Raw genomic sequence first — 123,957 nt, 5'->3', positions numbered from 1 at the left:
ATTTATATTGAAATTTCAATTTCAAAACTTTTTGTTGTTTACCGACTACTGATATTTTGATAGGAAAATTGTAATTAATATCAGGGACCCAAATTTTGCTCAAAATTTCTTCTATCAATTTATTTGTATAATGTGCAATGTCAAAAATATTATAACTGGAAGATGTACGATTAATATCTGTAGTTGAAGGTGTAAACTGAGTGATAGGTGTATCAGATGCAGATACAATTGATGGTAATGAGGAACTAGAGGAACTTATAACTGTTTGAGTTGCATTCAATGAATTTGACAATGAATTCATTATTGAAGGTGGTTTTGAAAAAAAAATTGCATTTTCCATTGTTTTTTTCAGCCATGATTACTATTTATTTTAAGTATATATTTATATAAATATATATTAAGTGGCGTATATAGGCGGCGGGCCTATATAATATCTGTTTGAAAGATAACTAAAATATATAATACTTATTTATTATTTTTAGGTATTTATTATTATTTATTACTTATTACTTATTAGATAGGTAACTTCTGTACTTAAAAATACAATATATATTATATACAATATGCATATTAACTTAACTGAGTTAAAAAAAAAAAAAAAAAATCATTAACTCGATCAGTCTTGTGTATTTATAATTCAATTTAATATTTTAAACGTTTAATGTTTTGCTAATAAACAAATTTTATGTTATAAATTCAAATTAATCTTAACTACCTATGGTTTATGGAGTTCAATGAATAGTTGTTGACATAAACTTCTCCAACGACAGAATAGAACAAAATGAACGAACATTTCATAATTAAATATTTTAACATGGTCATTTATGATAGTGCTGAAAATTTTTATAATAAAAATAGAATTCATTTCACCGTATTATTGTTGCTCACGAGAAATTCAACGATTATAACGTAATCGGTTTTTCCTCCGTTGTCTGATCGAGTCGGTCGAGATAATGAAATGTATAAATACTAGCTGAATTACCCGTCGTTGCCGGGTTTAAGTATATAAATGTATGTAACCTGCCAAGATTAAATTTTGTTAAATCTATTGAAATTTAAATTAATTAAGATTTTTGAAATAATATTTTATACATATTAATTTAGTTATTATCATAACCTATTCGATAAGTTATAGCTTACAACTACCTGTACTTCTCTACAATTTGGTATTCTGTTGAATACATATAGCATCTCACTTCTCCGAAATTTTACCTTTTGTCAATAAGTTCATTGTCTTTTTGACTTTTAACCGAAACACTTTTGCAATTATATCATGTAGATCATATGATCTTTGACCGGGAAGTAAGAGCTCTTTTATCTCGTCCCAGCGAGGATTACATGTAAAAGTAATAAAAAGGTCAGGACGACCGTAATGTCTAACGTAGGTCAAAGCATCTTGTGTTCTTTCGTGCATGTACCTTGGCCCACCAGTAAAAGTTGACGGGAGTATAACCATTTGGCCTAACTGATTAGCTTCTATGTCTCGTCGTCCAATCGTATCTTTTAAATGAATATAACTATCTGCACGCAATTTGGCTTGGTTGATTTTGATGTAATTTAGTCTTTCAGTTTCAATTTTGGCGTATTCATCTACCAAATATTGACTGAAAAGAGAACGATAATTAACTAAATAGTTGTCTTCCCCTTCTCTGACCATTATTCTATATGAGTAAAAACTTGATGCAGAGACAGTTTTTTTAAGCGGTAACTTGGTTTTTGGATCGCGTTGTGGTATATTGATTGCATACCTATCATCCCCCCAACAAAACATTAAAGGATACTGCAGTGCGTCGTATGCTCGATGTATCTCATTGATACGGTGAAGTGAGTTACTTCGGTTTTCGAGGATGATGTCTCTTCGATCAAACTGCTGATCTACTAACACTAAAGCAACTTCATTTGCCGATGGTGCATTATACCTGCCTCTATGTTCTTCTGGTGGTTTTTTATCTGCATGTATTACAACTTTAAATGACTCTGAAGGAGGTATTTTATCGATGGTAAATTGTAATGATCAATTGTAAATTATGCGGTGGCATGCCTAGTAAATCCAATGAGTTTAAAAACTCTGTTGGATAATTTACAACTTCAGTAGCATCGCAAACTGTATCTAGATTTATATGACACCAAGTTTTCTGGTAACAAATTTTGTATCTTGAGATTCAATTCGTTGACCTCCACATTTTTTGCTACTAAAATTGCTCTTTCTGCCAGCCACTCCAGATTTGTGTATTGTCTGTGTACACTGGGACATATCTGGTCAATGAGAGCTTCTTGCGAATAAATGATTGTGCAGAAATCGTTCGGTAATTTTATACATCCCGTTTCATCTGTAGTAACTTTCCCATCTCCAATATCTAATAATTATTTTGAGAATATTTTGTACGCAGCTTTTTTTGATTGAATTAAAATCGAAGTATCGAAATCGTTCGCTATCTATCTTTATATATATTTCGACCATAAATTGTTGACAAAGCTTATGCATCGTAAAATAACTTAGTCCTGATCGCGTCTAATCATCAACCGATATGCATAATAATTTTTTGAACATTCTTATTTGTTTTGGCACCTGTTGCGGGATCTTTTTGTTTAATATTTATGCAATACCCGTCATTTACTACATTAACTAAAAATAGTTTTTAATAGTCTTTTAATAATTTTTTAATAGTTTTATTTAATATAATTCATTTTCAATAGCGCAGTTATCGACCTGGTCAAAAAATATTAAGCCGATTTCAATCCTTTAAATTCAAAATTTCGAAAAATCCTCTCTTAGCGCACGTCTACATCATAATAGCTATCTGTATGCCAAATTTCAGTCAGATCCGTCCAATGGTTTGAGCTGTGCGTTGATAGCAGTCAATCAAGCTACTGTTTTATATATACAGATGGTATATAAATAATAATATAACATAGATGATTGTTGTTCACTATATATTTTTAATTTTCATATTATCCAATGATCTATTCTAATATTATCTGGGCCGAAAAACATAGTTCATAATACAATTTTACAAAAACTCGAGATTTTGTGATTTTTATTTTATCATGAGATTCAACGGTAACTTTTATTATCAATATTATAAGCTAATTGTATATTATTATTTTTATACTGTGCATATCTATATGTATTTATTGCATTTAACCAGTGCCATATCAAGGGCAGGGCAAACGGGGCACTTGCCCAGGGCCTCGCGCCTCCAAGGGCCTCGCGTTTATACAATAATATATATATATATATATATACACAACATACAACATACCATGTATAAATAGATTATAGATATATGGATCGAGGACCCCTGGTCCTGGTACACCTATTCTGGTGTACCTATGGATTTCGATATAATATTGTAGGGCCTCGAATTCTAATGATGCCCAAGGCCTCGCAGAACCTAGAAACGGCACTGCATTTAACACCAAATATAGGTACGTTATGTACATGCAATTTTGTACATAGATAACCAAAAAATTATCTAGATAAGATAATAAATAACTATTTAAATATTTTTCTAAATAAAAAACAGATTATTTTAAAGAATGTCATAATTTCAAAGGTATATTTGTAAAATCGTTATTTTTCTATACAGTGTGTAATCGGTTGTTGGAAACACTCTATAACTTAACAAATATTAAAGATATTTGAATTCTGTTTGTTTGTGGTGCTTAACAAAGTTTGTTATAACTATTTAAGTAATTAAACAATTTTTATGCCATTTCATTTCGCGCATGCGCATAACAACTTTTTTTTTTTTAAAAGGCAACCCCACTATTTTTTGGTTAGTTATTTTTACTCTTATTTTTTCATGAATTTTAGTGGTAAAACCAATTTCCTATGTTAAAAAATAGCTGAGTTATGGATATTTCAGTGATTGATATTATTTTTTGACATTTTTGAATTATTCATCAATTTTATGGCTTAAATAATTATTCCTTTTAGCACCGCATGATATCTTCTAGTGATATTTTTAGTACCTACTTTTGGAAAGCATCCTCTTTCCCTAAAGCAACTATTTTTTTTAAATTTATCTCAGGCGATTAAAAAAAAAAAAAACAATGTTAATTAATTTTATTTTTATTATTGCAAAATTACATTTATTCGTCATCTTATGAATTGTTCAAACTTCTCTCCATTACAATTTAAACATGTCAATTTTATTTCTATTATTGGATATTTTAAATGACCATTAAGTGATAGGTACGGGTTTTCTAAATCATTTTACATCTGTTCTTATCTGAATATTAGGTAATTTAAAAACGATCGAATGACTGTTTTCATTTCAAATAGGCCAGTGCAACTACTATTGTTTCGTATTTGCTTAACAGTCATATTTTACGAATTTATGCGTGTTTATTAAACAATAGTTAAATTACAATAAATAATTTCATAATTGAAATAGCTTGTTACTTAAACAAAATATGAATAATTCAGAAAAAGTTGATATACTTTTTGTTTACTGGGAATGTGAAAAAAAATTCACGTCTGGCTGCACGTGCTTATGCTGAACGTTACCCAAGTATGTATTTATTATTTATTAGTACTTTTAATAATTTTTCGTGTTGGTGAAAATAATAAAACAATTTTTCGTTTTTCTAAATTCAGATAGGCAACACCCGTCACACAGTTATTTCCATAAGTTATAAAGGAATTTAAGAAATACTGATTCTTTTTCTAACACTAGAGTTATAGCCAACCAACAACCTATACAAGTTAATGCATTGGGGAAAGATATTGAGCTTCGAGTGCTGGCGTACGTAAGAGCAAATCCCAGAGTTAGTACGCGTCATGTCGGCTTTGAAATAGGCATTTCTCATAATGCCGTTCATAAAATTTTAAAAAAACATAAATTTCATCCATACAGGCCTAATTTAGTTCAACATTTACGCCAAGGTGATGCTGAGCGTAGAATTATGTTTATTTCTTGGTTGGTAACTCAATTAGAAGGCAATCCTTTTATTTTAAATTACATATTATGGACAGATGAATCCAAATTTACCAACAACGGAGTAATAAATAAACAAAATAATCGATATTGGGACACTCAAAATCCCCATTGGGTTTTCGAAACAAATTATCTATGTATCTGGGGAACAAATGTTTGGTGTGGTTTGATTGGAGGTAAATTGTTGGGACCTTATTTCTACGACGGTACATTAAATGGAAGACGGTATTTAGAATTTATAATGAATGAGCTACCGATCATGCTAGACGACATTCCTCTTGCAACAAGAAACAATTTGATTTTGCAACAAGATGGAGCCCCGGTACACAATGCAAATGTCGTGAAGAATTATTTAAATGAACCTTTTGAAAATGGTTGGATAGGAACTAATGGTATAATAAAGTGGCCACCTCGATCCCCAGATCTTACACCACTTGATTACTTTTTTGTGGGGACATCTAAAAACTGTCGTCTATGCAAACCCACCTACTAATCTCATTGATTTGAAACAAAAAATAATTGCGGCGTGTAATAGTAACTTACTGAAGGGCAAATTTCATCTGCAACAAATAAATAATTTCTACGGAGGACAGAAGCGTGTTTAAATTGTAATGGAGAGAAGTTTGAACAATTCATAAGATGACGAATAAATGTAATTTTGCAATAATAAAAATAAAATTAATTAACATTGTTTTTTTTTTTTTTAATCGCCTGAGATAAATTTAAAAAAAATAGTTGCTTTAGGGAAAGAGGATGCTTTCCAAAAGTAGGTACTAAAAATATCACTAGAAGATATCATGTGGTGCTAAAAGGAATAATTATTTAAGCCATAAAATTGATGAATAATTCAAAAATGTCAAAAAATATTATCAATCACTGAAATATCCATAACTCAGCTATTTTTTAACATAGGAAGTTGGTTTTACCACTAAAATTCATGAAAAAATAAGAGTAAAAATAACTAACCAAAAAATAGTGGGGTTGACAATTAAAAAAAAAAGTTGTTATGCGCATGCGCGAAATGAAATGGCATAAAAATTGTTTAATTACTTAAATAAGTTATAACAAACTTTGTTAAGCACCACAAACAAACAGAATTCAAATATCTTTAATATTTGTTAAGTTATAGAGTGTTTCCAACAACCGATTACACACTGTATATATATACATCTAATATTTTTAATTGTCGTTATTTTCTTAGTCCCAAACCCATCAATGTCTAATTCTCCTACTAAAGAAGACAGCGCTATATTTCTCTTGTATCGGCTTTTTTAATTTAAGTTGCTTGTATCCCTTAGGCATTCATGATTGCAATACATTTCTATAAACTTAATCACTTCAGTCGACCAAACTTGATTAAATTTGCCATAGTTTTTATTTTATTGGTTAAAAACTCAATTTAAAAAGTTATAATAAAATAACAATACAAATTGAAATTGAAGTGTACATTTAAAAAACCACAAAACAAGAATATGTAGGAACGCTATTCGAAATGCAATAAATGGTTTAAACGGATTCGTACGAGTCTCAAATGTTCGATAAAAAAAAAAAAACGTCCGAGAAATTTGAAAAACCGTTTACACTTGTCGATATTTTTTGAAGCATATATCGTACCAAATAATCTCTAAATGTGTGAACAAAAATAGGCCAAGCTTATCGCTTTACAAAATCGCCTTGCATTCTCCAAAAAAAAAATGTTGGTCATGGTGCAAATAATCATGATATGATTCTTGAACAGAAAATCTTGTATTCGACAATTGCATGCATGTTGTTCGAATGCTAGGTAAAAGAAACTTTTCCGGTATAAATCCATATTACGCATTGGGTAAGCAGGTATCTTCTAGTCGTTGATTAAACAGAAAAAAAAGTTATATCATTATAAAATTGAATAATAAAAGTTATTTGTATTTATGTTTTCTGTAAAATTATTTACTATAAAGATGTATGTTATATAATTTTGATTTATCTATAAAATATGTCTATTTAAAATTTAAAACGTACATAAGGTATTACCAAGTATTTTTATTCCTAGTTTCACTTGTCACAAAAAAATATTATACTATTCAAAATTATTTAAATAATTAATGTCAGATAACCGTTTTATTTGAAAAAATGGATAAAAAGATTCTTGAAATTATTTTTTATCTAGATAATGTACAGCACTATGTATATGAGTATTTTCCAAGTTGTTACTAAAATGTAATACCTAAACAATCCAAAACAAATACACATGTGCGTCTAATAATATAATCGTTTAAAAAGTCAATTTAGGGAAAAACTTTTATATGTGAAAAGTTTAAACGTTTGGTCATTTTCTTGGTAATCGAACTGCACGAAACCAATGGCCATTTTAGTCAAGATTGACTTTGTAAAGTCGAATACTGGAAATAATGGCGAAAATTGTGTAATGCAAGGGTATAATAATAACAATGTATTTCTTTCTCATGTTATTCGGATTACCTATGCTTTACTACACATTTATTACCTATATAGTAACATGACACTGTACTAATATTATATTAAACGGGTCTATATACTTATTTATACAGCCATGGGTTTTTAAACTAATTTACAAGTAAAACAAAAGTATGTAGTAGTATGTATATTTTTTTTTCAATTTAACCAAATATTACATTTTCCAGTAAAACGAGTTTAATACTATTTATTGTGGGATTTAATAATTCCATTGATGCCGGGAAAATTAATAAAGAACAAATTATTTTAAATCATATAGTTTTTTACTATAATTTAAAATAATATTAAATTGATTGGAATAAAATAACGTTAAAACGTTCAATTACAATTAATAAAAATGTACATGACATTAATATGTAATTTAAAAAATCATAATAATAAAAATAGTTTTAAATAAATAGTTTATGTTAATTTAATTTTTATAATAAATTTACTGCTGCTTGTTGTGTGAAAAATAGTTCGTTAAAAAAATGCTTTTGTGCTTTTGGTGTTAAACACATTTAGGCAGTTGGTATTTTTTCAATATTAAGAACAACTATTAATTTCGACTTTATGGAAATATATTGAACCAATTTTATAGAAAAATTTATAGGTTATACCTACAAATGTGTTTCATAGGGCGAAATATTGCAAATCGTTTTATTGATCTATAGAGCGTAGATAATGTAAAATTAATTTTATTGCTTTCGTGATTGCACATGGATGTATAGAATTAACTACCGAATAGTTCTCCGTTTGCAGTGCACAATAAGCACATTAAATAAGAAGTGTAAACAAAATCTAATTTATCAATCAATATATTATAAGAATAACGTTTGTGATATTAAAAAAAAAAAAAAAAACTCATCGTTTTGGAAGCACGAGGGACTAAATTGTTGTATTGATAATAATGATTTTTGTGGTGTTCGTTTTCAGATTCCACAACGGTAAAAAGCTCAGCGAACACATGAGAGAATCCATGGCCGACGACCCGTTGTCGCCCATACTATGGGAACCACATTTGGTGGCGCTCGACCGACGAGTGGGCTTCGTGCTGCAAAAAATCCGTGAGTGCATGTTAGTGAACGCGGAGAGCAACGAAGAGACGGAAAATGAGTACATTCCCAGGAAAAAACAACCTATGAACATATCGTCGACCGAGTTAAATGATTTGCAGTTGGAGGGCAAGACCACGGGTTCGAAACGTCTTAAAATTGAATGATTCCTCAGACATTTCCTAGGAAAAAAACGAAAAAGAAATATCGCCACTCGGCCGATTATAATTTACGTTTCTTTTTCGCTCGAATATTTTTGAATTATTCTTGTGTTCGGTGTACATACCTATATAGTAGACAGATGAAATTACATTTTATGGTATAAACGCTTCTACTTTATATCACAATCATCTGTTGTCCATAAACTTTTAATTTCGTCAAAAATATCGTAAATGAGACTGGATGATGAAGTCACGTGCTTTATCGCGGATGGTACCCGATTTCCTCTTTCGAAATACATACATAATATATGGTGATATTTTTTACGTTCGACTACAACGGTTCTAGTATAAGTTTTCAAAAATATTTAAAATAAATTAATCAGATTCGGTATCACAATAATTTTTTAGGTGTTTTTGAGTCACAAAACGATATAATTATATACACAAGCAGCTGGATGTTTGTATTAATGCCGGTTAAGGAGGATTGTGAATAAGACACATGCGATCTAAAAAAAAATAAAATAATATTATTAAGTATATCAATATACTTTAAGGACCCAATGAATAATTACTTCAATAAAAATATGTACATATAACTTTTGTATATTAATCTTCTCTACGTCTGTCTTATATATATATATATATATTATTATTATAACGCCTATTGTCTTTGAATCAAATGTGATATTTGTTAAATATTCTATAAATAAATTAATAGTAATTATATTTTTTTCAGAAAATCTTAAAAATTTACTATTATAAAATTGTTTTAATTTAAATGTAACATTTAATTCGTACAATTTGATATTTATTTTTGTGTTTCTTCACCTTAATATGTTACACATTTATTTTGTTTCATATTTTTCTAAGTAATTTATTTTTAAATTTAAAATACATTAATACTTAATTTTTTATTGTTTCCAAACAGTTATGTACATTATTGAAAAGTGTGAAATTTAAGTTCATAATTAAATCAATGCAAACAGAAATATAACTTTGAAGAGAGTACGCATTTAAATTTAATATGTTTCAAATATAGAACATTGAAGTATAGTTTTTTCTTTATTTTATTATTTTGATGGGAAATATATTTCAAATTTTTTTTTAATTTGAACCATAGTTTTTAAATTTATCATTATTTTTATTTAAATATTAATATTAAAAACCATATGATATAAGAACATTTTAATAAATTTTATCAAACCAAACATTATTTATTGACTGCAATTAAGAAATTGTATTTAACTTACTGATAACCAAATAAATTATAACATTATTAAAAGATGTACAAAATTAAAAATATTTATATTTTATCATATTATTTAAGTATAGAATGTCGAAAGCTTTATCCATTTTTTTTTTAAAAAAATACATATGTTTTAATTTTTTAAAGGGTTTACCCAATGTATAATATATACGGCGTATATATATATATATATATATATTATTTGTTTTTATTGTTACATATATGAATTATTTGTTTTGAAATGATATGTTCCGATCGAGAAATCGAGTATTTAATAATTTTATATTATTTAATGAGTAATTGTTATATATTACTAATGTTTTGAATATAATTATTTGTATATTTATTTAAAATAAAATTATCTAACGATATAATTAAATGTAAATTGATATTTATACATCAACCAAATAAGTGTCGAAAGCTAGTAGTCGTTTTCATATGACATTCATATTTATACGTAACCAAACAAAAACCATTATAACTTATTTTCTCCGATTATTTCCCAATTACCTTCGACCCTCATTTATATGAAGAAGTACAATTTGAGAAACGTTTTAGGCGTAAATATTACAAGTACTTATTACAAGTATGATCATTGCAATGATCGATTACAAGTAAGATTAAGGAGGTGTATAGTGCAGTGATCACACAGTTACAGCGTGAGCAGTCATCAGTTCGAACCTGACTTAGTGCAAAAAACATTCTGTAGAATTAATACTTTATTCTGTTTCCCCTGCCATCGTTCTGGTTACTCTACGCTGCTTCTCATCGGACAAACTCCACTGGAAGTGAAGTCCAGGCATGTAATAACTTTCACTTAGAGAAAGGATACAAGGGATACTCCAATTTACCACCCTCCCAAGTAAAAAATATATGGACAATGACCTTCGATGAGAAATTTGAAAATAAAGTAGCGGCGTCCAGGTTCATTACATAATTTTTTTTTTTTGTAAGTAATGATAAATAAAAATAGATACATATATTATAAAATATTTTTCTTACATATTTGACCATTTATTTGTTATGAAATATAACACGTGCGTTTTATACTTTAATCACTCCTGATCTATAACAAGACATCTGAAACATTTTGAATTATATGAATTTACATTCATATAGTTTTTAAAAAATTGTAAGTAGCTGATTTTACGTGGAAGTTTATTAAAGAATAAGTTAAATTTGAACTCTTTAAGTTCATAAGCAGTTGACAATCGTTGAACTCAAAAATTGATTAAGCTGAATTCCGAGAAACGATTTAGTTATTGGCTAAAACTAAAACTAAATCTAACCTAACAAATATCTTTAATAACAAAATAATTTTTATGCTATAAAATTTATATAATTTTTTTTTTTTTATACAAAAATATAAGATGAGTGGCTCATTACTGATTTTTTTAAAATGTTGAGTAATGTCTTACGGTTAGGCATTTATACAAATATATAGTTAATATGGTGTCTACAAGTCAATTATACTGAATAATTTTAAAAAATAAAAAAATAAAATAAAATGTACGTACAAATTATAAAAATCAAGCCTTGAAAATTGGTCTCTATTTGTTTTCAATTTACAAACCTTAAGTATAAGAATAGTTGTTTTTTAAAATATATTCAATTGTCTAATGAATAAAATGTCATATTGTTTCCAAGTTTTTTTTTTTTTTTGGTCTCACGTCTTATGTTTATAACATTATCAGTAAAATCGCTAAAAAAGTTGACAAATTACTTGCATAGAATATTAAAATAAATGCAATTCCAATTTTCAACAAAGGTATATATTATATATACATGTATGAACAAAAACAATGTATATTCCAAGTATCATGTAAAATGCAAATAAACAATCCTCTTAAATTAGAGGAATAAGGAAATTAAAAAAAAAGTTGTTCTGACTGTTAATTAAATAATATAATAGTACAGTCATGAACATAATAAAATGTGTTTTTTTTTTTTTTATTTTTTTTTTTATTTAACAAAATTGAATTATTCATTAGTATATGTATAATGCATACAGCTGGCACATTTTGTACCACGTATGTAAATTATTATAACGTTTATATTTTCAATTATTTGTTCTCGTTGTTTCTCTGTGATAATATAAAAATAAGACCGATATAATTATTTTTTTACATTTTAATTTTTACTTCAAATGATAGAACTATGGAAACGATGAAATTTACACAACATCAAATCGAATTTTCTACGATGAGCTTTTATATTGATTTATTCCTTGGAAAATGATAAACAATAGTTACATAGTATTTGGACTGTGACGAATGTTTACAAATATAATTTTAGCACTCTTATTCTATAAATGTATGTACTTGTATAATAGTTAACTGTAAATTATCAAATTTTAAATAAAGTTATTTTTTATTATTTATATATTATTTAATTATAAAGGATAAATGTTTGTTGTAAATCCATTGTAAGAATATTTATAGTTGTTTGAATCTTATACGACATAATAAATGTAATATTATAACTAAACCACGGATTATATGTATTCGCGTATCTGCAAATGCAAATACCTATAGTTAAATATTTCTACAACGTTGAATATTTCATTGGTTAGTGTTGTAAATGTATAATCGTATTTTGATATACGTTATCACAGTAATAATTTTTTAAAAACACATCTGTTTAGAAGGAATTTTCTACTACACAATTCATTACAAATAATGATGGAATCATTGACAACTGTATTTGAATTGCCTGATCTATTTACAAAAAAAAAAAATCATAACCAAGACACCTGTTTACTGAACAAAATTCCTGGCTATGGTCCCATAAGTATAACTGACGTTTACATTAATGGTAAAAGTACTGCACTGCTCAATTCAATATCGAGTAGCATGACTTCTAAGTTATAATACTATCATATGATTTTGAACGATCGTTTACTACATTTATAATTATTTTGGATGACAAGCGCAGTAGATTTACAATGTGATACTTAGAATAACATCTAGTAGTATAATGCTACGAGAATAATCGTTCTAAATAAATATTTGAAATATAATATACATAATAACAATTTTTCTAAATTAATATTCTAAGTATAATTATAAGTTTTATTTCATTTTTAGAGCACATGGTAACATAATCTATGCATGTTTCAGTCTTTATTGTTGCATATTTGCGTACTTAAAATATAGTTTTTTTCACTGCATATTATTCGCTAATATAAGAAAGGAATTTTATTAATTTTAATAGTTTTAATAACATTATTAATTGAAAATATCACGTGCTTACGTAAATCAACCAAATACGTTTTATTTTTTTTATTTTAAAATGTATATTCATAAAAATATGAACCTTGATTAAATACTCGAACTACTAAAAAAATCGATTTGAAATTTTATATCATATAAAACGTATCCTAAGTATGATTTATGTAAATCAGTAATTCCTATACATTTAAAAGTCATAGGAAATAGTTTGTTTCGAAAAACTCTAATGCTTCTAACTTTTACTAATTCCAATTTTCAATTATTTAATTTTATTTATTATTATTTAAATTATTTAAATTTTAAATTTCTTTATTATTTTTTAAATTTAAATACAAATACAATTGTTTAATGTTTATTATCTTAAGATAATAACAAAATATAATTTTTATTTATTTTAACAGACATTATTAGATGATTTAATAACAATTAATACATTTTTTTAAATGTTTAATTCCATGTTTTATAATGTTTTAATAATGGAAATATAACACAAATATTTTAGATTTTAAATATATTTTCCTGATATTAAAAAGTTCGAAGACTGGGGTCAGCTATATATTTTTATAGACGTCTTAAGACTAGTAAAACATTATCATGACCAATTGTTTTCTTGAATAGTGATAGTTGTTTTTTTTTTAATTATTCAAGGGTAATATTTTCTGAGTACCTGATTTTAAGTGAAATAAGTATCTTTTCATACTAGTGTATAGATAGTTTGGTTTTTATGTAAAGTATTATTTTAAATTATAGTTATTTCATATTATTCAATAAATATATATATAGATATTCAATAAATTAAAATTTCTGAAACTTTATAATAGTTGTTTTTTGAATAATAACATTTATCTTAAGAGAAAGCTACATCCGCATGTATTGCCTTTGTTTGACAAACGTACAAATTTACGTTTTGTAGCTAAAATGTAGTGATGTTATCTTTACTATTAGAGTAAACTAACTTTTAATCAAACTTTAAGGGATGAACGTTATCTGTTGTTGGTCGGTTTTTTCTGATATTTTAATTTTTAGACAATTTATGAATATGTAAAACATTAATATTAAAAAAAACTCATAATTCGCCTAAAAATTTAAATATTGTGTGTTTGTCAAACAGAGACAATACGTGCGGGTGTGGTGTCCCATTAAAATTCATTTTTATGCAATTGAATTAATTTTATGTAAAATTGATTTTCTCAAACAACTTTTCATACAAAATTATATAAATATTAAGTCAATAAAATGTTTACTTTTATGTCAAAATTTCAAATAATATTTATTCTAATAAAAAAGTTTACGAAAAAAAAAAAAAAGATTAAATATATACATAAAATCGATCAAATAATAAAAACAATTAGTTGGATCGTTTGATTTATATAAAACTAGAATATTAAAAAATTTAAATTTTTTGGTAAGTTTTCATTTGCTTTATGTTTTAATTTATTGAATATTATTGAATTTAGTTTTTTGTGTTATGTTAGAATATTTTCATATAGAGCTGTGTAAATGTTGCGTAAACCCTCTTTTGAATGGAGAACACCTAGTGCCATCTACTGGAAAAAAATTATACATAATAAACCATCGTAAGGAAACTATAAGTATACTAGTGTTATGGATAAAATGTACAATATAAATATACAAAAAATAAATATATAAAAATATATAAATATGTAAATATATTGTACATATACATTGTATATATATAAATATATTTAAGCAATACTAGTGCGTTGAAAAAAAAGTTAATAAAACTTTTAAGTTATACCGAGCGTTTACCGAAGAATAATTTTCAATGTATTCATTATTATTTTATCTCTTATGTAAAAATTTAATCAAAAAATTTGATGAAAATATCATGTTTTATAATTATTATATTGTCCAATATAATGTGGTGGTTAACAGAAATATATAAAAAATTTAAGATGATAACCATTCAACTTTAGAACATTGTCATAGTTTCTAACCAAATATATTAGTTGAAAAAAAAGATAAATGAATAAATCGATTCACATGAGTATAACTCAAATCAAGAAAAGACGTCTAAAATTAACCAAATTACAAGTTCTGGTTATTGGAAAAAAATAACTAATTCAGTGCATAAAGAGATAATTGAAAAAACTGTTCAACAGTGGTGATAACTGATTGTAGAAAATGAAAAACTTCAAATGATCGAAGATATTATTCTACCATAATGTAGGAAAATATATTACGTTGATTGTTGATAGCTCGAAGAATATTTTGTTATAATAATTCAATACAAACACATTTTCAGATTCCCAGTTTGAATTGATTATTTTATTCTACAATATGTGTAAACAGTTACAAAGAATTATAAACGTTATTATAAAGTATCTAAATTCATAGCCAAATAAAAGTAACACATGGCATTATGTTAAGATTGAAATCAACTTACAAACGCATTTTTACGAAAATAAAAATTTTGATGAATGTTTTGTGAGAACGTAAGACTGGCTTATTCTTTATGAAATGTTATATTAATTATATTTTATAATATGAACAAGTAGTATTTTTTCTATACAGGTGCAGAAATGTTTTCTAAACAGCGCTGTGCATAGGCAACCAAACGACGAAACTGTTGAACAATCATTCCAACAGATAGAGCTCTTTGTTCCAAATTAAAAAGTAGTCATTTTTTTTAATATTAAGTTTATAAAAAAATACATAATACTAATAAAACCATCACATACATTTTGAAGGTTCTTTGAATTCAAAATAAATCACTTTTAATATCGAAAAACTAATTAAAAAAAGTAAATGCTGAGGATTGACACATTTTTTAGACATAAGATTTATTAATATTGAATTTAAAACAACCTGGAGGGAGAATTATCTAGAAAATAAAAATACAATTAAAATTCTGGTAAATATTTTTGAGTTGATCATAGTTGATTATTTCTATTATTTTCAACCCAGAGATAATGTAATTGGGCATAGAGCATTTATTCGATTAATTTATGTGTTTGAATGAATAGATTATATTATGATATTTGATATAGTTTATAGTTTTTCCAACATAATATTTATTTAATTTAACCATTCATAAACTTGTTATAGATTTAGATTTTTTAAGTATTTTTAATTTTTTTTTTTAATTGAAAAACAATTTTTGAAATTCAATATTCTAAAGCGCACTATATATTGCGTATAATGTGAAATGTTGATTTATACAAGTTTAATATCACGCCAATAGTCTATTATTTATAACTATTTAAAGTTTTGATGAACAGATTAATGCCGTCCTCGTTTTGTGCGTTATCCTCTGTCAGTCCACTCAGTTCATCTCCGAACTTAATATACATTTAAATAATTAACTACGTTTTCAGTACTCGATTATTATACATCAAAATTTTACAAAATAAAATTATTTTGACCAGGTTATGAAATATGCAAAATATATATCGCAATTTAAACATTTTTAAAATTATATTGCGACGATAAATAATTAAAATATAAATTGATTTTAAAAAATATCGACTTAAATTTATAATAGTACAATTTTTTACTCGCCAATAAACAAATACAGAGCATGAGTATTATATTTTGAATATAATAGTGCATAATTACTTTTATAATAGTCTATGTTTGGTACACTTTTAACACTAAAAGTGTTATTTTTTCTGTTTATTTTCCAGACTTGGGTAAAATGCTTTTTAAAAGTATTTAGAATAAATACTCGAATTATTACAAAAAATAGTATTCCGAATATGTATTCAAATACATTATACAAATTATATTCCAAATATATTATTTAGAATACTTCAAAAGTATTCCGAATACTTTTAAAATACTTCTAGTTTTCATACTATAAAAATAATAGATGTCCACTCAACAGAAATATTTGAAATTGTTGACTAAATATATGTTATTTTATTGTATTTTTATATTACATAACTGTTAATGTTTATGGTTTACAAAAATAATAAATACCTGACATTAGCTTATACAAGATACGACAAAGAAGTAATAAAATCATTTAAAAAAGAGATGATTTAACGGTATTCGAAATACAGTATTCAGAATACTCGTTATAAATATTCAAAATAATTTTTTGAATACTTTCAAAAAAAGTATTTAAAAAGTATTCGAAATACTTAAAATGTATTCTTCATACAGTATTCCAAATATTGTATTCGGAATACTACTCAAGTCTGTTATTTTCTATATACTCGGTGCTTCATTGTTCTCTAACCGTTAGTATTATTCGCTGAGAAATAACATAAAAAAATTAAATATATAAAAATAGTGTAATCATTTTATTTAATTGTCCAATATTTCTTGTCAATGATGTTCGTGTTCCGCTTTATGAGCATTTGACATTGAAATAAATTCTTCATCAATTGAAAACTTTTGTTGCTCACTTGTCATTACATTTTATTCACTGATTTTACATTAATTTTAGTTGCTATGAACAATAATTTTTGAACTATTATATTTTTATAAAATAAAGCTGTATCAATAATACAAGAAGTATTATTAAAATCAATATGAAATAAACACCACCTGCAGCTTGAAATATCTTATTTTTATTTCATATTATTATTTTTGAAACTAAAGTGAGTTTATCTATAATATATATATTAGGTATATGACCTACAACTTGCCATCCAAGTTGACCAACCAAAATTATATGTTCAGTGTATTGAAAACGAAATATTAAGATGGAAATGACAACAAAAGTCACATTATTCTAGACGAGTTTTCTCCAGAAACTTAAAGAGACATATCACATATTCGTCAGACGTTTGACTTATATTATACTGTAATAATATGAAATATGATGAAAAAATCGATTTTTAAACTAATTAAAATATATAAATATTTAATATTCATATTACAGGATATTCATTTATTTGGAAACCGACTGAAATAGCATTATCGTGGTGTATAATAATACTATAAGAATTCAATTAATGTCAATGATGACTGTCAAATTTACTATTTTAGAAACCACCATCAGTTTGGCGAATTAATTTTGATTTTCTTTTGCTATAATTCCATAATTATGTATTATATCAATGCTCAATGCTCTGTATTTAGCACATTATAGGCGTAATTAGAAAAATTTGAGGGGGTCTTTAATAGCCCTGAATTCAAAATTACCATCCCTGTTTTTTTTATATCAATCTGTAATAATTACTGTGAAATATCATGAATTTTATTTTCATTAATTTAGCAAGCCTTTTATTTGGAAATTAGTTGTACCATGAGTATATATATATTCACATACATACAAGGCCGTAACTGGGGGGGTCCAGGGCCCGAACCCCACTCGTAATTTTTAAAAGTTGAAACATTTTAGCGGTGAATATAGTTTATTATCTTTAAAATGTATTAAAAAATAATTGTATATTTTCGTTAAAGCAGTAGTTTAAAATAAGATAAAATTTATCGTTTTATTTTATTTCAACTTTGTAATTAATATTAGAATTAATAGATAAAGTTAGCTGGTTAGGTACTAGTTACAATGGGAGGTGATTGTCACAGATAATATAAACTTATATATAAAAGCCGGTCGCAGAAAATCCAAATTATTTAAGACTAAAAAATAAGAATAGAACAATATTGTGTGTATTGTAAAATATTAATTTTACTGCCATCCAAAATTGCTCTTTAAAAATATAGCTATTTTACTAATATAAAATAATAAACATATTGCATGCTTATGGACTATAAATTAATAATTATTTTGTAAATTTAATATTGAAAAAATTGTATTTTTATTTTATTTTTATTTTTATATTATTTGTGATTTTAAATAATGTAAATAATTCTATAATATGTATAATATAAATAATCAACTATTATATAAATTGAATATTATTATGATGACATATGTTTATAATAATGATAATAATACTTATATTTTTAACGTAAAAAATGAAAAGTGTTTAGTATCTAAATTTAAAAAAATATTAGACCCCCTGAAATTTTTTTCCATTTACGGCCTTGTATATATTTATATATATAATGTTATATGGAATTTATATTCGATTTAAATTTATTAAGTTTGTTAATAACTGATATTATCATAATAAAATATCCATTGATAAATATAGCAACTAAGGTATATAGGAAACTAGGAATGTCTTATTGTATATTAAAAATAAAAGTTATACTTATAACTTAATTTAATAATGTCATTTAAGAAAATACATTATATGATATGTATGAAACAGAATATATTACTAAGAGCGAAAAATGATAAGCTCGATAATGACAAATTACAATACATGGAATATTAGTATGAAGATTATGAAATGATAATTTATTGTATATACTTTAACACTTAAATTAATTTATCCTACTTTTTTAGATATTTACATAAAAAAAAACAAAAAAGAAAAGAGAAAAATTAAAATATATATATATATATTTTAATAATTACTATGTTTTAAAATTGTGCAGTTTTGTGAAAAATAAAGACTCAATTAAGGATTTCAGTTTCAATTATTTTTTTTATTTTTTGAGTCATGAATAATGAATAATTATATATGAATATTAAATATTAGAATATACGGTTTAACTTTAACTACTAGTATAAAAAACAAATATTGAATTTAATTAAATACATATATTAGTTTACTGTAGTTGACTGTTGTAGTCACACTTAGGGACGGACTAGGACCTATTTGGCCCACTGTTCTGTAAAAAAGAGATTCGTAGCGTAAATCATAAGCACCCCTAGTATACAAAAACATTTTATACTTCTTCTTTATTTTATAAGTTTTCGAATCGTCAATTAAATTAAATTAAATATATTTATATTTTTGGATATACTGTGATATTTATAATCAATGGTAATACGCAAAAAATCAAACGTTTATAAAATTGGATCTAATATATTATTACTTAGATATAAGAGTACTGTATATGATAATATTTTTAATATAGTTGATATACGTTGGGTTATTTTGTACCAGCCCGGAGGATATAAATTATATATGACACCGATACATTGTGCAAATGCCCAGTAGCACAATGGCCCAGTCCATCCCTGGTATATGACTAATTTTATTATTTACATAAAATAAGTTTCAGAATTTTTGATTAGAATTAAAACTTATAATATGTAACTTCCCTCTCCTCACCTTCCCAAAGTTTCTTTCACCTCCGTTGTCGATTCCAATAATATCCCATTACCTAATAGCCACACTAATGATATGTTGTTGGCTAAATTTATTTCTGTACTTTCCTCATTAATTAATCCTCTAATTACGCTCCTTACAGCTGTTTTAAAAACAAACAACTTATTCCATAATCGATTCTCTATTACCTCATTAACAATATTATAATAAGTTTAATTTTTGTATACGCAATCTATATCTGTTCATTCTAATTGTTTTCGATCCATTATATATTATTGTACTATGTTTACCTAACCTATTAATATTGTATCTGTTCGGTATTATTTGTTATTTTAATTTTTAATTGGAATGTGTTTATTATAACTACATTCTATTATCTGTATTAACCATATTGTGTTTATATACGAATATTCTCACTTAAATTATATTTAAATTGTATATTGTAATTGTTGAACTGTAATAGTAATATACTGAAAGTTCTAAAAAAAAAAAAATTATGTAACTTATTTTTATCTCTAGAGTTAAATATTAAAAATTATAATTTTTTGCGGTACTGGATAAAAATTCTTAGTAGAGTAAATTATTATAGTATTAAGAATACAATAAAAAACCAATGTTCACATTAAAATGTTATCCAAATAATTTGAACTAAACATTAAGTTCATGGTTTCACATTATGTAATCTCTGTTTGATTTAAAATGTATTTTTAGTATCTCAATTGGTAATGTAAACAAACCAAAACACAAGACATCGGTTACTCAAGTCTTAAAAAATAAAAATTTCTTTGACTAAGTTAGGAGTAAGATATATTTTCCTGCATATAACTGTTCAATAAAGTTGAATCACTTTCAATCCTTACTATTATGAATAAAGTTATTGTTTTCGTGATTGAAATTGGTTATTATTATTATTTTATTAAAATTATGAATATAATTTTTAAATTTTAAAAAATGTATAATTAATAAAAATAAAACTGTTAACTTTGTTAATTTCGAAATTTTTATTTTATTTCTAGAAAAAAATCGTCACGAGTTTTTAAATTTTAGATATATTTCTGCTTCAGTAAACTATCATAATGTGATGAAGAAAAATTAGATAATGCTTGAATTACATATGTCATATGATTTTCACAGCTGTACCATAAAATATAACTCTGACAAGAAAGAATAAATAGTTTTCCCAGTGATGAACTTGATAATGAATTTTCACTACCGTAGTCCACCAGGAAAAAGTGAGACAATATAAGACTATTAATTTTCATAATTTATATTAATGGCTTGGTTTAATTTAATTTAAGAATAACTATGATTATGTTGTAATATATGACATTTTACGGGGAGATGGCTTGAAATTATAATCTCACTAAATTGTAAATCAATTTCTCTAATGTTACATATTTATATATTTTTAAATTTATTTAAGAATCCCAAAGTATACAATCACTTAGAGTTTTAATCTATAATGTGTCAATGATAGTATTATCTAACTACCATTAGTATACAGTGTAGACTCTTCACGGAACGTTATTCTTTATTTTAAAACGTATACGGAAACTCTTATTTAACCAAATCAATTCACTTGTATATACTCTTGCTGCCTTTTTATTTTTGGGGCTTTATTTTACACTAAAGGATGATATTTTCCAATATAAATGGAGATCTAATTTATTAGAATATTTTAAAATATATAAATTAATCTGACTAAATATACATTTTCTATATATATATATATATATATATATATATATATATATGCAGTTAATTGATCGTAATTAACTTGTACGAGTTATGTATCTGTAGGTAATTAAGATTAATCTTAATAAGAATACTCTAATAGTATTATGTAATTAAATACGTAATCAGTCGAATGTATGAATTTATATAGTATAATAAATTAATATATTATCATTTACATTTACATTTTTGACATGATGATTCAATTTTTATACTTCAATAACTACAATAAACTTATATTTATGTTGATTTATTATTGAACTTACTAAAACGATAAAATACGTTTTAGTTTTTTTTTAGAAAAATAACTTATTAATAAGCAGTGCTCGAATCGGGAAAAATTAAGTAGAGGAGCTCAGTTCAACGATTTGAAAACTGTGTTCTACGTGCGCAATTATTTGACACAGACCCGTGGGGGGATTTGTCCCTCTCCCCCCTCCACCAAACCTTAAATATATTTTGAATACCACTTTTCAGCTAAATAAATATTTAAATTCCAAATATAATATATTTTGATAGCAATACCAACATCCTATATGTTACAACAGAAAATAAAAATAATAATATAAAATAATAATTGACATAAGTAATTGTAGGCGATCATGCAGTCTCATGAATCGAATGATATAATCATATATTTGGTTTTTGTTTTTATCTATTTTTACTCTTTATTGCGAGCCACGGCCTTAGAAGATTAGTCTAAGGTCGTGGTGAGGCATTTATTTTTTTCCGAAATGACGATATCGTCGATCGCTGATATTAATAACAAACCGTACAATGTATAAAGTATAATACACCAAATTCACAGACATTACTGTTTATATTTTTCCAGAAATGACGACGTTGTCCCTTATTTAAACCACTACATAATCTTTAATTATAAAAATACTTTTTATATTATAAATCTTAAAATTCATTTTCCAATTGACGTAAATTATAATTCACATAAAAATTATTTTGGACATCAATTAGGATGAACGTGGCGTCCCTCCGTTCCGGTGAAAAAATATAGTTATGGTAGACAAAAAAAAAAAAATATAAAATAGAGGAGCTCCGTCCCCCTGCATATCACCCCAATTTGAGCACTGTTAATAAGTTTTTTGACGTAAAATTCCTCAATAAAATAATTTATTATTGATTATACAAAGAAATAAATAAATAAAAAGAAAAAAAATAATAGCGTTTTTGAAAAACAAACATAAGAAAACCGTCTTGTTGTCATGAACAGTAATCAAAAAGATTGTGCAATATGCATATGTAAAAATTTTACAATAAAATAATATTTTATATATATTATATAAGAGGGTAAATTTATATTCTTAATTTCTGTATCCTGACACTTATATTCTTTGTAGTTCTGCCCAAAATCGATTAAATACGATGATAAAATTAATCAATAAATCATATTATACAATGTCGTTTTTGAGTTATACTCGTGGTTGGTATTAATAATGATGAAACACAATATGAATAAAACAAAATGGTAATTCAACTATAACTGTTATGATAATGTAGAATGCAGTGTCTATAATGGTTGAGTTATACTACACTGTGTTGAGCCGTCGAAAGTAATTTCATTATTTTAAATTTATTAGGTTTATTATTATTGTAGCATAATTATGCCACTGTAGGTATATTATATACTATTAAAACAATTGGGCTTGAATTATCATTATATTAATATTCATATTGTAATTTATTACTACCAATACAATTTATATCACATAAACAGCACTAGGTATATTAATTAATTATCACCATTGTATTAAAATGTCGATAAAATTATAAATATTTGCCTATTTTCCTTTTGTAGAGGCTACCAATATTTATTAATGACAGGATGGTGATAATCATTATAATTAATAAAAAATACATTATTTATAACTTGAAATATTTCATAATTATTCTATTTTTTACTAGAAATGAATATTTATTTTTAATGACAAATGAACATAAGAATTAACATTTGTATTTGAAATGGAACATATTCTTTATTAATTAAAAATAGGATGCTCTCATAAAAGTACAAAATAAATATTGGCATTCATATAATTTTTAACAACACCAGTTGACCCTGTCCACTTAAGTAAAATAATAATCAATTAACCAATTATTATTTATACCTATCCAACTGTCTATTTTAACACTAACAGTAATATATTATATTTCTAAAAAAAAAAAAAAAAAATAGCAACTTAAATCGATTGCGAAAATTAAAATAAATGTTTAATTAAAAGTCGTCCAAACAATACAATCAAATGAACTATTTGTTGACGTTGTGCTTCAAAAATAAATTATACGGATCAGAAGTTCAAAGGGATAAACCATCTAAGAATTAATTGAATATATATTATAGTTATGAATGTTAAGTAGGTAGGTAGTTATTATAAAATCTCCTGCTGATTTCTATTCATTAAGTTGATTACTAAAGATAATGATAAAATACGAGTATTTACTGTAAATAGATTAAAGTGACTAAAGTATGTATATATTCTAGTCTTAATTTTTTTCAAACGTGAACATTGAACATTTGGTAGAAGGTCAAATAAATGTTAAATATAAAAAATTATTAAATAATATCAATTTTTACAACTAATGAAAAGTTTTATCTGCAATTTTTATTATAGTATGACAGTTTAATAAAATGTAATGCTTTAAAAAACATAAGTATTATACATTTGTTTTTATTTTTCTTGGGTATCCTCTTAATTCCCTACTAAAAATGTCGATCATTACTATTCATATTTAAGTTATTGAGCGTTTGTAATTAATATTATGTAAATGCAACCAAATAGTTTTTATTTATCTATTTTTATTTCAAATAATTTAAATATGCACTTTTGTATACCTAATTTCAGTATGAAATCGCATAAAATAGTAATTTTGGCTGAAAAATAGATATTATACATTTAAATATATATATATATATATATGAATCAAAAATTAATTAACTAATTAATTGAAAAGCCTTTTTTTTTTTTTTTTGTTTGTTTTAGAGAAGCAGAAATAAGAGGAATACAACTTTATGTTTTCTACATAATTTAGATTCTAAAATTGAGCAAAATAGATCAAAATTAATCATATACATTTTAATTGAAGATGCACGCCATGGAAGTAAAATAATACCAACTTTTAATTTTTAAAATGTGTACCTTATTCTCTTTGACATCTAATTTTATTGGACATTTATTATAAACTCATCGTAAAGTTCAGATTTTCATTAATTATATTGGTCCTATCCCGAGAAGGGTTACCAAAGGCCTGAATAACATAATTGTGATGTTTTGTACACTCATCGATTTTAGTTATAAGTTATAAATAAATAGAACTTTATACATTAAAATCTATTGTATTTTCATTATAAATTCTGACAACTGGTATACCAAGAAAGCTATTGATTATACATTTTCAGTAACCTTTTCATCCAAACACTGATTTTACCATAATTGTATTTTATATTTTACAATATTTATAATAATTTTTTTTACCATTATTGTTTTTAATTTATAATAAGTTTATACTTAATAATACTACTACATCAAATTTTATTTATATCTGAATATCGTCTCCATGAAGAAAACGACTTTTATTAGTTATCCATCTAAATATACATATAGACATATCTATCATACAAGAAGTAAGTCTAAATAAACTATCGTTTTTTTTTATCTCGTGTAGATACTTTATGAATTGCGTTTTGTGGATTCAGTTAAAAAATGTTATAAATAATTATTGAGTGAATATGTGAGTTTAAAATTCGGATTTTAATTATTTTAAAATATGAAAGAGGTAATTTTTCTGAAAACAATAACTATAGATATCTTTCATAAATTGGTTAAAATTTTAAAACATATCCCCTAACGTTGTGCGATTAAAAAATGTATTATAAACCATCGGGATCATTGTGAAATAATTGCTTGATCATTATATGCCAATTTGTTGAAGCTGGCCAAAGAAGTAAAATATTGATGTAGGTAGTCGCATACTCGTTTAATTAAACAAATAGCTCTCATACACTCTTTTTTCTTAATTCCATGAGCAATATTGAGCACTTCAAAAACCGTATCATAATACAGTAAACAAAAATATGTATTTATATTCTAATGGAATTTTAATAAATAATATTCTTAAAATTTTCAATTGTTCGCAATAATTGGTTATTTGAATTGAAAAACATGGAATATATATAAATAAAAATGCGTGATAAGTGTGCTAAGGATTTGACTTTCCTATCTTGAGTTAAATGACAATAATATAAGTATATTTCACATAAAGGCAACGAGGTTAATGGCATGGAATGTTTCAATATGGTCATCCAGAAATGTGGCCAATGCAATAAACTATTTGGCAGAAGTTATCCTCGATATACTTTTCTAGTTGGCAATCAGCACAAGAGTCGTGTACCTACACACATTTTCAACGATTTTTTCACAAAAAAAAACATTTTGTCGAAATTTGTAACTTTTGCAGATTAATATGTTCAATGTTGAAAGTTGTACACGCATCACATATATTTCGAATATTGGTAAACTATTATCGTCAAATTGGTTTGAATTTAATTTTCTTTGGGATAATTGTGTATCGATAACATGTTTAATTTAAAACGGTTCGATAAATGTAATAATAATAAAAAAAACTTCTCGGTGGACGGTTGAAAACCGATTTAAATATTCAGTACACACTCAATTTGTATCGAAATCATATTTAAAAAAAGTTTAATACCATCATCTATAATTGGTATTGGTTTTATTTAAATAAACAATCATTATCCGTCAACATTTTGTTACTTATACACAGTCACGGTTTTTTAAATTTTTTTTTTTTTGGGAGGGTCCTTTTAAATTATCTTATAATGTATGAACACAATAAATGTTTAACTCATTAATAATTTATTATTTTAAGTCTTAAAATGCAATTCTTACACTAACAAAATATATAAAATATATCACAACCTAAACTCGTTACCATGGGGGGTCCAGATCCTCCCCCCTGTAAAACCGCTATTACTTATACACCATGAGCTCAAATTCTATACTGGATGTGTTATGTGAACATAATATCAACTACCTAAGTGTAAAATAAATCAGAATAATTCATGATTTCACGTCTCATTGCTGTATGCGATTTATATCATACTTTACATGGTTAGCATATGGAATATACAACAATTTTCAACAGACTGTAGTCGCAAAACAGAATAATTAATGCAAGAATATATTTGAATAACTTACTACATCAGACAGAGCGTAGGATATAAAATGTAGTGTAAGAGTGCATGCGTCAACGAAAGAAAAATCAATTTTACTTGTCACTATATTCAAAACGACTACAAATAAATAGCCCGTTGTATAATATTTCTGACAAATGCGATTTGTTCGGATCAACAACATGGGATTGGTTCGTTTCCGCGGAAATAATCAAGTTTCTTTTTCACCGACGGTCTCATCCTATCAAAAAGTTAACAAAGTCGATTATTCGAACTAATTGGGGTAGCACCTAGTTCAGGTAAGCAAAAGTTTGTATATTGGAAATTGTTTTAATAAATATGTACATATAAAAAAAAAAAAAAAGAGATAGCTATAAGGAACTAAAGGAATTAAGTTACAATAGGGAAGCATGGAGAACTGCAGCAAACCAGTCAATCAACTGAATATACAAAGACATGAATATAATGTAAACGTTACATTTTGAATCAATATCTATTATTAATATATACATAAATCTTCATCGGGCCATTCTAATGAGTACACATACACAAGTAAACTCATGAAATCCAGAAACAGTCCGTATATTAATGTTTATTGTTATTTAGTTATTTAACAACTTGGCAGTAACCACTTTTTTTTTATTGTATTTAATGAAATTTAAAATATTAATATAAAAAAGTCATAGTTTAATGAATAATCTTGTTATTTTGTTTAATAAGTTAACTAATAAATTAAGGTAATGATGAAATCGGTAGACCGGTCGATAATTTTGACGTTCGGATATGTCAATTGCAGTTCGGATAATAGAGGGTTTGTACAACGGAGGTTAAGATAATTGGGGTTCTACTGCATGGATACATAAAGAAGAAAAGCAGAGGAAAATAGAAAAATGGATAAATTTATTAAAGAAATGGAACAAAAATAGGAACATTAAAGAACATATGGCAAAATACAATACACAGAAAATTGAAACTCTATTGACAAGTCTTGAAAAAATAGATAACGAAGTCCTTGACATTTCTTGAAATACTAGACCGAGAGTCAAAAATAAAAAGAATGTTACAACAAAATAAAGAGCAATTACTTTATTTAGAGAATGAAATAAAACATAATATTGAAACATTTAGAGACATAAAGATGTCATGAAAAATTGATCAAAAAAAAGTATTAATCATCTAAATAGTGTTATTAAAACCGCTTCAAACGAAGTCATAAAAAAAAGAAATAAAACCGATCAAACTACACAAACTAGACCTATTTATAGAAAATCCAAATCTTCTTCTCCTACTGAAAAAGGAGAAGAAAACAAGATCAATAAACAAATAGAAAAACCTAAAGATAGAAAAGTAAAAAAATAAATGTACGAAAATTAGTACGGGAAAAAATATAGAGGAACAAAAGAATAAAGAACTATTAGACAAAGCTAAATATGAAAAAAGAAATAATACAGGTTTCATAGTCAAAAACGAAAATAGTAGACCAGAAGTTGATTATAACGAGTCTTCTATGAATGATTATTAATATTACTTCAGAAGATTTGTTTTGACCACATAGTCACTGTCAGTGGCGTTTTCTGACTTTCGGCGTTAACTAATAGGAAATAAATTCGTATCAACTATCAACATATTATTAAAATTTCTTATTTTACATAATTTATAAACTTTTAAAAATATATAAAATTAAATATAATTTAAAACTGAAAATATACAAATCAATATAATCTATTATAGACTGATTTTTATTTGAATTCAAATTCTATTCTTCTTTCTTTCTTAATATATTTGTTTATAACATCTTCATAAAATTTGTTTCCGTTTGCTTTCTGTTTAAAAATCAATTCTTTATCGATCGATATTATACTTAAGTTATTCATCTTTTCTTGTGTTTGAATTAAACGACAGTATGTATGGATTCTTTTTAAAGATGAAAATGATCTCTCCATTGAAGCGGTGGTTGTTGGTATAGTAGATTAATAAGATTACAAGAGATATAATTGTGTCAACTCATACACCTTGGAAAATCCACTAATTAAGCTCATGTCAGAAACATAATTCATAATTTCAATAGGTCTTTTATCGGATGATTCGTTTAATGTGTACCATATATGAAGTTTATTTTGTAGTTTACCATAGTTGAAGAAATTACCATAAATGTCTAATACATTTTTAAGTAAATTAGATAAAAAATCATATTTTTTCTCAAAACAATTAATAATTGTAGGATTAAGTAAATTAAAATATTGCAATTTTTCAAACGGATATTAATACACTTATCAGCGGTAAAATCCCGTAGAGATACTTGGTTTAAAATTATTTTTTCGTCGATATTAAATGATTTTGAACATTTTAATGAAATTTAGTTTCATAATTTTTTTTGCTAGTGTTTCATTATTCTAACGACCTTATTTTGGCTAAGTATTTCAATTTTACCATGCATAGTTTATTGGATTTCGGACTGTTTTTTTAAATTCACGTCGAAGATGCGGCAATATGATATTTTTCCCGCGAAAACGTATCAATTTTTACGGTACTATAATAAAGTATTTTGACTACTATACCAAACTATATTGTTATATGTACTTGACCTTAAAAGCGCATCTTTCGTACATATACTCTTTGGTGTGTTGTAACTTTATACACTGGTCAAGTTAGAGAAAATCGATGTTGGTCCTATAGGTAGATACACTAAATTTGGACTGAATGAGGTTGGGGTGAGCGTAAGAATCGAATGAAAAAGGTACACTTGTTTTCAGTCCAAAACTTTTATGCAGAGAGTGAAGTATTATAATAAATCACTTTAATAGCCTAAAATCTTGAGTCGAGGTACCGCAATAAGGGTATGTTTGCGTGTGTGGAAAATTAATCTACAAGCTGTTACTATGTACGTACATATATACATATGAAATATCATACATAATATAATATAGGTAAAAACGTAAAAACAAGAGATTACTCTCCAACCATGTTTTGTGATTTAGAAAAAGTATTATAAGTATAACAGGATTAAAAAATCATTTATTTTAATTAAATTGTTTAATAAAACCGAATTGAGTCGGGATTCGAATATCATCGAACCGTCTAGATGTATTATTTACAGTTTACAGAGTGCTATAATGTCACATTTAGGTATAAAATTATAAAACAAATTTGTTACTGTTATAATACTAATGTATCATCATATTATTACTAATCCTATTTTCATCAATGTATGTCACATAATTTAGTTTCTTTTCTGGCATAAAACCAACGTATTAATCTGTATGTACTAAGTACTTAATGTATACTTATGTTTAGTAATGTTTAATAATAATTGTAAAATGTTGTTCTTCAATTTGATATGTTCATTGTTGTAATAGAAAAGACTCCATGGACCCACCCGAGTTTCTCTGAAGCCATTATATTTTAACAGATATAAGGTACAATATAATATTACATATAATATAACAATAATGTAGTGCGCGGTATATATGTAGAAGCTCATCTGATGTGATTCCAACTATGACACGATCGATTAACCCATTTCTTTCACTGACTATGCTCAGTTGTTAAAATACATTAATTTATAAAACCTATAAGATACTCATATGATTGTAACGTGGCCTCTGTAAAAATGTTGTTTCGCTCAATACAAACAAATATATAATTATTATACCGATCAAATTATAACCATGACTAATTCGGTCACACAACTGTGATTAATTATATTCACCGGTCAATTGTACAGTACTTAATACGTGTCTAATACATGGAAATTAATCGTGTACCCGATTATTTCTATTCAATGAAAACGGACATACGCCGTATAATTTTACAGACGCTTTTAACGGACGTTTTTCAAACGGTTGTACATATTGATCGAATGCATTGTAATCGAATAGGTGAGGCACGCTTACAGCGTAGTCATGTGTGATTTAACGTACAAAATTTGGCCTATTCAAAACTAATATTGAAACAAAATAAAATATGAAAATCGAACAGTTATCAATCAGTTCGGTTACGAGGCTATTCACGGGACAGAACAATAAATGTAACTGCACATTTGTACGGTTGATTGTTTAATGCGGCGTGAATTTTTGAAAAGAAAAAAAACAAAACCAAATACTAGTAGACAGATCGTTAACGACCATTTGGAAACAATAATAAGCCGCGTGATTGTTTCCGTTAAACGTTGCTGTTGAATATTATTATTCGATAACCTATCTCCTGGACAGCTTCAACTTTTGATTGATAGGATATGTAAACCAGAACGGATCGTTTATATGTTTACGGAAATCGGCGATTGTTCTCGCGTGTTTCCGATTTTCAGAAATGTTCCGCAGGCCCATGTCTAGCGGCGTGTTTGGGATAATTTTTCAGGGTGGGACGAAATACAAAAATCTCTTACTGTTGCGATATAAGGAAATTTGAGCGCAATAGTTTATTAATTTTATTTATTCGGTTAGGGTTTTAGAGACAATGGTTCGAACTTGTTCGGTTATAATCTAACAAATATTGTCATAAAATAAGTATAATACAAGGTCTACATTCATTTTTTTTCGCGGCAGCAAACTTATCAATCACCTCATCTATTTGAATATTTCTGTGTCTATGAATATTTAGCAAAGCCAATCCAATTAATAACTACAGCGAAAGAGTAAAAAAAGAAGTCTCGGGAGAGGAGGTAAACGCCCTTATTGCCCCTCTCTTAAATACGTCACTGCCCGTGTCCCACGTGAAAAAATAATTCGCACGCGCGCACTTTTATGTAATATTATGATATATAACCACGGCCGATCGGCGGATTTAAGTTTCGGGACGATAAACGGTTCTCATGAAATATTCTCGTTCGGTGGAACCGTTGGCACGACTGACCCGCAACTTTAAGCGTCGGAGACCACAACAGGTAGTCTGCCGCCGCCGCTGTAACAATAACGTATCGGCCGCCGCACCGTGCGCACGTGACGTTGCCTCGGTGGAAAGTTTTCCGGGCAAGTGCGCGACGGGTTTTCAGTCGTAGTGCGCGAGCGTGCAACTTCACACCTGCCGATTCGCCGCTCAAGTGTCGCCGCCGTCCGTCTTCGATCGGCTCCGGTTCGGTACGGGGATCAAGCTAAAAGGAATAGAATAAAAATAAATAATAACAAAAAAAAAAAAAAAACACTAACATCGAATCGTAACAAGAAACGAAAAAAAAAACAGTAAGTGCAATAATAACCAGTGTTAGATGGTGAAGAGTAGTTCAGCGAAGTGCGCACGTGATTATTGTTACGAGACACCGAACGAACGGAAAATTAAAAATAAAAGTTCACGTCGGAGTTCACGAATTGTCTTATATTTACGATCGGCTTCGCGTTCCGGACGTGCGAAATTTCCAGCGATCAAATATTACCTAACGGTTTTCACGAAGGGCTGGTAAAAAAACAACGATAAAACGAGAAATTAATGGTAATTATTTAGTATTACGAATAGAATAACCGTTTAATTGATGACCGAATTTTATTTGTTACGTGTATGCGAATTGATCATCGAAAACTTTTCGTTTTTAGAACAGACTGTTGATCAAAGTGTACACGCTTACTTGCACGTTTGTATAATGTTTGATAAAACATCGTTTTACCTTGTTTGTTAAATATTATGATAATGGTTAACAACTCTGTGATCATGTGAATTAAATTAATTTTAATCGCAACATACTGAAAAAAATTATTTAATTTATCTGAAATAATATTCTGACTTTTGAAGACAAAATAGGGTGGTTTTCAAATAATACATATGTTGTATGTCTACAAATTATCTTATAAACATAACCAGACTGATTTGGTTAATAGCCTATTAAGATTATATATGCCAAGTATCCAATTTAAAAAAAAAAAAAAATTACCAAACTAAATAGTTAGTATTTGGCAAAAAAATTAAACCGGTTATTTTTTATAGAAACTGTGATTTAAGTATTTGTTTCAATATCGTGTTAATACTTTCTAAACAAAAATTACATTAATAATACATGATTTTAACAATTGCATGCAAATGTCTACATTACATGTATTATTTTTAAATTAATTAATTGAAAAATGACTTCGTCAAATGTAGAGCATAAAAACGTTTAATAATAAATTAGGGTTTGAAAAACCGATTAAAAAAAGTAAATGTAATATGTAATCATCACAAAAATATTAAAGAAAAAATAAGTGTACCAAAACCAAATAATCTTAATCTATTAATAAGTAAATAAAACAAAATTATTAATTCTGAAATGTCATTAGAATAAAAACCACAGTTCTTTATTTTTAGGTAACATTTTAAAAGTTTACATCAAATTCGGATGGTTCTAAAATTTTTCCAAAACTAATTTTTTGTAAAACTCCAAACATAAACAGAATACATTTTTTTTAAACATAATTATATAAAATTTAAATATCAAATTACGTTTGAACATTTCATATAGCATTAAACGAAATTTATTTATAGTATATGCCTAATTTAAATTAAATTATCGATAAAATCTAATACAACTCAATTTGAATGGAAAAAACAAACTTTCAAATGTATATTATATAAATTAAGTTTGAAAATTAATTGGTTAATGAGCTTAATTTATAATTTTTAGTTTCTCGTTGTATTGTTCAAATTTAAGAAATAAACTAGGTATAAAAATGTTTTATTTCAATTGTTTATTTTAAATTGCATTAGTTATACAAGTTCTTACAATTGTTAATATAACTTTATAAATGTATGAAAACTAAAGAGGTTTAACTATGAATATCATAAGATTTATGTATTCAACTTATCAAATAATATTATTAATCTAGATATTTTACATTTCTGTAACGAAACTCATCATTCATTCAAATTCAACACAAATATTTTCTACATCCGAATGATATCCATTATGTTAAACACAACGCGTTTATAACTTCCATGCATATATGCAAAACGTTTAGGTGTTAGGTATAAGAATACAAACTCTAATATGTAAAATAAATATGGTTATATACCGTGTATTTGTTATGATAACAAAGGCTAGGAGTTGTCCCATGTTTGCTTTGAGCGGTTTATGTGTCTTGCCAGTTATTTTTAGTTTCACCATGGAAAATATACTATTAAAAATGTGTTCCATTATATAATCTGCTCACCCTAACAGAAATATGAAAACATTTGGTTTTAATATTATACGTGTTTACGTGTAGAAGCATGTTTATTTGAAAATTACAAATTACAGATTCATCGGCATACATTTTTATTCGTTATGTACCTACACATTTTTATTTATTTTTATTTTTTAATCGATAATTGATAATTTAACTCAATACTAAGACTTTTGCACACTGTTATTTTTTATATCGAATAATTATTTTAATATGAAAATAAAAATAACAAATAAAAAGAATTTTATAACCTGTATGATTTTTACAGAGGTATGATCAATAGTAAAATCTGATATATTGTAAAAATGGCATTTATAAAAAAAAGTAAAACGTAAATTAAGATAGTTAAAATATAATTCAAAATTCTATTGCAATTATAACAATAGTGTTCTGTATGGTTCTTATTCCTGTAAGGTTTGATGGAGATCAAGAGAAAAATATGGGTATTATGTTACGGGAACACCGTAATTTGAGATGAAATGAAACGTTGGTTGAATGTCCTGCTAGATTTCACATTTTCGTTTTTATACCAATCGATTACTCGCAATGAATGTGTTTACGAAAATAATTTTTATTTATGACCTGACGCAATTAGCAAAATGTCGAATAGTTGGTCGGTCCAGTGATTGGGGTAAGGAATTCAAAATCGGGTTCTCATCACAATTAATTTCTATAATGAACCACGCTCTACGATGAAAAGTGACTAATAGTGTCCACACGGTGAACTGGCATTTGTCAGTAACTGTAGCAGACATAGCTGTATACGAAACGATGTGATAGTAATTTTATTCAACTACATTTTAAGTGTGAAGCAAAATCGTCAATCGTCAGATGTTCATAATTTTCTGAAAGTATCAATATTTTATTATTTTTTCGTCTACAATGAAAATGTACGACCTAATTAGATTTTTTAAGACTAGCGTGACATTATTGGATACGTGAAACATAGTTCGATTCAAAAGAAGCCAACCAACAATTACCCGTGTCACATGACCGTGTTTGGTTTTCGGATTATTACACATATAGTATATTCGCATGACTACGCCCCCATTTAAAATCGGCTAGTATAATGCGCACGAATAGAGTACATCGGCATAAATCGCAAATATTTTATCGTATTGTTCCGCGAAAATTCGTGCAAGGGTGCATAAAATTTGCGAGTGAAAATTTGTGGTTTTCGCCAGTATCGAATTCAAGGTGTCGCCGTCACGAACGAAATAGAATCAAAATTGATTTTGCCGAAACTGTGTTATCTGCGGTATGTCCTATCCATTATCATAATATTTATAGTTTAATATGATTGTGAACGAGGATAATTGTTATTGATTTAGATACAGTGCAGGGTTGTAATTTTTTTCACGTTCACTTTGTATCGTGATTAACGAAAAATAGTGACTCCTTGTTCATGAGTTATAGTTTTATCTTTATTGCAGTTGTTCATTGTCCTATGACTTTTTTGACTTTTTTTTTTTTGTTAATAGTAAAATGATTTATCGTTGAAGTAAATTTTATAATGTATCAATAACACTAATGACGCTAGTTCTGGTATTTCAAATGTCTACAAGGTGAAGTAATTTAACGTGTTCGTTAAGAAACATAAGACGTGTGATAACTTTTGTACATGACATTGCGTATAACTTGATCGAAACATAGAGATCGATTACACACGGTTTAGATACATTATTTGAATTTAATTTTACTTAACCTCCATTTTATATATTTGAACTGTCAATTGATTGGTAAACAGTATTTATATGTAATGAAATTATATCGTAAATTATTTTCTGAAAAATGTTTAAAAAAAAGAATCATTTGAATAAAACAACATATTTATAACATGATAAAAAAATCTCTATAAGTATTTTTATTATAATATCAATGGCACATTCTTTAAATATTATACTTGAAATGATTATTTTTTTGTATAAAAAACAGTACCTACTGGTTAATAATTTTTAAACTTTAACAGCTTTAGGAAATAGTTTAAAATAGTTCGTTTTATTTACTAATAAAATTTCAAATAACTTTCAATTTAATTTGCATAATTATCCACTGTACATTTTTTCATACTTTATTACTCAACAATTTTACGTTGGCGATTTACGCAGAATCGAATTTATATATTTTATAAACGATAATTTCATTATCTGGAAAAAATATGTAATTAAACTATAGTGACTATGGTGAAATGTTTAAGGTTTTTAAATTTTTTTGGACTAATTAATGGTTGTTCGATAGACAATTATAATACAAGGACAAAAATTAATTAAAAAAAATATGAAAATAAAACAGAACTTTTCAATATAACTTGCATTTATGAGTGTTAAATTGTAATAGTATAAATAATTGAATTGTTGTTTACAGAAATGTCAAGAGTCACATGTTTTATGAAATTTAGATATTGGTAAAAATGTATACTAATAAAGTGTTTATATACATTTAGTTTAAAACACCGGTTATTATTATTTATTTATCTGATAAAAAAGTATAGCTAAAGACGTTTTTACACTTAACACAGAAATATATGACTAGTATACGTTTTTTCTAATATCTCAATTTCATAAAATATGTGACTCGTGTTCTTTCTGGAATCATCAATTAAATTATAATAAAAAAATGTAAAAAAAAATTCCTTGACTTAAAAATTTTTTCAGAAATAATACTTGTATTATAAATAATAACGGGTGAAGCCTACCCGGCTTGTAACCATATTTTAAACATATTAATTATATTTTTAAAATATTTTATTATATTTTTTACTATGGAAACATTATAACAATTGATGGAAAAATACTACAGCATAATATTCTGCACATTTGTTTTAGTTTTTTAAAACTAAAACATAATAATATGTTAAATTTAGTTATCGAATTCGCCAAATTTAGTTTCGATCATATAAAAAACGGTTTGAACAAAAAAAACCTATCGGACATATCTTTTACTATTATAATCACTATAAAGTTCAAGCATTATTGAAATGAGCTTTAATTCGTTGTAATTTTTAATTATTCTATGCACATTTTTTATAGACAATTTTACATAATATACAATTTTATAGAAGTATATAATGTGTTATTCAATACACATATAGAAAATGTATTTAGTATTTTTTTTTTATTAATATTAAGGCATCAACATGGTTATCAACCGGTGGTCACACAATAAACATAATATTCTTTTTTCTAATATACATATAGATAAATGTTATCGTTTTCTTATGTTATATGTATTTAAATTTTGTTTTTTAATTCTGTTTCCTTGAGGAAATTGATTAGTTTTCGGATAGCTTCTGTGATGAGTGCGAGAATTTCTTATACATCATCTGGAAGTTGAATTTTTTGTCGTACATCAGCATGCTGTCGGCATTGGATCAAGGTGTGTTTTACCGTGCTAAAAATCCGCAAGATGTACATCTTGTTGATCTTGGTTAAACCATAAGGTGATAGTGCGTGATATATGTGTGGCCATACGTTAGCGATTTATTATCACTTCCTCTTTTCTATATTTAGTAATATAAGTACAAATTACAACTAATAGTTATATTCTTAATTCAAAAATAATAGATTCTTAGTATTTAATTAATTATAAAGTATTTCAAAAAAGAAATATATAATGGTTTTAGTTTTAGAATAAATAGACGTATTAATTGAAAATCAATTTTCCTAAAAAATGTTTACCATTTTGTAATAATTAGATACTTATTAGATATAAATTATTCAACTTTAACTAATTTATTGACTTTTTTGTTAAAATTTGAAACAAAAAAAATTACAAATGTATTATACGAGTGTTAAATAGTAAAATAATACAAAAAAAATTCGACAACAAAAAAACATATGTAAATTTTATACGTAAATATACCCGAATTAATTAAAACCTAAAAATCTATCTAATATAAATAATAAACCACTATTCTTTATTAAGGTATAAAATATACATATTTAATTGTTTAAAATATACACAGTTGATTAAATACTAACAAATTTTAAGACAGTAAATCAATATATATATATATATATAATAACAGGTTTTTTTATGTTTTAATTTTGTGACGACTCTATTTAACATATTTCCAATTTTTTTTCACAGAGTTGTCCCAAATACCTTTCTGAGTGTCACTACCGATTTTCATTTTTTTTCTTTTTTGGAGGGAAGGGAGAAGAAATGAGATTGGAAAAATGTTAAATAATATCGTCACAAAATTGGAACATACAAATTATGGATTATATAAGCATTTTTAATAATAAAATATGTGTATAAAATCATTAGAACCATTTGTAAATTCATTATGTATAATTCAGCTAATACTACTAATTTTTTTCTTCTTCAAACACAACAATGTGTGTTGATTTAATTTAGAGAGAGCAAAAACTACATACGGGCGAAGCTGGGTAGTTCAGCTGGTAAACAATAAATTTAAAGTAAAAACGTTTTATAAAATAAATTAAGAAATAGTAAAATGTATGTTACTTCGTACCGGTTCGGGATTCCTATCCAATTTCGGTGTATTTACTTGACGTGTATAACGAACGTGGTCCATAATTTATCAGTTCTTTGTTTTTGGAACATCTTGCGGATCTCAGAACACGTATAATTGATAGCACGTGCAGTGAAATAGGAATAATAGCGTTAATAGAACCGTGCCATAGAAACGAAGGTGCTCGGGGATCGTTTGTATTTATGGCAATTGAAATATTTACAATTCTCATTTTAACGCGTGAAATAATATGAATCTCGTACGTTGTTCTATTCAACGGTACATACCATACGTACACACACACATATATATATATATATAGTTATTTTTAATTGAGAGAACAAAGCGAAATAAAAAAAATGTTCACACTCGCATGTTTTAAGTAGTTATGGTAATCGACTAATGGCTCATCCGTCGTCAACCGGTAAAAAAGTATGAATGTAAAACAAAAACCGTAAACATTTAAGTGGATTCTGCAGCAACAATGAAAACGGCGTGTGTACATTTTGTATGGTCCAGGCAACCGTATTATTTTATTATCGTATTTTCCGATCGAAACCGCAAATAGTAACGTAAAAGAAGAAAAAAATCGCTTTAATAATGAAAATAAATATTAAGACAGCACGTGGAAAAACGGTCAACGAATAGCGTGTCACGCGCGCGACGAGAATTTACGTAGATAAAATCTAGAGGCCTTAATACTTAATACACGTGTCACGTGAAATACGTGTTTATCCAAAATATGTATCCGTTTTTAAAATGGTAAAATTATTAATTTCGTTATTAAAAATGAATTACTATTTTATAGGTTATTCTTGTTTTTACGTGATTGAGATTAAGCTAATTTGGATTTGATACGAGTGACACGTGTACCCCGTGAATTCACGAGTATTAAGAGCTCTAAAACCGTACGAGAAGGGTTGACGTATGTAGAACGTGCAAAAAAACCCGGATTGGGATTGTAACCAATATCGTAATGATAATAATTATTATTATTAAGATTTACAAGAACGATTCGTGAAACGTTAATGACTGCGCGTGCACGTTTATCGTTATTTTTTCGTTTGTGAAATCTGCGCGCCAAGCAAACGACACGATTCCCTCCGAAGATTGGCGCTAATGTCAAACGTAATTTTTCCGTCGCTATCTACGAATGTAACGGAAGACGGCGACGCACCCAGCTGTTCCGTCGTCGAATTTATCTGCGACAACTAATGACGTTGGCTTTCACGCGCACTCCGGTGATGGCAATATTATTACGTTTCGCGGTATGCCCGAACCAGTGGCGAACGCAGGGGGGATTGACCCCACCAGAAATATCAAGAGCAAAAAATAAATTATCTGACCTACAAATGTATTACTAATAAATAAATTAAAAAATGATTAGTTACTTAAAAGTTTCCCGTAGTTTGTAAATTGATGTCTTCAATACATTTATATAATATTTATGAATATTTTAATTTTTTTCAAAAACCCTCTACGAAATTTTTTTTCTGCGTTCGTCCCTGGCCCAAATCTAACCTTTATGTAGTACCGTCGCCAGTCGAGAATCGCTCATTGTCGTCGACGTATTTTGGGCACAATCACAATGTTAAATACACCTCTTACCGTTGGACCGAACGATCAGCTGATTTCCCGGATTCACGTAAGCTAATGACCACGAAACATAGCGCAAGATCATTTTATCGGATTTCAGCGGGTTACCGGTTAACTCGAGATCGCTGTGTAATAAAAATAATACTATTTTTTATTGCGAAAATAATATTCCAATAATTATTTCTAATGTTGTAGTTTTTTTAGTTTTTTTATAATGATCTGGTTTGAATATACAAGTTTTAACAGTTTAAGGATTTAATTTAAACTAAAACAATAGCAGATTAAATATTAATACAAGAATTTTAAATAAAAATAAATGTTACAAATTAAAGTGAAAATTCTTAATTTACAATATATATATATATAAATAATGATATGATTATATTATATTTAATAATTAGTGTATGAAATAAATTAGTTTTAGTCATAAAATTATCAACCGACATGGGTTTACTAGCAAATGAGTACTTTAATATTGTATGTTTTAGAAGCAGTTAAAGTATAGAAGATGGATTTCTTTATATATAAAAAGGAATGATTTTAAAATTTTAATGTTAAATGAATTCAGGATAATTAATGTGATAGTAAAGTAATTTAAATAACAAATTAAATTCTAGTAAACGTATTTAATTGTATTATTTTAAAATAACAGCTAATATGGTGGGCGGGACACTTTTCGGTCACAATGAATCTTTTCCTTTTCGGTTACGCAGGAATGTTTGTTTTCGGCCAGTACACTCTTTTGGTTACCAATTTCAAACATTTTTCACATTTTATTTCTCCTGTTTAACAAAATATTTACATAATAATCATATAAATTTATTCGTTTACAATTTTTAATTTATTTTAAAACCCCATAGTAAAAAGTACTAACTAGGTGTAGAGAATATCTTTAATTAATAACACTATATGATTATTAAATAAATTGGTGATTTCACAGAAAAAAAACGTGAAAAATATTTTAAATTGGTGAACTAAATATTGTACTGACTGAAAACAGATATTTCAGAATGACCAAAATGTGAACTGGCCATTAAGGGAAAGGTTACCGAAAACGGTTCCCCTCAATATTACCATATCCTGAGTAAGAAATTATTTGAAAACCACATTTATAGCACAATTATCTTAAAAAATTATTTTGAATAGATGTTAAATATTGATTTTGTGAAATGATTTAAAAGCGTTACAAAATTAAAATATTGACAAAATTGGATAGTATCACAAATTTCCATTAAACGATATTAGTTATTTAGTAGTTATCCAATAAATATTAACTAAAGCAATTCAAAATATTTAACATTCAGTACTTTTACTATCGTTTTAAAGACATTTGGTAGTTTTAAAATATTTTAAAGAAATGTTTTCTGTTTATAGGCACTTGAAATATTCAATTTTCTTTTATTTTAAATGCTTTTTTTTTATTTCAGTGAGAACATTAAAATTTCATCTTACCTTACTATGAAATTTAGTACTACTTTTATATAAACAAACTTTAAAAATATAAACTAAGCCGACATCTTTCACTCAAAATTGTTTTTCGAGAGTAATAGTACATTGGTTTTAAGTTTAAAAGACCAATACAGTAATATACTCGTAATTCACCTATCTTTGAATTCATTGGAACTAGGCGTTTCACACTTTTCTTCATTTTGAATTAATACTATTATTTTAGGTAATTTAATTGTATTTATTCAAGATCTACCTTTGCTATGTTTTATGTATTATATAAAACTTTTATTGAGAACAATATTTAAAACAATAAGTAACAAATAAAAATTATAACTTTATTTAATTTACACAAAATTAGTGAAAAACAAAATGTCTAATTTACATTTTTGAAACAAATCATTAATTTAAATATTTTCTTCACAAATTAAAAATTGCTCTTCAGTTGCATTAATTGCATCGGATGAAGTTTAATTGATTTTAAATGTTTGCAAATCAAATGAATTAGGTATAGTTTAAATATAAAAAACAACAATTTATAATAAATCAAAACTTAAATAATATAGATTACAACTATTTCACACTTAATAATAAATAAAATTGATATAATTAATATTAATTATTTTATGCAATGAGTTTATCAAATAAATAAAATAAATAAACCAAATCATAATCGTGAGTATAAACTATCGTTGTTAAAGGATAATCAACATTGAATCTATGTGTCATCCTATATAAATCATATAAATATGCAATAAAATTCTTGTATCCGTGAGGTAATCTATAAATGGACAGCATCATAATTAGTTAACAAATAGAATTATTATAATATATCGGCCACTATAATGCTATAAAGCTAAGACAACCAACTTTTAAAGATTTTTTGATCGACTTCTGAGTTTTTGTAGGTTGTCACGGTTGTCAAAAAAAAAAGTTGTTCCTGAACAAATCTATATTTTATATAAATGCATGTTGAATGCTACATCTAACCTAGGAAGTTAAATCAACCAGGATGGAAAGTTCAATAAATAAATAAGTGCAACTAAGTGCAAGCGAAAACTGCATTTATTAACCGCAAGAAATTACTGTTTCAAAAATATGATTACCTATATAAGAAAACAATTAATTTAAGTGCTTGGGTGGATTGTGGCTCTATACGGGTCAGAGTCCTGCTTGATAAACAAAGAAGAAGAAAGATATTTAGAAAGCTTCGAAGTACGAGTATAGTGCTGTTGGATGATGTTAAGAGTTTGCTGGACCGAGTTCCGTACCAATAACAGTGTACTTAATAAAATAGTAGAACCTAAAGGATTATTAAGATCAATCAAAGGAAGAAGATAGAGTCGAATTGGATATACATTAAGACACGAGGAGGAACTACACCATTGGATATTGGAAGGAAAAATAGAAGACAAGAGAAGCAAATTACATCCTAGAACAATGCAAATCAAAAAAGTTATTTGAGATGCCGGACGGAAAAGTGGAGAGAGCATGAAAGAATGTTGTAAAACCAACCTTAGGATTGACTACTGAAGAAGAAGAAGAAATGACATATTAACCAAATGTAAACATTACCCGTGGCTTATACACCACACGGCTTTAAAGCTAATGAAAATTGAACGCGTACGCGACAGTTTACGGCCATACGACGGTAACTCTATCGGAGTATTGCTCGTTTTTTTTTTCACTCATCTCTCTCTATCTATTTTTTGTTTGCGGTGAGCGGGATTGAAAAATAACCGTCGTACAATGTACATGCCCGGAGTCCGGAACCCACTAATCAAACGTCCGACCGAACGCGCGCGCGTTACGAGAGGCGACGTGAAACAAAACGGATTGCGCTATTTCTCCGAGCACCGTTTGATGTATGAATGGAAACGATTTTTTTTTTTTATTTTTCCCTACTATCCCGTGTACGCTGGTGTTCTGTTATTTGAAGCCTTATGCGCGTCTGACGGAGCACTCAAAAAATTGAACGGCATCGTGTAACGACCGATTCCGAATACTCGCGTTGGTTTTCGGACGCGACGCCGTCGCATTCGTCGTGATAAATATGTCATTATAACATATGTTACATAATAATATTGCTATATATTATTTAGTATCTGGGGCCAGTCCGACGTGAGGGATCTATCGACGAATTCAGTCTTTTTATGTGTGATCAATATGTTCATAGAGAATATGATCCACTTACAACCTTACGTGTTGATTAATTGTGTTTATTAAAATGTTTTACATTATATTTAAACTACAACAATTTACTTGAAATGTTTATTAAATGTTATGAATTATTTTAGTTTTCATTGGCAGACACAATTGCCACCCATGTTCTTTTATTTGACGACCAAATGGTGAAGAGGCGTCGTCATATTGTATCTAACCGTATTCCGCAAATCTATTATTTGGGTATGAGTTTCAGTATATGAATCTACGATATTTTCTCTATCTATGTATGTATCTAATATATAATCTCTCAAAAAATTATAATATTATATGCTTACCACTGGTCGGCTATGAATTGTCATACAGATTTATCCTTCACTAATTGATAAGAATATTTGTCGATCTTTCTTCTTCGCAATGAAAAAGTTCACGATTTTAAGACTTACCAGTTACTAATAGGTCCTATTATTGATTTTCAAGATTCCATCCGTTATTTTATGTCGGAACTTCATTTTCAACATTTGAAATATCACCATTTGGTTGTGGGTCGTAATCATCATGTACAACACAATTTTCACAATCGTAATACTTTCATTTCCCTTGGAAGAGGAACTCGTTTATCTCTTAGATGTATCCGGGACCTCCTGCGTAGATCATACGTTCTATTTAAAAAATGTTATCATGGATAACGGTTTGTTTATAGATCAAAAATTGGTCCCAAAATATTTTCAAAGCGATAAGACATATATGTGAATTATTTTGTTGTACCACGGACTAAAACATTTTTAGCGTAAAACATATCAAAATAGAATTTCACCCATAAATAGTTGCACCGCCTACAGCGAAAATGTTATAAATGTGGATTTTTTTTTTTCATTGAAGTGTATGATACAAACGTCGTCGCTAAGTATAACGTTTGAAACATTTTTGTCAAATACGCGTGTATACAAGTTTTTGATATAAGTACACGACAAGTGCAGGCATTTCTCTTGACGAAGCTTAAGTTCGTTAGATTTCGGAAATCATAACGAGGTTTTCGAGGTTTTGACAAAGTGAGGTTGCCGGGATGGTCATTTTTTAAAACGCTTCAGTGGCACAGTGTACGGAAACGGTATAACAGTGATGTTTAAACGTGTTGAGAAGGTGAAAAATTGTGCAGCAGCAGCCCATTCGCAATAAATAATCTCAAAAGCTTAGCAGGAATTCAAAGGAAAAACGTATTTTCCGAAAAAAAGAAAAAAAAACACATTACGATCCGACTTGGAGCCATTTAAATAATTAGTAGTACCGCCACCGCGGTGACGACAAGAAGAACTATATCCGATGAATGGCTCGACGACACGGGATAGTGAGTGTTTCTAATTATATATATATTATAATCCACGCTATTTGGTTGTTTTGATTATTCGTCCGTATACCGTTCGTAGTTGTCAGAGTTAGTGGAGCACGAAACAACACCATGCAGGTTTGATATCAGCTATACGCGTATTGTTTTCCACCATGTAGGTGACATAGCCTACATCGCAACGACTGTATGATATGCTTTTAAAACCTGTCAAAAGCAGGTCCTTTTTCAATCCTGTTTGTTATAGTTGAAATCCACGTGGGTGGATTATGCGGGATCACAATCATAACTATAACCATCCTATGCGATGCCGTCAAAACGGTGACTTACGTACAACGATAAAAACAAAAGAAGCAATGCATTTTTTGGAAAAAACAAATGACCGAGCTATGAATTATATTATCGTTTATACTGTACTTATCCGTATAATAGTTTTGATTAAAGAAGTATACATATAAATTATAAGCTGGTAAGCAAATATTTCATTCTCGGATATACAACGATTTGAGGAATAATTAATAAGATATTCGAGTTTCAAGTCTTAATTATATGGATTCGTAGTTATTTTAACACACGATGTTAAAAAATAGTATAATATCCCGACTTAATTCCTAAAATACTTAACCTTAGGTCATGAAAAATGTAATTATTAATTATTTTTTTACTGCTTATTGCAATCAGTAAAAGAAAACATTAATTATTTTCTTTTTTTTTTTTTAATTTTATTTTACCATAACTAATGACGTTCACATCAAAAATATTAAAAACAAACCTGCAGAAAATCAAACAATAAACATTTCTGAGGTTTGTAAAATTGAATTGTACTTTGTTCGTTATTATTGAAACAAGACGATTAATTCGACTCAAGACGACATACCTCTTATAAAGTAAATCATTCATTTGAATCAATCTACGCGTAACTTATAAACCGATGACTATACTGTTCGTATTAAAAATCATTGGTTATGAAAGATTTATAAAATATTAAACGTTTAAAATTATGGATTATGTTAATTTTTTATCGTGTATGGGTCATTTATCAATATCTAGTTACTTATAAGTGTTCTTATAATTGATAAAATTAGAGTAGAAATTATTAATGGATAACATCAATAAAAATATATGTTTACATAAAAAATAATTCGTAGGTATTAAATAAATAAAAATGTTTACTAAAACATTAAGTAAAGAATTAATAATTAAATATAATATAAATATTGACACAAAAATTCATAAAATGTTTATTTGAAGATGATATAATAATTATACTTTCAATGTTGAGTTTTTTTTTTTTAGATAAATACATTATAAATATAGTACTACTATATCTTGTCGCAAATATTTAAAAAATTATTTTTTATCAAACAGTTATACAAAATATGTTATAGATAGTGTGACATTTTTAAATGGTTTAAGATCCCTAACATAGTGTTATTATGTTAAGATGTTGATGACTTTTGCATATTTTTTTCTTTGATCCTATATAATGCTATATTAACTAAATATTTGCTTCATGCTTCCTTAATTCAGAATATACTAATTTTATTTTGCACTTTTTTGCATTTTTAAGCATTTTTTACTAAAAATGTACTTTCGATACAATTTTTATATTTTTATATTACTTTTTCATATTTAAATCATTTTTTGTAATTTTTGTACAATGCAGGTGATTTTTTTTCAAATTTTAGATTTAAAAGAAAATGTCTATAATATTCTAAAATAGTAATTGTATCATTATAACTGTGGAGTTTTTATTGTCATTAAATTTATCGCGTACCGATAAGATTTACCCTGAGCCATCGTAAGCTTTTGTGAGGCGCTAGGAAAAAAAAAATACAATATGTTTGCTCCTAAATATATCTAGGTATTCTAACTTGATAAGTTGTAGATCGCCGAATTTATTTTAAGCATCAGGCCATTAGAAATTGCCTAAGTTGCCTATTCGCTATCGACGGCACTAGGTTTATAGTATACGTGTTATACAATTATAAAATAAATACTTTTTTACACATACGCTGATCATAACGCTCAAGAAGAAGATGATTCATAAGATCTAACTACTGATAACATTATCTACTTAAAGCAGTGGTTCTCAACCTTTTTCTGTTCACTGCACACTATTATACATCACAAGTTTTCCAATTTTTTTATTTAAATTTAATTTAAAAAAATTTTTAATTCAATTTTTTAATTTATTAAAGTAGATTACTTTTGGCAATTTTTAAATTCATTTTTTGTAGTTCTTAGGGAATTTTAAAATTATTGTGTATTTTTAGGACATCAACATCATAACTCAAATTATTATTATTTATGTAATAACTGTAATTATTTGGGTGTGAGTACTATAGATATGATCACCAATATTAGATTTGTAATTTAAAACACGGAATTTATGTATTCATTTCAGTTAATAAACGCGTCAAATTCTTAACTATTAATTTTTAATAAAAGTATATACTATTTAATGCAATTATATGAAGATAAGTTGATTATGCAGTTATGTCAACGAGAATTAATAATAATGAATATTATCTTCCTAATACATTTGTATTAAAATACAATAAAATTTATAAGTTCTGTGAAATATATTTTATATGACGAAGAAATAATTATTAAGATAGTTTAATAAAAACTATAAACTATTAAATATTAATATTTATATTATTTGGCTTATAATGATTAATAGCTGTAATGTTACCTATTTATACATTACTCAATGATAATGATAAAAAATAATGATTTACATTAAGTACCAAAATATTCACAGAGATAAACCATTAATGTATGATTATGAACCATTATTAGGACTGACCTCCATAAATTTATTAAATATTTATGTTAATTCGAGAAGGAAACTCCACTGCCAATATTAATGGATTTAATTATAAATATTGAATTTACGTAGCTCAATTTTTTCCCCTTGAAAAATACTATTTTCCATCAATACTAAAATCTTAAATAATTTCTCTACATTTTAAGATAATACAAATTAAATAGATTTTAACAATATACTAAATAATTTTAGTGTACTGCAATAAATAGCTATAATACAAAGACAAATAAAAAATTATTTTTTAACACGAAAAAAATATGATACAAATATAATTTTCTTTACTTCTCACTAATTTTAAAAGAACAATAATTAACAACTTTTAATATTTATCAACTCTTAATCTGCCACGTATTACATATATGTAACAAAAATAACTATATCAAACGAAATGAAAGTAGAAATTAAATTAATCTATGAAAGTAGATTAATAACTCTCGTTTACCTTTGTCAACAGTAAAATTTGATTTAACGTGTACGTTTCTATTTTATAGCACTATTTTAAAATTAAGAAATATTATGCTAATATTATTCCGGACGTAAAAGTTTTTTTTGGCGTAATATACATTTTTCTAAAATTTTGAAGAGCTTTAAAAATAAAAGTAACTAATAATGCAGATAGAACTTGTATGACGGTAATTTACCAGCATTTTTACTGATCCTTCGAAGTTTTATAGCCTCTATATGCATTATAATATTTTAACCGTTGTCAGTTGGTATGGGTATAAATCATAAAAGCTAAATGTGTTTCTCTTATTTTACGTGATATGTTACATATTTTTTATAGATGTATTGAAAAACTAAATTGTACGACTTCGACAAACAAATATGAATGTGTACTATGTGAGGAAACTGCGTGGAGATGATTTATCACAAACAATTATTTAAATGTATTCATCATTTAGGTTGACAGCGATTATCAAAATACCTTAAGTGGTTTGTAGAATATATTGGTTTTTCAGTGATATGATTTATTAGTTTAGACGCCTCACGATGAGTAAATAATGTTATATTTGCTATTATAATAAAGATTAAAACGAATTAATTTTTATCAAACATTTTTCTACATCAATGAATCGAGTACTGGATAAAATCGTTATAGAAATTATGCAAATAAAACCAACATGTAATATTAGCGTAAACTTGTTTTTAACACTAAACTATATCATTGGAATAGAATGGTGCACACATAATTAAATTTCTTAATTAATATTCACCTTAAATTGACGTGATAGTGATTACAAGCAAACATGGTTGTATAAATGAGGTTTGGTAAAGAACCAAATTATTTGAACAACTTCGATACCAAAATTAATAGGAGTGAATATAAATAATACTGTTCGTGAAATAAATATAAGTACGTTACTATATAATATATAAATTTTTCACAGAAATCCCATATATACTTCAATATTATTTTTGACTACCGTAACATTTATTATATTTTAGATTTATAAAAGTTACTGAAGCGTAGTTATAGCAACCTTTTTCCATTTCAACTTCCTTATTTAGTTCCATTAATAACCACTTTAAAACGACTTTTTCATTTTTAATAAAAACTATTAATAAGGGGATATGAAAGTGGCGTTTGTTTGACAGACAAGTTCAGTGTATTATTATTTATTTGGTTTTACTTACTCTTAAAATGTATTTATATGTATTACCATGAAATATTGAAAAATATATAATCGTAGTTTTACAAAGAATACACGAGTGTATCAAAATTATCTATACAACGCGCCGTTCATTGATATTATTATATTTATTATTTCTAACTTAATATTTTTAATATTATATTAAATATATTATAAATAATGTTAAAAACTATATGGCATACATTGAAATAAAATAAAATAAATTAATAAAGAAACATGTTTATACAAATATGTATTAATAAATCTATAGTTCAAGTCTATGAAATTTAATGAAATTGGTTGTTCATAATTCAATGTAAGAATGCTCAGTTTATTTAATAATTTGTTATTTTGTATGTATGTTTGAATCAGGCGACTTATGAAAGTATTAAATAGTAAAAACTTTCATATATAGTATTTCAAATATAATATTCATACAGCGATTATTTAAATATTTTAAATATAACGTTTTACTTTAACCAATTTTAAAAATATTCAATTGTATGACGAGTATCTTCGTTAACTGTAGTTTAAAATTTAATCAAATAGTATCGAATAAAATATATTAACGACCAAAAAAATAGGTATTATTTGTTTGAAAAATATATCAACTTAATTTTCACTTTTTAATTTTAAATATCATTTTTGGAATTTTAATAATCTAATAAACACTTTTTTGCAAGTAATTTATAAAACTAGTATTCACAAATGGCATTAAAAATAGTATATTAACATAATTAAAGCAAATATGTGTTTTTATAACTAATTTTTTTAATAAATTAAATTTTGTTTTCAAATAAAAATAAAATATTTTAATAAAAATGACTAACTGCATTTCATTAACTCGGCATATTAACTATAAACCTCCATAAATATATGAATAACAACAATACTATTTTATTAATTTTGTAATTAAAAAGTGACCTTTTAGATTGCAATAAATTCTGTATTTATAATAATAAAATAGTATACGATTTTTATAGATTTAGAAAATATTAGAAACATTGTATACCACGAAATAACTAAACACAGAATTTCATTAAAAAACGAACACTAATCATGTAAGTAATTTATTAAAATATATAAGAATTAATATTAAAACATTTACAATGCTTTATTCTTCACGATCGCTGTAAATAAGATACTATATTTATATTAATTTATTGTTTATACTTTAGTAAACTTTCCAACTTGATTAAGCGTAATCAAAAATGTATAATTTGAGCTACTTATTCATTTTTATGATAAGAAATAAATAATTTTATTAAGGTTGAAAGTTAAAAGTGTGAAACTAATGTAGCATAATAAACGAACATTATGTCTGAAGAAATATTTCCTTTAAAATGTATAAAATAATATTTATATAAAACAAAAAAAAAAAAAAAATAGTTACATGTTTATAATTTTAAATTCTTTAAATATTAAATAAAAAAATTATATTTTTCAATAAACGGTGCGAATCAGATTATTATAGCTGGTTTTGACAGTGACAGAATTTAACATAAATTGTTCTAACACATAAATATTAATAAAGAACCTACTCGAAAATGTTAAATTAATACAAATTTTCGTTGAAAAATGAATATAAATGAATATATGTATTGAATATCAAGACTGAAAAAAAAAATAATAAAAATACCATCGGTAAAAATATAGTGTTTACTAGATACTAATATTTGTTACTTCTATGTATTAATAATAGAGTCCAATAAATATATGAACTTAATATATGAATTGCATTTTGCATTTCATGTTTTTTATTGTGTCTATGGATTTTTATTTCATATAAAATATTTTTATGAATATGCCTGTACCATAAAAAATATTTTTCATTTCAAACATAAATCGTCAAGGCTTTTATGAATGTGCTTACTCGTGTTGCATAAACCTCAGCTTCAGGAATTATATTGATTATCAACTATTGTTATCAAATATCTTAATTTATTTTCTGTTGAAATTATTAATATTTTTTTCTACATTTTTCGAATATTTTATTATACAAATAAGTACGCGAAAAAAACTTCTATTCCCTTAATTTCTTAAACTATCAATTACTACTGACTAATTATATATTATTTTTTATTTTATTTTTATTACATATACATTTTTTTTTCGCTTTTTCACGTTTTCCACGAAATCTTCGAAGTTTTAGAAAACATCAAGAACGCTAAAAGTAAACTTAAGGTGTATAGTATACATGAATGAATGATTTAATACGCATTGCACTGCTAAATAATATCACCCAGCTGTGACTCATCTTTATGGCTCAGATAAATAAATTACTAAAAATAATAATAATAAACGCGATTACTTCCGGTCAAACAATACACGGGAGCTTACTATTATGAGGCACAGTTCCAATAAACTATAAAATATACTTCTGTATAATAATCATTCAATTGTTCTTAGAATTTAGAAGTTTTTGAAATTCAATATAGTATTATTTAAAGATAATGTTGGTAGATGATTTATTGAAAGCGTGAACAAAAATTGCTTTTACTGGGCCTTTGATATACATTATTGTTCAGTCATTATTGGCACATTATACATTATAAAGAGATAGTTGACGCATTCTGCATTGAATTCGGCCAGTAGTGGTCAGTAGTTTTATCCTATAGCGTGTCAATTGAGCACAAAATTGTACAGCGAATTTTACTTCTAAGTTTAGACGTACCAAACCACCAGGTGACCTTAGGTATCGTCTGAAAAGGAATGGTTGTCGTGACTTGTAACAAAACTAAGGAAAAAAAAACTACTTAGATAACTTTATTACATCCCCAAGTCAAGGTACAAATATTTCAATCATTTAGATTATATATAGCTTTGTTATGGTTTTTAATCGATGATAAAATTACTACTGGCGTTAGATTAATGTCATTTTTCATATTGTAATCTTTTATTATTAATTCTTAGCTATTATAATACAAAACTTGATAGTAAATACAATTTCAATACAGATGGTTTTTGTTTTCAAGACAATTTGTTAGGTACATTGATTACTATATTTTTTCGAATATTCCAAAAAAATGTAATCTAAAACTTTTATAAATATATTAGTTTTAAGTTAAAAACTTTTACCCTTATACCACTAATTTTGTAACACTAAGAAAAATGCTTAATACCATTTTATTTGCAGTAATTTTCATCATAGTATCTTATCATATAAGAACATAATAAATAATTTCAATATTTAGTAAACTTTATTATAATATTGTGATAAAATAAATACTATCTATGTGAGTGGAATACGTTTGATATTTCAGATAAATATGTATCATAAAATAATGGTGTACATTTTTTTTATTTCCTGAACATAAAAATCAAACATGTTTTTCAAATGGTTTTAGATTTGAGTGAGTTTTTTTTTAATTTATTTTAATAAATAAACTTCCACACTATACGTATACATACTATACTATACGTAAAATAAAGAAGAGTAGCTGTAATAAAAAATAATGATTGTAAATAATGTTTAGATAATTTTAAAGAGCATTGATATTTTATTATTAACAGTATTACAATATATTTAAGCTGCTAACTAATCAAATTTAAGTAAAAATGTATTATAGAAATATTAAAAGTCATAAGAATTATTAAATATTATCAGCTTAATAATTTATATTTTACTAAATCTTAGAGACTCGATTTGAAAATTTCGCTTTTGCTTAATAGTTAATTTCATAACGCAATATAAAATTATTTTATGAAAATTAATCTAAGTTGAGTAGGAAATGGATGTTGTGTGATTCAATTTCTCATAAGATTTTTTAACATAACTTTTATTTTCAATCTTCATGTTTATTTTATTTTTTTTATTGTTTCATTATTGAGCTAAATGTTAATTACAGAGTTAAGTAGGAACGTAAAATACTTAATTAACTTCTACGATCCGACCATTATACTTCCATTACCGTTGAATATGATTTGAGTTTTGGTCTGTGACTAAAATCTACTGACTTAGTTTACTAACAAGTTAATAATTGACATTAAAATAGTTTCCATGATTCATTACTTATTTTTTAATCATGAGTTATTTTTAATATTTCTCTACGATTTAGCAAACCAATAAAATGTATATCAAAGGCCCAGTAAAAGCAATTTTTGTTCACGCTTTCAATAAATCATCTACCAACATTATCTTTAAATAATACTTTATTTAATTTCAAAAACTTCTAAATTCTAAGAACAATTGAATGAAAAAAAAAAAATGCTGCTTTTTAAAGAAACATTCCAATACTTATAAAAATAAATATTGTAGTTTGATTACGTAACGTCTATCATTAATAATTTTGACACAAACCATTAGTAACCAATCAAACTCGATGTTATTATTAAAACAGTACACCGAGGTTATCACAATTTATAATTTTATCGATCAAAATAAATAACTTCACACCATACAACGGTTATACAATATAATTTCATCGTCCTTTTCAAAGAGAATACAATCTAGCGCTTTTTCAAGTCTTCTGAAAACTTATCCATAAGTGCACCTTAAACATTCAATTAATCTCTTTACCACCGTTTGATAAAATTATTTTACATAATTGTACTAATACATCAAACTGTAATTGCTATAAAATAAGTATAGTCAAAATGATTAAATATTTGGGACTTTTACTTGATTGTAACTTTAAATGGATTATTCATAAATCTGATAGTTAAATTACGAGCTAAAATGTTTAAACTCAATATATTAAAATATATAATTTAACCTCATATTTTAAGGATAGTATTTCTTTCTTTATACAAATTTATATTACAATATGGTATGATAATTTAGTGCGGTGCATCCAAAAACATTTTTAATCCTTTAAAGGTACAATAAAATAATATAATTCACTTATATTTAAAAAAGACAATCTCATACGGTCCACATATTCAAAATATAAGGAATTTGATGTGCTTCCGCTTGAAATTCTATTTAAAAAAATAGTCATACTTTTTACAAAATATAGAAACTCTAATTTATTCTTTACTAAAAAAAATTATAAGTTCATCAGTGAAGATTGATTACATAATATTAAATTGATTTACAATAACTAAAGTTTGGGTCAAAATAGTATAAATTATCTTAGTTCTGGTAATTTCAACTTTTTATCAATTGATGCAAAAAAAAAAATATTTTCAACGATAATATGAACATAAAAAAAATGTATAAATAATATTTTATTATATGGATTAAGTCAATGTATAAAAATTTTATAATTTGTTAGAAATACTCTATATAATATTATCTAATTTATATATATGTTACGGGTAATGTTAACATTATGATAAATACAATATTAGCCATATGTAATCATGAATATTATTAAATGTTGGCTAATTTTAACATTAACTGGGTAATTTGAATAATAAATTTTTTATATATCGTATAGTAGTTTGATCTTATGTGCGCTTTACCTTCCTATATCACCAAAAGCTTAGCTTAGAAGTGTAGACAATTTTTGTTATTTTACTTAATACTTGTTATATTTTGTTAATTTAATAATAATAAAATTATACCAGATTAAAAAAAAATAATAACTTATTTTGAAACATATTTAGTGTGATATTTAAAACATGACAATCATACTATTATTTTTCCATGAAAAAACGACTTACATCAGCATTCAGTTGATTGAAAAGCTATTAATTTGTTGTTGAAAAAAATTCTGTTTAAAGTCTCTATGTTTATTAGTCATTTTAAGCGTTATAAACGTACTTGCAAAATTAAATACTTTATGTTTAATTTATTTTGATTAGCTATATGTTAACCTACTGTCAGGGTTTTAATTAAATTTTATTTCAGATTCGGAAACCATATATTACCATATACATCTTCGATGTGGTTAACATATGACTACAAAATTCGTTTAATAATGCTGATGGATTTTGACTAGATTTCATTTTTAATGCATCCGAAACCAAATGTTAACCAACAATTAAAATGTCAAGAAACTCTTTCAATAGTAACAAATAATGGGATTCATAAATACTGCATAATTTAAAAAAAAAATTATCTGTTCAATAGACAATTGAGTGGAAAAAATTATTATTTTTTTATAACAACACTAATTTCTACCCAACGGGTTTTCTCAATACGAATAATAGAAATGAAAACGAATTGATAAACAATAAAAAAATAATTTTTCCAAACTTTTGATTAATAATTTTCATTAAAAAAAAAAAAAAAGAAAAAAAGCGTTTAATAAATTATTTGATATCATATAATATTTTTTGACTTGTGAATATGAAAGTTAAAAAATTAACAAAAAACATACTTACATATATGTAATACATAAAGGAATTTTCAAAACTAATTTATTGGTATTTATGTAATGTATTTATTGATTGCAGCATTATAAAATTTATTTATGGATTAATATTTTATGCATATTTATCTAGTTCTATTTGTATATGATATTTAATTTTTATAGTGTTTAGGCTTCTATAAATTAATACAAATCAAAATATAATTACAATAGAAAAGAGTAAATCATTTTTAAAAGCTTATAAATGTCACTCGTGGTTTGCTTCAATTATATTATGCTAATCAAAAATGTATTCTACGTATTCATATAATTTAAACTTTGTGTTGTTATTGTTTTGTTTTATATTGTCCGATTTGGCAATATAACCAAATCACTATACTAAGAGGTGTAATAACTCAACTCGTAAAATAATTGAAATATAGGTTTTTAATATTCATGTTACTTTTAGAACGTAGTAATCAATCGAGACTCTTGGATATACGAGTACGGATAAATATAAAATACTTAATAAATATCTAATTATGTGCAAATAAATTTAGATATATTTATGTTTTTCCATTAAAAATTGTCAAAATATCAAAATATAACAATTGTCAAATTGTCTTCACTCATAAAAAATAAATAAATAAATAAAATGAAAACATTCTGGGTTTTCACGAGGACCGAATTCATGTCAGTTATACGAAAAGAATATTTAACATAAAAACATTTTATGGAACTAAAATGAAATTGAATTCGATCGAATTGTAAAAACCGGCATCTTGTTCGATTCACCGTAACCGGTACACGGTTTTTTCTCGGACGATTAAATTTTTTTGCGCCCGCCCGTAAGACCGTTGACGGTGTGTTACATGCGATGAGTTTGCGCGAGTCGAGCGGAGCAGCGGTTGATTAAATAAAACGGAGGAAATGAATTGCACGGTGGAAATTCAATTCGGAGGATTCCGCCGCCTCCGGTGACCTTTGTAAAATCGAGTGCGGGGCTTTGCTCTGCCAACTGTTTTTCACTTAAGAACAATAGGCCGTGTCGTCTGTCCGCGGGTCCTAAGCGCTTTGTTGCCCGGCCAACCCGGGTTGGAGACCGTCCAAAGTGTGCGTTTTTCCTAAAACAATCCGATCGCGTTCGCTGACGTCTCGGTTGAATAGCAGACAAAACCAGCGCACCGTAAGCACTCGGCGATTAGAAACGCAACGTGTGAACCGTTCTGAAAAACGTCCCAGCATCGAACCGGTAACCGCGGTGTCAGCACGGCCGTCAATCGATTCATGTTTTTTTTTTTTTGTTAAACGCATATGGTTATTTTTTAGCGGATTCGGGGACAAAATCCGTGGCCATTGTTGCCGTCCAAATATGGCGGTAGTAAACATCGACCTAGAACCATTGAAGAACTAACACAGGCTATCCGTCAAGAAATCGTCGCGATTTCACTCCATACACTAAATAGAGTGACGGACAGTTTTCGAGGACGACTTCAATACATGTGTCGCTCTTCTAGGCCATTATTTAGAGGATATAGTTTAAAAAAAATAACAAAAAAAAAACTTTATGTTATATATTTTCTGTTAATATAATTTCATATCATGTACCATTTTTTTTTTTTTTTTTTTTTTTTTTTTAATTTGCCTAGAAAATATGGGAGTCCATTATTCCGTAGCCTGTAATCACATACAAAGTGTATTGCACTGCGAGTATGCATAATATTATATTTTGATACGAGTAAACAACATAATTAAGTCTTCAAAGAGACGGGTATTCATGTGAGTTGAGAGAATTAATATTTTTTATAATGTAAGCTTTCTCGTTGACATTCAGAGTCAAAATTATAGTGTCTAGACCAGAGGTGCGCTACCTAGGGGTCGTCAATAATTGAATACCAAATGCAAAAGTTATTTATATTATTTCATATATTTTTAATAATTATAATTTAATATTAAATGATTGCAGTCATACAGAATGAAAGTGCAATAAAGTGCAACCAAATGCAAATTAAAATTTGAAATCCACAATCCCACTCTTGGTAGGTGTGTGCGTATATTTATTTTTTGTAAAACTGGAGTTGACTGTTATGTTTAGTTCTATTTGAAATTATTATAAATAAAACGGATTTAATAATAAACCTACAATTTATGTTTTCTATACGATGTTTGAAAATAAGGGTCCATTGGTGTCTGAACAAAATGTGAAAATTATAAATTGTATTTTTATATTTAACAAAACTACGATAAAGTCAAAACACGAAGAACATTTGAAATTATGATTTGTTTTTTATGCTTTGTTATTTATTTCTTTATTGAATTTTTTTCTATCTTTAGTTACACCGCTGATACAAAGAAATAATTTAAAAAATACAAGTTATGTGATGTAGTGTTAATTACATATTTGGACCTGAAAACAAATTAGTATTTGTTTAACCCATCAGCTTTTATTACTATCATCATCAATGGTGGATCTAGTATTTTTTTCATAGGTGTGCTATTTCGCTAATAATGTCCCTTATGAATTTGAGACAAAAACTAACTAATAATTTAAGGGCTTTAATTTTTAGGAAAATCAGTTGTATTATGTGCAAGTATTTTATTTACTCTCTAAAAATATATGAGCTCTCTTAACCCTTGGTCCCCTTCATGAATATCCATGATGATATTAAGCAAAAAAATGAATGCTACTCTTTCAACATATTTGTTATATATTATCATATAGACGTGTATCATTAAAAAAAAAAAAAAATTAACAATACAAATATACATATTGCTTACATACATAATTGTATCTAAAAATGATAGATAATTTTATTTTATTTCTTAGTACGTCATTGCAATGCAATTTACATAATTATAATTTAGATTGAACAGTCTTCTAATTGCATTCTTCTTTTTTTTTAGCTAACTCATTAACAATAACTTTAATATCTGCAAGTATATCTTAATGAACATTTACTTATGCTAAACCGTTTAGTCTAAACTTAGTTCACTGTAAAGTGTATGGAATTTTTTAACCTTCTTAGGGTCGAGAATGACCTTTCAGTGATTGCAGTAGAAACTGAAAGACCAGCAAATATTTGTAAGAGGATTTTTATATTTCGGTAAAATCGTTTATTTAATATTTAATTCATTATTCACATTGTTTACACTATTCGTTATATATTAAACGTGGTGTCATCTGATATCAAAGCAATTTATAACACTGTAAAAAAAGTTGAATACGCAGAACGGTGAGTGTCTCAGCCTCCTAGCATCCCCTAAATCTGTAACTGGTCATTATGGTTCATTAAATTTAACATTTTTATGTAACACATGCATAAAAATGTCAATGTATTGAAGAAGTTAACATAATCACATAATATGAATATCTCAGTGTTATTTCAGCTTACGATCCCGTTTGTGTGTCTAAAAGTTAACTTATTACTGTCTTTTATATCCTACGGGAATTCATACAGGTGAAAATGTATTCACTAGAAATGGATTTGAATGTTTTTGATTAAAATTTAAAAATATACCTTTAAGAATATATATTCAAGAGAAAATTTAAATTAGTTCTTGGGAGCGTTTAAATTGTTGAAGCCATTAGAACACGCGTATAAATACACACGCGCGTACTGGTTGACACTCGTAGGGCGAGTGTGTCGTATTTGATATATATTTTAATGCAAATTACTATGTATTTTATGGTTCATATTATGTTTAATAAATATTATACCTATAAATGCACAAAATAGTGTATCTAAGATGTAACTAATTGGGTTTTAGCGTGTTATTATTAAACAAACATAACAATGAATATACTACACTACTTGATTTTATACTTTTATTTGATTATAGCGATGACGTAAGGTACAAATCTACTTACCTAATTATCATAATTTTTGTTACTTTTGTAATTATTTTGATTTCTGAACATATCTTTGATCGAGTTAAAACAAAATAAAGTGAATCACCATTAAAGTAAAAATAGCGGATTCTAATTAACGATTCACTCGTCGATACATTATAAATATTTAATCATCAATATTGATTTATTATAGTTGAAGCGATATTTTTGTACATTGTTCAAAATTGAAAAATAATGATTAAGTTTATGTTAACTTATAGACACAAAATATATATCATCGATATTTATCAAATGTATTACATGTATTAATTACTCAGTTTTAATTTATATACTATTAGAGAAAAGTTAAAATAATTTATTTTGACACATCGTATAAGTTAATAAGTATTTTATAGCTTGTATGTATAATATCTATAAATTGATTTTTTCATTACAATGCTAATCATGTACCTACTTTTATAAGATACAAAAATATATAATACAAGTTTTTTAAGAACAATTTCATAATTTATTTCATTTTCTATAATTAAAACACTTTTTAATCATCTATTGCATTCGTAAAACTTGTAGTTACAATATTGACTAAAATAGTTATTTATAAAGTTTTATTTTAAATATATTTTAACACCTTAATCAATTAAGTTCCATCTAATATAATAAATAACTAATTTAACAAAAATAAATAATTTTGACTTCCAAATTTAGAAATAAAACTCTATAATACATCTAGATGAAGAATACACCTAATCTTAAATATTCTTATCCAACCTATTTTTTCTTCTTCTTATAATCATACGATATGTATAATTGAATCGTAAGATTTAATTAAATGAGCGTTTTCAAAGTTTCTTGAGAGTATATAATATGAATCTTAAGACACGCATTTAAATTTCCGTAATGTAAAGGGTAAAATTAACACAAAACTTTCGAACGAGATTCGAAACTAAACAACAGACTTAGGATTAACTATAAAATGAACTTTCAATGTCACTATAAAATAAACCGATATTATTATTTAAGTGCATTAACTGCGATCATTTCTAAGATTTTGAGGCGGAAATAAATAGATCAATTAAAAACATATTGAATTATTTTGCAATTTTTCCATATTTGTATGCTTTTATCACATTTAGTATTTATTTCTCAAATTCTTATATTTGTATCTTACTTATTATAATCACTGTCTTTATTTTCGTGTAGACTTTCGACCGTTCAAACACCACAAATATTTCACGATATAATTATTAGTTTTTGAAACTTTTATCACTAAGTATCAATTGTCCAAGCCGCAGAAGTTATTTAGCGTATATGTCACTAAATTACATAAAATAAAAAAATAAAAAAATTGATTTATATACAATTTTAATCGATAACTGTATTAATTGAAAACAATTATTTGTGATAAATAATAATCACCACTTATTATTAGTTACTTAATAATGATGGACTGGGTATGGTCACCGATCATCAAGCAGTGTTGACAAAAGTTTACCAATTCAAGATTTATTCACGTGTTATTATGAGTTATGCATTTGTAAATAATGTAACAAAAAATAAAAAATAAAAAAACAATAATAATAATAGTGATAATAAAAATAAGAATATATTTATTTATACATTTAACGTACAACGAGATAACGATAACGGCCGCAGAATTCGCAACCTATAGCCTGCAGCACTTTCATACGGAGAGAAAAACTATTTATTATGTTCCATTTAAGTATATTACAATATTGTTAAAAGCTGTTTAAAAAATAATATATTTTACTATTGAACACAAATATGATGGGTTGATATTATTTTAATATAATTAATAATAGAAATGTAATCTATTAATATTTTTATATATTTAATAATTAATAATTATCATTAATGTCATTCGTCATAAAAAATACACCAAAGGGGGGCCTTAGAACAATATATTTGTTGAACATTTATATCAGTGAACATAATGCAATATGACGCCTGACATTTTTTTACTTGATTATTGACTTTTAGAAATACTGTTTATCTATGAAATTTAAATTTAGTTATATATGTCTCTTAGGAAGTTTTTTGAACAGTTAGTCTAAAAGAAGTTTATAAACGTACCATATAATACCAACATCATAATCGAATGGTTGCATTCAATACATGGTGTACTGTCTAGTTTATACTCTTTATATATAGCTTGCTATTAGTTACTCATTTATAAAGTAATTAAAATATAGATAAAAAGTGTTAATATTTTATTATAAGTAATTATGATTTTTATTCTTATCGCTTTAAACTTGAATAATAACTTCAATCGCAATTCAAAATAGCTCTTAATATTAGTAAAAGTTTAAACTATGCATGTACTCAAGTAAATTATAGAAATTCGAATGTTATTACAAACTTTAAAATAATACATATTGGAATAAAGATAATAAGATAAAGAAATAATATAAGTTGTTGATAATGCTTAGGTGTCGGTTTTGATTTGCGTGTGCAAATTTATTCAAATAAAAATATTAATAATATTTCAGTTTAATACAAATTGTAGATATTTGAATAAAATGCGATATGTTATTCGGGCTTTCATTTGTACCACGTATTATGAGTGCTAAAAATTACGTGTACTTGCACAGGCCATTCGAACAGCATCATTTGAACGAGAAAATATAAATTTTATCTCTCTAATCGTTACATTTTTTTATTATTTTTACGGCGCAGTGAAAAACATGCCTGTACTTAAACTCGTACGCCAATCAAATACAGATGGTGATAAAATACACACAGATATAACATCCCATGGTTTATATGCGTTTTGGATGACACACCCTCTAAAACTTCTATACACGTTCAAAGGACGAGTATCTCTATAAAAATAAAAAAATACATACGTGCACGTGAAATTAAAGATGTCAACCGTAAAAATCTAGAGTTTGACGCCGTATTACCCATGGGAATAAAATCGATGAAAGCACTTGTTAGATAAAATAAAAGTACGTCAAGGTCTTAAAAAAAAAAAAAAAATATGAATATGTTATTTTTTGTTCACAGATGACGTTGACGTGGATGATAGAATGCAGAATCTTGCCGACAAGACACAATGCCACGTAACCATGAAGACTATGCCATATATGATCCATGTACTGCTGATATTGATATTGATAACCGTAATCAACAATTGTACGTTAAATTTAATTGATTTTAATTTAATAATATTATTTATCTTCTGTAATATTCATGCAAATGTTTCCATTAAATGTTGTATGAGTGTCGAAACATAGATATTAGTATACAAGTGAAAACATCTTATTTGGCTTATAGTTATATTCATGTTGATCATTGGTTTTTTTTATAGCTGTAGTATTTTCTGTAGTCGCTTGAAAATAAAAATTATTACTGTTTAAATATGAACAGAACAAGTGAATATTCGGTTTATTAAAGTTGATTCGAGTTTAAGTATAAACTTCTATTTATTTATTTTTTTATGCCATTTATAGAGTCGTTTAACTTTCTTCTTCAATTCAAATTTAATATAATACTTTTGAATGTTTTAGTTAATAAACATACATTTTTCCGTTTACCCTTCGGGGTTAGAAAAAATATTAAATTTTTTTGAATTACATTTTAAGCTTTTGAATTAGCTTTCATGACTTCTTTACATAAATCACGATCCCAGTTACATAATTAATTGCATTTGTGGGCAAAAACAATTCGTTCTTTGGAATGATATCCATTGTTATTTAAGCTTATAAATGTCTGAATTCAAAACAAACACGGTACTGTACTCTTATGGATATTTAATTTTTTTCCTCAAAAATGATCGGTAATGTGTCTGAATCCAATCATTATTTCAATTATAACCATTAACGTATTACAATAATATGGGAATTTTAAGCTTTATTTTATGCAACCCTTAATTTTTTTTATTTTTTTTTGAATAATTGCCTATCATTAACATTCAAAGTTAAGCGTTATCATTTTACGTAATAATAAATAAAATTGATTTAAGAATACTGTAACGAAATACGACTAGGTCGCGAATTCATTGCGCAGTTGAAAGTGCAGTATAGCCGGTCGACGAACGTTCTAGATTCGGTTACCAATAATAGTTTTGAAAACGTTGTTTGCTGCTGCTAACAATAATTTATATGTATTACATATATCTCGTTCCGGAAGATGGCGGGGACGATTCGCGGTTAGTTACACCGGGTAGTAATAACTTTTCCATTTCCTCGGTTCTTCCAATTTCTGAAACCATTATTGCGAAACAACCGCCCTCATATTTGTTGCCGGCTGCCATACGGCCTGTTCTATTCTTGTGAATTGAAATCCGACCGGTAAATTTTCCATTAGATATGCATTACACTACCACCACAGTAACGGGCATCCCGGTTGAATATTTTATCAGTCGACCGATATAGCCCAAGATAAATAGTGGAGAAAGAAAGATAAAAGAAACGTGAGCAAAAATTACGCGACTGAAAAAGCATGAAAAATATTTAGCGTAAGATTTTTTTTTTTCATCACATTTCACATTTAAAAAATAAAAAAATAAAAAGAGAAAAATCTTTTTAATCTTATATACAAGTATAGCTTACCGATGAAGAACTGCTTATACTACCTTAAATTTGTACTACTGAAATATTTAGATAAAAGATTTGTACAAATGCTATCGTTTATAATGAAAATAATCCTCTCAGTCTTGTCTACTTTCGAAACCCTTCTATGATTATATAATATTTTATTTCTTGTCAGAAAAAGTCAACAAACACAACATTCAACGAAAGTCAATTTTTTTTTGGATTATGATTTTCTATCGGATGTATTTACTAGTTTAAAAATGGCTCGTTCTAATATATGACTACGAGAGCAGTCAACTAAAAAATAGTAAAATAGTGAAAATTATTTTCAATTAAAACAAACCTATTATTTGTAAATTAATAATAATCGCAGTAAAGTTAATGCTAACAATAATATATTCTATGTGGATTCGTTGAAGAAAGTCCAAACTTTAAATAAAAAGTTCAGTTTTGATGTTTTATGATTAGTTAACTGTAATCTAATTACATTTTTTTTCATTTCGCTTAGTTTTTCATCAGTTTTAATTATTTACACTTTTGTACAACTTTTTTATCATAGTGCGACTGTAACCAATTAAAGTAAAGATCAGAATTGCATGTATGGGACGAATGTTGGAAGGTTTGGCTGGTCCCTAAATTTGAATATCAGAAAACCAGATGCGTTTTGTTATTGAATTATAAATTAATAATTTTACATATATTCTTTATCATTAACAATAATATAAATAAAAATAATTTTTAATTAGGTAGTTAAAAAACATAAAATATTACATTGAAAATTATGTATCACGATTAGGAGTTGTCGTAGATTATATCATCGATAAATATAAATATAAATCTATATTAAATATTTAATGAGCTTTTGACGTTTTAATGTTTTCAAAAAATATATGAAAGTTAGCGAATTCAACGGGATATTTTAATCCTATGAACATTTAAAAATTGCTCAAACGAGTGTAAATAATTTTATTTTCTGATATTTTGATGTTCTTCGAACATTTAAATATAAAAATATAGATTTTTTTTATATGATTTCTTCTTTTTTATATTATTGTTTTATTTATCCTGTGCCTCTACACAAGATTTTCTCATCGAGGCCCAGTAATCATTTGATATTAATTTAAATAAAAAAAAAAAAATTGTTTGTGAAAATAAATTAGGTCGAGTACCTACCATAAAAAACGCATACTACACGTATAAGTGTTGTTGAGATTTTCAAAACAGCTGTATGTGTAATGCTTGAAAATTTCTACATAGCAAATTTTTGAATTATCTGTAATTTAAAAATATAATTAATTACTTTTTTGTCTGGTTGACACCTTAAATTACATGTATTAAACATAGTTGAGTGATCGCAAAAATAATAATTAATACACAAAACTTACAAAATTTGAACTATTCTTTAATCTTCGAATTCAAAATATTCAGTAGTAGTTAGCTGAAATAATATAAAATTTATTTGGATTTCAACGCAAGCCTTATTACGAAATATTGTAAAAGCTTTACTAACTATGATCATGCTTTATTGCTATTAATTGGTGTTTTTGAAAAAAAATTAATCCCTGGTACTTCAAAGAAAAGCTTACTTGCATTAAATGAAAACGTTTAGTTTTTTTTATTAGAACTAATTTTATAGTAAAATTATATTATAATAGGATACTAGAAATATAAACTATCCGCAATAATTTGTTTCTTGTAGTTTGATATTAATATAAGGTTGTTTACAAAGCTTAAGAATACATCATTTAGATTTTCACAAATATAATACATTTGATTATTAAAAAATACAGAACCATATTAGAATACAAAATATCATATTTTTTTTTTATAAAGATTGGAAATAAATATTAGAATATGGAATGAAAATGTATAAAAAATCAATTATAATATTATCGATTACACAAATTGTAATTCATAATTATATAATTTATATATACATAATAGTTAAATAAGACTATGTACTTTCAATACATTTAATTTAATTCTAAACTATCACATTTATGATCACAGTTAAATGAATTGCTGTAACTATTGTTTCGAACAATATGACTAACAAAACAATTTTCGCTTTGGAGGTGGTATAAATGAAAAATATTTCATAACGATAAGGTTTTGACAAAGTTTGTTTGGCACAGATGAAGTAAAAAAGCTGGACTATAGATTAAAACTGTATCTCTTTAAGAAAACATGAGACTTTTGATTGAAATTAAATTCTTTGGCTTAAACATATAAGCTAACTTAATGACAAAGTAATAAATATGGATTAATTTTCATTTTACGAACAAAAAAAAAAAAAAAATGTATTTCTTAATAATAGATACATAAAATATAATATTAATCAGTGAGTCCAGTTCAACGATTACCTAATGGGATTACTACATGATAATATGAATTTAAATTGAATAATAAACGGAAATAAACATCATAAATTAATAAACGTATACGATAAAATTTTCATTTTCGTTTTAAATCTATTATAGATCTCCTCATAGTCTCTTCAAATATAAGTATTCAATCAAAATCTCAGCCAGAAAAACGAATATACTCAAACAATTTAAGTCCAAAAGATTTCAATATATTTCCAATCAGTAAACTTTGAGTCTACGAAAACTTTACAATCTTAATTTCAAGTTTTGCTCGTATATTACCATTGTAAATTTTACTATTTTACGTGGCCCGCATCTGTGGAAGCCGCCACCCCGAACCATTTATGCGTGTAAGTTCGCTGTTCGGACAGGCGTATTCTGAAATTATTCCACCTACCATTGTAAATACGTTCCTATTATCTACAACGTTTGGTCCGATGCAAATTTATATTAGGTATGTAGTTTCGTCATAAAACTGCATAGGCATGTATTTCAGGCAGTGTCTACAATACTTTTGGGCTTTATACTAACAAAATGTTTAGGTATACTTAATAAATTATAATGTATAAATAGTTAAATAAACATAACTTTTATTTTTTATTTAATATGTTGGTATATTAGTCCCGATGAATATGTTTTCCTTGAATCCTGTATATTTTTCTCAGATAACTTTAATTACTTATGATTTGTACTTTTGTAGTCATTTGCAACTGATATATCAGAGATGGACAACTTAATGTAACTAGAGGACCAAGTTATATAAATTTAAAAATCTGATGAACTAGATTAGGAAAAAAATAAAAATAAAAAAAAGTTCATTAATATTGGCAATTAGTATTTGTTTTAAATAATTTAATTTTGTAACTGAACCAATACAATGATATAAGCGCTTAATACCAATACCTATGTTAGCTATGCCGATATAGATATATATTATATTTAAATAATTCATGATTAAGCTGGAGTACAATGTAAGATAAAAATATAATATCTATATTTTACAATTAACGTGATAAAATGAAATACTGATAAATGATAAAATGTCATGAATTAATCTGAAAATGTAGCATGGGCCAAATAAAAAAAGTACATTTGGTGCCAGTTACCCATCCATATATTAAACGATTGTAATGAATTTTTACATGAAAATGTAAAAAAAATTGTTTTATTTCTATTTCTATTATAAAACATCGGTATACTGTCATTACATTGCGCGATAATTCGACGCAATCATTTGGACGCACGACTGTTGGTCACGCGTCATTTCGTCGCATAAATGTACATTTTTAGAGTCCTGTCACCGGACTGTCAGCCTCCTCATACTATTATCATGTAAATATTTTCCATATCCTATTTGTTTATTGTAAATATGTTACAATCATATATATATTATAAGTAATGACATCATATTTTGTAATAAAACTCTGGTAATTAATCATTATTAATTTGTTATAACACAACTAAATATAAATTAAAACAACACTTTAATATGATCGTTTATAAAAATTAAAACTATGAGAAACACTAGTTAAAATCTCACCTATGGGAACATTATTTTCATTTTAACATATATTTTATAGGTAACCTTTTGGATGAATCATTTTATTTATTTTTTTTTTTTTTACTAGGTACATAACCAACAATTATTTGTTCCACTGTTATTTTAGTCAACATTTTTTCTTTTTTCAATGTTTCAATAAATTTACAAATTACTGGCCTTTTTGAACCTAAAATTGCTGAAAATCTGTTGTACCAGCCTATCTCTATCTAATTGTTAGTCCTCGGTAAATTTTTTAGTAATCACTCACAACAGTTCCAGATTTCTATAGGAATCAATGGGGATTCACGTTTTTCTTTACTAAAATATCAATTCATGTTCCTTCAAAGGTTATTATATGTGATAACATCTCTTCGTTAAAACATAACATATGCTCTTTAATAATATCCTAAATGATTTTATAAATGTTTTTTATAAATTTTAAAGGCATAATTAGAATAAAAAGTAAAATATATAGTATAAAATAGTCGCGGAATACTCACGGATTGTCAATACACTATGGTAATACTCCATAACAAAGTATTATACCTACCAATATAAAATAAATATAATTTCCATTTTAAGAACATTTTATTATTTTAAATCAGTCAATGTAATTGGCTGATAATACTATAAGATATTATAGATATATGGTTATAAGTAGAGTTGCCAGATTTTTAAATCCCTGAACCAAGATATCAGTATGAATGACCCTTATTTTTTATGTATGTAAAGTTCATATGTAAACAAAAATAAGTATATAATTTTTACTTAAAATATTTATTAGCTAACACAAAAATACATTATTATTGTATATAACTATACTTTTTTTCTCAGTTTCTATTACGCAGAATAAACTGAATGATCAGCCGGTACATGCCTTTAATACTGGAACGAAATTCAAGCCTAGTTATAAGATAAAATATATAAATGTATTTGTCATATAATATCTTTGCGATAATACTTTAAGATTCTTATTTAGTACAAGTAAAATAAAAATATACATATGCGATAAAATGGCACGCAACTAAATGTAACATGCTTCGATATTACTCGCGACGAAATGTTGTACTCCATCAATTGTCGTGCGTTCAAATGACTGCGACAAAATGACGATATTCCAAAACATTATTTTTTATCGATTATTTTAGAATACATTGTATTTAATTAGAACAACATCAGTTAAAATATGGACACCTTACCCTTAGACTTAAATGATATGGTTCTATTTACAACATTTTGTAGGGTACACAGGCACACCCAATGCGCATGTCTATGAGTTTCGTACGTTACGAAACAGTATACAAACATTTTTTATGGTGACCTCAGTGTGAAATCGAGAACGTTTCAATTAAAAATATAATTCATACATTTTACTTCAATTTCCAAGAAAATAAATTTATATTGTATTTTTTTTTTCAAATTATATGTTTATATAAGTACGTATAAATATAAAGTTTAAATATAATGGAATGTAGCTGATATTGACATGTGTGTTTTTAATTTATTTTATCCACAATTTTTAGATCAAATTAAACGTTTTTACAACACACACAGTGTCCGAAGAGACAATGAGAGAATCTCCTCGGTGATCCTCCACTTTATAGGGTAGATAGTATCGGACGATTCGTAAAATGGGGTGTATCAGATATATACGTGCGGTAATGGGATATAGAACACAATATACCAATTTATGTGCGCGATTTCGTCACGTATCTGACTGATATAACTGGGATTGTCGGTCGATCGCTTTTATAAAATGCGGTCCGCATTTGGGAAACATTGCTCAAGAGGTTGCTTGGACTACGACTTTATTTGAATATTACGTATATAAACTACGTGGCGGCGTGCACCCCGGCTAGATACGTATTCGTGCGATGATTGACGACCACCACACAAAAGATTCCTGGAAAATAAAACGTTAAAACGTGATCAGTGGGTCTTTCTCCTTTTACCCGTCCTTCGGGTCAAACTCTATTCTCGGGTGACGACGACCACAGGATTTTGACGGTGATATCGGATCGAAGAAAAAAAAAACCATCGGTGGTATCAGACGAAACGTTTATAATAAAAAAAAATATTGGTAAACGTTTGAATATTACATCGACCCTGTCTATATTTAATTATATATATATAGTCGATCCCGTCTAACATGGGTGCTCGGTTGATATGAGTATCCACGTTATACGTTTCGTCGTATCTATGAGATTGTTTTTATCAAAAATAATAAAATCATTAACTATTAAACCCATTTCAATAAAAAAAAAAAAACTAATTAATCCTTAATCGGATTTAAGTTGTGAGTTAATTGAATGAATAGAAGTGTGATACAAATATCAAGAACAAAAAAAAAAAAGTAAAAAATAAATAACGCAATCAATTTGTAGCTTTGTTTCTCGAAAACAAACAATTCATTTTTACCATGAATTTCGACGCGATCGTGAAAGTTTTCAACTATATGTCGAAAAGATCCTACTCCAAGGAAAAAGTTGTGATTTTAGATAAAGCGAAGTATCTTTCTCCAGACACTTAACAACGTAAAACCGCTGAAGAATTACGTGTCCCGTTATTATATTATATTCATTGTTATTATTTTGTATACTTATTTATTTATAAATTTAACAAATTTTTTCAATTTTTACGCCTGTAAAAAAAAGAAAAAATACTATTCGAAGTTAAGAATGTTGATGTTTTTGAAAGTTATACGGTTAACCACTTGATGTGGGCAAATGGGTTCGATCCCAACGTGTCCACACATTCAGTGAAATCCACTCTGTATATATATATAAATGCAATCCATTGTTGCTGGATATCAGGAACGCGCGTACGTACAGTTATGGTAAGCCACGGTCGCGGTATACGCGCGTGTGAACGGAAACGTGTGAAAACACAAGGGACCGCGGGTTACCGCCGCCACTTTTCGCCGCAGTCGATAGTTCTCCCCACATCATTGTGACCGTAGAACACACACATACACACACACACACACACACACACACACACACACATACACACGCGCGCGTAAAATCACTGGCGCACACATGCACGTAACGACAACGTGTGTCGTCGCATTATCACGTGGAAAACGGAAGGTGGTGTGCGGGCAAGAGGGCACGCCACGCACAATGTTAAAGACCATGATTGATGACGTTCAACCGGAAAGCTGCAATGACAAATGACCGTGGCAAAAATTACAGAATTCCCCGACGACCATAGTCCTGCTCCTGTCGTCGCCGCCGCCATTGTCCTTATTGTCATCTTATCCGCTGAGCCGATCGCGCGCGCGCGCACCTCATGGTTTACACGTTTCACGCACACATGGGTTGGATGATCGTTTCACTGGTGGCCTGTACGGACGGAGAAACAGGAAAAGATGGATGGACGTATGCACTCGCGTCTCGCAACGATGTCTAACCTAACCGGAGCGCAGTGCAGATCGGACACGCGTCGACGGGGAAAAAATCCGACTGATCGCAGTCACGTCCGCAACTTTACCAAACTCGTTCCGCGGACAATTCGAATCGTATCTGTCCGAGAACCGTATCGCCCGAAACAACGATTTTCACGAACTTGCACGCACAATGAATATTTGAAAGAAAAAATCGAGAATCTACTCATTAACGCGCGAGTAATGCAACCGAGGAACGGTTTCGGTCCCTGTGTGGTTAGACTTTCGTGGTAGCGCGTCGGGCCCTCTGAAACATAAACCGCCGACGATTCGCGTCGTACCGCTCGCGGGCGGCTGGCCTGGGAATGTGCGCGCGAGATCGCTCACCGACGGTTTTCCTCTTTGTGAACGATTTTCCACATTATTGCGGCAATATCACGCTTCACGTGCACGCGCATAAGGTAACGAAGTGCAAGCGCGCGTTACGAAGGATTACTCCTTTAAGGTTCAACACAGTTTACTCTGCCGCATTAGATTCGTAAATATTGCGGTGGATTACTTGTAATATTTCATTGATCAAAGCAACGAAATTCACGGACTTACGCATGCTTTGTACAAGCCACCGCATATCGATATCATAGAAAACGCTTTGATGTTCGCACAAAAATATTTTAATTGCTCTGCGAATAGTTTTAGTCGCGTTTCGGTTAATTGTTTCAGCCTATCAAGGATTTGAAAATATAGAAATATTTTTTATATTTAAAATATAGACACTCGGTAACGAGTTTTTGAAATTCTACTTAATATATATATATACAGGGTCCGGCAAAAAAAACCTCCCGTTTTTTAAAGTTTATATTTATAGCCATTTATAGATAAAACGGTATTCCGGGTATAGATAGATAGAAGTCTACATGTCATTTCCAGTACTCATAATGGCGTGGCACGGTGAACAACACACAAGAATTAAGTGAGAGAGATTTTGAAACTCGCAGAGCTGTTTGTGAAGACATTCTTCAAAACTTTCCGTTGGTGCTGTTTTAATTTCGTCTGACGAAGCCCATTTCCATTTATCGGGTACTGTAAATAAACAAAATTTCCAATACTGGACAACAGAAAACCCTCGATAACTTCATCAACGACCACTTCACAGACCTTATGTGATAGTTTAGTGTGCTATTACTGAATTTGGTGTATAGGTCCGTATTTTTTCGAAGAAAATGGGCAAAAAGTTATTGTTAAGTGGATTGCTAATATCACATAATTGAGACCTTCCTCCGACCAAACATAAATCGGTTTACTAGGAACCACGACAAATTCTGGTTCCAACATGATAGGAGCCACAGCTTCACGTTGTTCATTAACCATTTTGAGAGAAATGTTTCCAGGTCATCTTTTCTCTTTACAAGGAGACATAACCTGGCACCCAAGATCCCCCGATTTATCACCTTGTAATTTCTTTTTGGGGACATTTAAACGCCCAAGTCTTTACTCATCACCCAACATCTTTGGAAACACTTAAGTAGGCAATCACTCAGGAAGTGACAGCCATTACACCACAAATGACTCGTCGAGCAATGGAAAACTTCCGGGAAAGGCTTCGTAAATGTGTTAATAATAGAGGACAATATTTAACGGATATAATGTTTAAAACTAAATAATTATTTTATTTAATGTAAAATGGCATAGTATTTTATTTTAAAAATTTATTATTTAATATTTAAGACATTGACCGGATTAATATTTAAATATGAATTTCCAATGATTTTATTTTACATAAAAAAAATAAATGTATCTTACTGTTAGATTTTAATATTATATTAGAAGTTGTATCTTGGGTTTTTATTTTTAAGTTTACTCTTACATTTCATAAATTTAATACTTGAACATTTTCATTCTCCACAAAAAACTTAAATATTTAATTACACACTCATTATTTCAGTTTATTATTAGTATGGTATAATACTCAGGTAGGTTGCCTAAGCTACTTTAAACGATGCGGTAATTTACAATACTCCCTAAGCAGACGTTTACATTATCAAATCAGCAGAATATAAACTAAATTTAATAATAATTACTTTATTCTTTTTAGTTGTCGTTTTATTACGTAATTAAAAATACAATAAGAAACCAAATTGTTTTTTTATCTTTGTATACATATATATATATATATATATATATGTATATTTGTGTGTGTCTATTAAACTGTAAGATATATGTTTAAAAAAAACCAAACACGTATATATTTCTTGCTATTCACTCGGTCTGTTCATAATTTAGCTGCCTATAATTATGTCTAGCAATAGTCATGTTTCAAATTTTAAATCATGGCAGTATAAAATTATTATTAACTAACTATATAACTCATTGTTCATTAAATCTGATTAGATTAGAAAGGTTATACCTACATTATAATCAGATCAAATATTTTGGTGGGCAACGTTTTATGATGGAGGGATACTTTGAACAAAATGAATTGTTGGAGATACGGGTAAAACACAATTGCGTACGTTCGTTATCGGCGATACCTTTTTTAAGCAACACGATTCCGTACGATTTTACCTGATTTTTTTGAAATTTCGTTATTTCCGTTGTATTATATGGTATTTTCCAAGTTTCAGTAAAAATAGTAGGTTATAGATGTCAGGAAATCTAAATTTAATTATTTTCAAATAATTTATTAGCAATAATTTTATTAAAATAAAAACTGTCAATTTTATTTATTTATTAATTACTTTTCTTTTATTTAGATATCCTCATTTTATCTATTATTTTATTATTAATTTTTTTTATGAATTATTATAGAACTGTTATATTTATTGTTTATGTTTATTATTTATGTCTATATTTATTATAACTGTTAGTATATGTTTAAATCATCTACAAACATATGCAATCGTGAAAATCGCCAAAACGGACAAATGTAAACAATCGTGTTTTACATGGAGATATTATATAAATAGTAGAATTTTTAAACTATTCATTTATTGATTGAATGGGGAGGGGGAACAGTAAAGTCTAGAGACTTGTGTAAATCAATTATACTAACTATTAACATGACTGATCACATCTATTATGTTAATAATTAGCTGTGATATTAATGAACAAATAATTATGTTGATCCATAATGTTATAACAATATTATGCGATCTTATCCAACTAAAAATGTAAACTTTCTAAACTGTCTAGACTAGTTGTTTATAAATATTAAAACACAATTATCAACTATCGACAATACATGTCTTGAAATGTTCGTTCCACAGACAACTTTGATTTGTAATTAAATTAATTTCACATAAATATAATTGTTTGTAAATGGATTCACGTCCGCGTGCTATTTTACCTTCGTTGCTAATGATTCGTTCTTGTATCATGTAAAACGATAATTATTTCTGTATATTTTACCCGATTATATAATCATTGTTTTTAATCAAGGCATAGTCGTCGTAATTAATCACAATATCATCAGTCAGGATATCAAAACGCACTATATATATATATATATGATCATGATCATTTATAATAACCAACACTTGTGCATTTTATACCTAGTACAATACATTTATATATGTACATTTTTGCCGTCCTACAAACTATTAACTATCGATAAAACAATTCAACAACACATCGAATACGCTGTACAGAACTCCCTGATTTCGTTACTTATAATTGTTCAACTCGGAGTACGCAAATATTGCCGTTTCACAATGGGTTGATTTCGTTTACTGTCCGATCATATACGCCTTTGGTATGTATAACTAGTGTCTCTAAGTCATTCAGGAGGATAGTCGGTAGGTTCAGTGAGCGGCTTTCTCCACCCGTTATTGTTAAAAAAAAAAATTGTCCATTGATTATTCTGTGTTACTGTAGTCACGTGAAATACAGAAAAAATAGCCATAGTCGGCAAAATCGGCATAGACCCAGGATTGCGGGAATCGATCGTCTCTTCCAGAACACTGGTACCAGTTAGGTATTTTGGTATAAAATACGAGAACTGGCTTCACGGTTTGGGATTCTCTGGATCTGATATACATTTATGTTTGCCGGATTCGTGTGCATCCATTCAATATTTTATCGGATAGACGCATGGATCGTGTACAACGAAGCTATACTTCTTATATGCGTGCACGTGCTACCTATAGTCGCAGCCAATGATGTTGGTGAGAAGTCGCTCGGAACTCACAACTCACACACTCGTAACTCGGCTGTGTACTACTCGACTGTGTTGTACTCGTCGATTATTTATAACACCGTTTAAGTATTTCATGCGTAGATATAATATAACATTATCGATCACCCATGAGCAATAGTGCCCACGTTTTTAACATGGTCATGCAACGAGTTTCGGATCAGGCGCAAGAAACAATAGTGCCAGACCATTCTTCTATTTAAACTGCCAGCGTATAATTTTATTCCTCCCACCTACTCCACACTCGATGCGTTTTCAATATCATTATTTTACATTGAAAATAATCATATATTTTGATACATTTTTTCCCCGTCGATGACAAGATTTTTCGCAATTCATCAACGTTTTTTTTTTTTTCACTACCTATATTCATGGTACATTACTAATGGCCGAATTGTGCTTGATCGTTAGGTTGATTTGATGATCTCGCCAGTAACCCGTTGGCTTGCTCACTCGTCCATTCTCCGTCCATGTGTAGGCGCACGATACGGTGGTAGTCAAAGGATAAAGTATTTCGACACCGACGGTATTGTGATATGCCGTGTAAAACTATGTTTAAATTATTGTACGATAAGAAAAAAAAAATTGTTTGTTAACTATTGTAGCACTACGATAGAATGTAAATCAACGGCAAAAAAACATAATGCGAGTAGAACGCCCTTGAACTACGTTAAACACGCGCGTGTTGCAAAAACAACTAGTCGGAGAGAAAACCACTAGTGATGACCAACAGTGAAGTAATTCACATGTTATAAGGGCTCTGGAATCGGCACCTGATTCAAAAGTGCATCCCTCCCCCCGGTTAGGTGCGGAAGTTCCGCTCGCATTTGTCGTCACCGTCCAAAACGTCCATCCCTGTCGGCTTTGGTCGATTTGGCCTCAGTCGTGACAGATATCGGCGTGCACCGCGCAACAAGCGTTCCTCCATCGTCCGTCACTCGTGAATTGATAATCATTGTCCGTCGTGTTTGCAGGTGGCGAATGTAGACCGCAGTCGGGGCAGCCGAGTCAGCCGCAGGCCGGGTCGCCGCTGGACCCGAACGACACCAGCAACGGCGGCGGCAACAACAGCGCGATATCGCGACGCGGCTGGCGGGGCGAGTGGCGCAGGACCGACCCTGGCACCGTGTACAGTTACATATGGAAGAGCAGCGACCAGCCGCTCGGTGAGTTTGGCCCGCGGCACTAGCGAACGACGAACGCCGTCGTCCCCGTGAACGGAACGTGGTTGGTGGGAGGGGTTCGCGCGTGGGTCCTAACCGTAGTGAAGTACGTCGGCACTGCGACCGCCCGGGCGCGCGCATGAATTATGTATCGCGACGTTAACGCGGACGTGTTCGTACGCATTGTGTTTACGCATATGAACGCAATGCAATAATGACATGATACACACGCAATACAGCCCATATTCTTAAAGTCAACTGCCCTTTTGCCTTTTTCTACTACCGAATTCGGGTAGGACTGTCCGTTAGAACAAGACCTGATTAATGCAAAATTCGTATGCGAAAGGTGTCCAGTGCTAGTTGGTCGTAAAAACGTGTGTTCCTACGTTTAGACGTGACTTAGCGCACTTAATGATGAACCTCTCGGCAGTCTCGTCGTCGTTAGAAATCGACCAATATACACCTTTATATTCCTTTGCCGCTCCGTCCGAACACTTTAAAATATTAGCGCGTTTGGATTGTAATGTCAATCAAATTTAAAACTGGATTTGCCGTTTAAAATTTGTTTTATTACGCTCATCCAAAATATGTTTTACCGTCTAGAAAATTTGAGCGAATAAATTATATATTACGTTGAGTAGAAGTTTGATAAACTAATTGTTTTTTATATCGTTCATCGATTTAATCACAATTTGTTTACGTTTATACATTTACAATTACTTATATGCCATATTTTTAGGTTGACAGAAAATTAACTTTGTTTCTTTTTTTAATTTTCTTTACGAATATTTTCTATTTCTGAGTAATTAAATCTTTCTGTTATCTCGTAGTATGCTAAGTTCTCTTGTATTTGACCGTATATGTTGAAGTTTTCTTGTTGTTTTTATTTTAAGCATTCTATTATTATGAGATGTGATAAGTGCCTTTGGTTGTTCATACACTAGTATTTTTTTCATGAGATACTTTTTGTTGTCCACCGTTTAAAAAAAAAAAAATCACTTGTTGCTTTTTAATAAAACGTTATTTAAATGAATAAATCATATATTTCTGTAAATTAAATATAATATATATCATATATACATTATATACATAAACGCTATTGTGGTTTATTTTTAATCACAATCTACTTATTCCATATTGTTAATTTATAATCATTTTTAAGAAACCAACTTTAATAATTATTTAAATACAATTATACATCATAAATTGTTACTAATGTTTACACTGCAATGGAAGTTTAGGATATAGTTCTTTTGGTTAATCATTCTTTAAAAGCTAGTCGGGAATCAACGAAAACTTTTACGGCATTACGTTATCTATATAGGATTTAATTATTACTTAATAACCATATGGATTAAAAATCAATAATTTAATTTTCATGGCTACAAAATCTAAACGGAATAACGTGCCAAGTGCTTAGATAGTTATCGTCTGAAGTTTATTTCGGTTTAATTAAAGTTCACCAGGAAATCATTAGACATTACTTGTGAATAAGACTAATTGTAAGACGCAGTTATTACTCTTTATTTTATAACAAAGATTAATTAAAACGTGCAAAATTAATTATTTAATATCATTAACGATTCTCAGCCAACATGAACCGAGATTCAAAACTTTTTATATATTTTTCATGCTCTCCACGTTTTTTCATTTTATTTCTATTTCCTTTTCTATCATCATTTTAAAGAAAAAAAATGTCGCGATGCGTTTTCTCGTGGAATTAGAACAATGTACACGTCGAAATTATAACTTCCATAAAAACTTTTCATACTTTCACATCGACCACCGAGGTCAAAATCCGTGAGATGAATGCGGAGGAAGGAGGTAATACTATTATACGCGTGACATATACCTACATCATCATCATCTGTGATGAACCGCCATAAACCCCAATTGTTGGACGGATACGTTCTGTCAATATTTTCTCAGTAAAACCTAAACTAATCAAAGCGTGTTCTTGAATTATTATCACGATCTCAGAGGCTTAGTCCATATTTTTATATCGGTAACGTTAGTTTTAACAACAATAATATTTTTTACGATTGAATATAAGTGCATGGATTTTATTATTTTGTTTAAATGTGGAAACAATTGATTGAGACCGAAAGTGATGACGTGCAATATATAATAATGTCTTATTTCTATTACAGTATTACAAATAAAATATATAATTACGGGGATAAAAATATTACAAAATTGTGATGAAAAAATCATAAGTTATAAAATCCAGTGATTTCTTATCTAAAAAAAAAACTTCCCATAGAGATCAAAAATAAAAACGATTGTTATCATCAATCGTGAAAATTATTAACTTTTCATTTTTTTTTCATGTTTTTAAAATTTAATTTTTTTTCTCCAGCAAAACTGTAGTAAAATAGAAGTACGACCCGTACGATGTGACAAATTACAAAAAATAATTACATACATAAAACGCTGAATCCAAGAATTTGTGCGTACACGTGTATTATACCGAATGTTCGAGAAAACGTTTACTGAAAAAATGATGAGAAAAATAATGTTAATAGTATTAATTAAAAAAAAGAAAAACGTTCATTGCTTAAAGCTGTTCGAAATCCCAAAACATGGTGGTGACCGAAATACTTATCCCGTAAACGCTACACATCAAACCGTCGTGTCGTGTACGTTTTGCCGTACTCGTCGGACCGTGGGTACTACGCGCGTTAGTTCCTTAATGTATCCGTGGTAAGGCTGTGCGATTATTTTTTGTTAATCGATTATTTCAGTCGATCGTCCGTCACTCGATTAATCGATCGCTATTCGAGTATTCGTCGTTCGACTAGCAATCGTACTACACTCCCGGATCATTCGATGATGATAAAATCGAGAAAATATTCGATTATTGCGGAAAAGACAATAACCACACACCACTGGTCCGCGTTTCGACGGTCGTATCGCATATCGCGTACTGGATACGAGATCACGCAGCCGTAAACTTCGAGGGTTCGAACGTTGTCGGAATCCAGGATTAAATGCAGCCCGGGATTTACGTTCCGCGAGTTCACGTTGGCCGTCCTCCGTCCCTTTCGCGTAGTAACGATGTGCACGTCGATTATTCAAAAACTTTGCCAAAGGTACGTTTCACTTGAACTTTATGAGATACCAGGGGGGGGGGGAAGAAATACAAAAAAATATCAACGAGCACGATTTCGTGTGCTCCCCGTACCGGCAGACGTGTGAAACGGTGTCGTTTTTTTTTTTTTTAAATTTCTCCCACACGTGTGTGACTTTACCGACAGAAAGCGTGAAATAAACTTTGAAATTCAACATGTTTCGCTTGTTTTCGGTTGTTGTACACGAATTGTACACGCTCGAAAACTCGTGATCGATATTATTCATGGTAAACAACGCGTAATGGATGTTCCATTATTTTCGATGATTTCAAACGCTTTTTCCCGCGCAATGATATAGCTTAATATTACGGTACGCGAAACAACGAGATGCAGACGTTTAGCTGAAAGCTAAGTCACGTTTGAAGGAATATTAGGTTCAAAAAACTATTTACATATGAATACACGAAAGTAAAACGAACTGCAAACGACGTTAGCGTAATGCAGTTTTCATCAATGTTTAATGGAACGCTTATAGTAGCGTAGGGAAGTAAAACAGTCCATTTGATTGCTGTGTTTATTACATATTTTATGGTGGCTTGTTGAAATTTACTGTGATTCAGCTCGCGACTTTTGAATACTTATTAATTTACAGAACCACTGTTCGTTAAAAACATAATTAACGAGATAAAATTCCTGTGAACCTATAGTTTCAAGTGTTATGAAGTATTCAAAGTACCATTTCACTTGTGTTTCGATTTTACTTTGTTACAAAAGTGCTTTCGGAATGAATATTTCCATAGGAATATCAGATATGTGTCAACCTGAAGCAATTTATTAACGTGAACGATACTATGATAGTAAAATTCTAGACATGGTTCTCGAAACATAAAAATATATTGGATGTCCATAAAAAAATTAGTTAAACGACATGATTAATAATCCATCATGTTCCCGTACAGACGACAACGTATTTGTCATAATGTTGCTTCTGACGTAATATATTCAAATGGCTTCTGACTTAAATATATATATTTTGTCAACTGCAGTATCTTAACGATAGTTATAATAATAATTTAATTTTTTTTTCAAAGTTTTTTATAAACTTTTTAAATATGCTACACTGTTGGTTTTAAAATGTATGCATGAATAAGTTTCTTTGTTTGAACATATTTATATAGTACCTTCCGAAAGTATTTACATGATAGCATAAAAATAATGTGAATTTTGGGTTTTTTCTTTTCTTTTTATAATTTCACGAAAATATTTCTTTAATAAAATTATAGAGTGAATTATTACCACTTGGGTTAAAATTAAAAATAGTTATTTGGAATTTTCGTTATATTTCTTAGAACTTGTGTCACTCTAATTTAGAAGCTAAAAACACAATTTGTATTTCCTTGAAATATTGACAGTATCACAAGGATCTTTTATTCAAGTTCTCCAACATGTATACAAGTTCGTAGATTCTGGTGAAAGTGTTGTTTCCGATACTTTTGTTTTAAATAATATATAATGCACGATCAACCTCTAAGAAAAATATTTTTACTCGAAGAAAATGAACTGAAAATTCTTCTGAATCTCTACTACACGTTCTATGATAGAGTGCAGTGCTTTTGTCATGGCACTAGCTTTTTAAAGCATGCAACAAAGTTATTGAAAAATAAAACAGAACCTAAAAAGCATAATACCATCTAGCAATAGAATATATATGTTATAAGTGGTATGTTGAACTCATTTTTGGTGATGAACAAAAATGTATATCAGGTATAAGTTTTGCTACTTACGATTTTGCAAAGAAAACTTTGAACAAAACATATGAAATTTTTAATATTATTTTTTCATTATTAATATACCTAATTTTACTATATTGTTTCCATTTTATTGTATACTATAATGTATACTATGATGATTTGTTTTTAATAATGTAACATTTTAGTAACACAAATATTTTGTAAAGGAAACTAGTTCTAAATTCTAAAAAAAAAATGGTTCTATATCTGAATCCCATGAAAATGAATATTATTTTTTTTCATTATTTTAACCTCCCTCTCCCCCCATACCCTAAGTCTAGAAATACCCACAGTCGTACGTATAATCAAATTTCGATGTAAAAAAAAGATTCTACCTACATAGTTATTCTCGTTTTCAACCATCTGTTCATTTAATCATCAGATTCAACACCATATATCTGCTAGGGATGGGCATGAATTCCGGAATATCTGAATTATCCAAATATCCGGGTATTCAAATCTGGATCTTAAATTATACTCTACATGATTTCCAGCAAATCTTGAACTGTAGGTTATACTGACTTTTACAAAATGAATCATGCATCTTATATTTTACTTAACTACATTGCTCGTTGCCATTCATCTATGGTTATAGTTATTAAAAACAAAGATTTTTTCGACATCTCTTATTTGAAAAATCTATGTAATTATAACGTCATGCATACCGTCGATAAATGTTATCATCAGTCTTAAAAATTAATGCGACTTCCATGGCAATTTATCATTTGCTCTTGTTATAAAAATCATTTATAAATAATGTGATACGACATTAAACATAAGAACATCACGCTATAGCTGCGTGCAACTATGGGACACATTATTTTGAAAAATATTTCATACCTACAGTGCACATTTTTATTTCTTCTCATTCTCTTCCTCCTATTTCTCCGTATTAATCTTAGTTTCTAAAGTTTTTTTTTTTTTTTATAAATACATTAATATTTTTATTTTTGTCCTTATGTACAGTATAACACAATGGTTCTAAACTGGTGTGCCGCGGTACTCTACTGTGCCGCGAAAAATGTACAATATTTGAAAATACCGATTGATACAACTATGGTAGTTAAATGTCAATTAATTGTGCAGATATATATATGTAGGTAAACTATATAGTGTACACTACATGGTTAAAACCTTACTGGATTTGGCGTAGCTAAAGTTTTTGTTGTGGTCCAGTATATGAGTGTGCTGCGAAAAATTGCAATGTAGAATAGTGTGCCGTAAACAAAAAAGGTTGAAAACCACTGGTCTAACATTAGTATTTAACTATACTGGCAATATTAATTGTTAAATGTAATACATATATTAAATATTAATTATCTTATAATATGTTAAATATTATATTATATTATTTCTTAACTTATGATAAACTATTATTATTTATAAATGGGTGATCAAATATTTGCATCTTACGTGTATATGTTTTTGCAAACATTTATTAGGATATTTTTCAATTTATTATTTCATAATTTCTATAATTTAATAAATTACATTTCCGTATTATATATATACATCTTACATTTTGCTTTTGAAAATTTCAATAAAATTAATAAATAATTATCAATGCAAAATTAAAATCAAATATAAAATGTAATAAAAAATAAAATGTTAACTTTTTTTAGTGCATTTTTGCATACGTATTTATATTTTTTTTATTTTAGGTCTTTAGTTATAAATAATTAATAAAAAAGTGAGTCACAAAAATCAAGTGACTGACATAGATAAATATATTTAATAAATATTTTGTATATTTTATTGATCGATTTAAAAATAAAAATATGAGTGAAGTCTGATGGATCAGCCACTATATATTCATGTAACTAGATTAGTACAAGCACTTAATAATTTCTTATTAACAAATTGATTTTGCAGTTTTTTATAAAAGTTCTTTTATATTTATTATATATATATATATATATATATATTTATTAAAATATGTAAATACAAATGTTATATTATCTTACATTATATATACATATATAATACATATATATTATATTATAAATAGTGATTAAGAGAAACATTGTTTAAGTAATCAAGATTATGAAAGTGAGGAAATCGTTATGACTTAACGACGCCCGTAGGAGTCGCAAATCGACAGAATTAATTATCTTTGTATCAATTATACTCTAGATGGTCAGTGTGTAATACCATCCAAATTGCTCGATACGAAATACATCCATGTGACCATTACGTAATGTAGACCTTTATTCATTCAATTAAATACACATAAATATTTCAAATATATAGCTAAGGTACCACATTGTCTATTTTATGTATGTATAGTATACCGAATAAAGTAAGATTAATTACATTAAAGTCTAATATATCCAATGAAGCTAGTACATTTTAATTTTTTCATGTCATATAAAATTAACGTATTAAGAAAGTGATACTATGGCTAACAAGTTTTTATATCTCAATTACCACATGTTTACTATTGTTCTTTAAAAATAATCTTTTTATTTTATCGTTTTGACTTTAATTAAAACTCATAAGATATAAAATAGTACCTAGAAATATCAAAATATCAAAACTCAGTAGCAGTAAGATAAACTCGTTTTCTAAGATAGTTGAAAAATTAAGTTTTTTCAGAAACCAAATGGTTTTACACGTTGTTAATTTAAAACGTTTCACTAAGTGATGTGCATACTATAGTACGGAAAAACAAACAGGTGCACAACGTCCTCTTAAACAACGTAAACATAGTAATATAATATATTCAACGTATATTCTAGTATCCAGTAAAACTTTTCAAACTACAATACAAATTTCAACTATTTTAACAGCACCATAATTTGTTGATTATAAACTTCAGATTATGAATCATTGTTAGGATTAAAAAATAAACGAGTTTTTCAGAAAGGAATTTCCTAAATATTGTCATAGTTTTAAAGAAAAAAGGAAATAATGTATTATAATTATATTATTATAATCAAACCAAAATAGTTTTATAACGATCCATTAGATTTTTTTTAATCGAAATTATTATGTAATAGTAATGTGTATTTTATTTATTGTTTTCTAATTCATGTTGATTTATTATCAGAATTACAATAACGTGTATCATTTTATATAATTCTATAATTTTCACCACGGTATCTAGAAATCGATTAATAAATAGTAAAAATTATGACACGTTTTCCAAATAGTGTCCCTAAATGATTGAAACGTGCGTTACTCTATACTCTTGATAATGAATGCATAATATCGTGTGTGAATAATGAAAAAATAAAGTAAAAAATGTAGCGTGCAGTCATCCCCCGAGACAGCGAATTCCTTGAGATATTCCATGACATCATAAATACATGAATGCGTTCACGAATGTGGTGAAAAGTAGACAACATATTGTTTCCCTTTGTGTAAGAGTATAAAGACATTGTGTTCCTGTAACATACAAATTTATCTATTCTACTAGTATTTTTAAATATTAGATTGAGCATTGTGGTTTTATTTTTGACAACATGAAAATGCTTTGCTTTAAAGGTGAAACTGAAGAAGGGGGGTATAGAAAGATCCGGACAATTAGGAAAATTTCAAAACGAGACAACAACGACGTAGTGTTACGACTATGTAGTGTGTGGGACATGTAAACTCTGCCACAAGTACCCTTTTTTACTGTAAACTCCTCCAGAAAAAAAAAATATAAAATTGGATTCATGTAAACTCCGCTACTGAAAAAAATCAAGTAAAAGTATAAAATAAATGTGATATAATAATGAAAAAATAAAAATATAACTTATCGTTCATATTAAATATTCGAATCACAGTAAAAAAAATTATAATAAATAATCGTTATACCTAATCATCCAAAAATATATAGTTATGCCATGTATGTAAACTTAAATTATTTGATACAATTTGTAAATATTCTGTCTTGTATTACTTCATTAGTGCGCCTATTTATATCATCCTGTAACACTGTAATTTTTTTTTATTTCGAATTTTTCAGCTTAGATAAGCTTAACTTTTACTTGAGATATGTCATTTAGTTTTATACAAGTATGGGTTTGAAATTCGGTAAGAAATGTATTAAAAATATGAACATTCGATGACTTTTATAAAATTAATTTCTAAGATGACTATGAAAGGATTCACAGGCAAAACATAAGAAAACTGGCGGAGTTTACAATCGCCCGTACTATGTATGGCGTGTAACAGACTTTTAAAACGTGTGGTACTCGCTGCAGTCTCGTGTGCCTATTTCCCCGGAAGAATAAAAACACACGTTATACACTTAATATTATAATGCATTCCAATAATTACCGATTTCTATATCACATTCATTATAAAAACAAATTTAATTTCCGTATATTCTTTTTTAAAAACAGAATCAATTTTAAACTTATCAACGGATACCAATATAATATACTATAAGTATAGTTCCTCACTTAAGTCCAGAAACAAAAACATATTGATGGTTATTTGCGTTAATCTAATATCTAACATTATAAAAAATATTCCATGTCGATAAAAATCCGTTCTTTTTCGAACGAACCCATGTTTAATGCTAGCCATTGTAGCCACAGAGAACACGTTTATAATTTGTTGTTAATATATTGTATATTTTGAATTAATAACATATTAATAAAATAATATAAAATCTAACATAAAAATATAATAAACACACATGTATAATTTTATTATAATGATATGTTATATATTATATTATATTATTATGATATTATAATGAAGATTTTACGGTTGTAGCGACATTTAGATTGATAAAGTTGCTACAATCAACGAACGACAACTAAATTAATAAAAAAAAATAATTATTACGATCGCTCAACGAACGACGATTACTTATTGCATAGATTACTATATCACCAGGCCCGACGGAGCACTATGCGGTGGAGACGCAACACCTATCTTGCAAACTAATTGTCATAAACGTTGTTTAAATTAATACTACATTAAGGACTCAGTATTTATCAATTAAATACTGCAGTACACCGGATGGGTAACATTTGTCTACAAATCGATGTGTGCGATACATCGAAATGTACAACTACTGAGAGTTTAAAGACCTTATTTATGGTAAACTAATCAGTTTAATATAGGAAAGCATTTCCAATCCATACATTTCTAAAAGAAAATGATATGAACTTGAATAAGATCGTCAAAAATGAGTTCATTGACCACTTATCTAACCTCAAAATTCATTTCGAACACTATTTTCCACAAAATACTCAACAACAAAATTGGATCAAAGATCCCTTCAGTGTTGACCTTCCAACAAATTTGTCATCTATTAAACAAGAACAGTGGATCGATGTAACATCAGATTCCACAATGAAGACCATGTTCGGATCATCGTCGTTAACACAATTTTGGATGCATGTGAAACTACAATACACCGAATTGGCCACCAAAGCTTTGAAAAATTTAACACCTTTTGCAATTTCGTACCTCTGTGAGACCGGATTTTCTGCGTTAGTTGTAATTAAAACAAAATATCGATCAAAAGTGAACGTTGAGAAGAAGATGAGAATAGCTATTTCCAAACTTGAGCCACGATTTGAACATATTATGAAGCATAAGCAAGCGCATCCATCTCACTAAAAATCTAGTAATAAGTAATATTGATTATTTAATATTATTGTTATTTTATTGAGTTATATTTCCTAAGACTAAACATAAAATATTTTGTTATATTTTTTTTTACAATAACTACTTATTTATAATTTTTTTATATATGTAATATGGTAAATAAATAATTAGTATAAAATATAAATTACATTCATATAAACATTGATTTTTTTGTCATTTTTAATTTGGGAGCCGTCAACATTTTGTGAAGACTCAAAGGAGCCTTGGGATGAAAAATTTTGAATACCTCTGGATTAAGAGCATCATCATAATATTTGCCCAATGCGAAAAATATATAAATGTATTATTAATAGTGAGAAATTACTCGAATGGTCGACTAACCCCATTGGATACTTGATCATCACCACCTACTGCCGAAATATTATGTGGTAGGTATAGATTCCCTACCTGAATATAAGGTTCTACAGCCGCCCCTACCGAGACGTGAAATCGCTAGTTTACTTGATAGATTCGTTCATATCAGTACGATCCGATAAGCGCGATATTCTCGAGGCGCTGGAACCACGGTACAACACCTGCGAGAGAAATATAACGGCGAACATATAGCGGTCGAAAATCCCGCAGCACTACTCAAAAAGTGTTATTTATCAGTACATGTCCAAAGCGAAAAAAAAGATATGGTCCCTGCTGTGCCGAAAAAATATTTACATTTTTGGCTTACGAGAGAAAATATAAAATAATTTTTTATATCTCGATTCAAGAATATCATTTCGAAAATATTCTGTTAATACGCATTGAATTACTTTTACGGTACTGCCGATTACTGTATAATTACTGTTTATAGATTTATTTATATTTTATTACTGCCTAGCATAGGAAAGCAGTCATTAAAAGCGTTGTCTTCTATTTTAGTCTTCCATAAAATTAATTTTCTTTGGAAAGCCGTAATTTTATCAAGAAGCTCAAAAATGTGGGTTTCATTTCCGTATAACGATTTATTTAATATATTTAGCTTTGAAAAAATATCGGAAAGATATGACAGTTTTGTAAGAAAATCAGTGTATTCAAATTTTTTTTGCATGGTAGTCTAAAAGAAAAATATGAAGTTTTTTTCTAAGTTCGAATACTCTTGCCACTACATTTCCACGTGAAAGCTATCGAGAATTGCAATAGTAAAGTAAGGAAGTGTGCTCAGATCCCATATTAACACACATTTGTTCGAAACATCTGGATTTCAACGGACGATGAAGTTAACGATTTTAATAGTTGATTGCAATACCTCATCAAGTGATGGGCTGATAGATTTTGAAGCGAGAGCTTCTCTGTGAATTATGCAATGAGTCCATACAGCAAATGGGGCTTTTCTTTTAATGAAGGCTTGAAGTCCGTTGTAACATCCTGACATCGAATGAGCTCCATCAGTACAAATACCACAGCACATTTCCCACATTAAATTATTTTCCGTTATGAAAAAATCGAGCATTTGGAACAAATCTACTGCTTTAGCTTGACTTTTAATAGTTCAGCAAAAAAGAAGATCTTCGTGAAAAACGCCACCATCTATAAACCTCACGTAACAGATTAGGTAGCCATCATTATTATTATCAGTGGCTTCGTCCAGTTGTAGAGAAAAATCCTTGCCTTTTAATTTATCTATCAACTGATCGTTAATATCTTCAGCCACATCAAGTATTCTGCGATTAATAGTAGTATCTGATAATGGTATGTTCATTAATTGCTTGGCAGCAGCCTCCCCAAGCATAATTGACACCATATCCATTGCTGCCGGTAAAATGAGTTGTTCTGCGATAGTGTGTGGTTTTTTACATTTAGCGACCGGATAAGCAACTTTGTAAGATGCAAGCAGAGCCTTAGAAGGGATCTTAGCATGCTTGGCAAAGGTTGTCTTTTGTTCACGCATTGCTTTTAATTTTGACTCAAAATATGTACGTGGTTTGTTTTTCAAAGTTTCATGTACCGTTTCCAAATGACGTTACATTTTATTAGGGAGCATGCTTTCAACAGCCATCACTTTGAAACAAATAACACACTGTGGACGTTCTTCATTCTCCACTACCGTATACGTAAAACCATAATCCATGTAACTCTCATCATATTTACGGTGTTTGATTTTCTTACAGTATTAGAACTATCAAATTCCGGATTATCACGTTTAGGTCTGTTCAAAAATTTATCAATCCTGATAAAACTCTAAAACTTAACTAACACGAGAAAACTATCACTTGTGTACACGTAAACACGTTAATAGTCAATGGATAAACACAACTCGCGACTAATACTGCCAAACACGACATATGCACTGATAATTTAACGATGGTAGTCGATGGTATCGCTATCGCTATCGCGACTTATGCGACCAATTAAAGCTATATTTAGTGAATGATTGTTGTAGAGTGTAGACTGTAGACAATTCAACGTTTCCCAAACGGTGTGCCTCAATGATAATAATAAACGTTTTTCGTAAAAATATTTTATTAATTAAAAATAATTTATATTAAAAATATTTTAAAATATTTATTGGTTTTCAATTATATGACGCGGCTCCCTTCGACAACTCCCGCGACGCCCCTGGGAGCCGCGACGCACAGTTTGAATACCTCTATCTTAATCCAATCTTGTAGTTGTGGTGGGGTCTCATGACAATATGATGCCGTTCATTTTTTGGCTTCGGCTCCACTAAACAATTAACCTATAATACTGTATACTATAAAGTTGTCGGGTATCAGATGAGGACGCACTACGGATGATGAACTCGTCTGTCCGACCGAACGGGCACGTAGCTTAGGAGAAGCTTGGGGTGATCCGTTCACCCAAAGTATTCACAAACCATCCCATAATATTATTGAAATAACCGATGCTCAAATAATCAAGTTAAACAAGTTAAAATTTGTATTATGATATGTGTTATTTTAACATAATTGTTTTTAACGCTGTGTTCAATGTTAACACAATGAATACCTACAGAGAAATATAAACATAATAGCTTGTAATTTTGCATCAAAAACAATTCGATTTTTGAACAACACGGTCAGTCAGAACTCATCATATCATATACGTAAACCATAATTCATTATTCATATATATATATAATATACATAAGGTTTAGGAGTTATATGATATGAAGATGGTAGTTATCTAGTTTATATGTTTATTTAAATTTAGAATCTTTTAACACCTTTTGTTCTTTCGTTATTGTAATATCGTAAAGAGGAAGTCTTGGTCGTATATTTCTTCATAATCTCAAATTTGAATAAAATAAATAATAGGATCGTCGCTCGGGGTCTACAATTACGTTACAATTCGATAAGAAGAAGGACGAGTAGATGTGAGAGGGTGAAGTAAATGTTAGATGCTCGAGAAAAATGCCACCCCGATTGCAGTCACGTGACCGCGACCAACTGACCGGGTTTAGCCGTAAAAGTACACGGACGAAATGTTATTTCAGGTAAAGCCGAACTGTACATCATACTCGCGCTGCTGATCGGCATGGCGACCGTCATAGTCGGCTGTTGGCTATCGGACAACTGTTGGTCGCCCGAACCGGAACAACACTACACGATCGCGTGGCACGACCGGCACCGATGGATATGAGAAACGGTCCGGGGTGGAAAAAGAACAACCCCGCGACAGCAAACCGGTCCGGACGCGGTCGTCCGCGATCCGGTGCTCCGCCGTCAATGTAATCGACCGTGAACCGCAGACACAGTCCGGTAATAAACGCACTAATTAACGGTTACGATAAACAACGTCCATAACATTTGTAACGATCATTGTTTTGTTATTTGCCCGTTAGCCATGAGCCTCCTCCCACCCCCACAATCCGGTCGGAAGTTGTGGGTAATAATTATTAAATCGACTCGGCGTCACCGGACCACAAAGCAACCGTTTTGAAAACAAAGATTTATCAATATCCTCGTTATCATCAAATAGTTTATTAACATTTCTCGCGCCATTAGTGTCGCAGTATCTGGTAGCGGTGGAAATATCCGAATTTCAAGGACCATCCGGATCGATCAATTCGATTTCACTGCTTGCTCTATAACTGATTCTCGTGTTTACAAATATTCAATTAACGTTGTGCTGTTAGGATAGGTCGATCGAGTATTCAGTCATGGCATCTTTGTAAGTCATAGATATATATAAAATAGTACAGCAACTAGTTTCGGTAACTAATAGTAAATCGTAAAAACTGTTAGAGTCATGATAAGTATTTCTGTAATTCGTACAGCATCATAATGATCTTTTGTTAAATTTTGACTATCATAAAATAAAAAAATAATTAATTGTTACCTAGAAATTAAAAATATTTATAAGTCGCGTACGAAGCATATCCATAAATCCGAACCATCCGATCATTCGATAAGTTCAGATCTTCGGATTTTGTGCCCATCTCTAGTACGCAGCAGTAATAATAGTTGTAGCTGTTCTAACCATAGTGAAAACCAAAACGACTACAATAGTACATGAGCAGGTGTATATAATTATTTTTAATATTTAGCCGAGACTTTCGCGATTGATCTCTTCGATCCATCTCGTGCACCGGTATAAGGTATAATGTTATAATGTGCGCATCAATTAAAATCCACACGTTCCTTTTGCAGTTGAAAATTAAATTGCTACAGGGCTCTCGGTCCGGGACGCGTAAACGTTATTTTCGTCGGTTGAACTCGATGCGGAAGATTTCATCGTCTCCTAACGCATCAACGCTGCCGACCACCGACAAATAACTATTAATTGTTCAGCCGCACTTGCTCGTTCGCAATGATAATAAAACCGGTGTACATATATTTAGTTCTAGAACAATGGTTTTCAACCTGTGCGTCGCGGCTCCCAGAGGCGTCGCCGGTTATTATCAAGGGAGCCGCGTTCGTAATAAAAACTAAAAATAAAATTTCCGCGCACCAATACATATTACATGTTGCGTGTGTAAGACAGATCGGCCGTCGATAATCGTGTTTGCGATATCGAGAAATAGCAAATTTCGATTACTATTTATAATTAGGTGATTTGCCTCTAATCTAATCTATTTTAAATGTTCGTATGGGAGCCGTATATTTTATTTCGAAATCAAAAGGAGCCGTGGACCCAAAAAGGTTGACAACCACTGCTCTAGAAGATAAAGTTATCGCACAAATCTCGCATATTTTTTAAACGTGTACATATAAATAGTTTGTATATATCACATAATCCTGTTCTAAAATACTTGTCTCTTTTTTTCAATTCACTTTTGTAAATACGAAACGATTCGACAAAATATCATAACCTTTTATTATAATAATGTACATTGTGTGTTATGTTCCAGCACCGGACGTGCATTTCCGTGATTTTCCTTCTAGTCGTCAATTATTTACATAAAAACATAATGATTATTTATGTTCATGTACATCACTATAATACTGTTTTACGTATTTTATTAACTGTCAATTACTATTGTGAAACCAATAAGACGTTAGATTTAACTTAGGTAGGTCATTGGGACGCAAACATAACAAGTCGTTTTCGGTGTATTTTTTTTTTTTTTTTTTTTGTTAAACTGCAAGTGGTGTCAGACGAGAAGAAACGATTGTACGAACAAATAATTATAAAGTATTGGTAATGAGTTTATTAAAGATCAAAAGCTATTACTTTTTCGCCTGATGTTTTCAGTAAAATTAATACTTAGTTTTTAGATAGTAAATAGACTCCCGCTAATGATGTTAGATTCTAAAATGCAGGACCTATTGTATTATTTTTCAATACACTAATATCGGTTTTGTATAATGTGCAGGGTTAGTAGCTTTTTTATAATTTAAAACGATATAATAACTCGTATGCCTTCAAATTAAGTACGTGATACAATCACATGCATATAGTTCATTTTACCAACCGATATAGTTCGTCGATCGGGACACAGCTCGTTTTGAGTTGTAAATAACAACTAGGTTTTTATTTATTACTAGGAAACATAGTTATAATATTAACTTAAAACTTAATTCATATTATTACAACGATTTTCGTTTTAGAAGCAACTATTGATAACGTCCTAAGCTTGCAGTACATTTCAGAAAATATTTATAACTCTTGTAATGAATGTTTTTCTTTTTTTTTTTAATTTTAAATTCATAATATACTGTTTTATAATGTATTAATTATATATATTTTATCACTTACTCTTAAAACTGATTTAAAATTGTACACTTATCATCTATAATAAATATAGTCAGTTAAATTATTGATTAGGTTTAATAGATTTGAAATCATATCCAAATAGTTAAGAGATTTTACAAAATATCTCTCATCCTAATATCATATAAGTTTGTCTTATATTCTACTAACTTGACGCATATCAACATTTGTAAAGAAAATTCCAATTCTAGAATTTTAAATTGAAACAAGTGTTACACATAAATAGCAAAAGTCATTAAAATAGTATATCTAATTGGTAAGAGGATTAGCTATTTACTTCGTATAGTTTTAAAACATTCGGACAGGGTTGTTGGTGAAATCTACCGAGTCACCGTTTTTACACTTTTAAGAAGTATCTGATGCAGGACAGATCTCGTTTCAAAAGGTTGTTTATAATTTAGTTCCCTTAAAAAAAAAAAAAAAATCCTTTATGATCACTGCCATGGCACAATACTTAATATTTTAATAAATCAGACAGAGATAGCGATGAAATTGTTTAGTTTGATACATCGTAATAATGTACAGAGTTCTTATTTTGTCGGAAGTAAAAAATAGAATACGCATAACTCATATAATTATGGTTACATTTTTAAAATCACCCTATAGAGAATTGTTTTTTTTTTCATTTGTAACAGTATTTAATGTGTTCACTAAAAAAATATTATTGTATAAATAATTTTGAATGTTAGCATTTTAATTTATAAATCAATTTATACTACCCTTTGTTTACAGTATTACACATTATATATATATGGATAATTTATGTAAAAAAATGTCATAATATATATTACGCAAATATTATGTAAATAATATGCTTATTTTGAAATGTACCCGAATAAATTTTTAAATTTATTTTTAAGTATAGATTATTTGCCAACATAATATTGGGTAATTTAAAATAAAAATAAAAAAGAATAACATTGTTTTTCGTGTGCATATAAAAATATATATTTTTTTTTAATGTCGAAAAATAAGTTCCTGACTCATATTATTCTGTGAAATGTCATATGAGTAATAACTAATATCCAATAATATTGTTTGTATTAAGATACATTGTATAATATAAACTACGTTTATTGATATAGTAAGTATAAATGGAACACATTATCTAGGGTCCAAATATATAGTTTATGTCTGTAGGACAGGTATCCAATGTGTATCGTACATATTATTGATTTAGTGATATTAAAATATACATCATAATTAATTATTAACAAACACTTATGTATATTGAAAAGTTTTTGATTTGAACATTGAACAATAAAAATGCTATCTTATATTTTTGTGTTATATTTTTTTCTTCTGTTTTTTACACTTCGTAGAACTGTTCGCAATATCTTATTCTTAAAGGCTGTTGCACAAATTATAATGACATTAGACATTACCGAACTTCGTAAGGAAGAAAAAAATGAAAGTAAAATTCATCGAACGGGGAGCAAAGTCAAACTGTGTTATTAAGAATCAAAAAAAAAAAAATTAATGACCCAACAGAATTTAAAGTTGCAGACAGCGATGAATGGCAATAAAACGTGTAATTTTTGAATAAAGAGACCGTAAGTATACATTTTATATACTTAAATGAATAAAGTATTTTCTTAATATTTCAAAAATTAATTTATTAATTTATTCATTTACAAAGAGTAATAATAGCTCTAGATTGTATAAAACCATAAGAATGTATATACCCCACTTACTTATTTTTAAAGATTTAAAAATTAGTTTAAAAACATAAAGTATATTAATGTTCAATATTACCTGCTTCCGAACTTTTAGATTCTGAGATAAATAATGAATAATTTTATAAAGTTGTTTTTTTTCTACGATTAAAGTTTTTGGTAGCCATACAGTATCAAAGTTTCAAAAACAGAACCACATAAAATCGAAAATTAAACAAAGTATTTTAGATAGTTTAAAAGATTAATTAGATTGAAGATTATATTAAGAGTAAATTATTTTTCGATTTTTTGAATAGATGTTACAGTATGATTGAAAAACTGAAAAATAATGTTAATTCTTATTAAACAAGTATTTTCTAAATCAATGAATTTGTTTGTTGTGTAAAATAAATAAAAAACATCTAAATTATAATACATATTATTTTTATTTTTAGTAAAACAAAACGAAAGGTTGGAATGAATGGATCTTTTTACCAACATTTTGACAGTATATTTGTTTTTCACGAGTGATAATCATTTATTATACTCTTTGAAGATAAACTTATAAAATATTTAGCTAATGCTTATTTTTACTACTTAAAAGGTTAAATTAAACACGCCATTTTGTCTATCCAGTTATAACCTTTAATTATATTTTCAATAAAACCAAAACATTATTCTTTCAAGGGTAAGTATTTTTTTTTACACTCTTATCTAAGACCATTAGTGTTTCAAAATGATAAACAAAATAAAAACAAAATTTTATTTCCATTGCCTGGTAAATTCATAAACACAAAAATGTATTATAACATTTTTAATGCATTTGGCTTAAAATTATCGCGAAAATAATTTTCATTATATGCCTTTGTTCGGATCATAGTTAGTCATAAATTAATGTACACAAATTATTAAGATAATACACGTCCGTAATAAATATACGTTTTACATTCTCATTCATCTTCATATTTTCAACCAGTAGGTATCCTTTCTGAGTCTTGAGAGGATTATCAATAAGAGAAAACTCAATTACTAGGTCTCGGCATCCGTATTAAAATTTGTTTTTGGAATCCTTATACATTATTGATTTTGATTGAATAGATGATCGATTATTGTTATATATATTTAATAATTCAGCGTACAGTGCCATCCCGTGGGCAGGGCAAACGGAGCACTTGGTCAGGGCTTCGCGCCTCAAGGGGCCTCATGTTTTAAAATATATTCATATGTTTTATACTGTACATATATACACATATACGCCGCCAGGAATTTCGCCAGGGGAGTGCATCATGAATAATATATACACTCATTTCTAAATAGTGCTTAAATTATTTAAGTAAAATACGCAGGAATATTTTTTCAAATTGTATAAAATTAAAAATTGTTTTCGTTTTTTTTATAGCTACAAAGTAATGCAGGCTATTAGAAAATCTGATAGTGATAATTATAGCCTCCATCCTAAATTTTTAGATTTTATTTATTTTTTTTTTTATCCAGGGGGTTGCAAGAGCACTCGAGAGCGCATACATGTATACATACTTGTATGCATTATACGATAAGAAAAAAATAAATAATTTTGTAGAATTTTAACTGATTTAGAATGTAGAATTATAAAGGAAAACATCGATGACTTTTTAAAATTATCATCGACACGAAGACGAAAAATAAAATTATAAAACCCAATTTTTAAGGACATAAATATTGTCTGGTGCTTTAATATTTACTGTTGACCACATGGTATATTGGGTAATAATTTTGGTATATTTTTATTATAGATATTTACTATATTTCCAAGTATAAATATTAGGTCAAAATAACAAAGACATCTTTTTCTAGTTGTAGCCTTGTAAGTTGTTGGTAATTAGAGCATACTAAAACATTTATAATAAACAATTTTCTCCAACTACTATATTTCTATGCTACTATCTAGTATCTATCTACCAACGCTGTCGACTGTCTTATGTTATCTTTTTGCAAAATTATGTAAATACCTATTTACTAATATATTTTTGACAATTGTTACTACTAGTACTCTGAACGGTCCGTTATTCAAAAAACCAGACTGGAGACTGGGGTTCAAATTTTACCAGGGGACCGAAGTCGGACTGGATCAAATTTAAACGTTAATCAAAGACCAAAATTGGACAGAACCGATGGTTTCGTATTATTTTTAGACCGAACCGGACCAGTAATTAAATAACATTTAATAAAGTAGACCGTAGACAAGAAAGTCGGTCCGATCTTAAAACTTTATGGACCGGTTCAGTCTGTATTAGCCCAGACCGTACTATATGATGCGTTTAATATTACACTGGACCGGACTATCTGACTTTATAAATAAATATATACCAAAAGTTATCGGTTTTTTTCGTTTTATTTGTTTACATATCAATATCTGTGTTTATATTTTAAGTACCATGATTGGGACCGGACTAGACTGAAAATAATGTACTCGTATTTGATCTGAGGACTGGACCGAATTACTCCTAAAAATTTTTTAACCGGACCAAACCGACGATTCAATAATTTTTGTATATTAGGACCGTACTAGACCGGGCCACTGTCCAGTCCGGTCCGGACCGGGCTGATTAAGACCAAACCATGCACAGCACTAGTTACTACTATATACAGTACCGAATATAGAATATTTAATGCTCAGGTATAATAAAAACACAGCGCCCTTAACTATGCACTACATAGACGGAACTAAGGAGAGCGAGAGGTATCTCAATATAATAACAATTTATAGTTAATACAAATCAAAACTGTAAAAATATTGTAAATACTGATGTTGTAACCTTTATATTGTATCGTATTTAAAATAATTTAGTTATTTTAATTTGTTAAAAAAAAGTTTAATTTCTCAAAATGTAGGAATTTTAAAAATTAACTGTAAGAGTTGTCAGATCATTGACATTTAAATTTAAAAATAAAAAATAAAAGAAAAATATGACGACGATGAATTTGTATAAATGTTTTTGGTTTTTTAACACATCACATTTTTGACTGCCGAGTTCGAGTGCCAAACAGCCAAGTGCCGGAATGCCGATGGACATGGTCGCATACCGAGTAATCGAGGTCAGTTTTATTAATATTATCTCACAGAATATTTCCGATTATATTAGTCGTCATCGAAAAGATAACCGGTCGACAATGCCTAGACGTAATAAATATACGCGATGATATACGCGTGACTATTAAACGGGCCTTTCAATCTGATATTTATTTTTTTTATTTCATTTTTTTCCACTATTTATTTTTTTAATTAAAACATTTAAATAAATTGGCTAAAATCATTATATTACAATGGTATAAGCAGTGTTGGGACTTATCTAGATAAGTTATCTAGATAGATTTTTTGTTATCTTTTATCTTATCTAGATAAATAACGCTAAGTTATCTAATTACTTATCTAAGATAAAATTTTTACTTAGCTAGATAATTGTCTGTATTCTTACCAAGATTAGAGTTATTTTTATTCTTGTACGGAGACAAATCCAACAAATCAGAGATCATCAAAATTGGTCCAGCCGTTCTTGAATTATAACTTCTGTAAATAACCTGACTTTCTTTTATACATAGAGATTTTGTATTCATAATCATAATTCGTGTATTATTAATAAGTAATTATTATTTCTTGGTATGGCATTTTGTTTGAATTTTCATGCCAAGTAAATATTTTTGGTATTTTTAAACTTAATTTCTTATTTTTCCATGGTAGTTCCAAATATAATAGTTATTTGATTTTAATATAAACATGTCACTCATACGCTGAATAGTCATTACTTCCCTCTTGGAACCCGTAAAGTCATAACTACTTATAGAATGATGAAAATCATCAAATTAATATTATATGGAAAAAAATATTATTAACTTAAAATATTTTTTTATGTATTCTGTATTCATTTTGATACGTATAGAGAAAATTTATTTTTTTTTTTTTTTTTGTGTAATATTTTAGTGACTAACTATCATTAAATATTGTACATTATATATTAATACTGCTTAATAATACACTACCTACATTACTACAATAAACATTAAACACCTAGGTACCTATTGATAATAATGAGATTATAATTGAGTTTTCATAGATATTATTAGAATTTGAAATATTGACCAAAAAAATAACATTTTTTGAAAATATCTTTTTTTTTTTATCTAGATAAAAATGAAATTATCTTTTATCTTTATCTAGATAAATTTTGCAATATCTATTCCCAACACTGATTATAAGTCAGATTACACGATAAGACCCAGAAATGAATAATGACACAAAATATAATATTACTGTACATATTTGTAATTAGTAATCGTATTCCTATTTATATTATTATACAAATATAAGTAAATACTGTAAATACTATAATCAATAATATTATCCTCCCCCCCTACATTCGGAACTGCTAATATATTACTTATTAGTTATAATACTGATACGCCCGTAATACGATATTACTATATCGTTTTTACGTGATTCTATACATGTTACAAATTTTAGAAATTCCGTCTAAATTATTATGGCATAGAGTCGTACTAATCAAAAATTGTAAAAATAAATAGTCTAACTCAAACTCTAACTGGGCTTAGAATTTTTAAATGGAATCAGAGCATTGAAATATTCGTAAATTCGTATCTTATCTATCGATGTAACAATAACCGTCGATATTAATATACATAATACAGCAGTGATGCCCAACCTTTTTCCTATGGCGGGCCACTTTGGTAAACAATTATCTTCAAGCAGGCCACAAAGTATAAAAGTACAAAAATAATCTTATATATTGAACTTGTTTTCTTACCTTTTATTATCGATTGAAAATATTATGAATTGAGGTATACATCGTAGGTACACATTAGTTTGATTAACACGTTATATTAAGTATATTTAAATATTTAAAATTTAAAATTACAAGTACCTGAAAAACTTATACTTGACATGTATAATACTGTTAAAGCATTTGATGCAATATTAAAATAATTTATTAATCAAATTGAGCGCAGTGACTTTAGCCATTTGAAAACTGCCAAATGTTTAAAAATGAAACAAAACCTTATGTTCAACAAATTGATCTGTAGAAATGTTAAAGAAGTTGCAAACCGATTTTTCATCTCGATTTTCTGATGTTAAATTACACGAAAAATCGTGAAGTTTATTTGAAAATCCATTTAATATTGATGAAAATGATGTCGACACTTTTCTTCAACTTGAAGTTATTGAGTTGTAAACAAATTAATTTTACTATAATGAATTTAAAAAAACGAAACAAAACCATATTTTAAAATTTTATTCAAAACTTCCACACGAAGATTTTTCTGCTTTAAGAAACTTGATGATAAAAAAGATTACTGTATTTGGCTCGACGTATATATATATATATATGAAAAAATATTTTCACCAATAAAACAAACAAAATCGGTTCATAGATCGCGACTTACAGATAAACACTTTCATTCAATTTTGAGGATTGGAACCACTAAATTTCAACCAGATTTTTCATTATTAGTAAAAGGAGTACAAGCTCAAATTTCACATTAAAAATAAGAGTATAATATTTTTGTGTAGTTTTTAGTTTTATTATTATCATTATAATTGTATTTTTTGGAATAATTATTTAAATGAATTTATAAATTTAAATAAAAATAATATATGGAAATAAATAATTTAAAAATGTTTTCATACATTTTTAAATTTTTTTTTTTATTTTAGAAAATTCGTAACGGGCCACGTGTAGCCCGGGGCCGCGGGTTAGGCACCACAGTTACACAGTAAAATATTTTAATTTAGAATCCTAAGGGGAACAGAAATTAGTTTGAGATACCGAAAAATTCAAGATATTCAGTTTTATAAAAATTAAAATAAAAATTGAATAATTAAAATTGTTATTAAGTAATTAAGATGGTTGGTATAAAATAAATTCTCAAATGAAAAGCATGTATAGTATAGGCACCTATCGATTTCTAGCTACTTATTTTTCTAATTCAATCAAATATAATAAGAATCAATATTTTATTATGTGGTTCAAATATTATAGTATATTGTTTACATTCAATGTTTTAACAATCATAAGCATCATAATATATTAGTAAGTATGGTTGTATGGATAAATAAATAAATGATAATGATCAATATTCAACAATTTTATTTTAATATGTATCAATTTTCAATATATTATTTGTTTATGGGCCTTGACTACTAATGTTACCCAGGGACTTACAAAACCTCGGGATGCCACTGCAAGCATATTGAAAACATTAAAGTAGTTCAAACTGTTAGAATCGTTATATGTGTGCGTACAAAGGTTTTGCAATATTGTGTCGAGTATGACGTGTTTATTAAAACGATATTAGTTAATAGTGTCGAGGTGTATTTCAATCGAAACTATCCCGATTTGAATATAAAAATGATAGCGATAAAGATAAAAATAATACCTCAACTATGAACCCGAGTATAAACGAACAAATTCCCGTAATCAATGTTAGACTTGAAAATAATTTTAGGGTGTGACATGACAAGCATAACGCCTCCTTAGGATATTTATTAATTCAATTTCATTCCGTATTTAGTCTAAATACGCAACATGGTTTAACTTCTCATCCAGTAAAGGTTTTGCCAAAAACCGTAAGCCTGAGAATATGACAAAAAATGTATCGAGGGTACATGCATTTTTTTGTTTGCATTTAATATGGTTAAGCCACGATTTGTATTGTGACGCCGGAAGTCGGATTAACGATTACCAAGTACGGCATGGAAATAGATTTTAGTTTCAGCAAAAAATACGAACGAGATTATATAGTGACTGACTGGGTTGGACACTTAACTTGACGGATATCCGTTCCGTTTTATTTGGTTATTTTTAATGTCAAAATAATGATTAATCGTTGTTCGCGAAAATAACTTTGATTAGAAATGTAGTTTACAATTTCCAACATATTATGAAATATATTGTCAAATATAAGTTATAATTTTTGTTCGACTAAAGACTTCACATTATCACAGTTACTATTTATCACTACCATAGAATTGATTAAATTTTAATCAAATTAATTTAATCTATTCTGTGTCTCTACGTCAGTTATTCTTTTCATTTTTTATAACATGCTGAAATATTTAAAGATTTTTACTAGAATTATATACTAGAATATAATTTAAATGAATATAAATTTGAAATGTGAGATTTAAGACTTCAAGAACTCTTCAATAAATGGCTGCAATAAAAAAAAAAACACATTTTATTAAATTGAAATCATTGTTTGATTTTTTAAAAATCTTAAACATAAAAAAATGTTGGAACGTTTCAAAAATATATATAAAAGACAAAAGTAATAATTTTATCATATCTAATATCCAGAATAAAAAGTTTTGTTTGATTTTAATTGCTCAAACCAATAATCATTAAAAACTCCCAAAACCTTGAATATTAAAGGTGGTTTCTTAGTTTTACATATTTCCCCGGAGAACATAAAAAAAAATACTTTTATATAGTTTTTCTGTCAGAGTTCAACTTTAAATTCAATTTAAATGAAAACGAAAAACAAATTTTTAGTCACTCGTTTTATTTAAAAAAATATTTGGCTATTGAAAAATGAAAACTATCATTGTAAGTCAAACGGCTTTCTTAACCTAGTTAAAAAAAGTTTATTAAACACGAATAAAAATAATTTCTATTGAAAACATATAATTGTAGAGTTCACTACCCAGCTGAATCTGCCTTTGTTCACCTTCGAGAACTTGGAACTCAATTAGGTAACCGGACCGCAGTGTAAGAATTCCAACTATGCCTTAACACATTCACTATTTCATATATACAGACTATTATTTTACACGTTTAGCCACAATTGTAAATACTGTTGAAAACAATTTGAATAAACTTTATTGTACCAAAAGTTGTTGGAAATAATATTATTTGTTTGGTTCTATAATTTTAATATTTAAAATTGCGCAATAAGTATGTATAGGTACTAAAATGTGAGTTGATAATATCACAGTAGTATAACCTCATCGGATATTCTATGAGTATAACAAGTTCTATCCATTTATATTTATCTTACTGGAAATTTATTTTTGAAAAAAAGAACTCTCAATGACAAAAATGAGTAAACATATCTAGCTAGAGTCTGGATTAGACATTTAAATTGTTTCTTTGATAAAAAAAAAAACCATGAAACGTTATTGTTCCATTATTGGAATTGGATGATTTATGAACTGTATGAATTTATACTTCACACTCATTGAAATAAGTTGTACACGCGTTGTAAAATCGAAACTTATACCTACCTAACTTTAGTGAATAATCAAATCGTTAGCGAATAGAATACTTAGTGTCGTTTTGTACCACAAAATATATACAACTGTGTCAAGTTCACCAATCGTTTTCGTTCAATTGATGAACATCGAACTATATTGAAATTACACAAACGGCATAAGCTGTTAAATATTATTTACTTCGTTGCCATTAACCCCCCATCGATCTTAATAATTAAAACCGACACGAGAGCGAATAAATATGTATTGTAATATGTATTTGTAACCGAATTGTTTAAATTCCAAATTCCAGAAAACATGATCGGTTTGGCTACCGTTACAGTGATAATTATCTGCAGTGAGTTTCCTGCAACCATCCAGGAAAACGATTATGATTGTGTTTCATTATGTACGTGTGCGAATACTCGCTTGAGTATATATATGTGTATATGTACGTATGTGTGGGTGTATGTAATTATTGTTCCAACACATAAATGCTTTTTCCCGGTAATGGCAAATAGTATTTTAATGGTCGCTCGCACTTTTAAATTGCTGCACTGTGCACTAGTAGAGTATACCGTGGTTGTATTTTATTTTTAATATCGTTTACGACCGCTTAAGAGAAGAATCCGTTCGAAAAGAACGGGTGAAATTAGTATTGGTCATCGAAATACACAACCTAAGCCCACACACACTCTTTTCGACTTGATGCACATTACCAGACTCTGGATGAGTCATTTTCGGGAATTATTAATTATAATTAAATCGTGAACGATATATCTACATCATTTAAAGCATTTCCAACAAGGTAGCACAACTGGGAGGGAAGTTAGGGTAGCTAAGCCCTATTTATTGATTTAAAACAATACTCGTGCAACGATTTATTATTTTGTCGTTAAAAAAATAAAATATGTTTGGAATTATATCAACATTTTGCATTTGTAATTAATATTTAAAAAAACAACTGATACATTAATAGGGATGGATGAATAGAATTTCGAGTAGAATAGACTATTTTCACGATTGACTAACCTCGCATGTTATACAAAAACAAATATATTCTTGTAATTCAATTGTGATTTTCTCTTCGCTAATATTCTAAAACGTGTTGTGTTGGTATATAAGCGTGGGATTGAACATCTATCGTTTTTTTATTAATTTAAAATTTTCACGCCCATGAACTCCAATCATCAAACAAATCAAAATATAGTTTTATGTTAAAATTTAAACGCGTGTGACATCAAAGAAAAAAATCACTAAACCGTAATGACCTTTTATATACATAATATTAATAAAATCGTGAGCCGATTGTAAATCATTATAATAATATGTATTTTTTTTTACTGTTAGCAGCCTCTAGGAAAATCTCATCATACATCCAGCCTTCCATCTATCTTGGTCAGTTACTCGTGCCATCCAGTCTGTTCCTCCTCCTAGCTCTTCCACATTGTTCTTCACTACATCTTTCCATCTCATTCTTGGTATTACAATGCTTCTTTTTTTTATTGGATTCCTCTCTAGTACTGTTCGGATTAATGGTTTTTGGTTTCTCCAAGAGTGCCCTGCCCATTACAGTCTCTTATGTTTGATTACATTAACAATGTTCGGTTTTTGGTATAATGATTATACCAATAATAATAATTATAATTTTTAAATCCTTGTTTTCCTAACTCTCCAATCATTGATAATACTGTCTTTCAAAGGTCCGAAAAATTCAACTCTTAGCATCTTTGATAGTCCAAAGAAGCATTTGTTTCCAAATAATATAATAAATAATAATAATAGTATTAAAAATAATTCTTAATGAATTATTAATGAATGTTATTATATGTTATTATTTATTAATAATACATTTTTTATTTATAATACTTTAAGACTGATTATTTCACATCTTTCATATTTACTGTATATTATTTAAAATATCGTGTACGTTAACAATGACATTTGCAAAAATATATACACACGTTTTAGGTATTTCACGTTTCATAAAATATTATCCAAGCTTAAAGTTTGTATTGTGTGTTGTATTGATGAATTATGAGGGGTAGCAACGGTAATGGTCCACCTGGAATATGATCCTCATATATCATAATTAAACAAATCGGTTTAAAAATACTACTGAATTAGAAACCAAAGCATCTTGTATAATTAGAATATTAACGTGGCATATTCACAATGTATAAATAATAATTTTTTTCTCAAATTGTATAAATACGATGAGACAGCAATTCTTATGTTTGGTACGTTACACGCATTAAATACCATTATAAAATTGTATACAAAATATGAGTATACTAGATTGTTTTATTTGATTATTAAATAATTTGATAATTAGCTATTTTTTTTTTTTTTTTTTTTTTTTTTTTATATATATATATACACCAGATTAGGAGAAAAAAAATAAGAAATATTGGTGCCCTATATTGACCGATATACTTCAACCGACTGAAGACACGAGTAGGAAAAACTAAATTAAACTTAAATAAATGAAGAATGACCGTCAATGCAAGCTGTGAGTATGGATAGGAACAAACATTAAGTCATCTACTTGAGTATACTCTGATACCGAGTATATGTGAAATGGAAGACCTCATCGTATTAACAGAAATCACGGACGAAATGATAGGAATCATTGAACACTGGAAAAAGAAAGGATTATAATATAGAAAAAAAAAACACTGACTGACAGGAGAAGTAGAAGAATTGACCATACATAACTCGGTATATAAGACGGGTTTTGTTCAGTAAATTAATGTTAAATTATTAAAATATGAACAAATTTATTCAAAATGTATTAATTTTTTTTGTTTTTGGCTTATAATTTTTTTTTTTAATATTTTACTTTTATATAAATTATTTTAATAAATAATTATGTAATACATAAATCACAGTGTGTTTTTTATATTCTTATAAATTGTTATTTATAATTAGTTTTTAAATCTTGTATATATAGGTTTTAAAACTAAACGTAAATTTAGATTTCTAACAACAAAAAACTTTTTAGCTTTGGTAAATTACAACTACATTACATTAAATGTATAATATTTTTCTTGGTGTTGAAAACGAATGCAATTTTATAAAATTATAATTTCACAACTTATTTTAATGAATATACCTTTCTTTTATGAAGTACATACATTTATTTTAATATTTAGTATGTACATAATTTACTTTTAAATTAATATTATAACGGTACATATTATTACACAATGCAAAATCTGTATTCCACCAAGATCAGATACATTAATTTTTATTTCTCAAAAGCAACAGGTCATTGTGACATGAATTATATAATTATATTACAAATCCGTCGCAGTTTAAATTATTTATATATCGTAGTTCAGGACCCAAGTGACGAAGGACATACACTTAGTATTAATATATCAACAAACTTCTAAATTTTATCGGATAGTTATTTTAATTTTATTTAAACCTATTTTTAAGTGCATGTATATTAAGAGTGTTCCGACCATAAGCCAGGTGAATGTAAATTAATACTGTGTAAGGTGTACTCAATTTTTCATTAGTCAGCCATGATATACGATGTATGTTAATTAATTCAATATTAACTGTTGAGATCCTTTGACATACTACCAAAGCTAAATTCACAGTTCCATGACAACTGTTCTGTTTTTCTAGTTTACAGGATCGCTTAAAAAAACAGCGTTTTAAATTAGCTTTAAAATGAAAATGATACGTGTGTTATAATTTTTATTTTAATCCACCATAAGTATTATAAGCCAGCACGTATAATATCCAAAGCTTTGGATCCTTAGCGCCCGGCGTCCCGAAAACAATAGGAAGGTTTATTTATTTTTAAATGAATATTGTAGCATTCCACTAATGGAATAGCTGTAATAGTATAGTTACTATTTAACCTTGTTTACCTGCAATCACAAGAAATAAATTAAGTGAAACTAAATTCTGTAATCGAATAACACTAAACTATTGACTTTACATTTTAGAATACGAAAATATAAAATAATTATATAGTTTTTAAAGAGAAAGCCACTGAAAAAATCTCGATGTATTGAATGACCCGAAATAGTTTTAACATATATATTACAAATAAATGTGGGTTCTATGAGTAGATAATATAGATCAACTAATAAACTATTTCAGGTTTATTTTTTAGATAATTTAAATAAACTTTGATGATTATCAGACATGTGTTTGATTTGGTTTATGTAGTTGTTGGTTAAAATATAAAATTACAAAAATAATTAAAACATGAAAAAACATATTTTTTATTGGAAGAACTTTTACACAGAAAACTCACTAAAAAAATAAACAAATTAAATTTGTTTCAACCCGATAACAATAACGTTGACAGTTTACTATAGCTAGACTATAGAAAAATTGTATTGGGTTTAAAAGTATAAATCATAAGAATAAGAAAAAACATGTGATCTACTCTAAGTTTATATAACCTTCATCAATGTTTAGTTCAAAATAAAGTAACGGTTTGAAATAATTCCATGCAAGTTAAAATGTATATCTCTCCATTCATTCATTTTTATTATTTTATAATTGAATAACTTAAAACATTCAAACAAGAAAAAAAAGTTCTTTAATACATTCACGTTTTTATTTTAGTTTTATTGTTTTAAGTATATTTAAACCTATTATTAAATTCAATTGCTGTGTATTTTAATCTTGTTATCCGTTATATGTTAAAAGTTATTTTAGTTGTACATTATTTGTGTTTCAAGTTTTACAATTTATAATACAAGAAAATACGTAACATAAAAAAATTATTTATGAAATGTATATATCTACCAAGAGTATCTATAGAAAAAAGAAAATATAAAAATATTTAACTCGCTTAAAAACTTTATTGATAAATACTATGAAAATAAATATATTTATCCATTATTTGCTATTTTCATGGATGCAATGAAAAAATATCTATTAAAAAAAATATATTAAAAAATATGATAGTAATAGTAATATTTTTATAAATACCAAAACATTAAGCCAATATCAAAACATTTTATTTATTTAACCATTAGCAAAAATAGTAAATAATTTATACACTTATATACAGGTATATGTAATGAACCATCATTATTCATTATAGCATGTCAATAATTACAGCTTTAAAATTATTTAACAAAAAATAAAATTATTATATAATTTTATCGATTATTGTTTGTGAATAAAGTATTATTAATTATTATTACGTAATTAATGATACTATACCGCAAACACATTTTACTGACAGTAAGATATGTATACGAACCTAGTGTAATCTAAAAAATAATGCTAGTATCATTATTAATCATTTTATTTCAGTTTATATAAATTACTCAAAAACATTTATTTGTCATAAAGTAACCATTTGAGTACGGTTTAATTGAAACATATCAAAAATATAATCTAAAATAATGACGTTTAAATGTATTGATCTACATGAATTGAGTAGAAAATGCTTTCAAATGTTTGTACTCAATTAAATGCTGAATTATGTTGTTAAAATATAATACAATAGAATATTAAAACTTATTAAAAAACGGGAAATGCAATTTTATCTTTTACTTTATTTTTATATTTTACTAACCATTGAAAAAATTATTATCATAATTTTTAATAATGATTATCTGTATAGCTTGGTACGATGTCTTAGAAACATGATAAACATTTTTTTTTTTCTTTAAAATTAAATTTTAATGTTGATTCATCTTTAAAATAAACAACCAACGACAAATGTTTCAATATAATAAATATTATAAAAATAAATAGTTATAAAATAATTAGTAATACTAATTATTATTAATCTTGTAGAAAATGATAACGTTTATACTTTATAATTTATGTGTGTATAGATATATAAATACAGTAAAACCTTTAAATAACGCACACTGTCGGTTATTGACATTTTGTTGGTTATTCAGAAATGTCCGCCATTTAAAGGGAGTAATTTTATTTTTATTAAATTAGAATTATAAATTAAAAAATATATAAATTAGAATGATAATATTTTAACATTAATTAAATAGATCAGTCTTAAAAATATACATTTATAAAAAAGATACGTTTGTATTGGCATCACAAGCTACTAAATACTAATACGACACCGCATTAATCACAAAATTACGCCGATGCAATAATATTTCAACAACTGGATGGATAAGATATATTATACTGTATAATAATGTATGTAAAAAAATATAATTTAATAATATAGCGCGTAATTTAGGTATTTCACAATTATTATTAATTTACGATAAAAATTATAAATTTCAAAAATTTAAATGACATAAAAGTGTCCGTTATTTAAGGGTATCTAATAAAGGAGTTTTCACTATAAATACATATATAAGAGTATATAATAATAATATATTATTGCAATTTATAGTTCACAAATAAAAATAAACCCATTATATTTACAACAAACATATATAGATAAAATAACTGTTCTAGCAGAAAATAAGAAATTTGTTTATTTTATTGATTTTTGTTGAACGGTCAGTATATTCAGTGTTACTTTATTGATACTAAACGGTAATTGATTTGTTTTATTCTTAACGCGAAACACAAAAAAAAAAACCAAAAATATATTAAAGACATGTTAGTACGTAAGGGCGGAACTAGGGGAGGAAGATTCGTCCCCGGACGTAACATATTTTGAAGACGTAATTTTATATTATACATTATTTTATTGGCTGCTAGTTTGATATTTATAACTTTGATACTGATTATATGTTAAATACTCAATAAGCATAATTGTGTGCTATTAGAAAAAAATGTAAGAAAGGTTAATTGATTCTTGGTGTATGATAGGGAGTAATTTTAAAATTTTCTCTGGGTGTAAAAATTCCTAGTTCCATCTCTGATAATATATTACAATAAGAATATCCACTCCTCTCGCTTTGTCGGAAATGAAAAATCATTAAAGATTAAACATCTAGTTGTAGAAATGAAGTTAGAGAGACAAAAATGGATTGATGGATTCATTTAAGTCAGGAGAATATATTTTTTTTTATTTTAGTAATATTTATAGTATTTTGTCTATTATTTATAATTAGTGCATGTTAAGCGATGAAATATTTTTCTTACCAATTTTACTGTTTGATAAAAAACCGAACATTTACCAAATTATAATATTGACATCTGGAACTATTTAAATATTATAATTGTTTTGGTTCTAAAATGTATACTTCTATATAACATATATCATACTTAAGTTTTATTCTTCAAAATATATGAAATGCAATTGATGATTTACAATATTAAAACATTGATAGACAGTATGAAATTATAGAAATACAATTATTTTTTCATAATATTTAGTTTCTATAAAAATACATATATATATATATGTATAGTATACGAATATTTTATTTTGTTCGACGAACCTTTTAGGAATACATGTACTCTTTATTTTTGGTAGCAGACGAAAATATTTACAAAAAAATCTGACAAGATTTAAAATATTTAATGACTCACTGTATTCTGCATTAACAATTGATTGTATAATATTACATTGCAAAAATAACATAATTTTCCAATAACATTATAAATATTATGAATTCAACGTGTTAGAGAGAAAATAAATAAAAATATCAATATGTTTCAACATAAATATTATGACGTATGAAACACATAGATTTAAAATGTATTTCATCAGCGAGCTTGTAGCCCGAACAGTCAACCACTGCAAAAAATATATCGCTTATAAAATTACGGACGTCAAAGACATACGTTGATGGTGGACCGTTTGTAAATTTAATGCGAAAAGAGAGGATTACATTTTAATTCTCCTCGAATTTTTTAACTGCTCACTTCGTTTCAATATAAAACATATGTTCGTGTAAACCATTTTTTTCCAGTTATTTTAAACACGAGTTTCGTTTTTTATCATAGTATACAGAGCATAAAAAATAAAAATATGCAATACGCCAAAACGGTTTCTCTGGAAATTAATCGCAACGTGTCTATTAGTCGCAAAAAAAAAAAAAATCTCCCCTACGCGAGTAAACGCGTGTGAGTATCGGTAGAAGACAAACAATAAGACGTTAGATCATCAAACATATTTTGGAAGTTATATTTCACACAGTAGGTTTCTATATAACGCGGATTTTGTGCGAGCCAAAGATTCACTACGGAATTGTTTACCGCAGCACGTCATCATGCGATATCGAGAAACTTTCGTTCGACAACGGCGACTCTCTCTCTCTCTCACACTCTCCCTATTTCTATGGTTGACTTTTTCTTTCCATCCTCTTTCTTTTCTTTTCACTATTTTTTCACCGACTTTAAAAGTTTACCAACGCCATGACGGTCGTTCTTCATCGATAATATTGAATTTCCCATTATACCAATAGTTTTCAACCCACCCAACACGGCTCCCACACACCCATAACTGTTACTGCACAAGAAAAAAAACAATTAAAAAAAAACCATTTATATATAAACACCACGTCATATTATAACGCCGTTGTTATTTAAAAGAACGAACAATACAAATAAGAAGCGATAAAAAAGAAGAATTTTTTAATATCCACTAGGCTTGAATGCGCGTTCGGCGGAAACGAGTGGAAGCGTATTCTTTGTTTACAATACATATTTTCTCAATGAATCAATCGCGTTGATGAACCGTTCTTCTGAAAAAAAAAAAAATATTAAATAAACCAACGTTTCAACGGTAGATATAGTACTAACTAACTATTGTAACAGTAGTTTTTTCCAATAAAATCTGTGTTAATTCTGTATCTCGTACTTCTTATCATCATAATGATGTAAATTGTGTTATAAGTTGAACAAGAGTTATTTCCTTTAAATAACAAAAACCTACTACATTATTCAAAAGTATTTTAACAAATGCCTCAACAGTTTGGGTGTCATTTACGTGTCAACGATCAGCATACGTGTACATTACGCATTCAAATAAAAGTAAATTAAATTTGCTTTTCAGTACACATATTGGTAATATAAATGTAGTACGTTTTAGTGCTAATCATCTTTAATTATAACTGTTTTAATAATATGACATTTCGAAGATGTAAAACATTTTATAATAATTTTTCAAGACAAATTGTTCGTGTTAAATGCACTTAGTGTACTCAAAATAAATAAAATTATATTACTGTACAGCAAACTAATAGATCTGTATAGTTCGTAAATACCTATATATTTAAGTGTAATTTAGTTTTTGAACAAAAATAAATATATATATATATAAATGTATTGTGTAATTATTGTATATAACTATCCAAATATACTTACTTTTCGTGGAATAGTTTTCACTTGTCTGTTAAAGTGTTTTAGATATTTTAATTTGAATTATGTTATTATATACGATATATTCATTGGTCGGAAATTTATTAAATTGTTTTAATATTTTTTCACATTTCGTATACGATTAAATGATTATAATTATTATTCTAATCCGCATTGATTTTATCGCTGACAATAGGTTCTTCATATTAATATAAACGAGAAAATTAAAAAAAAAAGAAGATAAATGCGTTTAATATGATGTAATTTTACGGGTAAGGGTATAAAAATTTCAAACTATTGATAATATATGGGTTGAATATTGATTTATTGGGTGAATAAGAAGTTTAATTCGCTATTAAACGCGATGGCCTCGAGCGATCGTACTATTTTCTAAAGCAACAACGACCTTTTAATAATATATAAATTTAAAAAAAAAATATGTATTTTATTTTTCTGATAACAGATTGTTACAAATATTGTCCATTCATCTATTACACAAAAAATAACTGACGGGACGTAGGTACATTGAATTATTTAATTAATATTTATTCATATTCTTCTTCGCATATTACGAAGGGTGACATAGAATTGATAACTCGATTTTTTTACTTAGTTTCCAAACCGATTACTACGATGAAATTCTTTAATATAACTATTAGAAATGATCGGCATATTTATAAAAAATGTTTATCAATAATTTAAAGTTTATATTAATTTTAAACTCTTCGGCAGTATAACAGAACTCATTCATACATCAAGCTTAAAATATTCATATATTTACGTAATATATCATAATGAAAAACCGTAAACGTTTCTCCTAACAAATTCTATTACACCATTACATCAGTCACTTTATTTTTGAAATAAAAAAATAAAAATTACAAATTAAAATATTGTAAACATTTTTTTTGATTTTAGTTTGTAAAAATGTTTGTATCATCAGTCTTAGTAATACTTAGTGAACTGTTTTTTATATGATAAAAATTAACATCAGAACATTTCCGAACAATATTAGGCAATACGTTTGCGAGTACAGTAAAGACTATGATTAAAAACGTCATAATTACTACCAACGTTGTTGGTAACAGTTTTGAGTATAATTTCAACAATTTGTATTTATTCCTAAAATAATTTGAGCGGTATGTTAGCGGAACTGAAAACACTTAAACTGCCTACGAGTATATATGAAACAAGCCCCTATCACAAAGCGTTTGAACAAAGTAGTTAGGTAAATATATATTTCCTCGGCACATCTTTATTTCTATACAAAATAATTGTTATCTTAACCCGCGAAGCACTTTATCGGAACTGAGGATGATGACTTACGAGTACCTACGGTGCACTTTACAATTCATAATTAGATATGGACGGCATCTTTACCGGAGTATCACGTTTTGCCGTTGAATAAATTAAACATATTATGTATTTTTATTCGTAACATGGGAGGTAAATTGTTCGCGAAAAATACTAGTCTACCTGTGGATCTGATTTTATTTCTTGATTTTAGAAATTTCATACCAAAAGAATCTATAAGTATTAAATGAATTGATTTATGTTGTTCGGTTTATAAACAATAAAATTATAGCACGTTGAGAACAGAAAGTAACGAAAAGTACATGTTAATAGCTTTTTATCAGTTATCTTATGCTATTGTACGATTGTGCTACAGTAAACCGATTACGAATACTACAGAATGAAAAATGAATCATATAATCGCAAGGTGAGGTGCTTAACACGAGTTTTGTATCCGATTTTGACATAAAAACTTATTTATTCGATACAGAAGAAATAGCAAATTGAAAAATGCATTTAGATGATGACTTTTAGACTTTTACTGTAAACTATTTACAAATTATCGACAGTTATAAAAAATATAAAAAAAAAATACTATTGAAAAAATAAAAGAATATTTTAGAAGAACTATAGAAAACCTAGAGCAATAACGTAATATCTGTATAATGTTATCCACTAAATTAACGATTAACTAAACGATAAACGTAAAATATCAAGTCAAAAATTACACGCGCATTGCGATTATTAACAGAAAATTTCATTTATTCATATATGAATAGTTCATTATAATTATGTATATAAGCTATTTTGGTGTTTAAGAGACGGTAAAATAATTGTCGGCGTACGCCATATATATTTACTTATATACTTACTTATATATATATATATACTTCAATATTAGTAAGTTTCATTATACTACAGTTTCAAAACTTCCATCTATTAATTCATCCTTCTCTAACATGTATTATAAGTTTCATTTTTCTTTAGTTACTATGTTACCAGCGTATAACTTTGATAAGTTTAAAGTTTTGAATGTGTTAAATTGAAAATAAAGTTAAAAAAAAAAATCCAACTTAAGATATTATAGGATGGATTTTAAATATAATTTAGTCAACATTAAAGAATTCAGTTTATAAGAACAATTCATCATTAATCAGTGGAGATGTTCATGAGAAAATGTTATTGGTATTATCAGAGTTGAACAATAATAAATAAAAACAATGAATATAAAATCATGAATAAACAATTATTTTTTGATTAAAAAATGATTCTAACATACTATACAGTATACATGATACTAAAACTTCACCAACCTAACATCAAAATAATTCCGACGGTACTGTAAATTGTTGTTTTAATAGTACTCAAAAATAGCCAATTTAACAAAAACCGCATGACGAAATGTATTTACAGCTAAAATATGATACGTGAGTATCACGAAAACAAATTTATATGGTTATAAACACTGACATTTTATGCATCGGGATTTTCTTCTCAAATGACCATCGAATATTCACAAAAATAGAACGAAATATATTATGATCAGTATCGATCGCTTTTAAGTTAGGTTAGTGACCTACTAGTCGTATTTTATACGTTCTTAAGTAATCGTGAAAAAAGAAAATATGAATATTTGATACAAAAATAAATGCATCAAGTACCACAAAGGTTAACGGCTATAGTTGTAAACGTTGCTATTGAGCTGCATGAAAATAATTCCAATTGATAGAAAGAAACATCGACCAGTTTCTTGTCAGGTCTACAGCGATAAAATAATATGTATTAATACATATTATATTTTGTTTAATATTTTCGTTTTTGTTTTTTTAAACTAATAACTAAAAAAAAAAAAAAAATGTAATTTCCGGACACTTGACATTTCATTACAACTGAACTGTCAAATATATTTTTCAAAAATGAACTTCATGTTTGTTAATTTGTGCTGTTTTCAAAACTAAACTTTTTTTTTTTTTTTTAAAAAAAAAAAAGAAGATTATTATTATAAGACGTACTATAAAAGTTTTTAAAAAATATATAAGCCAAGTAAAAGTTTGTGAAACATAAATTAGCATCTATAATATTTATTCATTTTATAAGCGTATTAATTTATAAAAATTGACAGCCGCAGAGTTGAGATCTTAATCTGTTATGTCGTTATGGCATTACGTTTGATGTTTCGAAATGTGCATTAGTAAATTTTATTAAAATTAAAATACGTTAACGTACAACTTAAAATGTCATAAAGAATAATTTGACATTTGTAGGTACCGTTGTAATATGCATTATTTGTCATAGATATTATTCTAATTTACAACTGTATTCTATAATATGTGTGTCTACATAAGTATGTGGCATTTGTATGAAAAAAATTTGAAAAAAAACATCAACTATTGTTTACAGTTAATTCGACAAACAAGACACACGTTTTAGACACTGAACGGATATAATCCCACTTGTTATAATTCGTTCGGAAATAAAATCGTCTTCTTGTTGTTCTTCGTGATGTTGGTCTTTTCATTTAAGACATGTTTTGATCATGTAATCGGATAAATCAATTAAAAAGTCACCTTAATAATGTAGTTAAATACAATTGGATTAATATTGTATTCATGTGCGTTCGTATAAAATTCACGGTTGAAATTCTAGTACGTGTTTTCGGTTATGATCTACTACCCGTACTAGGCGACTCGATAATTGAAAGGCAAATTTCTAATAAATCTGATTTTATCGATTTTAGCCTTATACATTACCGACCATCTTATGCGTAGTATTTAATAAAGGATATAATAATTTTCTGTTTTATATTTTTAACGAAGAAACCTGAAACTTTAAATCAATTGCAAACATAAGTATCAATCTCCACTAATTTAGGTCATATCATCAGTCCCAAGACTAAAATTAAATATAAGAGCTTATTTTTACTATTATAATTATTGAAACAGTAATAATTGTTGACGTTTCATTAATAAAAATTAGTAGTCTTGATTATGAAACAGCTACAATATTTTAAAACATATAAATCATAAAGGTATCGCATAATATTTATTTTAGCCTTATCTAACATAACCGAGTGTACACCAACTGCACTGTATTATGAACAATAAAGAATTATATTAACAAAATAAAATGCAATTTTTTTTATACTTCCACACAATTTATTATTTTATTTCATTAGTGTTTTTTTTTTTTTTTAGATCTATTGAATGAATCAAAAATAATTAAATACATATTGTATAATTTTTGAAAATATTTGGGCTCCACATCTAAAATATAATCCTAGATCCACCATTGTTTATCAATTTAGATTACATACTAAATGTCTACGTTTGAGGGAATAGACGCTAAAACGAGTGATTTTATATACCCTAATATTTTAATATGTATAGTTAAATTCAGAAAAATACCCTAAAAACAATAAAATGTGCATTAAAAATGCATTTCAGTTAAATTTGTCAAAAGATGCAAAATAAAAACTACATTAAACTGATCAGTATCACTTGAAACATATTTTTTGCTTACGGTCCTACGTGTTGGGTTATCAGAAAAAAAGATGTATTTGCATCAAAATCCGAACTATGCTCATTATTTTTTTATTATGTATGTGACTGTTATTACTATAATTTGTACATTTAAATATTTTACTAATAAATACACAGCAATTGTACTTAACATCAATTTTACTTACAATTGAAATATTATTAAGATTCAAAATCCATTATGCGTGTAATTTGTATGAAGTTTTTACAAACTTCAAGTTTTATGTAACCAACTGATGGTTATTTTTTAATGCATTTTAATAATCATTAATAATGAAACCAAATAAAAAATACTGAAACTCGATAAAAATAATTTTTGGCAATAAATTCTATCACTTAGAATGCTATATTGATAAACCGTGGTCACCATAATTTGAGACTCAAAATGTTATAATAATTTATAGAAACTATAGAAATAAATTTTATCTTTAAAAATATTAAGCCGAAGTGATATCAATGGATAACGTCTTCATCATACCCATCTCCATCCAATTTGTACATCCCATCTTCTTATTGTAACATATATGTACCTAACAGATTGTAGATTATCTAATAAAATACAAAAAAAAAATCTTTAAAAAATTTTTAAAATATTTTTAATATAAATGGTACGTATAGTATTATTTTAAGCCAAGTTTCACATAACTTATAATTAGAAGTAATAAATAATAATAATAATGACGGAATTTATAACTTTTATAATTTATAACATTATTATTGATTTTAATTATATAATTCAATACATACAATATACGAGTATACATGATATATTTATTTAATTTGTATATTATTTATTATATGACATTAATATTCCGTTCCAAAGTAAATATCAACTGTACAAAAATTGATCAAATATTAAAAGAGAGAAAAATCAAAATCTGACTGTTAGACACCTATAATTAATTTAATAATAAAAACAAATGCAATTTAATATATAAATAAAAAATTGTGTATACATAAAAATAAATAAATATGAGTATAAGCTTAGCCTGAAGTATTTTTATGTTTGTAAAGTACAACCGGTTTTGAAATAAAAATTCATCGTCAGTTATATACAAATTCATTAAAAAAAATCGCGACTGAATATGAAAAATAAAGGAAGGAATACATTGAGAAAAATCAGTATTTCCTTAGAGATAATTTATTTTAAATCTAAAAAATTATTTAAAATAAGTTATTATTAAATATGGATATATTAAGAAATATAAATATTTTGGTTGTTATTATTTGTTACTTTCCAAAATGTATTAATATAAGATCTTATATTTAAAATTGGTTTGTACATTTAAAACATTAATAAAATTATTTTTTATTTATTTCATTGTGTATATGTAACTCTTCAAAAACAGAATTAGTTTACTCGTAAATATTATTTTAGATATTTGATATTTCTAAGTATGTATTGATAAAAAAAAAAATGCATATTATGGTTATTTTCTAAAATATATTAAGTAAATTTTGAATTAGGGTCATTCTTTTTTAACTTTATTTTAGTAATGTATACTATGTATCTTATTTTAAAAATTATATTTTTCCTATTTATTTAGGTTTACAAAATGTATTATAATTACATTTAAGCCAGTATTTTTAAAAGAAGCGTTTTTTGAAATGTTTAGTTCTATTGTTTATATGTTTGATTAAATTATTACTGGTTTAAAAAGCAATTCTTATATTATTAGTATAACTGTTTAAAATTTTAGGGAATGCTTTAAATATATTACGAGTATTTTTATATAAAATGATATAATAAATGTAATTTATTTGTAAATAGGAAAAAAAATTTAGTTAAAAAATATTAAATTTCAACGTTTTTTAATATATTACTGATATGTTATATGTAACTGGCTTATAAACTGTCCAAGTCATTAGATCTGATTAAAACCTCTCAAATATATATGTTTTGTAATTTAATGAGTTACCTAAGTTTGTTTAAATAAAATAACCATAATATTTTTTTGTTTTTATAAATAAACAATTACATATATTCTATAAGGCTTGGTTTATTTACATTATGCTTTAACAATACCTATAAATGAGATATATTCAGTAAATTATTCAAAAATACAGATTTAAATATAAATTTATTTTTTCAAAAATGTATGGTTTCTCATTAAAAAGAAAATCGATCTAATTGTTTAATTTTATTGTTTAGAAAATAATATTGACATTTTTATTCGGCAAAGTAGCAAATACCATCAAAGGCTATTCCTTAAGTGCACTCAATTATCTATATGTATTATTAAAACGTTTCGTCACAGAACTTTGCGGGTATACATATAGGTGGTACTACGGGAGGGGCAAGGTGGGCGACTGCCTCTCTGTGAGTTCTTACTCTCCCTATATATTTCAAATATTGGTTAATAACCCCTCATATTACATGCTTATTTAGAGTCTGCATGGTTATAAGTAATAATATTATTATCTACAACCGTGGGAGCCATTCATGTAAATATACTGATAAGATTTTTTGCGTCAACATTTTCAGTATTATTATAATTTATTTTTATCATTGACAAATCGTGAACCAATATTATTACTTTATTATTATCTGTATCACAAACGTTTTTTATGATTTTTGATTTTGATTTGAAGTGTGTATTTTATTTAGTATCCTTGAATTTTTTGGATAGTATTAATCATAATAAAAATTATGAACAGAAACCAAAGAAAAAAATAAAAAACTATATACGACTTCTTCAAACGAGAACCATCAAAGGTGCCTAACCTCGTAAGGTATGCCGGGTGTGCCTTGGCACACCCTAATGTGAATAATGCGAATAAAAAAAAATTAAATAATTACAAATGAGAATATATGTGCATACACATTAATTAAATTTTAGTTTTTTGTAAGTAATATTGCAAGTGTTCAGAATAAGTCCGAAATAATAATTACGTGTATATTTTACCAATCATTATTTTACATCATTAACGAAGCCTTTATATTTAGAATTTAAATCGTCACACGGTCTACACGTACGTGTTTATAGCCTCCCCTTTATATTTTGAAAAAATAACCAAAAAAATGACAGGGCATACTCAAATGTATCACTCTGGGTCCACCTATGAGAACCATCATAAGTAAATTGTGGGAAGTTATTATTTCAAAATTTTATAAGATAAAATAATATAAATGTAGGTATTTGTAAGTGTATTTTACAAAATTATCTCATTTGAAATAAGTTGAAATAGTTATCAATAAAATAATTTTTTTATAGTATTGCTAGTCTAAAGTTTTAGACAAAATAGAATTAATATTTTACTTAAAGTATTTCCTACCTCCCCCCCTGCCAAGAGGGTCTAGTACCGCCTATGGGTATACACATTACATATTAAAAACACTTCGCGTTGAATCGCAGTAAAAATCTTTAAAATAATATGTTGTTTAAAGAATTACCTACACTCAATATTATTGTAATGTACAACACTTTGAATGGAATATTTGAATATCTGAAAATGAAATAAGCTGTCATAATACGAGATGTGAAAAATATAGTGATGAATTGGTTTACCGTATTTTGTCTGAGAAGTATCATTTATCTTATATTTATATTTATGGATCACGAAGAAACAAACAAATTCCGAATAGTGAATATACTACTGACTGTTTATTTATTTACTTTTTTATAAAGTTTTTTTTTTTCTTATGATATGCTATTGAACTTTCCCGCATGTTTCATACGATTTATTATAATATAAAATGTCTAGTATGAAGATGTAAAATGTAAAACGAATTTTTCTTTTTTTTGAAACAAAATTGGTACTTAACATGAAAAAATTATAAATAAAAAGACTGTTTTACTCAAAGACATTTTAAAGGTGCAAGTCTACATCAGAAATCCACATGTCAGTTTCATACAGTAACTGTATATTTCACGTACCCAAAAGGGTTATTTCTTTACTAACTGTCTCAATGAATGAACTCCATGGAAAGGATTATGTTGCTTTATTATTATTATCTTTTAATCAGTTATTATTCTTTTAGAATCTACTTTAAAGGATCATCCATCATACTCAAAAAATTAGCAGTTATTATAGTTATATAAGTATTTCTCTAGAGAGTGGTATCTTTGAAAAATAAATAAAAAATGCTGTTACTTAAAATAAAAATACTTTAAATACTCAAATTTATTTATTAAAACAACCTTATTCAACGATTTTTTTTTATCCACAACAGATAGCAATATAAGATTACATATCACTACATCATTTTACTACGACCCTTGTATTTTTGTTTGTACATTTATTGATTTAATACTTAAGAAAAACTACAGATGTTCCAATGACATTTTATTTCTATTTAATTTAGCCATATATTTTGTTTTCAATTATTTTTTAATTTCCTAACTTTTTTTAATTAAATTTCCGATTATAAGATAATATATTTAGTTTAAATTCATAAATAAATTATTCAAATCTATATTTATATTTATTCAAGAATTCAAATTTTGTCACTATTGTGTAAAGCTGTATTCAACATTTTATACATATAATGTAAACAAATTATCTATATGAATCATGCGTGAATCTTTATTAACTATTTCATAAGTATCTATTATCCATGAAATAGTAACATGTATAACATAATTGTAATAATATTACACTATTAATATTATTATTATTATTATTATAACATCATATTATCTAACAGCGGAGACTATGTATATATGTTATATATTATATAAACGGTTACTTATTACAAAATATTTACATAGTATCCACTGTCAAATAATATGATTTTATAATAATAATAATAGTCGATGAAAAACATAACTGTATCAATGTACCTATACGCCGCCGCAGTTTTATCTTTTATGAACAATAATTGTATTGTCCACACTGTCACATCATCAGTTCAATGTTTCATATATATATTTTATTGCAATGGTTATAAACCGTTTAAGTCAAAGTATTTACGTTAAAATTAAAATAACATTTCCTGGTAGAACCAATGGGTTACAGGGCTACAGTTGATAAAACATCACGGACGAATTGGAAAAATAGACTTGAACGTTGCGAGTTTTGTGAAAACATATAAACCACTTCACACCTTGTGTTTTCTAAGCCACGAGGGAATGCTTCTGAAATATTGTCCGTCAGTGCAATATAGGAAATTACGATTGGGTACGATAAAAGGGAATGTCACCGGAACGTTAGATATTTGACTTATTAATCACCTATATCAGCCGAGAGTACAGGTGATTCTGACATCTATTTTCATTTTTATAGAACCCAAAAAACATTCACAAGAACACTTTTAAGAGTAAGTATACCATATTGAGTAGGTTGAGTTATACGCAAAGAAAAAATCGTATTAAAGATTCTTTGTATAATAAAAACAAATGTTTTTTACCATTTTATGCAAAAAATCGTATAAATTCAGTGTTTGTAATGCAATTGTGTGAATAGTGCAATATTGTATTGTATACCAAACTGAAGATTATAATTGTATTTAAATTAGAAAATTTGAATTTATCAGGATATTAAACTACAACTGTGCGAACATGTCACGTTATAAGCAAACCGCACATATTTTTAAAACCAAACAAATATACGTTTGAAAGAAGAATTGTATTAAATTTAAAAAAAAAATGGTTTTATATACCGTCATAAAATATTCAATAGCTCAAAGTATATATTTTCTAACGTTGAAATTATTAATTTTATTATTCTTGTCACTAACAAAGTCATTATTATTAAATGTACATTATATTATATACATTATAACAAATATTTTGTTTTTTATTTTTATCTGCTTAAATAAAATTAGTTGTCAATTGTGTTTATTTAGGTTGCTTTGAAATTCAAAATTAATTAATAACAACAATCGAAAAGTTTGTATTGAAATTTTTATCTTGCAGCAAGTATGCATGGGAATTAACCTGCATAAATGAAAATAATATAAAGTTATGACACTTGTCACTAACATTTGTTGACAATTAATTAGAAAAGATACCGAAAAGTAAATGCTTATGTGAAATAATTCAAGAACCATTAATTTCATTCCTACACGTGATATTTGAGAATGCATCATAAATTTAGATAATTAGTGATTATTTTAATACGGAATCATATGAATTATTTGAGAAACAATGGACTTCTTACTGTTTTCTTTGGTTCCCGGAAATATCTCTTAAAACCGTGTACGATTTGTATTTGTCCAAGACAACTTAATATCATTACATAACATAACATATATTATTTTTTTCAACTCTTCTGTAATCATGCGCATTGCTAACACTGACTCTTCTTTTTCTATTTAATGCTAGATAGTTAAGTTTCTGTACTCATTATAAATTTTATTTGTATATTCTAAGACTTTTTTATATTTTAATGTATAATATATATATATATATATATATATATATATATATATATATATATAT

General features: G+C 27.5%; 2 protein-coding genes across 8 annotated transcripts in view; both read left to right on the top strand.

The window, feature by feature from the left end:
* Positions 1-9,282, top strand: part of LOC112681654 (extracellular serine/threonine protein CG31145) — a 79,278-nt gene extending 69,996 nt beyond the window's left edge. For all 4 annotated transcript variants that reach the window (XM_025551917.1, XM_025551914.1, XM_025551915.1 and 1 more), the window contains one exon: positions 8,334-9,282. In XM_025551917.1, coding sequence (XP_025407702.1) covers positions 8,334-8,619 — 286 coding nt within the window. In that variant the 3' untranslated portion in view covers positions 8,620-9,282. The remainder of the gene's footprint in view (positions 1-8,333) is intronic.
* A 22,755-nt stretch (positions 9,283-32,037) lies between these two features.
* Positions 32,038-93,517, top strand: LOC112681694. Of its 4 annotated transcripts, none has more exons than XR_003148422.1 (5): positions 32,038-32,553; positions 62,855-62,983; positions 76,838-77,029; positions 90,907-91,171; positions 92,764-93,517. XR_003148422.1 is itself a non-coding variant. In XM_025551974.1 (4 exons), the coding sequence occupies exons 2-4, from the start codon at positions 62,878-62,880 to the stop codon at positions 91,050-91,052; spliced, it is 444 nt and encodes a 147-aa protein (XP_025407759.1). In that variant the 5' UTR covers positions 32,038-32,553; positions 62,855-62,877; the 3' UTR covers positions 91,053-93,517. The 4 variants fall into 4 exon arrangements, 1 of the variants encoding a protein (XP_025407759.1); XR_003148421.1 differs by having other exon boundaries at positions 92,063-93,517; XR_003148420.1 differs by having other exon boundaries at positions 90,907-91,583; positions 92,063-93,517.
* The last annotated feature ends 30,440 nt before the right edge of the window (positions 93,518-123,957 follow it).

This window comes from Sipha flava, unplaced genomic scaffold, assembly GCF_003268045.1.
Source record: "Sipha flava isolate LNK unplaced genomic scaffold, YSA_version1 194_pilon_pilon, whole genome shotgun sequence".
NCBI lineage: Eukaryota > Metazoa > Arthropoda > Insecta > Hemiptera > Aphididae > Sipha > Sipha flava.
The sequence above is the reverse complement of the archived record's forward strand: the minus strand, read 5'-3'. Positions and strand labels throughout refer to the sequence as shown.

Coding starts and splice junctions, on each gene's coding strand:
- LOC112681694 (XM_025551974.1), top strand. CDS start 62,878: ATGCAGAATCTTGCCGACAAGACACAATGCCACGTAACCATGAAGACT. Junction 62,984..76,837: donor GATAACCGTAATCAACAATT/GTACGTTAAATT, acceptor TCGTGTTTGCAG/GTGGCGAATGTAGACCGCAG. Junction 77,030..90,906: donor GAGCAGCGACCAGCCGCTCG/GTGAGTTTGGCC, acceptor ATGTTATTTCAG/GTAAAGCCGAACTGTACATC.